The 124,559-nt window shown below is 42.5% G+C and overlaps 1 protein-coding gene and 1 pseudogene across 1 annotated transcript; one reads left to right on the forward strand and one right to left on the reverse strand.

Moving 5' to 3' along the window:
* The first annotated feature begins 1,074 nt into the window (after positions 1–1,074).
* LOC139556871 (olfactomedin-like protein 3B) lies at positions 1,075–2,966 on the forward strand (annotated as a pseudogene).
* A 1,127-nt stretch (positions 2,967–4,093) lies between these two features.
* LOC139557653 (synaptotagmin-6-like) lies at positions 4,094–101,752 on the reverse strand. Its single transcript, XM_071372726.1, has 8 exons — positions 100,726–101,752; positions 99,563–99,803; positions 17,805–18,258; positions 15,902–16,460; positions 12,843–12,963; positions 10,034–10,205; positions 9,033–9,183; positions 4,094–8,694 (listed from the first exon to the last, which is right to left on the reverse strand). Exons 2-8 carry the CDS (start codon positions 99,717–99,719, stop codon positions 8,623–8,625), a joined length of 1,686 nt encoding a protein of 561 aa, XP_071228827.1. The 5' UTR covers positions 99,720–99,803; positions 100,726–101,752; the 3' UTR covers positions 4,094–8,622.
* Positions 101,753–124,559: the final 22,807 nt, after the last annotated feature.

Below are 124,559 nucleotides of genomic sequence, written 5' to 3' on the forward strand. Positions count from 1 at the left end.
AACTCAATCATCAAGTTGCAGATGTCACAACAGTAGTAGGCCTGATTACCAATGATGACGAGACAGTCTACAGGGAGGAGGTTAGTGGTGCCATGAAAATAACCTCTCACTCAATGTCAACAAAATAAAGGAGCTGATCGTGGACTGCAGGAAACAGCAGAGGGAACATGCCCCTATCCACATCGACGGGGCCGCAGTGGAGCAGGTGGAAAGCTTCAAGTTCCTCGGCGTACACATCACTAACGATCTGAAACGGTCCACCCACACAGACAGTGTGGTGAAGAAGGCGCAATAGCGCCTCTTCAACCTCAGGAGGCTGAAGAAATTTGGCTTGGCCACTAAAACCCTTACAAACTTTTACAGATGCACAATTGAGAGCATCCTGTCGGGCTGTATCACCACCTGATATGGCAACTGCACCGCCCGTAACCGTAGGGCTCTCCAGAGGGTGGTGCGGTCTGCCCAACGCTTCACCAGGGGCAAACTACCTGCCTTCCAGGACACCTACAGCACCTGATGTCACAGGGAGGCCAAAAAGATAATCAAGTACATCAGCCACCCGAGCCACGGCCTGTTCACCCCATTATCCCCAAAACCCCATCAGTACAGGTGCATTAAAGCTGTGGCCGAGAGACTGAAAACCAGCTTCTATCTTAAGGCCATCAGACTGTTAAATAGCCATCACTAGCCGGCTTCCACCCGGTTAGGCAACCCTGCACCTTAGAGGCTGCTGCCCTATGTACATAGACTTGGAATCACTGGCTACTTTAATAATGGAACACTAGTCACTTTAATAATATTTAAAATAATGTTTACGTACTGCTTTACTCATCTCATATGTATATACTGCATTCTATTCTACTGTATTTTAGTCAATGCCACTCCGACATTGCTTGATCTAATATTTAAATATTTCTTAATTCCATTATTTTACTTTTAGATTTGTGTGTTGTTGTGAATCATTTCTAGATATTACTGCACTGTTAGATAATACTGCACTGTTGGAGCTAGGACCACAAGCATTTCGCTACACCCGCAATAACATCTGCTAAATATGTGTATGTGACCAATAAAATGTTATTTGATTGGGTGACAGACAGTGCTGTGTTTCTAGTGGAGGTGGCGGACCATAGACCCGTTTAGAGCCTCAACCCAGAGACTGTTTTGGACATGGCTGCCAATGAGGAAGGCCTCTGGGTTTTGTATGCCACCATCCAAGAGTGAGACGCTTAACCTGGCTAAGATGGTCTGAGACAGCCTGGATATAGAGCAGATGTGGGACACATAGTGTCCTCGGGAGAATGTGGAGGCAGCCTTCGTAGTCTGTGGGATGGTCTATGTCAGGGCTGCCCAATCCTCTTCCTGGAGATCTTCTGTCCTGTAGGTTTTCAGTCCAACCCTAATTTAGCATATCTGATTCAGCTAGTTAAGGTGTTGTTGAGCAGCTAATTAGTAGAATCAGGTGTGTTAAATTAGGGTTGGACTGAAAACCCACAGGACGGTAGATCTCCAGGAAGAGGGTTGGGCAGCCGTGGTCTACAACACCAGGAAGCCAAGTCGTTCCCAGATGCAGTGTGTACTTGATGTGAAAGATATGGTAACCAGTGAGGAGGCTCCTCTCTTGTACCAGGAGGTATGTAGCCCACACCAGTCTGAAGTACAACCCTCAGGAGAAACAGATCTATGCCTGGGACGATGGCAACCAGATCCTATACCAACTGTCCATTAAAAAAAAAAAAAGTAACCTTTATTTAAATAGGCAAGTCAGTTAAGAATAAATTCTTATTTTCAGTGACAGCCTAGGAACAGTGGGTTAACTGCCTTGTTCAGGAGCAAAACAACAGATTTGTACCTTGTCAGCTCAGGGATTTGATCGTGCAACCTTTCAGTTACTAGTCCAACACTCTAACCAGAAGGCTACCCTGCCACCCCATGAAGAGGAAGCTAATGGTTTAAGTGGCTACAGTGGGTACTTTAGTACAAATACTATTGCAAGGGAATGAATGGAACATATTTTAATGTAAAGACAATCACTGGAATGGAGAGTTTTTTGTTGGTACCAACCAACCCATTGTCCATACTGTAATACTTGTCTCTCAGAAAATTCTTACTTAACATTACTGTAGGTGCCCATTATCAAACATATTCCTACAGTTTGATATAAAGTATTTTCGAATTGTAATATTATGTCTGCAACAACTGGATTGATTAGGGGCACAGATCAGAAACTGTGTATAAGTTAAAGCCTTGATCGAGTGTATGCCCCAGCTACCCTCAGTTAACTTGGCTATTTATAGTCCATGTTTTGTTTTATACTAAACAAAATATAAACTTAACATGCAACAATTTCAACGATTTTGCTGAGTTACAGTTTATATGAGGAAATCAGTAAATTGAAATAAATACATTTGGCCCTAATATATGGATTTCACATGACTGGGCATTGGAGCAGCCATGGGTGGGCCTGGAAAGGTCTGGTCTCAGACGATCCCATAGGTGAAGAAGCCGGATGTGGAGGTCCTGGGTTAGCGTAGTTACACAGGGTCTGGGGTTGTGAGGCCAGTTGTGAGGCCAGCCAAATTCTCTAAAACAACGTTGGAGACGGCTTATGGCAGAGAAATTAACATTTGATTTTTTTAGCAACTGCTCTGGTGGACATTCCTGCAGTCAGCATGCCAATTGCACGCTCCCTTAAAACTTGAGACATCTGTGGCATTGTGTTTTGTGACAAAACTGCAAATTTTAGAGTGGCCTTTTATTGTCCCCAGCACAAGGAGCATCTGTGTAATGATCATGCTGTTTAATCAGCTTCTTGATATGCCACACCTCTCAGTTGGATGGATTATCTTGGCAAAGGAGAAATGCTCACTAACAGAGATGCAAACAAAATTGTGCACAATATTTTTGAGAGATAATATTTTTGTACGTATGAAACATTTCTGCGATCTTTTACTTCAGCCTCATGAAACATGGGACCAATACTTTACATGTTGTGTTTACATTTTATAGTTCAAACCATTTTCTCTTTCCTGCTGCTTGGTCCCTTTGTTGTACACTTTGAGATACGTAGTTGTGAAATTGACATTCTCCAGCTAAATTATAAGTTCACCTGCACAAAGAATACAATTATTTCACTAAAAAGTTCAATCTTAGGTGAAATCTTAAAATTAGAATAAGTACTCCATGTTTTGAACACAACTTTACACCACCATAATTCAAAACATGTCTTCTGTTGCTGCAATACTGCTCATGAATTAAATGTTATATATATATATAACAACAGATACAATTATAGTTTTTTTGATCAGTTTATTACACATTGGACCTCATATTATGAGTCATAACGAGTCAGGATTTAAAAGCAACCAAAAATAAAACCCTTATCTGAACTAACAACATTTGGCTTCAATTACAAGAACAGTAGTCAAACAGTTATATTACAAGTACAAATCTTCAATACAAAATTGGAAAGTCAGAGCTATCCAGGAGGAATGGAAGGGATACAACATCATATTGAGGAACATAACGATAATAATAATAGCCAAAGCAATAAGGTCTTTAAAACAGTCCATAAACTGAGGCTAAATCGATTTAGTATGATACCTACTATGGAAACAAACACACTAGGCTATATTATCAGAACATAAGATCATCATCATTATTAAACGCACGTTACTGAAACAGAGGAAGAACCAAATCTACAGTCAGTTATTTCAACAATTTTTGTCAAATAGAAACAAACTTGGGAGTCAGGTATCGGTACAGAAATGTTATGAATCTAATCAAGAATGTAACCAGCAAGTGTATACCTATATACTGTATGTGAGAACAACTGAAGAATCACACTGAGCAGATAAAAAGACCACCTTTAGACAGGTGCCTCCTGTCTAAAGCCTCACTACTGTTATTTTACTGCTGCTCTATAATTATTTATTTCTTTATTTCGTATTTTTTTTAGGTATTTTTCTTAAAACTGCATTGTTGGTTAAGGGCATGTAAGTAAGCATTTCACTGTTGTATTGTGCGCGTGTGAAAAATAAAATTTGAGTTGATTTTAGTGGTGTGAGGGAATCCAACAATCCAACAAACTGTAGTGAATCAGCTATCAGGAGTCTGCCAGTAATGGCAGGAGGAATCTTAGCAGGATTGTAACCAGTACTGTAACTACACATACTATGTGAGGAAACCCAATTAATCATATTGTGCAGAAAGAAACAATAATGGTGTGAGGGAATCCAACAAGTGACTCATTGAATTGCGTCTCACCAACTGCCAATTAGAGAAATGACTGACTCACTGCAAGACATCGGCCTTTGACTATCTATTGGCTAGTTTCCCCCGCACTATCCGTCTGTCTGTCTGTCTCTTAGACAGTGTAGACAAAGTAAACAAGGTTAACTCCTGATCTCTCTAGGAGGAATAGCTAAAACAGTGATCTATTGTGTGTCTATTTAGTTCATTCACTTTAACCATTTTCCTTGTTCACTTTTCCCATGGTTCTTCCATATCCTCTCTGTTTGATTTATACCATCTTAAAACATGCTTCTGCTCTGCAGCTGTGGTCAGGCAGAAGCCACCTTGTCATGACCATTTTAGATTTTATTATCATTGAGTTACAATTACCTCTTTGATTCACAAACAACTACTACCATACGATCAGTGCCAAAGTTCTGTAGACAGAATGCATGGAGAAAGAAGCTTCAGTTTAGAGCACTCAAGGGATAAACGTAGAGAAGAATGCTACTCAGAAATGCTCCTCATGTACTACAAACAACACCCATTTCCTGATACCCACATTATAGGCAGACCTGCTTTCAAACATGTGCTCGCCAATGTCAAATCAAAACACTGTCACGGTCAACATAAAACAACATTGATAAAGATTCCTGATTTGTATTACATCTTACATAACCCAACTGGGATAAACAAGAATCCTTCTACTCAAATTGAAGATATTACTAAAATTCCTCTCTCAAATGGTAGCCTACTTTCAGTTGCACATTGTATTATTAAAAAACATTTGTAATCCATGATGTATTTGTTCTAATAATTGAAACAATTACAGAAAATAAGAAAATAATAAGTCTCACTGGAAAGAAAATATTAATTTTGATGATTGACATTACTTTCCTTATTTTTGTCACAGAGCAAATTATAGTCTACCTTTGCTACAAGCACATTTGGCACCAAAAACCTATACACCAATCAGTTTGTTTTCTTTTGTCTGTTTAATACATATTTGGCTATTGAGAGGACATCAAATATTAGGTTGTACTGCACTCATCATAGTACCACAATGTAGAAATAAATAGAAATATTACAAAGCCATCATAATCAAACATTAGACCCAATAGTACACATGTATGGCATACAATAGAAGTAGCTACATACATGACTGCCTACATGTAAAGGCCGACTAATTGGATTTTGTCGAAGCATTGGGAAAAGGGTTCAATAATGCAAATCATTTGTTTGGATTCAGATCAAGCTCCTCAACAATATCAAATAAACTGGTCCTTGTATGAAGGGCAGATTCAGAGTCAGCTCATTACAAACCACTAGTTTCCATGGTGCCTCATGATAGAAAATAAATATAAAATGAATAGTTGATTATTGGTCCCCCGAGGGTGATGTTCTCCTCTTTTCGAGGAGAGTTCTGAACACTTAAGGATAAGGAAAACTCCCACAACACAACAATACTAGATATACAGTGCCTTGCAGAAGTATTCATCCCCTTGGCATTTTTCCTATTTTGTTGCATTACAACCTGTAATTTAAATGGATTTTTATTTGGATTTCATGTAATGGACATACACAAAATAGTCCAAATTGGTGAATTGAAATGGAAAAGATTACTTGTTTCTAAAAATTCAAAAAAATAAAAAACGGAAAAGTGGTGCGTGAATATGTATCCACCCCTTTGCTATGAAGCCCCTAAATAAGATCTGGTGCAACCAATTACCTTCAGAAGTCACATAATTACTTCAATAAAGTCCACCTTTGTGCAATCTAAGTGTCAAATGATCTGTCACATGATCTCAGTATATATACTGTAAAGGGTGCGTGTTGGTGGCAGGGAAGTCAGGTGCAGGAGAACAAACTTGGTATAAATGGAGTCGTTTAATAAGTGCTCACAAAACTCCAAAATACCAAAATATACAAAATAATAAAAGTGGGTACAAAACCCGTCGCACACCAACACATAACTTGCACATAACATACAATCAAACAATCTCCGACAAGGACATGAGGGGAAACAGAGGGTTAAATACACAACATGTAATTGATGGGATTGGAACCAGGTGTGAAGGAATACAAGACAAAACCAATGGAAAATGAAAAATGGATCAGCGATGGCTAGAAGGTCGGTGACGTCGACCGCCGAACGCCGCCCGAACAAGGAGAGGGACCGACTTTGGCGTAAGTCGTGACATATACACCTGCTCTGAAAGGCCCCAGAGTCTGCAACACCACTAAGCAAGGTGCACCACCAAGCAAGCGGCACCACGAAGATCAAGGAGCTCTCCAAACAGGTCAGGGACAAAGTTGTGGATAAGTACAGATCAGGGTTGGGTAATAAAAAAATATCTGAAACTTTGAACATCCCACGGAGCACCATTAAATCCATTAAATTATAAAAAAAAATTAAGAATATGGCACCACAACAAACCTGCCAAGAGATGGCCGCCCACCAAAATTCACGGACCAGGCAAGGAGGGCATTAATCAGAGAGGCAACAAAGAGACCAAAGATAATGACTTAAAGATTGCTGTACACCAGCGGAACCCATCCAACTGGAAGGAGCTGGAGCAGTTTTGCCTTGAAGAATGGGAAAAAATCCCAGTGGCTAGATGTGCCAAGCTTATAGAGACATACCCCAAGAGACTTGCAGCTGTAAGTGCTGCAAAAGGTGGCTCTACAAAGTATTGACTTTGGGAGGGTGAATAGTTATGCACGCTCAAGTTTTATGTTTTTTTGGTCTTATTTCTTGTTTGTTTCACAATAAAAAATATTTTGCATCTTCAAAGTGGTAGGCATGTTGTGTAAATCAAACGATACAAACCACCCAAAAATCTATTTTAATTCCAGGTTGTAAAGCAACAAAATAGGAAAAATGCCAAGGGGGGTGAATACTTTCGCAAGCCAATGTATATCTACTTTGTATTCTGGTGGGAAATACAAACTTTACATTAGCAGATAGAGGACTGTGCTGTACAGTTCAAACCAACCCCAGAGAACAGAATACAATAAGAAGGTGCTGAAGATGTGTAATACGTTCAGCTGACAGAGAAAAACTATGGGAGCAGGAGTAATGAGAATACACTCTCCGATGGAATAGGCAAGGGCACCAAGACTAACAAGGAAAAAAACAGGAGGGAGAGGTAAGGGTGGTTCAGAGTCTGTATGCTATTTAACAATTTTTCATTCCATAGAAAGACTCTCTCAGGAGGCGCTACGCACCAATGGTGTTGCAATGTGCTTATATGATGTGTTGCACATATTTTTTTCTTTATGACCCTCTATAAACTTGATGAACACTATTTGACTGGTCTAAACCATCCCTTTAAGTTCTGCTCATTACTCCTGAACATGTAATGGTTTACATTGAGAAAATATTCAACATAGGTACTATTGTGAAATATGTTTTTTTGTTGTTGCCTTCTTTGGCTTGGTTAATATGACAATTAATGTTTGTTAAAAGAACTACACATTTGTTTGTGCCTCAGTGTTTTTGTTACTGCCACACAATATTAGTAGATAGATAGTAAGGGCAGACGGCTTTAGATATTCCTTAGGTCAATCCAGTCTTTCATTTCCTATCTTTAGGAAAGCAACAGATTTTGACCAACTGATCCAATATAAAGTGACAGCTTGTAATGACCACTGACTGGCTTTCTCACTATGTTTCCCCTATTCTCTCCTATTGTTTCCTATGTTTCCCCTATTCTCTCCTATTGTTTCCTATGTTTCCCCTATTCTCTCCTATTGTTTCCTATGTTTCCCCTATGTTTCCCCTATTCTCTCTCTCTCTCTCTCTCTCTCTCTCTCTCTCTCTCTCTCTCTCTCTCTCTCTCTCTCTCTCTCTCTCTCTCTCTCTCTCTCTCTCTCTCTCTCTCTCTCTCTCTCTCTCTCTCTCTCTCTCTCTCACTGTGTTGAGCAGAAACTTCAGTATGTTGGACCAAGTCCCTGTAAGAGAACTGTGATCACATTCATTTGGACTCAACCCATAGATAGATACACTCGGAACCGGCAGTCTGTTGTTCCACTCAGACAACAAGCTCCCCCTTTGGGGACTCACTTGATGAGAGAAGCTCAGGATAAAACCAAACCAAAGCACCCTAAGTACTGGGATTGACTCCAGATCAGTAAACCTAAGTTCAACACTTCATGTTGATTCAAAAAAAGCATTGTTACGTCACAAACAACTGACAGCGATGCTGATCCAGGATCAGTTCTTGGAAACAGGATCACTTTGCTGCTACACTTGAGGGAGAGTGAAGACTGAGAAAGAGACTGAGTGGGGTTATGTTTCTCCTCAGGCGCAGGCAGACAAACCAGACAGGATGTAGGATTAGTAGGAGAGAGAGGAGACCATTTCACTAGGCTCACAGGTGGTTCTGCTCAGGGGCTAGAAGGAGGCCTGGGGGAGGGGCAAGAGCCCTGGCTGTCTAAACTGGCCGTCCGCGTTTTCCACTGCAGTACACAGACACACACGTACACGTACACGTACACACACACACACACACACACACACACACACACACACACACACACACACACACACACACACACACACACACACACACACACACACACACACACACACACACACACACACACACACACACACACACACACACACACACACACACACACTTCAGTTAGAAGATAGATATCACACTGTTACAATATCTGACATTGACTATTTATCCTACATGTGATCCTTGAAAAAAAGTCTCTATATTTTTTACTATATGCAATATTCATGCATACGAATTCTTCACACACCGCAGTGTGCTGTATGAACTAACCTCTTTCTCTGATTTCTTGGCCTCCAGTAGGGGGTGCCAGTGTGCAATGGGTTTGCGTGGGTACGCCAGCATCTCGTTCCAGTGGCCCTTGCCAAGCCCCTCAGCACTGCACCCCACACGGTTCACACCAATGATCTCATTGTGACCTACCCTGCAAGGGCCAGACAACACACACAACATCAACACAACAGTACAGCTAATCCTGCTCTTCAGAGACACTACATTACAAAATGCAGGATTGATTTCATAGCTGAATTTGTTTTACAAAATAGAATAAAAAAATACCCTGGGAACACACCAATGTAAGATCTTTGCATCCACATTATAAAAGCTAATTTGGCAAAATGATTTCACCCCATCTCCAACCCTTATAACAAGTATACATTTAGTTATCAGAGGATACGGCTGCAAGATGTAAAGTTAAAAGGGAGAGGTGATAATTAGCAGTTGCAGTTCAGGTGAAGATAAAGCTGAGTTATGGTTAAAAGGAGACATTTCCATATCTCTTGGAGAGATAATGTCTGAAATATAAATGGGATGAAGAAACAACTACAAATGGTAATGGCACCAACAAAGTACAGACCAGAAGGGATCTCTGTTCTTCCACATCATAATCCTGGATCAAAGGGACACACTGGTACAAAACAAGGATCACCTGGCTGATACCCTCAAAGTAGAGTCGGTTCGCCAGTCGGCAGCTGCCACGTTAGTTGATAAAGACTACCCTCAGAGCTTCCATTCAACCAGTGAAGTGAATGTTCTGACTCCTGATCTATTCTTTCTATTTGTTGTGTTTATTTTTATTTTTTAAATAGACATCCTAAGCAGTGTTCTATTCTAGGGGGCGTATTGTGCAAACTACACAGATGCTGAATATTCTGAGAGAACCATCTGAGTTGAATTTTTTGACAGTGCTTGACAGACTGTTACCAAGTAGCTGGCCAAGTGCATGCCACATTTGTCTTATGGATGCCAAGATTAAATCAAAGTGTTATACGCACAAGTCATAGTCCATGACTGAGATGTGCAGGCTGACGTGGTCCATGCTGTCTGGGGGGATGTCGAAGATGATGGCCTCGTTGTACGTGGGGTTCAGAGTGTTCTTCTTGATGGTCGTCTTCTTCTTTTTCAAACGCCTCCCGTCACAGACGAGAGACACTTTGACGTAGGGATCTGAAGTGGAAAAGAGAAAAAGCTATAAGATATAAATCAGGATGTAAATTCTATAGGCGCATTATCTTGAGATTAATCGTGGCGCCCAGAAATCTCCTTGTGTTTTCATCCTTGATTTGAGAAAGAGATTCTGTACATTTACCACCAGAACACTTGACATGCAGCATTATCAAGGACCCCACATGAGGTTTGATACCAACAGGCTCAGAGATAGTTTCTATCTACAAGCCATCAGGCTGCTGAAAACTTGAACTGGACTGACCACCTGCACTGACTCTTTGCACCTTAGCACACATGCACTCGCTCGCTCACTTACGCATACACCCACACAGATATACACTCATCCACTAATCCACATACACAGACACACGCACACACACACGCACGAACACACACAGAGACATACACCCATCAACACACACACACAGACATACACCCATCAACACACACACACACACACACACACACACACACACACACACACACACACACACACACACACACACACACACACACACACACACACACACACACACACACACACACACACACACACACACACATGTTTGTTTTACTATTCTTGTGGGGACCAAACAATTGATTCCCATTCAAAACCCAATTTTCTCTAACCCCTAACCCTAAACCTAACCGTAACCCTAACCCTAACCCTAACCTCAAAACCCGAACTCCTAAACCCTAAACCTAAACTCTAACCCTAATTGTAACCCTAAACCTAACCCATAAATCTAGACTTTTTCCTTGTGGGGACTGGCAAAATGTCTGGTCCCCATGTAACCGATGTGAAATGGCTAGCTAGTTAGCGGTGGTGCGCGCTAATAGCGTTTCAATCGGTGACGTCACTCGCTTTGAGACCTTGAAGTAATGGTTCCCCTTGCTCTGCAAGGGCCGCGGCTTTTGTGGAGCGATGGGTAACGATGCTTCGTGGGTGACTGTTGTTGATGTGTGCAGAAGGTCCCTGGTTCGCGCCCGGGTCAGGGCGAGGGGACGGACGTAAAGTTATACTGTTACACCCACAAGGGTACTAAAACCAAAAACACACAGTGACACACATTCATGCTAGACACACATCCCATCTGCTGATGCCAGACTCGTATTATTATTGCTAAATAATGCACAATTTAAACACTTGCCTCCCAATCCCCCCTTTCCCAAAACACGTGTAAATATTGGACTATAAATTGTGCCTTCCTGCTAAAATGTTTATTCTATTCTACTGAGCCATTTACTTTATGTTCGTATTCTTATCTTGTATTATTTCTTATTGTTGTTGCATTGTCAAGAAGGAACCTGCAAATAAGCATTTTGTTGGATGATGTATATCATGTGTATACTGTACATACGACTAATAACACTTGAAACTTGAAGCATGCAGGTATTGTTTCAGTATGTGAGAACATAACGCTCTTCTTATTAAGCCTGCAGTGACCTCAACATAACTCAACACATACATTTTGATGCTGCAGCGATCAATTTCATTTCCCATAAAGTAAATTTCCCATGTGTATTATACTCCTACGCTACCTTAAACCTAAATATAACAATAACATCCTTGGAAAGGTCTGGAATAAATCTCTGTACATTTGATATTGATGAGTAAACACCTCATGCATTGAAAGCGGAGGAAGCGAAAGCTGCTGAAATATGTTTTAATGGAATAAAGTGAAACATATTGGCGTGGTGAATACTGATTTCAATCTTCATCCATCAGCTCCTATAATCCATTATGCCAGTAAACTAGTCAAATGTAAGCTGCCTTAGATCCATACACAACAATATAAAGAGTGCTTGCTTTGCAACCAAATATGCTTCAGGATACAATTTACTAGCCATGGTTTACTGCACACAGATCCAATTCAATCCAGCAACAATTGGTAGACATTTAAATCCTCAACTGAGAAGGGATGTTAAACTTGCAAAAATGTCATTAACAATGAGCGGAAAAATAATAACAAATAATAAAATAATTGTTTGAAATACATACTACAAGATTTACAACATTTAACGCACAGGGAATGTCACTTGAATTCGCAAGCAAACATATTTCCTCAAATTATATTTGGTTATTGATAATATAAACTGAATATGGAACAGCAGATTGTTATCCTACATCCCAAATGGCACCCTGTTTACTACATAGTGCACTACTTTCAGCTCTTTGTAGTGCACTATATGGGAATGGGTACCACCTGGGACACACCTAGATTAGAATAAAAACACTGACTAAAACCTCAGAGAAATTAGTAGTTGTAGGTGACATCTTCCTATTGCCAGTGGTGAATATGAAAAGATTCTCACAGAAACAAAGCTCAGCACTAGAGAGGACTTCCCTTCGTTTGCTCTTTTTATTCAATATTTGATAACATCTATAATTTGATATGTTACAGCCGGGGTTTATTTTCACTTTGACTTATGAAAAACAATGAGTGCACCATCACAAATGTGCACGAGCGCACACACACACACACACACACACACACACACACACACACACACACACACACACACACACACACACACACACACACACACCCACGCCCACGCCCACGCCCACGCCCACGCCCACGCACACGCACACACACACACACACACACACACACACACATACAGCTTGCCTACCTGAGTATCCAGTGATATCCATGGCCTTGAGGTTCCTGCACTTGATGACGGTAAGAGTGAGTCGTCCTGCGGTTGGCAGGTAGCATAGTGAGAACATGATCTCTCCCAAGTCTACACTCTCCTGTGGGAACAAACAGAGAAACAAACGGATGTGACACACATCACTGGAAGGATGCCTTCAAGCCCTACTTGCGCAAGGGCAATAACATTACGATGGAAATGGATTGTGAAGCCAATGCTATTCCAAAATCCCTCAAGAGATATTGGTGTGAAGCCTGTCATCACAAACAGAACTGAGTATCTAGCTCACACTGAGGAAGTTGTAGAGACAAATCTGCAGGACAGTGAAAAATGTCTACTTTATGGCCACCTGTGGAGTGTTAAGCATTTCAAATGTAATGTTAGTATTTAATGTGGAGTGTTAAGCATTTAAACTGTAATGTTAGTATTTAATGTGTAGTGTCAAGCGTTTAAAATTTAATGTTAATATTTAATGTGGAGTGTTAAGAGTTTAAAATGTAATGTTAGTATTTCATGTGGAGTGAAAGTTTCGTTCTCAGTCTGTCCCGGGGTGTTCTGACTAAGCTTCGTTCTCAGTCTGTCCCGGGGTGTTCTGACTAAGCTTCGTTCTCAGTCTGTCCCGGGGTGTTCTGACTAAGCTTCGTTCTCAGTCTGTCCCGGGGTGTTCTGACTAAGCTTCGTTCTCAGTCTGTCCCGGGGTGTTCTGACTAAGCTTCGTTCTCAGTCTGTCCCGGGGTGTTCTGACTAAGCTTCGTTCTCAGTCTGTCCCGGGGTGTTCTGACTAAGCTTCGTTCTCAGTCTGTCCCGGGGTGTTCTGACTAAGCTTCGTTCTCAGTCTGTCCCGGGGTGTTCTGACTAAGTTTCGTTCTCAGTCTGTCCCGGGGTGTTCTGACTAAGCTTCGTTCTCAGTCTGTCCCGGGGTGTTCTGACTAAGCTTCGTTCTCAGTCTGTCCCGGGGTGTTCTGACTAAGCTTCGTTCTCAGTCTGTCCCGGGGTGTTCTGACTAAGCTTCGTTCTCAGTCTGTCCCGGGGTGTTCTGACTAAGCTTCGTTCTCAGTCTGTCCCGGGGTGTTCTGACTAAGCTTCGTTCTCAGTCTGTCCCGGGGTGTTCTGACTAAGCTTCGTTCTCAGTCTGTCCCGGGGTGTTCTGACTAAGCTTCGTTCTCAGTCTGTCCCGGGGTGTTCTGACTAAGCTTCGTTCTCAGTCTGTCCCGGGGTGTTCTGACTAAGCTTCGTTCTCAGTCTGTCCCGGGGTGTTCTGACTAAGCTTCATCCCATGAACATGCATTAAGGTTGGTGAGGTTCTAATCACTTTAAATGGGCTATGGTGAGCCCCCCCCCCCCCCCCCCCCCATCTGACTGAGAATTCCCATGACTCGGGATGGGATATGGACTTAATGTCTCAAGCACTTAAGGCTGATTTAGCCTAAGCACTCCAATGGTAGAGGGAATTTGGTTGATGAAGACAAAGTTGGATTCCGTGCAGTAATATGAGCTCACAGCAAATGTGTCATAAAATACTTTCTAGTCCAGAGCATCTTAGAAGTCTAATGTGGTACATGACCTGTATGCAATATTGACATTTACAGTTATGAAATGGAGCTAATGAATCATTGTGAAGACTTCAGTAATGTCAGAACAGTTATCTTACGCACTGCTCCCTTGCCCTCTCTGTCTGGAGACAGTATTACCTGTTATTAATGCCTCCTCTTTGTAAAACAGTATTGCTTTTCACGGCACCAGTGCAGGTTTGCAGTAGTCAAAGGGCCAGGATTAAAACTGGGGTGTGGTGCGAAGGCAAGGGATGCAAGTGTCAGTGTTATGAGGGAAAATGCTACATTTAGGGTTTGAGCCAGGATTAGAGTTTAGATTTAAGCTGATTCTCAAGCAATACGGCCCCAACCATTCACTTCCTCTGAGTTTGTGATCAGACACTATCATTTATCACTTTATCACCACAGGATGAAACAGTCGATACAGTAGGCCTACCTATAGATGTATTAATCAGGCTTACCTAAACATTTATGCATCATGCGGCCTATGATTAGTGAGAAACCCCTCTCAAAATAGTTCATATGGATCATGCTCTAAGACACTGCCTACAGTCAATAAGTCTTCCACCCTGCCCTCCTCCCAGCCCTCGGCCCCCTCTACACTCTTGATGTTCCTGATGCCAGTGGGTTGGTGTTATTGATGCATCCCCCATTTGTAAACAGTACTTTCATTCAGTCCAAGGCTCATATAAAAGGTAGGCCTAGTACATGCACCTCCACCCCTTTATGCCTACTACTACATCCGCAACGCAACAATTACATTTAGAACCGTCCTTGTCTGTCTACTATATACATTACTTTATATAAGACGGTGGTTGAGGGAGTTTTGGCTGGGCGTCCTTGTTCAATAATATGTGTTTGTTAAGCAACGAGCCAACTGCTTTCTGCCACTTTAGCAATAACTACTGGATTATTGAACTGCCCTCCAAAAGCAGCTGAAGTCCAACAATACGGGCCAAATAAAGTAATCTGACAGAGGTACCCCTCAGACCAGAGAGCTGCCAGAGTGATGCCAGAACGATGCCAGAGTGATGTAGACTCCAATAGAATCCAAACTGATGCCAACAGCATAGTGCACTATTCATCAAGACATCCTCAGGACACCATCCAAATAGAATTACTGTCAAATATAATGACCACTTCAATATCTCGTTGGAGGGCTCAATTCTTTTGCCGAGACAGTTTTATGACCTTTGCGATGATTACAAGTACTTTTTATGCCTTTAGCTTATAATTACTGTCATTTCATATGACTTGAATAAATTCTTACTTCAACAAAAGATTTATGACATGCTGAACTCACATTTGTTCATAATTTTTTGTTCTGGTGGGGGGGGGGGGGGGGGCATATGATTTGAATGAGATTATTATAACTGGTTTCAAATATAAGTAATGTTAACTCTAGGCTGGTCAGCACGAACAGATCTGGGATCAGGCTATGTCGACTCTGCTTTGAGTCAAAGACAAACAGACAGACGTTCTTACAGTTGTGGCGTACTGAATGTCCCTCCAAATGTCTGTCTCCCTGGAGAGGTCTGACGTCTCAACAAGGTTATCCACCACCACCTCCCCGATCATATCATGTCTGGAGAACCTGTCAAAGTCAAACACACTCATGTGGAGCTTCCTAACAGCCAGCTCATCATAAGGCACGGGGAACTGGAAGGACTCGTCAAACGTGGGGTTGAGCGTCTTCCGGTGGACGCGCGTCTGGAACTTCTTGCGATCTGGGAGAAGATAGATTTTAACGTAGGGGTCGGAACTGCCGCACAGGTCCTTGGCGGGCAGGTCGAAGGCCTTGAGGATGTTGACCAGGAGGGCCTCATTGTCATAGTCGTACTTCAGGGAGAAGTTGATCTTCCCACAGTTCTTGGCGTTGCTGTTCTTGGCGGACTCGTCTGTATCCAAGGTCTTCTGTCTGTAGAGTTCTGGTTTGATGCGTCCGATGCTGGTGGGCTGCTCGTCCTCATCCGCATAGTCGTTGCCCAGGTCCAGGCTGATGGACTGCATCTGCCTGGGCAGGTGCCTTTTGAATGAGCTGTGTCTGCAGAGACAGAAGAGAGGAGGGAGAAATATGAGAACCCCACTAAACCATTCAGCCTGTAGTAGCGACAGGCGGTGTGTAAAATGGCAGAGAGAGAGGAGAAGAGGGAGAATATGAACAGCTTCATTGTGGCATCTGGAAAGGTCAGTGTTTTGAAAAATTGCTTGAGTGCCCAGCAGGTGAATTCAATTCCAAGTGGTTTCTCGAATCTTAATAGTGTTTCTGCAACCTAGAACTACATGGTCCCCAATTCAATTTATCTTAGTCAGTAGTATAACTTGTCCTACTCTTAGGGGGCTGTTATTCAGGATGGGTATGGGTATTTCAAGACAACAGAGCACAGAGATTATGTTATTGAAAAATAATTAGAGGTATATCCAATAATTAGACCCCCGTTATAGTTGTGGCCATGTGGAATAATGTCTGTGGGGTTGTTTTACTGGTGAATTTATGCTTTTAATTGTATTGCATTACTCATCATGAAGTGGTCTGGAGATATTAACCTTATATTAAATGAACAGCACCAAATGGCTCACAGGCAAAAAGTAACACAAGGGCTTTGGAGGACTGAAACAAATTGAAACATAATTGTCTTTTTCACTATGATAATCATGTACATTTTTTATTTTTAAACAGCTGTGGAATAACAAATTGAATTCAGATAAAAGTTAATTCCTAACTTTGTTAGTGCCGTTATTTGTGCCGTTATTTGTGAGGTCCTTATGAAGTTTCTTTATAACTGACTATAGATATTTCTGCTGACTACCTGACCCATTCAGTTTTCTGACCACGCCTCTGTGTATGTGTGTACTGTACTGTATGTGTGTGTGTGTGTGTGTGTGTGTGTGTGTGTGTGTGTGTGTGTGTGTGTGTGTGTGTGTGTGTGTGTGTGTGTGTGTGCACGCGCGTGCGTGCGTGTGTGTGTGCGCATGCATGTGTGTGTATGTGTATGCATATGTGCATGTGTGCATACGTGCTTGTGTGTGTGCATGTGTATGTGTATGTGTATGTGTGTGTGGCAGTGAAATACGGAAGTGGATTCAGGTAGATTAAACGTTGGATTTTCTATCTTTGTTGCCATTATGTGGAGATTTGGCCTGTACTGTCCCTGTGTACACGTCAGGTTCTTTAAATTTTAATATTTTTATTATTACCAGAGCCATTCAATTTTTCTGACCATGCCTCTCGGTGTGTGTGTGTGTGTGTGTGTGTGTGTGTGTGTGTGTGTGTGTGTGTGTGTGTGTGTGTGTGTGTGTGTGTGTGTGTGTGTGTGTGTGTGTGTGTGTGTGTGTGTGTGTGTAAGTGTGTGTGTCTATGGCTGTGGGTGTGGGTGTGGGTGCTGACCTGGTGGAGGAAGCGGGCTCAGTGGCTTGCCGCTGCATGCGTTGCGTGCGCCTCAAAAAGTGCTCCCTCATTGAGAGCTGCACCTCGGCGGGGATGTCAGGCGATGTGTGGCTTATCTTCACAGCAGCCTCTAGGAATCCCATGGAACCCATCGGGTCTTTCACCTTATCCGTAGCCATGGTGACCGGTGACTTTTGCTGGTTGGGGCTGGGGAGGAACTTGTGCTGGTTGTGGTGGAGGGGGTGAGGAGGGTGGAGGTGGAGGTGGAAGGGAGGGCAGTCGTCTGGGGGACCACAGGCTGGAGTGAGGGCTGCAGAGTTGGAAGAGAGGGCCGCTGCCTCTTTATTCCGCAGATAAGGCACCCAGCACAGCTTCCAGGAGGCAAAGGCACAAAGAGTCAGCAGGACCAAGCCACACACCACAAACACACCGAGGAGGAGGCCAAAAGTGACGTCTGGAGCAGAGCCGCAAGGACCAAATGCAGGATCACACAATATGGACAAGCAGATGGTGGTAACAGTGAGAGAGAAACAGAGAGAATCAGAGTCAATTAGATTGAAATACAAAATATGGCACAGTAGATTGTTATGGTGCAGTGCTGCAACACAGTAACACAGTAGATTGATATCGCAGTATCAGTGACAATGAAACACTGGCGGTCTGAAAGATGGACAGCCATATGTTTACTGTCAAACCTGTTTTCGTAAGATTGATGATCATATTATACATTTGTCTGCAGTCATTGGTGTATACATGTGGATGCTGAATACATAAAGCTCATCCTTAAAGCAGTAAAAAGATACGTAACACACACTTTGTTAGCCTTGCAACTGAGTTAAAAAGTAATTACAGTTAACTCTGATAAATGATAAATAATCTATTTCAATAGCAACGAAGCCTATTGGGAGATGTGCTACAGTGTCAAATGCTCTCTCTGGAGATAGTTTGTGTGTGGTGTATATCTGTATGTGTGTGGATATGAAAATGGGTATGGGGTGCGGTGGGCTTGGAACAGCCTCTCAAACTAATTAATTTGTCAATATTATGAATATGTTTTCTGGAAGAACAAATGGGATCTAAAGACCTGGAGAACCACTAAGAATGCTAGCAGGCAGCACCAAGGACAAACATTCATTTTAAAAAATTGAGAAGATGAAGAAAAAACACCACATTGTTGGCTTGGTTCGCCCCGGGGGATACTTGCCAAAGCATTATAAATTTATTCTTGATGAAATGTAATTATCTTTCTCCACCTGATACTTGCCAATGTTTCCATACTGTGGAAAATGTACTTTTATCTATTTGGGTTTCACTGCAGCGTTCATCCAATGCTGCTGCACTCTTGATTACCCTGATTTATCTGCAATAATTCACACTGAAGAGTTTCAGAGCATCTTGCTGCTTTCTGTTTTATTCTGACTCCAATCTCAACATACTGTCATTCCCTGCTAACCATTAGACCTGCTTCAAGGCAGATTCAATTTGTTCCTTTTAGAAATTCAGCTGGCTCAACTGTTACTCAGTTTAATGTACAAACATGAGCATATGTTAAAAAAGAACACTGGAGGTTAGATTCTGTTTGTTCAACAGTTACATTATAGCCTTCAATATGTATATGATATTCATATTTATACAGGGAGATTTGTAAATGGTTCAAATGAAACATGGGTTGAATGTCCAGTTTTTGACAATCATCAATATGGATCATTGCTTTATTTGTTTTATAGATTTGATCCTTTCCAAATTCTTTCACACTCTACATCAAACTCTAAGACAGTGGTATTGCAGTATTATTAGGTATAATGAAGATCTCTTTACGCATGCCTTATGGTTTTTATAATACAGTTGTAACTTTCAAATGTCCTCAGATAACTCCAAGTTTCAAGATGTGCATTTTTACTCAAATGAAAAACTCTCATGTTCAGAACTCTCCATCAAAGCATTTTGTAAATTGGGTCCAGTTCGGAGAGCTTTGGGCTTATCCAAGATGGAGCCTGGATTTCCTAGACATGGGGATTTGTGCCTCTACTCTGAGAGGATTTCAACATCATCCCCAGCCATGACTCCTCCTTGTCATATCCCATTTCTCCCAGTTCTTCACAAAGGACAGTGTTAACTGACCTGTCACTGGCACATTTCTCGTTAACTGTGACAAAAAATGCGAAGATTGTAGATTGATGGTTTATGTAGGCTATCTGACCAGAGCATAGAATGGAAGTTTTATGTAGCTGAAATGGTATATGATGGCTTTGGAATGTATAATGTAGCTGTTTCATGATATGTAACCACTCATGATATTTAACTCATTATCAATTTGTTGTTATTATACAAAGTACTTAATTTCCCAATAATGACAACATAATCGCACATTTGATCATTGGAACCTGGAAGCAAATCTGAGTGTGCTGATGGTCTGTCATGAGAGACCATTGCACAGTAGATCATTGGCATACAGTAAGCAGAGCTCTATTTGATGGGTAATGTAATGTTCACAATAGAGACAATGGAGTAGGCCAACAGATATAGACAGTGAGCAGTGAATTTCCATTTGCTCTGTGTGTGTTGTAATGTCCACATTAGAGACACTCAGCATTGGGGAGTAACGGTTTATCAAAAAACTCTAACTGTAATTCGTTATGTTACCAACAAAAATATTGTAATCAGATTAAAAAGTAGATGATTATGTCTCTGAATAATTTTTAATTCAATTTGACACCTTTCTGTTTTCTCAATGACATTCAAATAAGCATTGAAAAAAGTGTAAATTGAACATGACACAATAAATGCGTTTGATGGATCATGGGAAAAGAGCAGGAATAGCAGTGACGTGTACTAATGGATGACAAGGGAAGCCAGGCTTCCCCAAAAAATTTACAGAGAAAAAAAGATAGCAACTAATGTATCTTTAGTTTCTCTGTTTTTCATAATTTTTTGGTCCAAAAGAGTATGACATTGTAGTTTCGGCTATTTCAGCCACAGACAGGTGTATAAAATCGAGCACACCGCCATGCAATCTCCATAGACAAACATTGGCAGTAGAATCACCTTACTGAAGAGCTCAGTGACTCTCAACATGACACCGTCATAGGATGCCACCTTTCCAACAAGTCAGTTTGTCAAATTTCTGCCCTGCTAGAGCTACCCCAGTCAACTGTAAGTGCTGTTATTGTGAAGTGGAAACGTCTAGGAGCAACAACGGCTCTGCGGCTAAGTGGTAGGCCACACAAACATGAACAGGACCATTGAGTGCTGAAGCGCGTAGCGCGTAAAAATCATCTGTCCTCGGTTACAACACTCAACACTCAGTTCCAAATTGCCTCTGGAAGCAAAGTCAGCACAAGAACTGTTAATTGGGAGCTTCATGAAATGGGTTTCCATGGCCGAGCAGCCACACACAAACCTAAGATCACCATGTGCAATGCCAAGCGTTGGCTGGAGTGATGTAAAGCTGGCCACCATTGGACTCTGGAGCAGTGGAAATGCATTCTCTGGAGAGATGAATCACACGTTTCACCATCTGGCAGTCCAACGGACATATCTGGGTTTGGCAGATGCCAGGAGAACGCTACCTGCTCCAATGCATAGTGCCAACTGTAAAGTTTGGTAGAGGAGGAATAATGGACTGGGGCTGTTTTTCATGGTGCGGGCTAGGCCCCTTAGTTGCAGTGAAGGGAAATCTTAATGCTACAGCATACAATGACATTCTAGATGATTCTGTGCTACCAACTTTGTGGCAAAAGTTTGGGGAAGGCCCTTTCCTGTTTCAGCATGACAATGGCCCATGCACAAAGTGAGATCCATACAGAAATGTTTTCTCGAGATCGGTGTGAAAGAACTTGACTGGCCTGCACTGACCTAACCTGGCCGTGACCTCAACCCCGTTGAACACCTTTGGAAAGAATTGGAACGCCGACAGCGACCCAGGCCTAATCACCCAATATCTGTGCCCGACCTCATTAATGCTCTTGTGGCTGAATGGAAGTAAGTCCCCTCAGCAATGTTCCAACATCTAGTGGAAAGCCTTCCCAGAAGAGTGGAGGCTGTTATAGCAACAAAGGGGGATCAACTCCATATTAATGCCCATGATTTTGGGAAGAGATGTTCGACAAGCTGGTGTCCACATACTTTTGGTTATGTAGTGTATAATGGATTTATACACCAGTTCAGTTGGTTGCGGTGATGCAACATATTGGAGGCCAATGGCCATAAAACCTAATTGAAGAAGAAAAAGAAGGAAGGTAGGGTTGATGTAGCACAGGTGAGAGCAGAGGGTATACAGTTCTTACCATCCCACAGGGCCATGCTTATAGATTACACCTCTACACATTTTGTATGGTAAATAATGTTTTGATTACAATATTATGCAAATGAGAAAGGTCAAACCACAGTAAAGACTAAGGACAGCTTGTGCAGTAGTGGTACATGTAGCTGTGATTCCACCCTTATATTTACACAAAATCAAGTCATGTGTTCAAAGTCTTTATATCAAAATACCATATGAAAGAACATGTTACGTTGTTGGATGTATATATTTTTTAAGGATTCATAATACAAATGTATTAATATTGTTATATCTGGAAAGCTCAGAAGCTCCAACAAACAATTATATCAACATCAAGCTCAACACCGGCACCAGTAGGCCCAGTAAAAGCCTATATTGTTAAGTCTTTCAATGGAAGAATGATGAAAGATGAAAAGGGCTGGCTGAGAACTGCTTCCATCCCAATAGAGAGTTCTACCAAGCTGGGCCTTGGCTGAAGCATATGTAGCCTTTCAGAACGGCCCACAAATTGAATTAAACTTTGTTTTGAAGAAGAGTCAGAGCAAACTCAAGCCTGGGGGTTTTTCACTTCAAGTGCCTTCAAAATCTAACCTGGTTTCCATAGAAACCTTGTCATTAGACAGATGTATGCACTACTGGCTGTTATGAATCGACTGATCTCCAGAAAGAAAACCAGAAGGTGGTCCACTTTTGCATAGAGCTAATGGCACGATACGAGATATACACTGCCTGCTGTGCACAGCATGAGTTGTACTGTATTGGTAATGTTGTATTACATATTGTATTACACGTGTTGCTGTCCACAATGCACAAGGAGAGTGTTCAATGATAAGCCAAGGTTGACCTTTTGGATTTAAATCTTTCAAGAGCCTTAACGATCCACTGTCATCAATTGAATAAAAATGATTGGCGTGTACTGCTCAGCTCATTTTCTGCAAAGGGCAATCTCTGAGGAAGGCAGGGAGTGGTGGTGCTATCCCTGCCCTGTATCCCTCAATTACTCACAGGCTCTCCCTCCAACACATCGCCATGACAGCTGATATTTCCCTGGGAACGAGAGGGGAGCCACAGCAATGGAGAATGGCTCAGAGTCACACTGCTATCGAAGATGAGGGAGTTCAGAGTAAAATAAAGTAAAATAGGCTTTGGATAGCAATTTCACTTCCAAACTTCCAAAGTAAAATTGTATTTGAAAGGCTGTCCATTGGAAACCCTCAGTCATTTCCAGTGGTGAATCTCATGTTCAGACATTTTCACTGTTCAAAATGCAAAATGCAAATGTTCACAGTAGAACATGATTAATTGAAGAGCAATACAACAGGTCAACTACATGGAGATAAAGGCAGGTTTCCCATCTCTCTTATTTTTTGATAGCTTCATTTTATGGCTCACTTTCTTTCTTTCTCTCTTCCTCACTGCAATCTGAAATCCTCTAATCCCCCACATCCCCAAATCCTTAAAACTCCACAGCATGCCAGGAAGAGAAGGGTTAGACTCTAGCATTATCTGCCTGCCTGCCTGCCAGCCAGAGGGCTGTGTGTGTGTGTGTGTGTGTGTGTGTGTGTGTGTGTGTGTGTGTGTGTGTGTGTGTGTGTGTGTGTGTGTGTGTGTGTGTGTGTGTGTGTGTGTGTGTGTGTGTGTGTGTGTGTGTGTGTGTGTGTGTGTGTGTGTGTGTGTGTGTGTGTGTGTGTGTGTGTGTGTGTCCAGTATATCGGCCTGCCTGCCAGAGGTGTGGGAAGAAAATGGGAATGGATTATGGGAAAGACTGTTAGACACCCTCACAGTACAATTCACACACTGATCTGGGGTGAGGTGTACTATTAGAGCATGGTGTTATTTAGGGTTGGGGTTGGATGGAGTCCATAGTAGTAGTAGCCCTGATTTTCATGAGAATTATGGCAAGGGAATGTAAGACATCCTCCCTCACAGTAACATTCACATACTGGGTTGGGGTGAGGTGAGGTGTTGTACTGATGTACTATGTTTCGGATATGAATTGGAGTGGGTTGGATGGAGTTCATTACAGCAGTGTCCCTGATTTTGTGTCTTTGCTAGTCATTTTAGCCACCCTTTTTTAATTAGTGGAAATAATGTTATAATTATTTGGTTCTTGTAAACAGCTTTCAAGGATGGGTCAAGCTATTGAAATGCTACAGTATTGGGTAGGGGTTGGATGGAGTGCATTCTAGCAGTATGCCTGCTTTTGCTTGCTTTCCTACTAATCATTTTATCCACCCTTTTTTAATAAGAGTGGAGAGATGATTTTGTCATTATTAGGTATCTTGTAAACAGATTTTTCAAGGGGTGGTGAAGCTATTTAATTGCTGTGAGAATGGATGGATGGTGTATCAGGGGTTAGGGATAGTGACTCATATAGATGCTGTGGTGAAAGTATATTAAAAACTTCCAGCTTGCTACAAGGTTTAATTTTTTACTGTGATTTATTGACTTTAGCAGGCCTTCATTTACAGCAGTATCAATTTCCCAAACTGCACTCGTATATGAAATATAGGCCTACTCTCTAAGAGGAATAAACAGACAAAGTCCCTTAACATTCATCGACATTGTTGAGGGTAGTAGAACAGGTATTGAATATTGCATTTGAATACCAAGATCTGTCCTGTCAAAGGTATGTTTATATGTTATGTAAACAGATTACTTGTACAGTATAAATTGAGATCAAAGCAGTAGACTATTTAACCTTTATTTAACCAGGAAGTCCTACAAAGGATATTGATAAAGACTGTATGTCTCCTTAATTATGTATATACTGTGACACTGACTGCGCTTTTCTATAGGAAAGGTCATTCAATTTAAGCCCTACTGTATTTTCGGTGTATTCTTAGCAATGTAATACAGATATTTGGTGACATGAAAATATTGAGTATAGCTGTATTTCAAAGGAGATATATATATTTAAAAAATGTTTTCATGTTTTTAAATGTTTCTATGGAGGTCCATTCTCCTTTACTTTCCTGTAGGAACCTCCACTGGCTGGTTCTTGGCCTTTATCTTATATCATGTGAACATTGACTTCCCTAATCCATTTCCTTCTGCGAAGTATATCTATTGATATGCTGACCAATTGATGAACTTTTTGGAACTCAAGGAAGTGAAGGAATTAACTTATTTTGAAAAATCGATTTTCTCACAGGATATGCATGTCCATTTATATATCAATGCTCCCTCTCTCTCGCTGGCTAATTACTTTCTCATGTAATGGACTCCTTGGGGTTCAACAACAGAACTTTCTAGCACACTCAATAGCTGACAGACAGAAGACTCTCAGCTGGCTGTTATCTCACCACACTTGTGATGGTGTGAAGTAAATCATTGTAATCTTTTTCTATATTTTTCTCCACTTAAAATGATCAGATGATATTTCCCATTTCAGATTATGCTCTTATTCTATTGATTAATGATGGTCTTACATGAGTTTTGAGGTTAATATGAGTGTTAATTATATTTTCCTTGGTCTGAGAAAACACATTTTGACTGCTGCCAAAAGTTATCTGATTTATTTGATTTCATGGTTCCCGTGTCCAATCAGAGAGCAGGAAGTAGGGCCCCTGGGGGATGTAATTGAGTGGCTTAGTGGTGCATCAACATCTTGTCCTAGCAGCCAATTAGCCTGCCTGGTGACCAGTAGTTTCTATCTCTGACACACAGGCTTTAGTGTGCCAGCCAGGCCCACACCGCTGCTACCTTACCTGGCTTCCAAGCCCCTCTAACTCTCAGGTTCACACAGAAAGGAAAACACTGAAGTCATTCAAAGGATGGATGTTTTGGTATTTAAAGATGCAAGCTTGTTTACAGTGCACTGTGTTCTTTACACCTTACTCAGTCTACTCCAGGTGTCCTAACCCTCTCCTTGTCTGCCCCAGACACATCACTTTGTGTTTTACCCTAAACTGGTACACCTGATTTCAATTAGTCAAAGGCTTGATGATTAGTTGACCAATTTAATCAGGTGTGCCAGTTTAGGGTTAAAACGAAATTGTGAAACGTCTGGGGGGGCTGAGGAGAGGGTTGGGAAACCATGGTCTGCCCAGTCTCCAGCCATCAGAGAACACTCCCTACATGCCCAGATCAGGCCCAGCTCTGACATTAGACAATTCTTCTGGCCAGCACTAGACACAGCACTGTTGAATAGCTAGAAATTCTGTATGCAAGAAATTCCTATGTGCTGTCTTAGGAATTCAGCATTCTGTGTGTCGATCTTGCCAACCCCCATTGTCTCAACCCTGAGAAGCAGAGGTTACACACTGTAGGTCTGATATCTGATTGGAGGTTAACTATACAGTAATACTATTTGTCATCAACTCAGTTTTTGAATCCAAACAACTCAGACGCTTATAAAAGGTCTTAGATTAATTGTATCGCTCTCTTTTTTGTTCCTGGACTGCTGTGTTGAGATACTCTCTATCTCTTTCTTTCTCTCTCCCATGAGCCATGGTTTCAGTGATTCTCTCTCTCTCTCTGACCATGCTTAGAATCAGTGGTGGAAAAAGGTATTGAGTAAAAGTAAAGATACCTTAGTGGAAAATGACTGAAGTAAAAGTGAAAGTCACCCCGTAAAATACTACTTGAGTGAAAGTCTAAAGTATTTGGTATCAAAAGTATCAAAAGTAAATGGGTTTGGCCGGGGTAGACCGTCATTGTAAATAAGAATATATTCTTAACTGACTTGCCTAGTTAAATAAAGGTTAAAAAAATTATAATATTGTAAGAGTAAAAGTATTAATCATTTCACATTCCTTATATTAAGCAAACCAGATAGCCAGGGGTACACTCCAACCCTCAGACACCATTTACAAACAAAGCACTTGTGTTTAGTGAGTCTGCCATATCAGAGGAAGTAAGGTTGACCAGGGATGTTCTCTTGATTAGTGTGTTAATTGGAAAATGTTCCTGTCCTGGTAAGCATTCAAAATGTAATGAGTACTGGCTGTTAGGGAAATGTTTGGAGTAAAATGTATGGAGTAAAATGTATGGATTAAAATGTATGGAGTAAAATTATTATTTTCTTTAGGAATGTAGTGAAGTTAAATTAAAAGTTGTCCAAATATGAATAGTAAAGTACAGATTCCCCCCAAAAACTACCTATGTAAGCTGAGTCATGTAAGCTGAGTCATCAGCTTACATAGACACACAGAGCCAGTTGCAGGTCATTAGAAAATATTTTAAAAAGCAAAGGGCCTGGACACCTGCCATGGGGAATGCCTGAATCTACCTGGATTATGTTGGAGAGGCAGGTAACTCTTGATCCACAAGCCATAACACATACATTTTTCCAGCAGCAGATAATGTCAAAAGCTGCACTGAAGTCAAATAAAACAGCTCCCACAATCTTTTTGTTTTCAAAATCTCTCAGCCAACTCATCAGTCATTTGTGTAAGTGCCATACATGTTGAATGCCCTTCCCTACAAGCGTGTAGAAACTCTGTTGTTAATTTGCTTATAGTGGAATAGCATTGTATCTGGTCAAACACAATTTTTTCCAAAAGTTTACTAATGGTTGGTAACAGGATGATTGGTCAGCTGTTTGAGCCAGTAAAGGGTGCTTTTCTATTCTTGGGTAGTGGAATGACTTTGCTTCCCTCCAGGCCTGAGGGCACACACTTTCAAGTAGGCTTAGATTGAAGAGATTGCAAATGGGAGTGGCAATTTCATCCTCTATCATCCTCATTCATTTTCCATTGAAGTTGTTAGACTCAGGTGGCTTGTCATTGTTGATAGACAACAATAATTGCGTCACCTTTTCCACACTCATTTTATAGAATTCAAAATTACAATGCTTGTCTTTCATAATTGGGTCAGTTATGAATGGATGTGTAGGGTCCGAATTTGTTGTTGGCATGTCATGCCTATCTTTGCTAATCTTGTCAAATATAAAATCATTAAAGTAGTTGGCATTATCAGTGGGTTTTGTGATGAATGAGCCATCTGATTCAATGAATGATGGAGCCGAGTTTGCCTTTTTGTCCAGAATTTCATTTAAGGTGCTCCAAAGGTTTTTGCTATTATTCTTTATATCAATTATCTTTGTTTAATAGTACAGTTTCTACTTCTTTTTATTCAGATTTGTCACATGATTTCTCAATTTACAGTACGTTTTCCAATCGGCTGTGCAGCCAGACTAATTTGCCATTCCTTTTACCTTATCTTATAAAATTTTTGTCTTCCTCATCAATTCATGGGGATTTAACAGTTTTTACAGTCATTTTCTTAATGGGTGTATGCTGATTAGTAACTGGAATAAGCAATTTCATAAATGTGTCAAGTGCGCGTCTGGTTGCTTGTCACGATCGTCGTAAGAAGCGGACCAAAGCGCAGTGTGGTTTGAATACATTCTTCTATATTTAATGAAGAACACTTAAACAAAAAACAACAAAACGAATAAGACGAACGTGACCGCTATATAAACACTGTGCTAACATGCAACATAACATAGACAATCACCCACAACCCACAATGACAAAACAGGCTACCTAAATATGGTTCCCAATCAGAGACAACAACTAACACCTGCCTCTGATTGAGAACCATATCAGGCCAAACACAGAAACAGACAAACTAGACATACAACATAGAATGCCCACTCAGATCACACCCTGACCAAACAAAACATATAAACATACAAAGCAAACTATGGTCAGGGCGTGACATTGCTCCCCATTACACACTACAGACCAGTAAATATTATATTATATATATATTATCTTCAACATAGGAATCACTACAAAACATATTGTATGACCTCTTATACACTATATTAGGCCCAGCCTTTGGAACTTAAAATTTCCCAGATATCAAATAAAATAAAAATCAAATCATATCATATCAAATCAAATTGTATTTGTCACATGCGGCGAATATAACAAGTGTAGACCATACAGCGAAATGCTTCCTTACAAGCCCCCTACTAATAATGCCGTTTTAAGAAAATACCTAAAAAAAGTAAGAGATAAGAATAACAAATAATTAAAGAGCAGCAGTAAATAACAATAGCGGGGTTATATACAAGGGGTACTTGTGCAGAGTCAATGTGCGGGTGTCAAGGTAATTGAGGTAATATGTACATGTGGATAGAGTTAGTGAAGTGAATATGCATAGATAATAACATAGAGTAGCAGCAGAGTGGAAGGGGGGCAAAGCAAATAGTCTGGGTAGACATTTGATTAGCTGTTCAGGAGTCTTATGGCTTGGGGTAGAAGCTGTTTAGAAGCCTCTTGGACCTAGACGTGGTACTCTGATACCATTGAATGCTGAGCTGTAGTCAATGAATAGCATTCTCACATAAGTGTTCCTTTTGTCCAGATGTGAAAGGGCAGTGTCGAGTGCAATAGAGATTGCATCATCTGTGGATCTGTTGGTGCGGTAAGCAAATTGGAGTGGGTCTAGGGTTTCTGGGATAATGGTGTTGATGTGAGCCATGACCAACCTTTCAAAGCATTTCATGGCTACAGACGTGAGTGCTACAAGTCAGTAGTCATTTAGGCAGGTTACCTTAGTGTTCTTGGGCACAGGGACTATGGTGGTCTGCTTGAAACATGTTGGTATTACAGACTCAGACAAGGAGAGGTTAAAAATGTCAGTGAAGACACTTGCCAGTTGGTTAGCGCATAATCGGAGTACACGTCCTGGTAGTCCGTCTGGCCCAGCGACCTTGTGAATGTTGACCTGTTTAAAGGTCTTACTCACATCGGCTGCGGAGAGCGTGATCGCACAGTCATCCGGAACAGCTGATGCTCTCTTGTGTGTTTCAGTGTTACATGCCTCGAAGCGAGCATAGAAGTTATTTAGCTCATCTGGAAGGCTAATGTTACTGGGCAGCTCTCGGCTGTGCTTCCCTTTGTAGTCTATAATAGTTTGCAAGCCCTGCCACATCCAACGTGCATCGGAGCCAGTGTAGTAGGATTCAATGTGCCTGTAATCCATGGCTTCTGGTTAGGGTACGTACGTACAGTCACTGTGGAGACGACATCCTCGAGGCACTTATTGGTAAAGCCAGTGACTGATGTGGTGTACTCCTCAATGCCATTTGAAAAATCCCGGAACATATTCCAGTCTGTGCTAGCAAAACAGTCCTGTAGTTTAGCATCTGCTTCATCTGACCACTTTTTTATAGACAGAGTCACTGATGCTTCCTGCTTTCATTTTTGCTTGTAAGCAGGATTAAGGAGGATATAATTATGGTCAGATTTGCCAAATGGAGGGCAAGGGAGAGCTTTGTACGCGTCTCTGTTTGTGGAGTAAGGGTGTCTAGAATGTTTTTCCCTCTGGTTGCACATTTAACATGCTGATAGAAATTCAGTAAAACTGATTTAAGTTTCCCTGCATTAAAGTCCCCAGCCACTAGGAGCGTTTTCTTGTTACCCTACATGTGGTCTACAGCTCATTGAGTGAGGTTTTAGTGCCAGCATCGGTCTGTGGTGGTATGTAGACAGGTACAAAAAATACAGATGAAAACTCTCTAGGTAGATAGTGTGGTCTACAACTTATCATGAGATACTCTACCTCAGGCGAGCAAAACCTTGAGACTTCCTTAGATATCGTGCACCAGCTGTTGTTTACATATATGCATAGGCCCCCGCCCCGTGTCTTACCAGAGGCCGCTGTTCTATCCTGCCGATGGAGTGTATAACCCGCCAGCTGTATGTTCTTAATGTCGGCGTTCAGCCACGACTCGGTGAAACATAAGATATTAGAGTTTTTAATGTTTTTTTTTGTCCCATTTATTTTCCAGTGATTGAACGTTAGCTAGCAGGACAGAATGCAAAGGCAGGTTAGCCACTCGTCGCCTGATCCTCACAAGGCACCCTGATCTTTTTCCGCGAAATCTCAGTTTCCTTCTCCAACAAATACCAGGGATCTGGGCCTGGTTGGGTGTCTGTAGTATCTCCCTCCTGTCCGACTCATTGAAGAACAATTATTTTTCTAATCTGAGATGAGTAATCACAGTTCTGATGTCCAGGAGCTCTTTTCGGTCATAAGAGACGGTAGCAGCAACATTAAGTTACGAACAACGCGAAAAAACAAACAAAATAGCATGGTTGGTTAAGAGCCGATAAGACGGCAGCCATCCCCTCCGGCGCCATCTTCTTCTATGGCTGCTATACTATTATTTGGTATTTTGGTATTTTATTAGGATCCCCATTAACTGTTGCAAAGCAGCAGCTACTCTTCCTGGGGTCCACACAAAACATGAAACAAAAAAACATTAGCACTACATCCAGTGGATTTGGAAGCTGTGATTAATACATGTGAATGATTTGATTCCTGTGTTGTTTGTAAATACTCTGGTAGGTTGTCTGATAATCTGAACCAGGTTGCAGGCACTGGTTACAGTTTGAAGCTTTTTCTTGAGTGGGCAAACTGATGAAAGCAAGTGAATATTTAGGTCACCCAGAAAAAATACATCCCTGTTGATATCATATACACTATCAACAGGGTAGGGTAGGTTACTTTTTAAATGTAATCCGTTACAGTTACTAGATGTCTGTCTAAAATTGTAATCAGTAACGTAACTTTTGGAGTACCTAAACTCAGTAATGTAATCGGATGAACTTCAGTTACTTTAGGATTACTTCACCCGAAAAACACATAAGAAGAAAAAAATTATTATTACCAACAACATTTCTTGTAGGATGTTTGAGCCACTAAGCATAGCCACATTAGAACACATCACAAAACATTGTGACAAAAATGTATTTATTCACCGTATACCTGCCTCTAACATGCGTTCTTCATTCTGATCTTGTCCATTTACACCTATAAGATCTGATCACAGTTAGACCACATTGCGTCTTTTAATCATGTACACCGGTCTAAAAATGTGGGCACAAACACAATGTGCAGGACAAAGGATACACGTTAAAACCAGGTATAAGTAAGGGCTTAAGTAACACAGAAACATGGATGGTGCTAAACACTTATCACACGGGACATCAGTAAAAAAAAGTATGAAAATGTATGCACTAAGTCGCTCTGGATAAGAACGTCTGCTAAATTACTGGTTCTCCAATTCTTACTGGTTGGTAGGTGATCAAATACTTATGTCATGCAATAAAATGCAAATGAATTACTTAAAAATCATACAATGTGATTTTCTGGATTTTTGTTTTAGATTCCGTCTCTCACAGTTGAAGTGTACCTATGATAAAAATGACAGACCTCTACATGCTTTGTAAGTAGGAAAACCTGCAAAATCGGCAGTGTATCAAATACTTGTTCTCCCCACTGTATATCACTTAACTTGGCAGCAATCACATCGTAGGTATGACGTCTTCACAGTCTCACACAATCCAAAGTAGCTGACTTCCTCTCCAAGGTGTCCTCCTCGATCCAGTGGCATGTCATGCCGAAAAAGCGTATTTTATGGGCAGACCAGATGTCTGTTGTGGTGCTGACTGACTTAACGCTCTGGAACTTGGTGGAGAGAGCTTATTTCATGGACTCAATTCCCTTTCAATTCGTTGCATCATGACCTTTCTCCCACCACTGATTCCTTCTACTAGCTTGCGGGATGAAGGCACCTCTACTAGTGAAAAGGGTTGCACATCCTCCATGATTAAGTCAAATACCTGGTGATTAACGCCACTTTGTGAGGTGTGTGGTCCTCCTCAATGGTGTACAAGATGTCCCTTTTTGGCCATCTGTAGATGGCTGTGAATCTCTGCACCCATTCATGTCATCTGGCTGCCTTTTCCTGCTCAGGGTCTGCCATTAATTGTTATGCATCCTCTGAAAAACAAAATGTAATTACTTAACTATGACACTACAGTATAAGTAAAATAACAGCGGAGTGAGAACCTTGTTATTGTTTCAATTAAGGATCGTAGCTTTAACCAACTTTTGTCCACCCTTTTGAAACATATGTTTCACTTTCTATAGCCTGCCCCTGTCTCATAAACACAGAGCTGGGGTTGGAACATGTAACCACTCACACATGGACAAAGCTGTGGATGCAAGGATATCTATGGTGGTTTATATTGTTTGTCCAGAAATACTCAAATTTGAAACTATTGAGCAGCAGGAAAACTGCAGTGTGGCTTTATTGATCTGGGTAGCATGTTACTCTGAAACCAAGTTAGCAACAATCCTGACAGTTATATCTTGTTATGTTGGGTTACAGAGTGCAACTAGCTTTCAATTTTTGTTTTTAAACTTTTGATTTAGCTAGCTAGCTAGGCTACGTAGCCCAGTAAATCTCACCCAACTATCTACAACTGATTTATCTTAGTTAAAATAGATTTAGTTTGTGAAATTGTTGACACATTTGCACAAAAGCATACTTGCAATGATATCTTGCTAACTACAGTAGCTAGCAACTGACAGAACACCCTTAAGTGAGCAGTATACCACATACAGTTGAAGTCGGAAGTTTACATACACTTAGGTTGGAGTCATTAAAACTCGTTTTTCAACCACTCCACAAATTTCTCGTTAACAAACTATAGTTTTGACAAGTCAGTTAGGACATCTACTTTGTGCATGACACAAGTAATTTTTCCAACAATTGTTTACAGACAGATTATTTCACTTATAATTCACTGTATCACAATTCCAGTGGGTCAGAAGTTTACATACTGTCACGTTCCTGACCTGTTTTCTCTTGTTTTGTATGTGTTTAGTTGGTCAGGACGTGAGCTGGGTGGGAATTCTATGTTGTGTGTCTAGTTTGTCTGTTTCTATGTCAGCCTAGTGTGGGTTCTCAATCAGAGGCAGATGGTAGTCGTTGTCTCTGATTGAGACTCATATATAGGAGGCTTGTTTTTGTGTTGCGAGTTTGTGGGTGTTTGTTACCTGTCTCTGTGTTTGTGTTCTGCACCAGATAGGTCTGTATCGGTTTTCACGTTTGTTATTTTGTAAGTTGTTTGTAGTGTTCACTTGTTCTTTAATTAAACATGTTGAGCACTGGCTACGCTGCATTTTGGTCCTCTCCTTCACCCCTGGAAGAAAACCTTTACAGAAACACCCACCAAACCAGGACCAAGCAGCGTAGCAATGGGGAGCAGCAGCGGCCCAGTACACAGGACTACTGGACACAGGAGGAATGGTCTTGGGAGATCATGGACGGAAAAGGACCCTGGGGAAGGGTTGGAGAGAATCGCCGCTCTCGGGAGGTGAAGGAGGCAGCCACAGCCCAGGAGCGGTGGATTGAGGAGGCAGCACGTAAGAGAGGCTGGAAGCCCGAGAGGCTCACCCAAAAATTTCTTGGGGGGGGCTAAAGGGGAGTGTGGCGAAGCCGGGTTGGATACCTGAGCCAACTCCCCGGGCTTACCGTGGAGTGAGAGGGCGTCGTACTGGTCAGACACCGTGTTATGCGGTGGAGCGCACGGTGTCCCCAGTACGCGTGCTTAGCCCAGTGCGGGCTATTCCACCTTGCCGCACTGGTAGGGCTAGGTTGGGCATCGAGCCGGGTGTCATGAAGCCGGCCCAACATATCTGGCCTCCAGTACGTCTCCTCGGGCCGGCGTACATGGCACCAGCCTTACAGGTGGTGTCCCCGGTTCGCCTGCATAGCCCAGTGCGGGCTATTCCACCTCGCCGCACTGGCAGGGCTACGGGGACCATTCAACCTGGTAAGGTTGGGGAGGCTCGGTGCTCAAGAGCACGTGTCCTCCTTCACGGTCCGGTATATCCGGCGCCACCTTCCCGCCCCAGCCCAGTGCCTCCAGTTCCGGCACCACGCACCAAGCCTCCTGTGCGTCTCCAGAGCCCTGTACACACTGTTCCTTCTCCCCGCACTCGCCCTGAGGTGCGTGCCCTCAGCCCGGTACCTCCTGTTCCGGCACCACGCATCAGGCCTATAGTGCGTCTCAGCCGGCCAGAGTCTGCCGTCTGCCCAGCGGCGCCTGAACTGCCCGTCTGCCCAGCGGCGTCTGAACTGCCCGTCTGCCCAGCGGCGTCTGAACTGTCCGTCTGCCCAACGCCTTCTGCACTGCCTGTCTGCCCAGCTCCGTCTGAGCCATCTGTCTGCCCAGCGCCGTCTGAGCCATCTGTCTGCCCAGCGCCGTCTGAGCCATCTGTCTGCCCAGCGCCGTCTGAGCCATCTGTCTGCCCAGCGCCGTCTGAGCCATCTGTCTGCCCAGCGCCGTCTGAGCCATCCGTCTGCCCAGCGCCGTCTGAGCCATCCGTCTGCCCAGCGCCTTCTGAGCCATCCGTCTGCCCAGCGCCTTCTGAGCCATCCGTCTGCCCAGCGCCTTCTGAGCCATCCGTCTGCCCAGCGCCTTCTGAGCCATCCGTCTGCCCAGCGCCTTCTGAGCCATCCGTCTGCCCAGCGCCTTCTGAGCCATCCGTCTGCCACGAGCCATTAGAGCCGCCCGTCTGTCCCGAGCCATTAGAGCCGTCCGTCAGTCAGGAGCCGCTAGAGCCGTCCGTCAGTCAGGAGCCGCCAGAGCCGCCAGCCAGTCAGGAGCCGCCAGAGCCGCCAGCCAGTCAGGAGCCGCCAGAGCCGCCAGCCAGTCAGGAGCCGCCAGAACCGCCAGCCAGTCAGGAGCCGCCAGAGCCGCCAGCCAGTCAGGAGCCGCCAGAGCCGCCAGCCAGTCAGGAGCTGCCAGAGCCGCCAGCCAGTCAGGAGCTGCCCTACAGTCATGAGCTGCCCTACAGTCATGAGCTGCCCTACAGTCATGAGCTGCCCTACAGTCATGAGCTGCCCTACAGTCATGAGCTGCCCTACAGTCATGAGCTGCCCTACAGTCATGAGCTGCCCTACAGTCCGGAGCTGCCACCCAGTCCGGAGCTGCCACCCAGTCCGGAGCTGCCATTAGTACAGAGTTGTCCCTCTGTCCTAAGCTATCCCTCTGTCCGGAGCTACCTCTCTGTCCGGAGCTACCTCTCTGTCCTGAGCTACCTCTCTGTCCTGAGCTACCTCTCTGTCCTGAGCTACCTCTCTGTCCTGAGCTACCTCTCTGTCCTGAGCTGTCTCCTCTATGTAGGAGGGGCCTTAGTGAAGGTTCCTGGACCATGGTCGGGGGCGAGGGTCGCCACCCAAAGGACGCTAAGGAGGGGGACAAAGACAATGGTGGAGTGGTGTCCTCGTCCACCGCCGGAGCCGCCACCACGGACAGATGCCCACCCAGACCCTCCCCTTGAGTTTTTAGGGGTGCGCCCGGAGTTCGCACCTTGAGGGGGGGGTTCTGTCACGTTCCTGACCTGTTTTCTCTTGTTTTGTATGTGTTTAGTTGGTCAGGACGTGAGCTGGGTGGGAATTCTATGTTGTGTGTCTAGTTTGTCTGTTTCTATGTCAGCCTAGTGTGGGTTCTCAATCAGAGGCAGATGGTAGTCGTTGTCTCTGATTGAGACTCATATATAGGAGGCTTGTTTTGTGTTGGGAGTTTGTGGGTGTTTGTTACCTGTCTCTGTGTTTGTGTTCTGCACCAGATAGGTCTGTATCGGTTTTCACGTTTGTTATTTTGTAAGTTGTTTGTAGTGTTCACTTGTTCTTTAATTAAACATGTTGAGCACTGGCTACGCTGCATTTTGGTCCTCTCCTTCACCCCTGGAAGAAAACCTTTACACATACACTAAGTTGACTGTGCCTTTAAACAGCTTGGAAATTTCCAGAAAATGATGGTATGGCTTTAGAAGCTTCTGATAGGCTAATTGACATAATTTGAGTCAATTGGAGGTGTACCTGTGGATGTATTTCAAGGCATACCTTTAAACTCAGTGCCTCTTTGCTTGACATCATGGGAAAATCAAAAGAAATCAGCCAAGACCTCAGAAATTATTTTAGACCTCCACAAGTCTGGTTCATACTTGGGAGAAATTTCGAAATGCCTGAAGGTACCACGTTCATCTGTACAAACAATAGTACGCAAGTATAAACACCATGGGACCACACAGCCGTCATACAGCTCGGGAAGGAGACGCGTTCTGTTTCCTAGAGATGAAGGTACTTTGGTGCGAAAAGTGCAAATCAATCCCAGTACAACAGCAAAGGACCTTGTGAAGATGCTGGAGGAAACAGGTACAAAAGATCTATATCCACAGTAAAATGAGTCCTATATCGACAAAACCTGAAAGGCCGCTCAGCAAGGAAGAAGCCACTGCTCCAAAACCGCCATAAAAAGCCAGACTACGGTTTGCAACTGCACATGGGGACAAAGATTGTACTTTTTGGAGAAATGTCCTCTGGTCTGATGAAACAAAAATAGAACTGTTTGGTCATAATGACCATCGTTATGTTTGGAGGAAAAAAGGGGAGGCTTGCAAGCAGAAGAACACCATCCCAACCGTTAGGCACAGTGGTGGCAGCATCATGTTGTGGGGGTGCTGTCAATGGTGTGCGTACTGGGAGCGGAGTCAGGTGCAGGAGCAGGGAGTTGTGAACAGGCGCACACTTTATTTAGGCAGGAGAAACCAACAGACGGACATCACTGCGTCGAAACCTCCAGCCAATAGGTTAAAGTGCAAAACGCGCAAACAGTCACAATAATTATGTTCAAACAAATAAACATACTTCGTGACAAAACACGGAAAATAAACGAACACGCGTCAAAATTGACACGTAACACAAAACAATTTCACACAAAGACATGAGGGGGAACACAGGAATAAATACATGTAGTGTGATTGGGGAATGAAAACCAGGTGTGCAGGGAACAAGACAAAACAAATGGATAAATGAAAAATGGAGCGGTGATGGCTAGAAAGCCGGTGACGTCGACGGCCGAACGCCGCCCGAACAAGGAGAGGAGCCGACTTCGGCGGAAGTCATGACAGGTGCTTTGCTGCAGGAGGGACTGGTGCACCTCACAAAATAGATGGCATCATGAGGGAGGGAAAATTATGTTGACATATTGTAGCAACATCTCAAGACATCAGTCAGGAAGTTAAAGCTTGGTCGCAAATGGGTCTTCCAAATGGACAATGACCTCAAGCATACTTCCAAAATTGTGGTGGCAAAATGGCTTAAGGACAACAAAGTCAAGGTATTGGAGTGGCCATCACAAAGCCCTGAACTCAATCCTATAGAAAATTTGTGGGCAGAACTGAAAAAGCATATGCGAGCAAGGAGGCCTACAAACCTGACTCAGTTACACCAGCTGTGTCAGGAGGAATGGGACAAAATTCACCCAACTTAATGTGGGAAGCTTGTGGAAGGCTACCCGAAATATGTGACCCAAGTTAAACAATTTAAAGGCAATGCTACCAAATACTAATTGAGTGTATGTAAACTTCTGACCCACTGGGAATATGATGAAAGAAATAAAAGCTGAAATAAATCGTTCTCTCTACTATTATTCTTACATTTCACATTCTTAAAATAAAGTGGTGATCCTAACTGACCTAAGCCAGGGAATTTTTAACAAGGATTAAATGTCAGGAATTGTGAAACTGAGTTTAAATATATTTGGCTAAGGTGTATGTAAACTTCCGACTTCAACTGTAGTGTATGAGAGTTGCCAAGTAAATTAGTAAACTAAACAGGCTAGCTAGCTAGAAATTGGACTACCTACCCAGCTAGTCTCTGAAATCTCTGCCCTCTGCTCGAACATTGTAGATGCAAGACAACCTGTCTGTCTATGGAGCCTAGCTAGCTAAGCAAGCTAACACGTCACACCTGCCAATCGTCATCCTTACCTCCAGGTGTTTCTTCAGGTTCGAAGTCGAGTCTCCTGATGTCGACAGCAGCTTTATCGTGGGCAAGCATAGTTTGCATTGAACTGTTACATTCCTGCCCTTTTCTTCTTTGAGACAAATTAATTTTTTGAAACGGCATCCAAAAAATGCATTGCGTTGGCGCACCATACCTTTTTATTTTGTGACCGTGTATGTTGTTCAGGCGGGAAGATCAAAGTAGCACTTTTTCGGTTAATTACTGACCTTAATACGAAAGTTACGAAATTAAGAAAACAAGCAATTGCTTCATGGGGAAAAAAATCCTGCAAACATCCCTTCTAAAATTTGAAAGTAATCCTAGAAGTAATTATCGACTTTTTCAAAAATATCGGTAATCTGAATACAATATTTTTGCTGGTAATGTAACGGATTACAGTTACAGTTTTTTGTAATCCATTACATGTAACGGATGACATGTAATCTGTTATTCCCCAACCCTGACTATCAAGCATTTCACTCCTCCTATCCAGATCCTTTTAGCACTTAGTGGTCTATAGCAGGGGTTCCCAAACTTTTTCACCCAGACCCCATATCCAGCATTGGGGAACATCCCCTGCCGACTCCTCACGCCCCACAGTTTGGGAACTACTGGTCTATGGCAGCTTCCCACTTTTCATGATATAATTTTTGACTTAAACATAATCATTGTCTCTATTATGAGAGGGAATACTTGGGAACAAATTTCCAAAATTAAAATTACTTGGAGCTGATTTCCTGTTGTTTTTACAGTCTATTATGTCCAACATTGAAAATGTGACAATAATAAATAAATACAAATATTTTTTGCTAAAAAATGTTGGGGGTCGAATAAAACCAACTGCCAAATTCAGCCTGCGGGCCGCAAGTAGGGGAACCCTGCTGTAGAGCATCTTCTGTTTCCAAAAGATGTTAAAGTTATCTATAGAAGTTATGCCAACAGATTTGTAGTATTTTGTACTGGGCCTGAAATAATTGGCCTTTATTAGAGCTAGAATTTATTAGAGCTAGAATTGGCCTTTATTAGAGCTTTATTAGAGCTAGAATCAGTTATTTAAGATACATTTTCAGCAGTTCCGAGCTAGCCCTCCTAATGTCGTTTGACCCCACATGCACTACAATAGTGTCAGCCCCCGGCAGCTGTCTTAGAATGGTAGGAAGCAGCCTTCTAATGTCCTGTACTCATGCTCCAGGATAGCACAAGGTTTTTGCCCTGTGAACCGAGATGTTTGTCACCATAGAACTGCCGATGATGACAGCTGGTAAAATGGCTGAGGAGGTTTGGCCATTCTGTGTTTTGGAAGACCCCTCGAGGACCGATGGGAGGTGGTGCCCGATGGATCCGAGCCAGCCATAGAATTCATTGTGGCTGATGAAGTGGCCGGAGTCTTAGACATCCTCATGGTCCGATGAGGGGGGGCTCTGAAGATCTGAATCCGAGGTAGAAGCCACCGGAGAGGGAGACAGAACAGAGGACAAAGGCGCAGGTACCTCCGGATCTGATATCGAAGCGGAAGCCCCCAGTGATGAAGGCGCCGGCACCTCTGGATCCAGGGCGGCGAAGCTGTTTGAAGTCTGTATCTGGTCCGGGCTTCCCACCGCCAAGGAGGCCCCTATTGCCAAAGGCCGTAGTTTTCGACTTCCACGGCGAGTGCCTCCGTGGCTGGTTGGTATGGTCAAGAATAGGATCATCCACTAAGTCATCCAGAAGCATCCTACTAACTCCATTCCTGCAGAGCTCCGGCCAGTCGGCTCTGGAGAGACGACACGACGGCGACACTCACACCAGGCCAGAGCGGCGTCCAGCTACTGGATTAGAAGAGAAAGAGAAAGTAGGTGTGTAGGCTTGTGTAATATCGCTACTTGTTTGCCAAGAGTAGCCATATTTGCCCCTGTAGTCTTCTGCAATCAAACAGTTGCTACATTGAAAGTCCAGACGGTCCACATTGTCCTGGAATAGAGCAAAATAAACACAGCTCCTGCAGCATTGAAAACATTCATTAGCAACCTCTATTTGAAACTATAGGCTAGCTAGGCTATCTGTGCTTCCGTATCTCTCTTCTTGACATTCATTTACTGAAGGTTTGCAATGAGCTACAGTGGGTTTGCAAATACAGGCCGCACCCCGCCTCCCAAAACAAGCACAGCAGGTGATATGGCAAAAACACAGAAGCAACACACACCCGAGTCACACACCAGTACGGAAAACAGAGAAAAGTGGAGGACTTGCTCGCTGTATGGATCCTGACTATACATACACTATACAAGTGGGAGATGACCAACTCGCAAGTTGGTGCTGTAGAAACAAGCAGTAAATTGCGGGGCAGTTAGCCAAAACACCAGTCAACAAGTTAGGGAGAGACAGGTAGCAGGAGCATTCGCTTACCAATGAGCAGCGTGAACGAGCAGCGTGAACGCGCATTGATGGGAAAGAGCTTGCAAGTAAGCATTTCACTGTACTGTTTTACACCTGCTGTATTCTGTGCACGTGACAAATAAATGTTGAAACTTGAAACAACGCCAGTTTTTTTTATCTCGTTGTGTGTTTGGAAAAATGCTGCTTATTCCATATTCCTATTTTTCTTCTCACCACTGCTGAAATCAACCCACCTATTCATCCCAGTCTCCAGCTCGCAGAGAACACTCCCTACCTGCCGAGCTCAGACCCAACTCTGACCTTGGACCACCCACTCATCCTCTCTGGCAGCACTAGTACAAGCCCCTACAGCGCTTAACGCCTGCCCAGCCCTTACACCCTTACAGTCATTACAGTCTGTTGGCTTTCCCCCTGCCTGCCTCCTGCCTCTCTGCTTCCTGTTCTGCCTCCAGCCTCCATCCCTACCCTGTCTCCAGCCCTGTCAACAAGTGGGCTGCTTTAAATAGATGTCAGTTCAACCTTGTTGATAGCACTCTGCCATGTTAGTAGCACTCTGCCATGTTAGTAGCACTCTGCCATGTTGGTAGCACTCTGCCATGTTGGTAGCACTCTGCCATGTTAGTAGCACTCTGCCATGTTGGTAGCACTCTGCCATGTTGGTAGCACTCTGCCATGTTGGGTAGCACTCTGCCATGTTGGTAGCACTCTGCCATGTTGGAAGCACTCTGCCATGTTGATAGCACTCTGCCATGTTGGTAGCACTCTGCCATGTTGATAGCACTCTGCCATGTTGGTAGCACTCTGCCATGTTGGTAGCACTCTGCCATGTTGGTAGCACTCTGCCATGTTGGTAGCACTCTGCCATGTTGATAGCACTCTGCCATGTTGGTAGCACTCTGCCATGTTGGTAGCACTCTGCCATGTTGGTAGCACTCTGCCATGTTGGTAGCACTCTGCCATGTTGGTAGCACTCTGCCATGTTGGTAGCACTCTGCCATGTTGGGAGCACTCTGCCATGTTAGTAGCACTCTGCCATGTTGATAGCACTCTGCCATGTTAGTAACACGAGCTGAACTCACTCCCCCATGCTGTGGTCTACACCCCAATGCCATTCCACGCCCTGCTTTCACTAGAGAACAATAGACTGGACATGACAGCCCTCTGGTCTTGTCTACTTCATATTGAATTAATAATGAATATTATTCAGAGGCGTCATGGAAGGAGTATTTTTGAAGTGGCATTAATGGCCAAAATTTGTATATATAAAAAAAATATTACATGAAAAGGCAACAGTATCTTCTGCATTTTCAGTATTCAAATGGAAAGTAAATGAGAGGCCTGTGCCAATCATCATGCCAACCCTGCTATTATTCCTCCCTTTTATCTCCAGTTCTCTGTGAGGAAACATGAAATCCTGACACATTCTGCATAACTTCAACATATGAGAGGACCCCCTCTCTTATCCACACATTTTCTATAACTCAGGGATATATGGACTCTAATTGTATGTTCCTCATAAAAATGCCTGACATGAAAAAATATATTTTATAAGCTGAAGTGTATAGGTAAGACCAGACCAGGAGAATACAGCTCCTGGATGATTTATGACATGGTGAGGGTGGTGAAGTCTTATCTATTTGGCCCACGCATTCAGTCATGACACTTTCTAGGCTGTTTTAGTTTCCAAAGGTATCACAATAAAACTGCCAAGTCTCATTCCTGTTGCTGTAAAAATAGATTAAGCCCATTTTCCGTCTCAGTTCCTGTCTCAGTTGTTTTCATTGCCCGGGAGTTTAAATGGATATGCTTTACCCATCACAGATAAAAAGCTAGCTGTTGCACACAGCAATCCTTCACTCCCACAAAATGCTTTATTGACCAAAAAACACTCAGTTCATCTGCAATGAATAATCGCTAGCTACCAGTTACTGTCATATACATTTATAAAGATACAAAGATATAAGTGCTTGTATATAGAGGTGGCAGGCAGATGGGTTCTTATTGGCTTTGATTGGGTATGAAAAAATGTGGATGAATATAATTGAAATGGAGATACCTTTTTGTTCCCTATTAGCAGGTTATTAACACATCTTGATTGTTTATTAGAGCTCTCAGCTAAATGGACATTTAATGGAGTTTAAGAACAAACCCCTAAGACCTGCAGGGACATCATCATAGGGTGATGCTGCAAATGACAGCTTGAGGATGCATTAAAGACACGCTTCAGAAATGTGGAGACTACTTAGTATTTTTTTAATCTCCCGCTTAGGCTGGATGTGTCAGTGTGTAGTTCATACATGCATAATCTATGAGAAGAATTACTGTTGATATTCTGTATTGATATTCTAGTTTAGGGCACCTGTAACACCCCCCTGCTTATGTACATTGGAATGCTTGGAATGTTTTGGTCCTGTGAAACGTATTAAACAATGCCCACGTAAGTTTCTACTCCCGTCTCATGTCCTGTCCTTATATTAGTTGTACAAGTAATACAGTGTGTTATACAATAATTACTGTTTTACCTCAATTAGCCACGAAATCCCTAGTTTGAAAGTTACTATTTTTCTGGAAGCTGTGCTACACCATTTCCCCTTCATTTACGCCACGTGGGCCAGCCCCCTAGGAATTCAATTTAAACCAATGAGCTGCAGCCCCGCACCTTTTCAGTGACAGCTAGCAAGATACACACACAGCAGACGAGAGAGAGAGCAATGACGTGGTGCACATATCTGCCCATATGTGGTATAGTACGCAATTTTTGGCAACCACTTTTGGCTTGTGAGCACTACTTTCAGAACTACCGGCTAAAAAGTATATAAATGTACTGGAGAATCTCTTGAAGAGAGCATGTGGTGCACTAGACTAGTTGAAAGGTTCTCAGTTTAGTCTTGCAATGACAAAACATTTCATTCAATGGTTGTGGATGAGGCTATTCAGAGTTAAGTTCATGTCATGGGCTTTCTGCCTTCTCTCTCTTTCTCTTTGGGTTTAACCTCCAACACTGCATACCAGTCCAATCTGGAGTTTAAAATAGGATGAGTAGCCTACCTACTTATTTTGATCAAGAGGGTTTCATGTTGAGTTTAAATGTATTCAACAGCACCAGTCATGGTCAGTTCTTGTTTCTGACATTTTACAGCTTTCATGTGCTTCGGCCTTGACAGCTCACATACTACTTGCTCACTTTTATTCAAGGTCACAAGAGAAGTTCACAGAACTCCTTAAGGGTTTAAAAACTCATAACGGATGTTGAATAAGCCATGCCCAAGCCACTAGTCACTACTCCAATCTGCTGATAAATAATTTTTTATCAGCAGAGTGGCTCAGGCATTGATGTAATCTGACCTTTGGCCTTGGCCATGAAACAGAGCGTCCAGTCAGCATACGGAGATAATGATGATGTATCATCACTATGAGTCTCTGAACCGATGCTTGAAAATGAGAGGCCACAGGGCTCCGAGTCAGAGGGCAACTCTCGCTGTATTATGGGTAGTAACGAGCTGGAGGTTTGACAGCTTCAGCGCTGCATCCACACACCCAGTCACAATTCTCCTCTATGTTTCCGTTTTGTCTTAATACATAACACATTGATGAGTTGTTATTGATCCAGTACAATGTAGATGCAGGTCGCCTTAAAGCCCATTCATGTATGATGAGGAGGTAAATCAGAGGATTATGAAATGACTTGACACTATTTCTCTTGGTTGGTCACTTTTTATATGCACAGTGGCTATGTAGAAAATGTATGGTGAAGCAACATTAATTAGATCATACAATAGCGTCACAGCTTTGTTGAAATCACGCAACTGTTCACTGTGTTTTAATCTATGTCAGTCCAATAGGAGGAATTGTCATAATGCGTTTCAGTGCCACTGCAAGAATGCCCCAAAGGTGTTTTCCCTTCAAATAAAATATCCATTCCAGGATGCAACCTGCATAATTGCTGTCCACATACCAACAGCTTTCTCTCATGTAGGCTCAGCCCTAATTTATATCTCTGACAACTGGAGTTGCATGGCAAATGGTCCAAGAACAAAGGACAATACCAAAGGACCAGTCAGCCCTTCCCTCTAAGGGGCTAAAATGTACTGCATCTCTGCTATAGTATTCAGAGAACTGACTATAGAATGAGTGACAGAATAATACTATATTATATTATCTATCTGAAACTTGTTCAGCAAGGATAACTCTGATGCTATTTATATGTATCAGTGAATTCGGAAAGTATTCAGACCCCTTGACCTTTCCACAGTTTGTTATGTTACAGACTTATTTTAAAATTGATACAATTATTTTACACACAATCTACACACAATACCCCATAATGACAAAGCAGACATTTTTGCAAATTTATAAAAAATATAAATAATAATAATACCTTATTTACATAAGTATTCAGACCCTTTGCTATGAGACTCGAAATGCATGTGCAAGTCATGTGCATCCTGTTTCCATTGATCATCCTTGAGATGTTTCTACAACTTGTTTAGAGTCCACTTGTGGTAAATTGCTGTCTATATAAGGTCCCACAATTGACAGTGCATGTCAGAGCAAAAACCAAGCCATGAGGTCAAAGGAATTGTCCACAGAGCTCCGAGACAGGATTGTGTCGAGGCACAGATCTGGGGAAGGGTACCAAAAAGTGTCTGCCGCATTGAAGGTCCCCAAGAACACAGTGGCCTCCATCATTCTTAAGTGGAAGAAGTTTGGAACCAGCAAGACTCTTCCTAGAGCTTGTCCCCCTGGCCAAAACTGAGCAATCAGGTCAGGGCCTAGGTCAGGGAGGTGACCAAGAACCTGATGGTCACTCTGACAGAGCTCTAGAGTTCCCATGTGGAGATGGGAGAACCTCCCAGAAGGTCAAATCAGGCCTTTGTGGTAGAGTGGCCAGACGGAAGCCACTCCTCAGTAAAAGGCAGATGACAACCCGCTTGGAGTTTGCCAGATTCTCTGGTCTGATGAAACGAAACCAAGATTGAACTCTTTGGCCTGAATGCCAAGCGTCACGTCTGGAGGAAACCTGGCACCATCCCTACCGTGAAGCATGGTGGTGGCAGTATCAGCTGTGGGGATGTTTTTCAGCGGCAGGGACTGGGAGACTAGTTAGGATCGAGGGAAAGATGAAAGGAGCTAAGTACAGAGAGATCCTTGATGAACGCCTGCTCCAGAGCGCGTAGTACCTCTGACTGGGGTGAAGGTTCACCTTCCAACAGGACAACGACTCTGACACAGCCAAGACAACGCAGGAGTGGCTTCAGGACAAGTCTCGGAATGTCCTTAAGTGGCGCAGCCAGAGCCCGGACTTGAATCCGATCAAACGCTCCCCATCCGACGCTCCCCATCCAACCTGACAGAGTTTGAGAGGATTTGCAGAGAAGAATGGGAGAAACTCCCCAAATACAGGTGTGCCAAGCTTGTAGCGTCATACCCAAGAAGACTCGAGGCTGTAATCGCTGCCAAAGATGCTTCAACAAAGTACTGAATACTTATAAAAATGTAATATTATACATTTGCAAAAATGTTTAAAAACCTGTTTTTGTCGTTATGGGGTATTGTGTGTAGATTGATGAGGGGAAAAAACAATTTAACCAATTTTAGAATAAGGCTGTAACATAAAAAATGTGGAAAAAGTCAAGGAGTCTGAATACTTTCCAAATGCACCGTATGCATTATCGCTGTGGTGACTTGTATCTGTATAGGGTGAACTCTGAATTACTATATGCAAAAAGGTTTTATGGTCCTCTCAGGATTTATGTCTTATTTACATTGGTCTCATCCCACACACAAGCCTTTAAATGCTGTGACACCCTGTGGAGATTAGGCCTGGCAGTGTTTAGGTTACTGTAAACTTGATATTGTTTGATTGGGCAATGGTGGTTGGTTTGGGCTGAAAGGTTACACCTTCAGATGTTATAAATGGAATTAAATGCCTTTGTTCTCTCTCTTATCCTACATCCAGTGAATGGAGGATGGTTGTATGATCAATTCTCATTTTCTAGGCTTCTAGTTCTGGCATAGTATGCATCCCTTTGTTCATGCTTTGTTCTGTAAGTTAACCTTAGGATCTATATTCTTTGAATAATGCCTTGTAATGCTTGTTAAGGATTTGTAACTTAAGCTTTATGCCTTGTACAGTATGTTAATCCATTCATTGTACAATGTTAATTAAATATCTTCCTTTGATAAAGACAACTCAGAACAATTCTTGCTAGTCATGGTCAACTCATTGCCTAATGCTTGCTTGTATATTTAGTAATGGCGCCGGAGGGTAGGGCTGCCATCTTATCGGCTCTCAACCAATCATGCTATGTTGTTTGTTTTTTCGCGTTGTTCGTAACTTGTTTTGTGTATTATGTTGCTGCTACCGTCTCTTATGACCGAAAAGAGCTTATAGACATCAGAACTGGGATTATTCAACTCAAATTGAAAGAGGAGTTATTCTTCAATTAGTCGGATGCAAGTGATATATTGCAAACACCCAACCAGGCCCAGATCCCCGTGATATCACTGGAGAAGGAAACAGATATTTTGAGGCAAAAGATCAGGGTGCCGTGCGAGGATCAGGCGACGAGTGGCTAATCTGCTCTTGCCTTCCGTTCTGCTAACTAATGTTCAATCGCTGGAAAATAAATGGGAGGAACTGACATCACGTATATCCTATTAATAACGGGACATTAAAAACTGTAATATCTTATGTTTCACCAAGTCGTGGCTGAACGACGACATGAAGAACATTCAGCTGGCGGGTTATACACTCTATCGGCAGAATAGAACAGCAGCCTTGGGTAAGACACGGGGAGGGGGCCCAGCGGGGCAGGGACCCACAAGGGGCGGGAACCCAGCTGGTGCACGATATCTAAGGAAGTCTCAAGGTTTTCCTCGCCTGAGGTAGTGTATCTCATGATAAGATGTAGACCACACTATCTACCTAGAGAGTTTCCATCTGTATTTTTCGTAGCTGTCTACATTCCACCGCAGAGCGAGTTTGGCACTAAAACCACACTAAATGAGCTGTATTCCGCCATAAGCAAACAAGAAAACACTCATCCAGAGGCGGTGCTCCTAGTGGCTGGTGACTTTAATGCAGGGAAACTTAAATTAGTTTTACTGAATTTCTATCAGCATGTTAAATGTGCAACCAGAGGGAAATACATTCTAGACCACCTTTACTCCACACACAGAGACGCGTACAAAGTTCTCCCTCGCCCTCCATTTGGCAGATCTGACCATAACTCTATCCTCCTGATTCCTGCTTACAAGCAAAAATGAAAGCAGGAAGCACCAGTGACTCAGGCTATAAAAAAGTGGTCAGATGAAGCAGATGCTAAAATACAGGACTGTTTTGCTAGCACAGACTGGAATATGTTCTGGGATTCCTCCGATGGCATTGAGGAGCACACCACATCAGTCACTGGCTTTATCAATAAGTGCATCGAGGACTTTGTCCCCACAGTGACTGTACGTACATACCCCAACCAGAAGCCATGGATTACAGTCAACATTCGCACTGAGCTAAAGGGTAGAGCTGCCGCTTTCAAGGAGCGGGACTCTAACCCGGAAGCTTATAAGAAATCCCGCTACGCCCTCCAACGAACCATCAAACAGGCAAAGTGTCAATACAGGAATAAGACTGAATCCTACTACACTGGCTCTGACGCTCGTCGGATGTGGCAGGGCTTGAAAACTATTACAGACTACAAAGGGAAGCACAGCCGAGAGCTGCCCAGTGACACGAGCCTACCAGACAAGCTAAATAACTTCTATGCTCGCTTCGAGTTAAGTAACACTGAACCATGTATGAGAGCATCAGCTGTTCCAGATGACTGTGTGATCACGCTCTCCGCAGCCGATGTGAGTAAGACCTTTAAACAGGTCAACATTCACAAGGCCGCTGGGCCAGACGGATTACCAGGAATGTGTGTACTCTGAGAATGCGCTGACCAACTGGCAAGTGTCTTCACTGACATTTTCAACCTCTCCTTGTTTGAGTCTGTAATACCAACATGTTTCAAGCAGACCACCATAGTCCCTGTGCCCAAGAACACTAATGTATCCTGCCTAAACTACTACCGACCCGTAGCACTCACGTCTGTAGCCATGAAATGCATTGAAAGGCTGGTCATGGCTCACATCAACACCATTATCCCAGAAACCCTAGACCCACTCCAATTTGCTTACCGCACCAACAGATCCACAGATGATGCAATCTCTATTGCACTCCACACTGCCCTTTCCCACCTGGACAAAAGAAACACCTATGTGAGAATGCTATTCATTGACTACAGCTCAGCGTTCAACACCATAGTGCCCTCAAAGCTCATCATTAAGCTAAGGTCCCTGGGACTAAACCCCTCCCTCTGCAACTGGATCCTAGACTTCCTGACGGGCCGCCCCCAGGTGGTAAGGGTAGGTAACAACACATCTGCCACGCTGATACTCAACACGGGTCCCCCTCAAGAGTGCATGTTCAGTCGCCTCCTGTACTCCCTGTTCACTTATGACTGCACAGCCAGGCACAACTCCAACACCATCATTAAGTTAGCTGATGACACAACAGTTGTAGGCCTGATCACCGAAAACAATGAGACAGCCTATAGGAAGGAGGTCAGAGACCTGACGGTGTGGTGCAAGGACAACAACCTCTCCCTCAACGTGATCAAGACTAAGGAAATGACTGTGGACTACAGGAAAAGGAGGACCGAGCACGCCCCCATTCTCATCGACGGGGCTGTCGTGGAGCAGGTTGAGAGCTTCAAGTTCCTTGGTGTCCACATCACCAACAAACTAACATGGTCCAAGCACACCAAGACAGTCTTGAAGAGGGAACGACAAAACCTATTCCCCCCCAAGAGACTGAAAAGATTTGTTATGGGTCCTCAGATCCTCAAAAGGTTCTACAGCTGCACCATCGAAAGCATCCTGATGGGTTGCATAACTGCCTGGTATGGCAACTGCTCGGCCTCTGACCACAAGGCACTACAGAGGGTAGTGTGGAAGGAGAGTTTACAGTCTAACCAGACACGTAAGTATTTGTAGTTGTCCACATATTCTAAGTCAGAACCGTCCAGAGTAGTGATGCTGGACGGGCGGGCAGGTGCGGGCAGCAATCAGTTGAAGAGCATGCATTTAGTTTTACTTGCATTTAAGAGCAGTTGGAAGCCACGGAAGGAGAGTTGTATGGCATTGAAGCTCATCTGGAGGTTAGTTAACACAGTGTCCAAAGAAGAGCCAGAGATATACAGAATGGTGTCGTCTGTGTAGAGGTGGATCAAAGAATCACCAGCAGCAAGAGCGACATCATTGATGTATACAGAGAAAAGATTGTGGATACATTGTGGATACACCATGCCTTATAAAGGACGAGAACACTATTCCTCTTTCACAGACGGTCAGGTTATTGATCCTATGAGCCAAACACCTGTCAAATACTAAAACATTCTGTATTGTATGTTTGCATCCAAGAGGCCAATGGAAACTGTGGAAAACCTTACCACAAGCATCTCACACATCCCTCCCTCTCTTCCTCGCTACCCTGGCTGTGTGTTTTATGCCCTTTATCTCTCCATTGTGCATCCCTTTTCACACATTGAGCTGCCTCACTGTTTTTTTTTACAGGCAACACTTAGAGTGACATTTTGACAAGAAGTCTTAAATCGATTTCTGGTATGGCTACGGTGAGGTAGTCAGTCAGGTGAAGGTGATCCGTTTGGTATTCCGTTTCTTTACCAAAAATATGCCTCTTAAAATGAAAATAACTTGACTCTAAAGTCAATAAATGACTGAAAAGTAATGTCGGCAACTGCATGTTATGGCAAATACTAAATCTAGAAATAGAGACAAACAAACACAGCAAAACAAAGTGACCATGGACCAAGTAGCTGATGACTCGGCTAAAGTGAGTTTAGAGACACTACTAACAGAATGGCTATGTATAGACTGAACAGACAATGCAGGACAGATGGGGCAATAAATAAGGTAGGTATCTTCACTCACATGCCTATTAACAAGACAATCACAGCACCACTCAGGCCAACTGTCTAAATGAATAACACTGTAATGGCTATTGGATATGTAGCCTAAATGACAACCCATCCATTGGTAGGCCATAGTCATGATCTATTTGTTTACCCAACAAACTGACAAGTGAACAAGACAACATGATTGCTATGATCTGGACAATTATTTTGAATGCCCCCCAGCCGTTAGGCTATAAAGGCCTGAGTGGGTGGGAAGAATTTAAGTGACCCATACATAAAAAAGAGATCAAATGTCATACAGCGTAAGATGCTGAATTTGTAAGCACACTGTCATTACGCTACCGCCACCAAGGGGCACTCTGTTCACAACGTTGACATCAGCAAACCGCTCGCCTACACGACGCCATACACATGGTCTGCGGTTATGAGGCTGGTTAGACGTACTGCCAAATTATCTAAAACAACATTGGAGGCGACTTATGAGAGAGAATTGAACATTAAATTATGTGGGCAACAGCTCTGGTGGACATTCCTGCAATCAGCATGCCAATTGCACGCTCCCTCAAAAGTTGAGACATCTGTGGCGTTGTGTTGTGTGACAAAACTGCACATTTTAGAGTGGCCTTGTATTGTCCCCAGCACAAGGTGCCCCTGTGTAATGACCATCTCAGTGCAAGAGGTGTCACTGCAGACCCTGGTTCAAATCCAGGCTGCGTCACATCCGGCCGTGATTGGGAGTCCCATAGGGCGGCGCACAATTGGCCCAGCGTTGTCCGGGTTTGGCCGGAGTAGACGTCATTGTAAATAAGAATTTGTTCTTTACTGACTTGCCTAGTTAAATAAAGGTTTGATTTATTGTGCAGCCAGCTAAAATAATTAAGGCAATTTCTTATTTTAAAAAGAATAACGACAACATCTGTTTTTTTTTTTACAAGAAACTCATGTCAGCAATAGAATTTGAAAGGTTAGGGTGAGCTTGGGATGGGTACTCCACTTAGATCAAACAGGGTACATACAGAATAAGATTACTTCAGAAAATCTCAGTAGATTTTTCTATAATCCATCATACCAGGAACTTGAACGTTCACAAAGTGGTAATATCATTGGATGCCGAAAAAGCGTTGTATAGGGTGGAATTGGCATATTTGGTGTCCGTCTTAAACAAAAATTGGTTTTGGTCTGGTATTTATTTCCTGAATGGAGCTATTGTATAAATCCCTCAAAGCAGATGTAAGAGCAAATGGACAAATCTCTGATCCAAACATCCCTTTCCTGCAGTCAATGACCAAAAGCACCCTCTTTGTCCTCATGGGTGGAATGTTATTCATATTTGTCAAAATGTCCAAATAAAAAATAAACAACAAAAATCCGGTGTTTCTTTGTTAAACTGTTTTGTTATATTTCAGTCTTCGTTGATGTACATAAAGTTTAATATTGGGATTCAAACTCAAAATTGAATACAATTCAACTCTATATCTGACATGGTACAGGTGTCTTCTTTTTTTAAAGCCCATAACCATGTGTGTTAGGTGTATACTATTGTTTCAAAGTAGATTTGTTTAAGACTACCAAGAATCATTCTATGTGACCCTGATTTAGGTTAAGTTATCAAGAGGAACAAGCCCTCTTTCCAGTTATTTATTTGCTTTAGCCACGTAACCCCAAGCATCAATAATCAGAACCCACGGCTGGATCCAGGGAAAGCAGCTACTCTTCCTGGGGTTCAGCAAAATTAGGGCAGTTTATACCATTTTAAAATTATTACAATACATTCACACATTTCACAACACACTGTGTGCCCTCAGTGCCTTATTCCACCACTACCACATACCTACAGTACTAAATCCATGTGTATGTATAGTGTGTATGTTATCGTGTGTATGTTATCGTGTGTGTGTGTGTGTGTGTGTGTGTGTGTGTGTGTGTGTGTGTGTGTGTGTGTGTGTGTGTGTGTGTGTGTGTGTGTGTGTGTGTGTGTGTGTGTGTGTGTGTGTGTGTGTGTGTTTGTGTGTGTATGCATGTGTCTGTGTTGCTTCACAGTCCCTGCTGTTCCAGAAGGTGTTTTTTTATCTGTTTTTTCTATCTAATTTTACTGCTTGCGTCAGTTACTTGATGTGGAATAGAGTTCCATGTAGTCATGGCTCTATGTAGTACTGTGTGCCTCCCATAGTCTGTTTAGGACTTGGAGACTGTGAAGAGACCTCTTGTGGCATGTCTTGTGGGGCATGCATGGGTGTCCGAGCTGTGTGCCAGTAGTTTAGACAGACAGCTCGGTACTCTCAACATGTCAATACCTCTCATAAATAAAAGTAGTGATGAAGTCAATCTCTCCTCCACTTTCAGCCAGGAGAGATTGACATGCATATTATTAGTATTAGCTCTCTGTGTACAAGTCCTTTTTTGTGGCACCTGACCACACGACTGAACAGTAGTCAAGGTGCGACAAAACTAGGGACTATAGGACCTGCCTTGTTGATAGTGTTGTTAAGAAGGCAGTGCATCGCTTTATTACAGACAGACTTCTCTCCATCTTAGCTACTACTGCATCAATATGTTTTGACCATGACTGTTTTCAATCTAGCGTTACTCCAAGCAGTTTAGTCATCTCAACTTGCTCATTTTCAACATTATTTATTACACGATTTAGTTGAGGTTTAGGGTTTAGTGAGTGTTTTGTTCCAAATACACTGCTTTTAGCTTTAGAAATATTTAGGGCTAACTTCTCCTTGCCATCCACTCTGAAACTAACTGCAGCTCTTTGTTGAGTGCTGCAGTCATTTCAGTCGCTGTAGTAGCTGACGTGTATAGTGTTGAGTCATCCGCATACGTAGACACTCTGGCTTTACTCAAAGTCAGTGGCATGTCGTTAGTAAAAATTGAAAAAAGCAAGGGGCCTTAACAGCTACCCTGGGGAATTCCTGATTCTAACTGGATTATATTTGAGAGGCTTCCATTACACACAAGTAACTCTTTATCCATATTATAGCAGGGTGTGTAAAGCCATAACACATAAATTTTTCCAGCAGCAGACTATGATTGATAATGTCTAAAGCTGCACTGAAGTCTAACAAGACAGCCCCCACAATCATTTTATCATGAATTTCTCTCAGCCAATCATCAGTCATTTGTGTAAGTGTTGTGCTTGTTGAGTGTCCTTCCCCATAAGCATGCTGAAATTCTGTTGTCAATTTGTTTACTGTGAAATAGCATTGTATCTGGTCAAACACCTTTTTTTCCAGAAGTTTACTGAGGGTTGGTAACAGGCTGACTGGTCGGCTATTTGAGCCAGTAAAGGGGTCTTTACTATTCTTGGGTAGCGGAATGACTTTGCCTCCCTCCAGGCCTGAGGGCAACAACTTTCATGTAGGCTTAGATTGAAGAGATTGCAAATGGGAGTGGCAATTTCATTCTCTATCATCCTCATTAATTTTCCATTGAAGTTGTTAGACCCAGGTGGCTTGTCATTGTTGATAGACTACAATAATTTTTTCACCTCTTCCACACTGACTTTACGGAATTCAAAAGAACAATTATTGTCTTTCATAATTTGGTCCGATATACTTGGATGTGTAGTCAGCGTTTGTTGCTGGCATGTCATCCCTAAGTTTGCTTATCTTGCCAATGAAAAAGTCATATCAGTGGGCGTTGTGATGAATGAGCCATCTGATTCAATGAATGAAGGAGCCGAGTTGGCTTTTTTTTCTCCAAAATGTTATGTAAGGTGCTCCAAAGCTTTTTACTATCATTCTTTATATCATTTATATTTGATTCATATTGTAGTTCACTTTTATTTTTATTTAGTTTAGTCACATGATTTCTTAATTTGCAGTATGTTTGCCAATCTGTTGGTCTGCCAGACCTAAGTGAAATACCTTTTGCCTCATCCCTGTCAACCATACAATTTTCAATTCTTCATCAATCCAAGGGGATTTAACAGTTTTTACAGTCATCTTCTTAATTAGTAACTGGAATAAGTAGTTTCATAAATGCATCAAGTGCAGCGTCTGGTTGCTCCTCATTACACAAACTCATTACACAAACATATGAATCACTACAAAACTTATTGTATGACCTCTTATACACTATATTAGGCCCAGCCTTTGGAACTTTGGTTTTCCTAGATATGGCTATTATATTGTGATCACTACATCCTATGGATTTGAATACTGCTTTAAAGCAAATATCTGCAGCGTTAGTAAAGATGTGATCAATATATTGACCCCATACACAGTGAGGAGGATAGTTAGTGGCCAAAAAATCTCCAATAATCACAGCTGGAGAATTGCAGACAGCAGTTGGGTCTTGTGGTCAGAAAGTCTCCAAATCTACGATCAGACATAACAGTACATAACCACAAGTTGTATTGGAGTGTTGCCGTAAAAAAAGCATTTGCTGTCATCAAACAACAAACTCAAGCACCTACAGTTTGCCAAACGTTACTGGAACTTTCAATGGGACCGGGTTCTATGGTCAGATGAGACCAAAATAGAGCTTTTTGGAAACAAACACCAGAGGTGGGTTTGGCGTAGACAGAAAGATAGCCATGCAGAAAAGTACCTCATCCCCACTGTGAAGTATCGTGGTGGATCTTTGATGTTGTGGGGCTGTTTATCTTCCAAAGGCCCTGGACAACTTGTTAGAATACATGAATATCATGGACTCCATCAAATATCAGCAGATATTACATCGAAACCTGACTGTATTTGACTACATCATATGAAAATGTATTACCGCACAACAGCGTTCACTTAAACAATGGACAGCAGACTATCATTGTGCTTGGAGGAGTATTGAAGCCATAAATATAAATACCCTATGTTTTAAAATATATTCACTACTTTGGGTCCAAGGCTTTAAATAAATAAACAGCCAATCCAATGATTTTCAATTAAATTCGTATTTGGGAAAATGTACATAAATTCATGAAATGGAATAAACCCATATTGTTAGGTACCCCTATATGGAACAACCCGACATTACCTCCAGCATTTAATGATAATACCTTTAAGTCCTGGTTCCAAAGTTGGCATCATTCATTTTTAGCATATGTATTATAAGGGCTCCCTACTGTCATTCAATCAATCACAAGAAAAATGTATCTTATTCAAGACCAATTTCTTTAAATTATTACAACTAAGAAATGGTATTCAATCACTTCAACAGAATCTGGATGAACCAAAAGCATCTAGCATTGAAAAAATGCTGAAAAAAGCTGCAACGCCAAAGAAGTTGATTGCCAAGTTATATCTAGGATGGATTATATCTCTACCTGATAGCTCAGAACCTATAAGGAAAAAATGGGAAATGGATCTCAAAGAAGAAATTGATGAGACCTATTGGTCACAGATATGTGAAAATGTTCATATTTGCTCCTACAACCTTAGACATAAATTACTGTAATTCAAGATAATCCATAGGATTTACTAAACTCCTGCCAGAATGCATTTAAAGCACCCAGAAAAAAGTCACATCTCTGTTGGAGATGCAGAAAACAAAAAGGAACCCTATTACATGTGCTGTGGTCCTGTGACAAACTGACACCATTTTGGGATAATGTCTGTACTAACATGTCATTGTGTCTAACATTTTATATCCATCCATATCCACGATTATGTCTGTTGGGAAATATAAATATTGGTGACCAATATCAAACAAAGTTATGGTGTAGGTGTAATTGCTGCAAAAAAATGTATAGCTTTCAATTGGAATGCATCATACTCACTGTCAGTAATGAACTGGAGGGCTGGACTATGTAGTTACATTCCATTCCATTCAGTGTTTAATACAATTAAGCAAAATAAAATACATATTTGATCAAATCTGGAAACCTTACATTGACCATCTTGAGATGTGTGACATTTCCCTACAGACAGAATCGTGTTTGAATTTGATATGTATATTTGATACGTTCAAGGACAGGTGTGGGCATGTTGTGGTGTGTATCGGGTGTAGTGGTTGTGTTGTTTTTGTGTGATGTTGTTTCTGTTTGTTCATGTTTATATATTTTTTTAAAGAAGTGAACAAACTAGTCATTAAACATGCTGCATGAAGAAAATCGTACATCCATCCCCTGTTTTCTCCTTCAGGAGTGAGAGAGAGAGTGAGAAACAGAGAGACAGAGAGACAGAGAGACAGAGAGAGAGAAGAGACCCCTGAGGTCATCCTAATCAACCTCAATCATGTCACGGCTGCTGCCTGCCTGCACACACGCCGCCCGCCTCCTGCTTGCCTCGTAGGGTCTAGTCTTTGGCAGAAAACTGATAAGGCTGGAAAGGATTTGTTCAGTTTAGGCTCCCTCCTACTGCTGTATACTGCTGGGGACAGAGTGACAGACAGCCTGGAACAGCACCATAGGAACAGGTGAAGGGATGCAGGGGATCCAGAGATAGAACAGTATCATCTCTATGGGGGGACCAACATCTACCACAGAGATGCATTCAATCACCATCACTCATCACTGAATGCTCAGCCAGCCACAAACAATGTAAAGTGATTTGATGTTGGCTGAAAAATTATTTATGAACCCAATCCACTGCAACATCAGATCCTCTGCCAATACCAATACAGTTTATGTAAGTTTTCAGTTATGAATACCTTACTCCTATAACTACTACTGTATATCCTAATGCACATTGAACTATTGATTGATTTTCTGTCTGATTTGTGTTGTACAGTACAGATGAAAGGAAACAAATGGTTCCCTGGTGTGTCTCACATTAGCTTGGCAGCAGACAGGGAGCGTTAATCAAAGTGACAGACAGAGCCGTGATCCATCCACTAAGGATTGATGATGAAACTCATGTGAGCTGTCCACAGAGAACATGAGGTAACTACCTACCTGATGGGACTGGGAGATAACGCTCTGGAGACACCTGGGACTCACCTGACTCTGCGCTGCACATTTCATGCTACGCAGCTAAATGTGTACCCCTGATACCGTATTATTGTACAGGACCACTGACTACATTGTCATATAGATAGACGTGATATAAAACACCAGAGATATTGACTACGCAGTTATAAAGATACAAGATACTGTAAATATAAGAGATATACACAAGTTACAAACAGAACCAGTCAAAAGTTTGGACGCATCTACTGAGTCAAGGGTTTTTCTGTATTTTTACTATTTTCTACATTGTAGAATAATAGTGAAGACATCAAAACTATGAAATAGCACAAATGGAATCATGTAGTAACCAAAACATTTATTTTAGATGTTAGATTCTTCAAAGTAGCCACCCTTTGCCTTGGTGACAGCTTTGCACACTCTTGGCATTCTCTCAACCAGCTTCACCTGGATTGCTTTTCCAACAGTCTGCCTTTCCTTCACTCTGCGGTCCAATTCATCCCAAATCATCTCAATTGGGTTGAGGTCAGGTGATTGGGGAGGCCAGATCATCTGATGCAGCACTCCATTACTCTCATTCTGTGTAAGGTATGTTTGACCAAGAATGAGAGTAATGGAGTGCTGCATCAGATGATCTGGCCTCCACAATCACCCGACCTCAACCCAATTGAGATGGTTTGGGATGAGTTGGACCGTATAGTGAAGGAAAAGCAAGGAACAAGTGCTCAACATATGTGGGAACTCCGTCAAGACTGTTGGAAAAACATTCCAGGTGAAGCTGGTTGAGAGAATGCCAAGAGTGTGCAAAGCTGTCACCAAGGCAAAGGGTGGCTACTTTGAAGAATCTAAAAATATATTTTGATTTGTTTAACACTTTTTTGGTTACTACATGATTCCATATGTGTTATTTCATAGTTTTGATGTCTTCACTATTATTCTACAATGTAGAAAATAGTAAAAATAAAGAAAAACCCTTGAATGAGTAGGCGTGTCCAAACTTTTGACTGGTACTGTACAGTATATACAAGAGGCATAAAACAAAGTCAAGATTTTGACAAATTGACTAGAGCTGCAAAGATTCACACTGCAATTGACTGAGGCAGAAGTAGGAAAAAAGATGCGGACAAAAAGTGTGGCAACAGAAAATCATTCTTATCAAATATTTACACAGTGATTCATAAATGATACAGAAGAGTATGTGTAATCCAGCAACAGACACTATTAGAAAGAGAAACTCAGACACTGATTTGACACTGGTGAGATAGAAATAGTGGCAAAACATAATCAACACTTGAGCATAGAGGAGTCTGTCACTGCTTAAAAAGATCAGAGGATCATCCCCACTTTGATGACGCACACACACACACACGCACACACAAGCACACGCACACATGCACGTAGTTACGCACACACACACGCTCACACACCACCACAACACACACATGCACACACGCGTGCACACACACACGCACACAGCCAAACGCATACACAATTTAATTATGCAACAATAATGAACTTGAACCATTCAGCAAACAAAAGCAAGATTTGTGCCATCCGTCTGCCTGCCTCTGAGACCAAAGCATCACACAAACAAGACAGGGCTCTCTCTCTTCTCATCCCCCACAAACTAACAACCTGTTTCCCACACAGCCACATCATGAGAGAAAATAACCTGGAGAAATCAATGATCAAAGGAAAGAAAGAGCTCAAAGCAACAGATTTTCACCAACTGATCCAATATAAAGTGACAGCTTGTACTCACCGGTGACTGGCTCTCTCACTATGTTTCCCTGTTCCCTCTCTCTCTCTCGCTCTCTCTCTTTCTTTCTTTCTCTCTCTTTCTCTCTCTCTTTCTTTATCTTTCTCTCTCTCTTTCTTTCTTTCACTCTCTCTCTCTTCTTCACTTACTCCCTCTCTCTAACTCTTACTCTCGATCCTCTCCCTCGCTAGCTCTTAGACAGAATGAGCTTCCACTGCACTCAGGAACTCTGTTTCTATGGCACTGCGAGGCGAGAGCAAGCCAGCCAGCAGGATACTGTACTGTAGCAAATGTTTAGGGGCAGATACGTCCTCACTCAGTTCCAGAGCAGTTACAACCGCTTCACAAATAGCCTCTCCGCTAATCCCTGTTGTGGTGAAACACCCCCAAACCACTTCACTTTGCTATCACATACAGATGTAGGATCTTAATTTGATCACCCTGTGATGCAGGAAATGTAATACTTGTAGTGTGTTTGACGTTTAAAAATGCTTCTGAAGTTTGTAATTTCCACTTTGAAATTGCAGGCTTGATGTAACAACCCCTACAAAAATATCCATTAATTATAATCCACATAATAATTCACATTTCCTGTTGCTGCAGGATTATTTTCCTGCTGTAGCAAACTGGCTCAAATTAAGATCTACACATGTAGTGGTGTGTATGTAAGTGGAGACTAGATGTGGATGTGCATGCAGCGGGGGACAGAGAGGGAGAAAACATAACGTAATATACACTCTGTAAATACTGTAATACTGTAAATACTGTAAATACTATAATACTGTAATAATGTAATACTGTAATACTTTAATACTGTACTACGTAATACTGTAAATACCGTAATACTGTATATACTGTAAATACTGTAAGTACTCTATATGTTCTGCACAGAAAATATGCACAACAAAAGAGAGAGGAAGACATGCATAAGTTTAGAAGGCATGAATATTAATAAAGCAGACGTTCCTCCTCATTAATATATATTTTTTAAAGGTGAATAGATGCCCAGTTAACAGATCCACCAAAGGTTTGTTTTATTTTCAGATTGAGATTAAGCAAATGTGTTAGACGGAAGATAACATGTATTATTTATGATGCTGCGAATACAAAACTATGGCTTTGTTTCCCTAGAGTGTTCTAAAATCTAGATGATCTACTGCAAGGAACACAATCAAAATGCATACAACATTGATGTAATATGCTTGGGAGAAATTGTGCCTCAGTCTGCAGCTATAGCTATGTCTGAGGTCAGGCGATATTGCAGCACAATCTAGCATAGACAGAGAGAGTGAGAGAGAGAGAGAGAGAGGGAGAGAGAGAGAGAGAAAGAAAGAGAGATAGCAATACCTCCTAGCCTCCCCCTCTCTGTCTAGATTAGCATCAGTTTATATCCTCATCTGCCTTCAGCAGCCTAGATGCAGTCATCTCTGTACACAGAGAAGCACCCTGACCAGCCATCAGCCTAGATGCAGTCACCTCTGCATAAAGAGAAGCACCCTGACTAGTCTAGATGCAGTCCTCTCTGCATGCAGAGAAACACCCTGACCAGCCAACAGTCTAGATGCAGTCCTCTCTGCACACAGAGTAGCACCCTGACCAGCCAACAGCCTAGATTCAGTCCTCTCTGCACCCAGAGAAGCAACCTGACCAGCCAACAGCCTAGATGCAGTCCTCTCTGCACCCAGAGAAGCAACCTGACCAGCCAACAGTCTAGATGCAGTCCTCTCTGCACCCAGAGTAGCACCCTGACCAGCCAACAGCCTAGATGCAGTCCTCTCTGCACCCAGAGAAGCAACCTGACCAGCCAACAGCCTAGATGCAGTCCTCTCTGCACCCAGAGAAGCAACCTGACCAGCCAACAGCCTAGATGCAGTCCTCTCTGCACCCAGAGAAGCAACCTGACCAGCCAACAGCCTAGATGCAGTCCTCTCTGCACCCAGAGAAGCACCCTGACCAGCCAACAGCCTAGATGCAGACCTCTCTGCACACAGAGAAGCACCCTGACCAGCCAACAGCCTAGATGCAGACCTCTCTGCACCCAGAGAAGCACCCTGACCAGCCAACAGCCTAGATGCAGTCCTCTCTGCACCCAGAGAAGCACCCTGACCAGCCAACAGCCTAGATGCAGTCCTCTCTGCACCCAGAGAAGCACCCTGACCAGCCAACAGCCTAGATGCAGTCCTCTCTGCACACAGAGAAGCACCCTGACCAGCCAACAGCCTAGATGCAGTCCTCTCTGCATACAGAGAAGTACCCTGACTAGTCCAGATGCAGTCCTCTCTGCACACAGAGAAGCACCCTGACCAGCCAACAGCCTAGATGCAGACCTCTCTGCACCCAGAGAAGCACCCTGACCAGCCAACAGCCTAGATGCAGTCCTCTCTGCACCCAGAGAAGCACCCTGAACAGCCAACAGCCTAGATGCAGTCCTCTCTGCACCCAGAGAAGCAAGCTGACCAGCCAACAGTCACAGTGAAGACGGTTTGAAATCAATGAAATACCCAACTACATACCGAAGACGTGTAAAGGTTAATCTGATTTAAAGATTTATCATGTTGATATGCAAAATGATACAGTTGGCAGGTGCTCAATGGGAGTCTGAAATATACATGTACAGTGCCTTCAGAAAATATTCCTACCTCTTGACTTTTTCCACATTTTGTTGTGTTACAGCCTGAATTCAAAATGGATGAAATATATATTTTTCTGACGTATCTACACAGAATACCCCAGAACGACAAAGCGAAAACATGTTTTCAGACATTTTTGCATATGTACTGAAAATGAAATACAGAAATATCACATTTACGTAAGTGTTCACACCCCTGAGTCAATACTTTTTAGAAGCACCATTGACAGCAATTACAGCTTTGAGTATTTCCTGGTAAGTATCGAAGAACTTTCCACACCGGGAACGTGCAACATTTGCCCATTATTCAATTCAAAATGATTCAAGGTCTGTCAAATTGATTGTTGATCATTGCTAGACAAACATTTTCAGGTCTTGCCATATATTTTCAAGTAGATTTAAGTCAAAACTGTAACTCGGCCACTATTATCTTGGTAAGCTACTCCCCAGTCCTTAACTATTACAAGCAGACCCATAACATGATTCAGCCACCACTATGCTTGAAAATATGGATAGTAGTACTCAGTAATGTGTTGTATTGGATTTGCCCCAAACATAACACTTTGTATTCAGGACAAAGAGTGAAGAGGTTTGCCACATTTTATTACTTTAGTGCCTTGTTGCAAACAGGATGCATGTTTTGGAATATTTTTATTCTGTACAGGCTTCCTTCTTTTCACTCTGATATTGTGGAGTAGCTACAATGTAGTTGATCCATCCTCAGTATTCTCCTATCACAGCCATTAAACTCTGTAATTGTTTTAAAGTCACCATTGGCCTCATGGTGAAATCTGAGCGGATTCCTTCCTCTCCGGCAATTGAGTTAGGAAGAACACCTGTATCTTTAGTGACTGGGTGTATTGATACACCATCCAAAGTGTAATTAATAACTTCACCATGCTCAAAAAGTTATTCAATGTCAGCTTTTTTTTTTACCCACCTACCAATAGGTTCCCTTCTTTGTGAGGTATGGACAGTGTATTAATAGAAAAAGGTGTGTACAGCAGTAGTTATAGGATGAGCCTTGACTAGAATACATTATATACATATGAAGTAGGTAAAACAGTATATAAACATTATTAAAGTGACCAGTGTTCAATGACTATGTGCATAGGGCAGCAATCTCAGGGTAGAGTACTGGGTGGTAGCCGGCTAATAACAGTGACTAAAGTTCAGGGCAGAGTACTGGGCGGAGGCCGGCTAGTGGTGACTATTTAACAGTCTGATGGCCTGGAGATAGAAGCTGTTTTTCAGTCTCTCAGTCCCAGCTTTGATGCATCTGTTCTGTCTCCACCTTCTAGATGGTAGCGGGGTGAACAGGCCGTGGCTGGAGTGGCTGATGATCCTTGATGATCTTATTGGCCTTGCTGTGTCACCAGGTGCTGTAGATGTCCTGGAGGTCAGGCAGTGTGCCCCCGGTGATGCGTTGGGTTGACAACATCACTCTTTGTAGAGCCCTGCCGTTGTGATGCTGTGATGCTCTCAATAGTGCATCTGTAGAAGTTTGTGAGGGTTTCTTAGGTGCCAAGACAGATAAATACTACCTCAGGGCTACAATAAGTACAACCTCAGGATATGCTGTCGCAGTGTCGGCTTGAGGGGAAATATACATGGTCGTGACGATGACCGAAGAGAATTCTATCCGGTGGTAATGCAGTCGGCATTTGATAGTGAGGTATTCCAGATCGGGAGAACAAAAGGACTTGAGTTCCTGTACGTTACCACAGTCACACCATGAGTAGTTAATCATGAAACATAATGCACAATGCACCTCTAACTGAGACAGCTCAATGCACCTCTAACTGAGACAGCTCAATGCAAATCGAAGAAACATGTTATACTGTGTTACAAAGTAATATGTGTGTCAAATGTGCTATTGTATTTCAAATGTATTGTATTACAAAAACTATTCATGACAGAGAAGTTCAAAAGAGTAGGAACCTTATGACAGTGAGCTGATAGCAGCTGGACAGACATTTGACAGGGCAGCGAGGGCACGACAGTGTGTTTGAAGTGATAGGTCAACATCAAAGCTGAGTCAGTCCAAAGGTAGAATATTCAAGAATTTTGTAGGTTTGGTACACTCTTGTTGAGTGTACCAAATCTATGTATATCCAAAAATGGTTATATTGCTTGCTTCCTATATGGCACCTAAATGGTTCTATATAGAGCCCTTGAAGGCTACAGGATATCGGACTTTTTCTGAAAAAGGTTCTTACATTTAAACTGAAGAACCACATGGGTCTAAATAGCCTACAAAAGGGTTTTATATAACCTTTCAGGGTACCATATATGAAGCATTGAAAGAACGTTCCTAGAACACATTTAATCTGTGTTCAACAGATTCTGGTGAGAACATTGTGGGGACAGATATGTTCCCAAACCACAAAAACTGTCAAGATGTGTGGATGATTCTACAATGTTTGTTTAAGGGTGCAAAAAACATTCAACCGGTTGTTACAAGAATGTTCCTAGTCTGTTCTTTAGAGGTTCCTATAAAACATTTAAAAAATAGTGGGAATATTGTGGGGATATGACAAGAGATTAAAAGTATCCAGTTGTGCTGATATTCAGATCATTTTTGAATCATGGTGCACAAAACATTCCTTTGATTTTGCAAGAATGTTCACAGAACAGCCTTTCTGAGTTTTATAAAGGTTCCCAGAACATTGCATTAGGTTGTGGGAACAGTGTGGGAACATTGCAAGAGAAGTTGTGATGACATTCATACAATGTTCAAGTTAGGTTGCACAGGACATTCCTATAATGCTTTAAGAATGTTGACAGAACACCTGGTCTAAGTTCTTTAAAGGTTCCCAGAACATGTCATTAAGTTATGGGACTTGTCTGGGATGTTGCAAGAATATCCTTGTGATATTCACGAAGGTTGCAAAGAACGTTCCCACAAAATTGCATAATGGTCCACAATTTCCAAATATGTCTGTTTTTATGACATTCATAGTATATTTGTTTTATGTTTAACATAATATTCTATTGATGTTCACACAACATGCATTTTACCTTGTCTGGAGGTCCTCAGAACATTTCAAGAACATTTACAAAATGCTATATTTAAGTTTTATCTAATTTATACAACATTCTCACCATGCACATTTGTAGCTCCTTAAAGCTTAAGAAAAAAGATTGGAATACATCCCCATTATGTTTATCTCTAGATACATATTGCATTTATATTTTATTCATTTGAACAGCATTTAATCATACAAACACAACTAAATGTTTTTACTCTTATGTTGTCAATCTGCAAATTATTTCAATCATAGGACATTCGAGCAGCATTTATTGATACAGACACAACAATATTTTTCAAATTTAATTTGTTAACAGTCTGTACATTATTTCATTCATAAGACATTTGAACAGCATTTAATCATACAAACACATTCATATGTTTTACACTTCATATATTGACAATGTGCACATGGTGGGGTTAAACCTACAATGTTTGGTTCCCGAACAAGGTCATTAATCCTCTGCACCACCAGGGAAACTCTCTTACATCTTATTTTTTCAGTATATGCCCAGATATTCCACACTTCCTTTTCAGCATTACACATAACTAACCCAGGGAAATACTGTTAACTGGGTTATCCAACATCACTCCACCCATCCTCTTTATATGCTGCATACTTCATGGGCCACATTTACAAGGTATCCAACACTATGAGTGGTGATCTAGAATCATTTTTGATTTTTAGATCATGAAAAATAAGCCAACACAAATGTCTCAAAGCAGGAATTACAGTTGAAGTCGGAAGTTTACATACACTTAGTTTGGAGTCATTAAAACTCGTTTTCAACCACTCCACAAATTTCTTGTTAACAAACTATAGTTTTGGCAAGTCGGTTAGGACATCTACTTTGTGCATGACACAAGTAATTTTTCCAATAATTGTTTACAGACAGATTATTTCACTTATAATTCATTGTATCACAATTCCAGTGGGTCAGAAGTTTACATACACTAAGTTGAATGTGCCTTTAAACAGCTTGGAAAATTCCAGAAAATGTCATGGCTTTAGAAGCTTCTGCTAATTGACATCATTTGAGTCAATTAGAGGTGTACCTGTGGATATATTTCAAGGCCTACCTTCAAACTCAGTGCCTCTTTGCTTGACATCATGGAAAACTCAAAAGAAATCAGCCAAGACCTCAGAAAAAAAATTGTGAACCTCCGCAAGTCTGGTTCATCCTTGGGAGCAATTTCCAAACACCTGAAGGTACTACGTTCATCTGTACAAACAATAGTACGCAAGTATAAACACCATGGGACCACGCAGCCGTCATACCACTCAGGAAGGAGACGCGTTCTGTCTCCTAGAGATGAACGTACCTTGGTGCAAAAAGTGCAAATCAATCCCAGAACAACAGCAAAGGACCTTGTGAAGATGCTGGAGGAAACAGGTACAAAAGTATCTGTATCCACAGTAAAACAAGTCCTATATCGACATAACCTGAAAGGCCGCTCAACAAGGAAGAAGCCACTGCTCCCAAAACGCCATAAAAAAGCCAGACTATGGTTTGCAACTGCAAATGAGGACAAAGATCATACTTCTTGGAGAAATGTCCTCTGGTCTGATGAAACAAAAATAGAACTGTTTGGCCATAATGACCATTGTTATGTTTGGAGGAAAAAGGGGGAGGCTTGCAAGTTGAAGAACACCATCCCAAACATGAAGCACCGGGGTGGCAGCATCATGTTGTGGGGGTGCTTTGCTGCAGGAGGGACTGGTGAGTAATCATGAGGAAGGGATAATTACGTGCATATATTGAAGCAACATCTCAAGACATCAGTCAGGAAGTTAAAGCTTGGTCGCAATGGGTCTTCCAAATGGACAATGACCCCAATCATACTTCCAAAGTTGTGGTGGCAAAATGGCTTAAGGACAACAAAGTCAAGGTATTGGATTGGCCATCACAAAGCCCTGAACTCAATTCTATAGAAAATTTGTGGGCAGGACTGAAAAAGTGTGTGCAAGCAAGGAGGCCTACGAACCTGACTCAGCTACACCAGCTCTGTCAGGAGGAATGGGACAAAATTCACCCAACTTATTGTGGGAAGCTTGTGGAAGGCTACCCGAAACGTTTCACCCAAGTTAAACAATTTAAAGGCAATGCTACCAAATACTAATTGAGTGTATGTAAACTTCTGACTCACTGGGAATGTGATGAAATAAATAAAAGCTGAAATAATCATTCTCTCTACTATTATTCTGACATTTCACATTCTTAAAATAAGGTGGTGATCCTAACTGAACTAAGACAGGGAATTTTTACTAGGATTACATGTCAGGAATTGTGAAAAACTGAGTTTAAATGTATTCGACTTCAACTGTATATTGGATGCCTTTTTTAAAGTTGAACAGTCAATTGTAACACAATATAAATGTATATATATTTTTTTACAGTTAGTCTAAATTCTAAATTCATGACTGGATTTATACATCTGGACGAAATAAAGACATCCTTTTAGGAATATGTGTCATTGAATCTGCAATTTTTGGATATGCAAACAGCTAATTAACCCTATGCGCCACTAGAGGATAGCTGTGGCCTTTTTTTCTTTCTCTAATATGTCCAATCAGGACACAGAACCATTTTTTTAAAGTTAAAGAGTTCTTGAAATGTTCCCATCCTCTTCTTGCAATGCACTTGTGACACTGTAATTTATGATTTAGATCTTTGGTATTGCGTTTTGAAGAGGATGAGAACATTTTAATAACTCTGAAATGGTGTTCTGCTTCCTGATTGACGATAATTAGACTGAAAAAAAAAACACAATACCACAGATATTCCCAGGTGGCACAAAGGTTTAATGATCTTCAGCTCTGCAATCAAATCATTAACCCTTTGCGCCACCAGTCTAATATGGCCAATCAGGACACAGAACACAATTTCTGAGTTGCTAAGATGTTCCCATCCATGCCTCTACCAGCTAGGCATCAGTCCGTGCCCTCGACACCTGTGCCTGGCTGGGCCTCTGTCCTTGCCATCAACATTTATGCCTGGCTGGGCCTCTGTCCGTGCCCTCAACACCCATGCCCAGCTGGGCATCTGTCTGTGATCCTCACACCTGTGCCCGGCTGAGCTTCTGTTAATGACCAAACCTGTGCCCGGCTGGGCTTCTGTTAATGACCACCCCTTTACCAAGCTGGGCCTCTGTCCATCCTCTACGTCCATGCTCTGTTGTTCCTTAGTCAGTCTCCTGTCCTCTGCATTCTGCAGCCAGCGATCAGTCTCTCCCCATTTTCACTTAATTATATATTGTAATTATTAGTGTGGTGTTTATTTAACTGTACAGTATTACTATTTTTCAAGCTTATACAGCATCATTTTTCATTGACGTATTAATCAACAGTATTCTCCCCTTCCCCTTAACCTTTTACTGTAGTGGGCTAAATCAGGGTCACACAGAGAGTTTCTTGGTTGTCTTAAAAAAATCTACTTTGAAACAAAAGTGTACACCACACACACATGGTTTTGGGCTTGTACCATGTCCTGACCTGTACCATGTCAGATATAGAGTTCAAATGTATTACATTTTCAGTTTGCATCCCAATACTACACTTTAAATACATCACAGAAGACTGAAATTTAACAAAACCGCATGACATAGAAACACCGGCTTTTCGGCAGGTTTTTTAAATGTTTATTAATTATTATTATTATGAAAATATTATGAAATTGTGAAAAATATTAATGACATTCCACCCATGAGACCACTAGGTCATTTGACCGCAGGAAAGGGCTACAGGGCAACTCCACTTTTCATCCTAATTGTCACGATCTTCAGCACAATACCAGTATCTATATACAGTTGAAGTCGGAAGTTTACATACACCATAGCCAAATATATTTAAACTCAGTTTTTCACAATTCCGGACATTTAATCCTAGTAAAAATTCCCTGCCTTAAGTCAGTTAGGATCACCACTTCATTTTAAGAATGTGAAATGTCAGAATAATAGTAGAGAGAATGATTTATTTCAGCTTTTATTTATTTCATCACATTCCCAGTGGGTCAGAAGTTTACATATTCTCAATTAGTATTTGGTAACATTGCCTTTAAATTGTTTAACTTGGGTGAAACGTTTTGGCTAGCCTTCCACAAGCTTCCCACAATAAGTTGGGTGAATTTTGGCCCATTCCTCCTGACAGAGCTGGTGTAACTGAGTCAGGTTCGTAGGCCTCCTTGCTCGCACACGCTTTTTCAGTTCTGCCCACAAATTGTCTATAGGCTTGAGTTCAGGGCTTTGTGATGGCCAATCCAATACCTTGGCTTCATTGTCCTTAAGCCATGTTGCCACCACAACTTTGGAAGTATGCTTGAGGTCATTGTCCATTTGGAAGACCCATTTGCAGCCAAGCTTTAACTTCCTGACTGATGTCTTGAGATGTTGCTTCAATATATCCACATAATTTCCCCTCCCTCATGATGCCATCTATTTTGTGAGATGCATCAGTCCCTCCTGCAGTAAAGCACCCCCACAACATGTTACTGCCACACCCGTGCTTCACGGTTGGTGTTCTTTGGCTTGCAAGCCTCCCCCTTTTTCCTCCAAACATAACAATGGTTATTATGGCCAAACAGTTCTATTTTTGTTTCATCAGACCAGAGGACATTTCTCCAAAAAGTACGATCTTTGTCCCCATGTGCAGTTGCAAACCATAGTCTGGCTTTTTTATGGTGATTTTGGAGCAGTGGCTTCTTCCTTGCTGAGCGGCCTTTCAGGTTATGTTGATATAGGACTCGTTTTACTGTGGATATAGATACTTTTGTACCTGTTTCCTCCAGCATCTTCACAAGGTCCTTTGCTGTTGTTCTGGGATTGATTTGCACTTTTCGCACCAAAGTACGTTAATCTCTAGGAGACAGAACGCGTCTCCTTCCTGAGTGGTATGACGGCTGAGTGGTCCCATGGTGTTTATAGTTACGTACTATTGTTTGTACAGATGAACGTGGTACCTTCAGGCGTTTGGAAATTGATCCCAAGGATGAACCAGACTTGCGGAGGTCTAACAAAAAAAATCTGAGGTCTTGGCTGATTTAATTTGATTTTCCCATGATGTCAAGCAAAGAAGCACTGAGTTTGAAGGTAGGCCTTGAAATACATCCACAGGTACACCTTCCATTGTCTCAAATGATGTTAATTAGCCTATCAGAAGCTTCTAAAGCCATGACATCATTTTAAAGGCACAGTCAACTTGGTGTATGTAAACTTCTGACCCACTGGAATTGTGATACAGTGAATTATAAGTGAAATAATCTGTCTGTAAACAATTGTTGGAAAAATTACTCGTGTCATGCACAAAGTAGACATCCTAACCGACTTTCCAAAACTATAGAAATGTGTGGAGTGGTTGAAAAATGAGTTTTAATGACTCCAACCTAAGTGTATGTAAACTTCCGACTTCAACTGTTTGTGAAAACGGCAGATTTCTAAGTTTTGTAGAAACATTTATAAAGTAAAAAAATTCTACCCGATGACATCCTCAAAAGTTAAACATTTTATAAACAGTGATTTTCAAAGACTATGAGATTCACGGTGATGTGGGGAGCAAGAAAATACCTTCCCTTTGGCTAGAAACTCGTTGCATGTTTTGAAAATCACTTTTGTTTTTTTACTTTTAATACTACTCTGTGATGTCACAGAGAAGCATTTTTTCGGGTCCTTTCTTCTCATCCTTTTAACCACAGATCATAGAAACGCGTTGTTTTCACATATGTAGACACTGGTTTGGTGCTGGAGATGATGAATATGAGGTTTAAAAGTGGTGGAATTGCCCATGAATTCTTTGTGAGCACAAACCCCCTGAGCTGAATGCTCTAATTATGTTTTGATCAATTCATGTTAGTCGTTGAATGCTCCATTGTATAAATTATCAAATGTTCCTACATGTGTGCTATGTGCACTGATTTCATACAATGATAGTATATTTATTTGTAGTAGTATATTTAGTAGTATAGTAGTATAGTATACAATGATAGTATATTTATTTATTTGTTTATTTGTCTTCTTCCAAGTCTGTGTCTTCAATTACTTCTTTGATTTACAATCAAAATAATTTAGCTAACGTTACCTTTTCGATGTGAACATGATCTTACATTTATAGATGAAGCCCTTTCTCTTAAATGGGATAAAGAATATTTAACTCCTGTGGTGTTTAGGCTTAACCCCTTTACCCTTTTACAAGTGCGAATCCTTATGAGGGTCAGTGGTTTGACAAAAAGAGACAGGATTTCATATAAAAAAATTGCGTTGTCTTGACTGTGTATTTAGGGACATTGTCCTGTTGGAAGGTAAACCTTCGCCCCAGTCTGAGGTCCTGAGCGCTCTGGAGCAGGTTTTCATCATGGATCTCTTTGTACTTTGTTCCATTCATCTTTCTCTCAATCCTTACTAGTCTCACAGTCCCTGCCACTGAAAAAACATCACCACAGCATGATGCTGCCACCACCATGCATTACCGTAGGGATGGTGCCAGGTTTCCTCCAGACGTGACGCTTGATATTCAGTCCAAAGAGTTAAATCTTGGTTTCATCAGACCAGAGAATCATGTTTCACATGGTCTGAGAGTCTGTAGATGTTTTTTGGCCAACTCCAGGTGGGCTGTCATGTGCCTTTACTGAGGAGAGGCTTCTGTCTGGCCACTCGAACATAAAGGTATGATTGGTGGAGTGCTGCAGAGATGGTTGTCCTTCTGGATTGTTCTCCCATCTCCACAGAGGAACTCGGGTTCTTGGTCAACTCCCTGACCAAAGCCCTTCTCCCCCGATTGCTTAGTTTGGCCGGGTGGCCAGCTCTAGGAAGAGTCTTGGTGGTTCCAAACTTCTTCCATTTAAGAATGATGGAGGCCAATGTGTTTTTGGGGACCTTCAATGCTGAAGACATTTATTGGTACCCCTTCCCCATATCTGTGCCTCGACACAATCCTGTCTCCACGGACAATTTCTTCAACCTCATGGCTTTGTTTCTGCGCTGTCAACTGTGGGACATTAAATAGACAGGTGTGTGCCTTCTCTAAATCATGTCCAATCAATTGAGTTGACCACAGGTGGACTCCAATCAAGTTGTAGAAACATCTCAAGGATGGTCAATGAAAAGAGGATGCACCTGAGTTCAATTTCTCATAGCAAAGAGTCTGAATACTTATGTAAATAAAGTATATATATATATTTTGTATTCATTTTCAAAAACATCTGACAAGATGTTTTCACTTCGTCATTATTGGGTACTGTATGTAGACTGCTGAGCATTTTTTATTGAATCCATTTTAGACAAGGGGTCAAGGGGTGTGAATACTTTTCGAAGGCACTCTAATTATGCACCATAGCGGTATTTTGGTGAATTTCCGTGCCGAGAAAGTTCAACCAATAAGGACATTGGTTGAATGAGCCTGCTGTCTGATCTAAACATGAATGGAGTCATGTTTGTAGCAATTATTGTCTTTGTGTTTCGCCGATTACAAGATCACACTAGCAGCGAGTAGATATTGTTATCCTTGTTCAATAGAGCCATTGGTCTCAAAAATGTTCCTGTCTGCCATGACATTGCAGGATATATAGGTTGACTAATTTTCTCTGGCTTTGTAACGACTACAGCCTGACGGAAGCCCTATTTACCGACCCTCGAAAGCAGGCTTTTCAAAATGGGCGCGTTACTAGTTTCTACAGTTTCACTGGGAGCTAAGTTACCATGCACTGTCTATCTGAGATGGATAGCAAAATAATTACAATGGCTGCTTGTGATGATTCCTCTTTCCATGAAGAGCTGGACAACGAAACAGGTTTTGATGTTCTTTTACATGCAAACATATGACAAACAAGTAAGTTGTTTTGCTGTTGGTAGCTAGCTAGCAATATAGCTTTCTTTTCACACGAGGCAGTGTTGTTCAGTACAGTATAATTTTGTGTACGATTCGGCCATAACTGTGCTTGCTAATGCCACTACAAATTGAGCTAGCTAGCTTTGTTGCTATACCCAAAATGTACTCTAGCTGAATGTTATAGCTAACTAGCTAGCTAACGTTACTAGCTAGCCTCACAGCACATCTCATTAGGACTAGGGGAAAAACTGGAGAAATGTTTTGATGATGATGACGAAGACGAAGAGTCAATGAATGATTTTGTCTTTATGATTCGTTTTTGAGTACCTACTGTATACCTGTGCGTTGTAGTTAGCGAATGTGTGTCTTTGAGATGTGTAATATTATGCATTGTGCTGCTACAGTAGGAATACAGACAGTACACAATGATTACCCATGAAAGTCTAATAGCGTTTTTGCATTCTCTTACAGACAATACTGCTTGGTGGCCTACAGATTGTTTGGGGAGTTTATTCTATCTGGGGAGAATTTAGGCATATGACACTGAATCCCCTTGCCTGCATGTGTGGTTGGGACAATGTGTGACCTGTTTCAGGAAACTAGGCGTATGTCGCTGGTCACTACTTCACATGAGTTATTTGAACTTAATCTTTAAAAAAAAATATATATATATGTTTTTAAAATTAATGTGTGAACTTTCATGTGCCTAAATAACACACTTGAATGCCATCTGTAAATACAAATAAAATTGTTTAATTATGAGCCTAGTTGGTTTAGCCACAGAAAAAGGGGGGCAAACTTCCCGCTAGCCATGATTTGCTGAGATAATGACTGGGCTGGACATGCCAAGAGATGAGTTCGGATTGGTCTGCCATATAACATGCTTTTGTCTATTTGAGCTGGTTAGTATGGTTAGGTAATACTGTCTAACACAGCTTTTTAAAAATATATATTGCTTAGTAGAACTGGATAAGTGTTGCTCTCCACTTTCTGGAGGTTTGAGTTTTGAAATCAGTGGAATTATAGCATGATAGCTAAGGTGATGGAGAAAACACCTGTCTCCAGATTACATCTTCAAACTAAGGGCAACCATGGCATCCGTGACTGGGAGAAGCCTCCAACCATGATGTATTTGGGTAAGATGGTCTAGCTAGCTACATTTTCAGATATTACACGTTTCTAATTTTTACAAAGTCGTTTTCATTTCAAGTTAAAGTGTAGTGTTAGCTAGCTAGCTAACCTTAGCTGGCTGGTTCACTAACTAACGTTACATGTATGATCTTATTATTTGTATCTCAGAGCCATTTACTTGGCTAGTTATGGAATTATGAACCTGGTTCGCTAGCTACCTGCAGATTCATGCAGGGTAGTAATGTCATGAGTGTTAGCTAGCTAACATTGAACCTGGTTCTCTAGCTCCCTGCAGATTCATGCAAGGTAGTAACGTCATGAGATTATGGTTCATTGTTTAGCTAGCTAGCTAGCTACATGTCTTAACATAAGACTTGACTATGCAAGTATACCTTTCAATAGAATGTCACTGTGACAAATATTGATAGACGAGGCTGGTAAATTCACTCTGGCTATGTACTCTGATTTCAGACCACGGGTAAGATAGTCTAGCTCGCTACATTTTCAGATATTACATGTTTTTAATTTTGACCTGAAGTCTTTTCATTTCAAGTTAAAGTGTACTGTTAGCTAGCTCGCTAACATTAGCTTTCTGGCTCGCTAGCTAACTTTACGTGTATGATCTTAGAATGTCAATGTGACAACTGTTAGCCAGTTATCTTGGGATCAACCCTTAAAGAGATTGGTGGTGCTTAAGCTTAAGAGGGTGTGAACGATGCTGAATGGGTGAAGACAAAGAAGAGCTCTCCAGTAGGTACCAAAACATTTAAAGACCATTTTCTCAAAAGTGAGGTTACAAGTTTATCAACCTTTATTTATTTAACTAGGCAAGTCAGTTAAGAACAAATTCTTACTTACAATGATAGCCTACCCCAGCCAAACCCTAACGACACTGGGCCAATTGTGCACCACCCTATGGGACTCCCAATCACAGCCGGTTGTGATACAGCCTGGAATCAAACCAGGGTCTGTAGTGACACCTCTAACACTGAGATGCAGTGCCTTAGACCACTCCGCCACTCGGGGGCAGAATTACTTTCCCATTGTTCCTCAAATGCATTGTATGATATACATGTTTTTAACTCTGTGTCTCTGCTTTTATCCAATGTAAAAAACACAATTTGAAATGTTGCTACAATCAAGGTGGTCGGTCACATTTGAGCAATTCAAGAGGAGATGTAAAAGGTCCATAATAACAATACCCTGTTGTATCAAAGTGACTCTGAACACCTCACTGCACCCCCAAAACATACCATATGCATGTATTCCTTTTGTAGAACTGTAGTATTTATTATTGACGTAAGTAGTATATTTTTGTTCTACTGTATATATATGTCATACATTGCCATAACTTTTCCTGCATACTGCTGTGTAAACTCACCTCTGTCTCCAGAGCAAATAAATGCTGCCTTGAATAAAAGCCATGTCTACTTATTTGCTACATTGACAGACCAATCAACTGTTATTTTCAAGCATGTTTACTTGCCAACAAATTAAAGTCGAAATGACGCACCAACTCCCTGCATCAATTGTTTTAGCAGTAAGATTGTAGCTAGTTACTTCCAAATACATTTAATGAATATCACAATTGATCCAGAAGTTGAAGTCAATACTTTATTGTTTTCTGATGCAGTTGCAATCATTTAGTCACTTGTCAGTACACTTGTAAAACATATTATATAAATCATTTGATATGAAACTTCATTAAAAACATATGTACAAGAGTTAGCAATATCTATACTAGAGTGCAGCTTTGAGCATAGTAGCCATTCTATATTATACTACAACAACTGAATATGGATGTTGTGATGGCTGAATGTTCCAGGCAGGGTCCTGAATAAGTCTACAGTATCTGAACTACTAAAGCTGAAGTCAACCTCGTCTTGTGTTGGGCAATGGCAACTGGTCTGGCAGAACTTCATGAGCTCCATGACCTTGGACATAGACTATACACTTTGGCTCTTGCCAGCGCTGTACAGTCTTTTCCTCTTCCCAGTCAGATGATGTTGAGCTTGTTCTCACCTGAAAACTTTCATCCAATGGGTCTACAGGATCTGTACTACTAAGTTGGTGTCCAGGTCATCAGCAGCAGGATGAGTCTGTAGGACATACACTAGTCAGTGATTAGCCAACATTGTACTACTTTGTCCCCATCAATAGACACTCAGAAAGGTAATATACACACCCATCCCCCTCATGTCAATAGATCAAGTTGACTAACTTTCACAAACACAATACCTACTCCAATAGACACCAGTCAGTCACCCACACCATCCCCTCCTTACTAATAACTCTACAGATACTGTAACTACGATAGAAGTTGTAGGCTACTTATAAACACAACAACTATGGCAACAAAACACAAACCATGTTTATGTCTAGCTCCAGTATATTTATTTGCTCATTATAGAGTCATGGAAAGATTTTGCAAATGTAACTTAACCTAGTTCCTGGTGCTGAGCTTGATGTTGATGCCACTGCATATGTTGATGGGATCAGACTCTGTAAATACAACACATAGGCCAGTCACATTAATCTCTGCGGTAGTTAGTTAGCTAGTTAACGGTTAGATATGGTCCAGGAGGTTGTAGCTAATGTAACCTAACGTAGCTAAAGTTAGCTTGCAAAATTGCAAATCACACCGCCAGATAGCAGCTGGCTATCGCTATGAATTCTGGATATTGTGGTTTGCTGAGCAAATTCTCGATTTTTATTACACATATTATATGATAATAACATTAATGGACATATACAGTGAAAGAGCAGCAGTGAAGTTTCCCTTTAATGGGAATCTTAGCTAATGTCCTGGGAATGTTCCCGGTTGGCTCTAAACATAGACAAAATTCACTCTGTGGCTGAATACAATCACTGACAAAGCTTTACGACAAGCCAGAATATAATCCTATTAACAATGTCTCACTTAGCAGCAGCTATTATAATTTCTTCTTCTATCGTACTTCCTATTAACTCGAAATGACTCATAGGGACAGTTATAGATGTAACGTATCCCTGACTTACATAGGGGGGGGTGTCATGTGCTAGTGCTGTGCTGCTTGACTCATGATCTGCACCTGTACATGCATTTAATTGCCTCTTTTATTGAGCCTTTGTGTAGATTTGACATTGTACCTGTCATTGAACATGGAGGAAGCATGATGCCTGCCAGTGGAGGGAGGGAGCTCGACCTAGTAGAACTAAAGGCACATCTCAGCGTCAGGCCTTGCTACGGATATAGCTCCACACCATTCAACTTTCGAATGAACCAAACATCAACAGCCCTCTGTCAACTTAAGCATAAATGGCTCGTGGATCACTCTATACCTGAAACCCCAGCGTGGCAATCTTAAGAACAGAGGATCAAAGAGAAAGCTCTGCTCAGTTGAGATGTGTCCTTCAGGGAACTGATGGGGGGTCTCTGAGAATACGAATCTAAATTGAAATCCACTCAGTTTTTCAGACGGCTTTCGGGAGATTTAATATAGCCCCCTCAAAATCCTTGTGTTAACTTCAAAAAAAGAGAAGAAGTTAGAGGACAGACCCAAGTAGGAACCGGACTGGAGAGGGCTGATGTGCCGCAGAGATTAAAGAAAGAAGGGCATGATAAGAGGAAGTTCATATAAAATGGAGGATAGTGGGGGCTTTAATGTCTAGAGTTCTTTCCTTTCAGGGGATTTAGAGCTACCCTACATAACAAAAAGTATGTGGACGCCTGCTCGTTAAACATCTCATTCCAAAATCATGCGCATTAATATGGAGTTGGTCACCCCTTTGCTGCTATAACAGCTTCCACTCTTCTGGGAAGGCTTTCCACTAGATGTTGGAACATTGCTGCGGGGACTTGCTTCCATTCAGCCACAAGAGCATTAATGAGGTCAGGTACTGATGTTGGACGATTAGGCCTGACTCGCAGCCGGCGTTCCAATTCACCCCAAAGGTGATTAATGGGGTTGAAGTCAGGGTCCTGCACAGGAAGGTCAAGTTAATCCACACCAATCTCAATAAACCATTTCTGTATGGACCTCGCTTTGTGCACGGGGGCATGCTGAAACAGGAAAGGGTCTTCCCCAAACTGTTGCCACAAAGTTGGAAGCGCAGAATTGTCTAGAATGTCATTGTAGGCTGTAGCATTAAGATTTCCCTTCACTGATTACTACATGTGATTCCATGTGTTATTTCATAGTGTTGATGTCTTCACTATTATTTTACAATGTAGAAAATAGTTAAAAAAAAGAAAACCCTGGAATGAGTAGGTGTGTCCAAACTTTTGACTGGTACTGTATATTGTGTATAATATCTCTCCAGTGTTTTTTTCTAAACAGCGTTTGGAACAAACTGTGAATTTCAGAATCAAACCGATCGACAATAGACAAACAAAATGGTTTCCAGGGGGGGGGGGTCTATTCCTTCTAAATGTATCGGGTAAACCCTCATGAAAAAAAACTACAGTTTACTAGATAATACTACAGTACTTACTTTAGAATTCTGTCGTAAACTGTAGTATACTGTAGAATAATATACTACCACTGTAGTACCCCTCAATCATGTGTAGCACTTACTATAGAATGGTGTATTATGCTGTAGAATACTATAGTAAATATTATAATAGTGTCCACAAAAACACTACAGTACACAAAAACACTACAGTCTGTAAAAACACTACAGTCCGCAAATACACTACCCATTGTGCCACCCATAAGTGAGAAACCTACATGCCAAGTATAAACCATATATTGTGTTACCTACAGGTTATAGAAATGATTAGAAGCTCTGAACTCTCCGTTCAGACCCCAGCCCTACCTAGCTACAAGTAATGGAAAATGTACTCTTTTAGTATTTCTCAAGTAGGTTTCCTCAAGGAGAACGCCTGCACTTCTATGTTAATGAGAATAAAACAAAAACACTGTAGTAAATATTACAGTAATGTCCCCAAAAACATTACAGTAAATACTACAATAAACTACAGTGAATACTACATTATTCTACAATCCACAAAACACTAATTTAATTACTATAGTATATACGACAGTTTTCTTTTACTACAATATTTATAGTATAATTAATGTAAATTCTAAAGTATACTACAGTAAATACTACAGTATTCACTACAGTGTTTTTGCTGACTTTATTCTGCAAAATCACTACAGTTGTAATGCCCGGGGTGTAGTGGATGAAGGAGTCAGACGCAGGAGACAGAGAGTTCAGAGTAGCGTTCCAATTTAATTCCCAACACGGGTGAACACGACGCTACTCTAAATATAATGCTCCACCACATAAAGTGAGAACACGAAATCACAAGACACAACGTACACGAACCGTGACACACAAGAATGTACTACCTGTACACACAACAATCCTGCACACCCAGCAGGCCGGGCTGCTGGGTAATAAAGCCCCACTAATCACCCTAACCACAAACAGGTGTAACCACTAAACAAAAAGGGAGGGGGAGGAAAAGTCAGTAGCAGCTAGTAGGCCGGTGACGACGACCGCCGAGCGCCACCCGAACAGGAAGGGGAGCCACCTTCGGTGGGAGTCGTTACAACAGTGAATACTATAGTATTTATACCATAGTTTTTTTTTCATGTGGGACAGCTGTAATGGCCCTGTGATGTGTCACACCAGCCTGTATTATAGTACAAATCTGCAATAAACTCAATTTTGCTCACAGGTGAAGGTAATCTGTGATATGAATCACTAGGGAGTCCTACAAAACTACTGAAGTGGACACTAGATCAGGGATCATCAACTCTTGAGCGGATGGTCGGGGGACCAGAACATAATTACAAATAATTTGTAGACTGCAAATTGACAGCAAGAAGCCCAAACAGATATAATATTTGACAAAAAAATATAATAATTTGAAACCTTGCTTACATTTGTATATGATCACGTCTCTCTATTATGCGTGGGAATATTTGGGAACATATTTCCAAAATTAAAATCACTTAGAGCTGATTTCCTGGTGTTTTTACAGTCTTTTATTTCCAACAATAAAAATACAAAAATAAAAGTTGGACGGTCTAATATAACCAATCGTAGTCCAAATTGGTCCCGCGGGCCACCAGTTGGGGAACCCTACTGTAGATTGTAACTACAGCAATGCTGTGGTCCCAAACATTAACCCTACTCGTCTTCTCTACCAAGAGGGCTATTTTCAGAGGATACGAAAAGACACTTAAATCTATGTTACAGGAACATCCTAGTACTAGAAACATCCTAAGAACCAAATGTTGAACTTAAATTATTTGGTTGAGCAAAGATACTTACTATCCTCATCCTCTTCTAATGTCTCTGTCATAATCTGAAGGGTTTGAGAGAATCATTCGTTTTCCATAAGTTTAGATAGTTACAGCCTGAGCTAAAATGCACAAATTATGGAGTGTATCACCTCTGGCATGTCATAGATGCACCATTCTTATCATGTTCTTAATTACACAGATTACCCTGTGTGGCTCAGTTGGTAACAATGCAGATAGCCTGGTTAGCCAATGTGCGGGAGCAGTGGTTGGTTGGCCCAATTGAGGTAGTATGTCCATGAGTGTATAGTTATAGTGACTAAGCATATATGATAAACAGAGAGTAGCAGCAGTGTAAAAAGAGGGGTTGTGGGGGGGGGGACTCACAATGCAAATAGTCTGGGTAGCCATTTGATTACCTGTTCAGGAGTCTTATGGCTGCAAATAGTCTGGGTAGCCATTTGATTACCTGTTCAGGAGTCTTATGGCTTGGGGATAAAAAACTGTTGAGAAGCCTTTTTGTCCTAGACTTGGCACTCCGGTACCATTTGCCATGCGGTAGTAGAGAGAACAGTCTATGACTGGGGTGGCTGGGGTCTTTGACAATTTTTAGGGCCTTCCTCTGACACTGTCTTTACCTGTTATGACACATATATTTAGACCTGTTGTGACATATGTTGTGTTATTTTATGGCTGGTTATGACACCAACATAAGAGTGTAAAAACCCACAAAACCTACCACACAAGGCTAAACATTCCATTACACCATAGCCTACGTGTCAACAGTATGTTTACATGTACTCATTCAAGGGTTTTTCTTAATTTTTTACAATTTTCTACGTTGTAAAATAATAGTGAAGACATCAAAACTATGAAATAACACATATGGAATCATGTAGTAACCAAAAAAGTGTTTGAGCCAATCAGTTGTGTTGTGACAAGGTAGGGGAGGTATACCGAAAATAGCCTTATTTGGTAAAAGACCAAGTCCATATTATGGCAAGAACAACTCAAATAAGCAAAGAGAAACGACAGTCCATCATTACTTTAAGACATGAATGTCAGTCAATGCGGGAACATTTCAAGAAGGCTACCAAAATAGTTGATCAACTTCCAAATATTGTTTTACAAAGTAAAACAAGAGAGATAGGCTTTTGGCACGAGCACATTGGCCATCACCAGCGAGTGAGCTGCGCATCATTGGGTGAGTCAGTGAAACAGGAAAGCATTTTTAGGACTATAATTTCCTCCTCTACAGCAGTCTTCTCTTTTCAGCAGGAGCCATTTGCTTTCCAACCTGTATTTTCCCTTCATTGTATTTGAAATATTGCACAGGGCCTGTTTTGTCTGCATGCTGAAAGTGAATCTCCTTCTAGTTATGTGAGAGATACTGGTGCAATTTTCACAAAGCCACGCTTTGGTTTCAAACATGGGTTACAATGTTGCGCAAATCATAAACCCAAATCAACTCTTAGAATATTAGGTCCGGGCTGAAAATCTACTTCTTCACACTACGTTTTTTGTGGGGCCAGGAGAATTAACAAAGAGGCATCTCGAATGAACATTGATCACTTTTGTTCGAATTTTTACTTTGCAAAAAGTGAAAATAATTTTTCATGCAATGAGAGGTTCCCAATCCGTCCAAATAGGTTCCGGAACAAAACAGTCCAAAACTAAGAGGTGCAGGATCCTGTTCCGGCAAGATCTGGCTCAAATTAAACACTGGTGGTGATACTTCACAGACCTTCAACCACACATCTGTTACACAAACCTGTGTTCTGTGGGTTAGAGAGAACATTTCCCAAAGTACCCTTCCTTCAGTATGCTTGTGAACCTTGGTGTTGTTTTGTAGGTAGAACATAAGTGAAAAATGCATCATAGAGGCACGACTGTCTCTTTCCCTGTGTTTCTCAGTGTCCCATGGAGAGGTTTTCAGCAGTTGGACAAGCTGGAAGGTCATTCCATCAATTCCTGTCAGTTTGGGTAACATCACTTCAGGCTGTAGCCGGTTGGCACAGAGCTCTAATACAATCAAGGAATGAAATGTCACAACAAACCTCAAGTTGCCCCTACCCTTTGTCTTAGTGCAAGTGAGACAGAAATTTAATTTTGTCATTTTGTCATTAATGTAACACCATCCCCTTCAAATCCTCTCGCTGAATCACAGACATAAACACGCTTCTTTGCACGCACAGGCACACACGCATATATGCACACGCTCGGATGCACACCCACACACAACAGCACACACACTGACTTCGGAGGCCTTCCCGTTGTATTTCATGAGGTTGTTATTCAATTTCCACTCATTCTCGTCTCCTCTGTTGTCCCTCTTTTTGGGTAACATTTCCTCAGGGGACAGTTAATTGGACTATAAGTAAAAACAAAGAATAGGAACCAAGAAATATTCCAGGAAATTGGAATAATAAAGTATGTACCAATAAAGGGCCAACAGCGTCAGATATACAAGGTGGACTGAGAAACTCAGTTTCTGTTAATACAACAGAAAATACTGGGCATGAATATGATATAATTTGAGTAAGAGTAATATACGTATATATAAATTGCATTGAACTATTTATTATACATGAATGAATAAAATTATTAAAGTAAGCTTCATCTGCTGTTCAGTTCCACATAGCAATGTTAGATAACAGTCCTATATACTGTAGAAGCCCTATGTGATGATAACACATAACGGGATCTGCAGCATAGCTTAAACAATAGACAACACTCAGACCATCCAGAAAAATGTAATACAGTATACCCTTGGCTTGCCCCTGAAAAAGCTGTGGTATTTTGTAAGTAATTATGGTCTTTCATGCATGCAACACAATCATCCAATTAGTGAATAAGGTGTTGACAGGTCTCTAACGTAGTGCATGTAAATATCAACATCTCTCTCACTTCCCTGTGCCCACAGCCATAACACCCTACCACTTTACTGTTAACAAACCAAGGTAAGAAGAAGGGGCTAGATTTGGCTATAGCATCTTACTGAAGTCTCACTAAAAAACTAATAAGAATAGCTTAGATTTGGCTATAGCAACTTACTGAAGTCTCACTAAAAAACTAATAAGAATAGCTTAGATTTGGCTATAGCATCTTACTGAAGTCTCACTAAAAAACTGATAAGAATAGCTTAGATTTGGCTATAGCAACTTACTGAAGTCTCACTAAAAAACTAATACGACGGGGCTAGACTTGGCTATAGCATCTTACTCACGTCTCACTAAAATACTAATAAGACAGGGTTAGATTTGGCTATAGCATCTTACTCACGTCTCACTAAAATACTAATAAGAAAGGGCTAGATTTGGCTATAGCATCTTACTCAAGTCTCACTAAAATACTAATAAGACAGGGTTAGATTTGGCTATAGCATCTTACTCAAGTCTCACTAAAATACTAATAAGACAGGGCTAGATTTGGCTATAGCATCTTACTCAAGTCTCACTAAAATACTAATAAGACAGGGCTAGATTTGGCTATAGCATCTTACTGTCAGGCTGTGGGTAACTGGTGCATGGAATCAGGCGCAGGAGAGCAGAGATGAGTGTACAAGGTAGTTTTTTCCACAAACTGCACCAGTACAAAACAAATACTAAAGGTGCGTGAAAATACCGGTCACTCGTAAATAACGGGCATAAAAACGAACCCGGCAAACAATAGCAGCCATAAAGATACAACCTGAACATAATAAACAAACACGCACACCAACATGGGGGAAACAGAGGGTTAAATAATGAACATGTAATTGGGGAATAGAAACCAGGTGTGTAGAAAACAAAGACAAAACTAATGGAAAATGAAAAGTGGATGGGCGATGGCTAGAAAGCCGGTGACGTCGACCGCCGAACGCCGCCCGAACAAGGAAAGGGACCGACCTCGGCGGAAGTCGTGATACTTACTCACGTCTTAACAAAATGTTGCCTACTCCAGGATCAAATCCAGGTCGATTGGATACATGAGCATTTTAAGACAAAATCAAGCGTTTCTAATGTCGCACATCAGTGTGGTTGATGAAGTGTGTGGGGGCACATATCTGGTTGTAAGTGTTTCTACATCACCAACTCAGTGAGAATGGCAGTAGTTTTACCCCCAGAGGGCTAGCTGGAACTACAGTACAGCTTTCAGCATGACAGGCTGCATAGAGCAGTCCTGATGATGGGGGAACTGAACAGAATGACTGTGTATGTCCCAAATTGCACCCTATACCCTATATTGTGCACTATGTTTGACCAGAGCCCCATGGGCCCTGGTCAAAAGTACTGCACTGTAATGGGAATAGGGTGCCTTTTGAGACGCAAACTCTGTCTGCATGCAGCTAAATCAACAATGCCAACCTCTCTCGTGGCATAGTCCATGTAGGAGTTGTCTAATCTACATCTCTGGGTAAATTAGTTGGGTTCAAAGCACTGATGTGAGTGGTAAATGAGAGAAATGAGGGCATGATGCCATTCTTGTAGTAGAGATACAGGCTGTGGCGATTTTAGCACGAAAATCTTGGTGCGGCAAACTCCCCCTAAAATGTTTAGATGCATGCCAGCAAAGCCACTACACAGCACAAAACAACACTAAACAATACATTATTTGCAATATAACAGTGACAAATGGTGCCCACAAACTGTTAGCGCCTACATAAAGCTGTCCCAACAGCAGCGTCCCAACAGCAGTCCCAACACCTTTCCACTGCTACACCTGGCTACACAGAGCCTTGTCTGGCAGCGAAACAGTTCCTTCAGCCTCATTAACTGCCTTTAAAAAAAGATGATATGGCTGACATGCTTGAACATATGTGGTTTCTACTGACAATTGAGATGTACAAACTATGGCATAAGGGGACGACGAGCGGATGAGAGGCAATCCGTAATTTTGATTAATACATTAATGAGCTAGCTAGGATGGACGTAGTCAATATAACTATTTGTTCAGCACTTTTGAAATGTACAGCGACATAATTCAGAACATGGGCTGTTCTTACAGTATTCTCCCTGTACACTAAGTCAGAACCATAGGATAAATGAAGGGGGTAAATAAGCAGATAATGAAAGCTCTTACAATATTCAATGATGACATTTCTCTAAAACAGGCTATAGGCTACATGTGCACCACCAAGTCAGAACAGTAGGCCAAGTTATGAGGGGAAAAGGGACCAAATGATTAGGGTGAGGCACATGGGCTACTAACAGCTTACTACACAACATACAATTAGTATAACTTTCTTAGCTACAGTATACATATCTCCCTGGCATATTACATTATTTATGCAGCAGCATACAATACATTTTTTGACTCACCTTGTTGTGCTGTGCTCACTTGAACAGGAAGGTGGCGCGGTGGTCCTTCGTGGGCAAATTTTGTCATCAAACTTTGTCATCAAAATCTGACATTCTCTGAATTTATGGTGTTTTCGAGACAACTGGGAACTCGGGAAAAAAAAAGTTTGAATCATGATGTCTGTGATCTTCAGGTCAGAACTCTAGAAAGAGTCCCGAGTTTACGACTTGGAATTCTGAGTTGGATGACTGTTCAAAATGTATTTTCCCAGCAGGAGCTAATTTTTTCTGAGTTCCCAGTTCTTGAACTCACTGAAGTCTGAAATTTCCCAGTTCCGAGTTTCCAGTTGTTTTGAACGCGGCAGAAGTCATGCTGGATTGACAGCATTGCCAATGTTGAATGTTTATCCTTCTAAGTGTCAGGACCCGGTGCGAGAAACAGTCACTTAATAATTGGCAGAACCCAGAAGATGAGGCAGACACAGCAGTACTAGAGATGGTGGTTTAATGAAAAATGGATATCCTCCAAAATACAACGAAAAATCCACAAAGTGGTAAAAAACAGCAGGGAAAAAACAAACCTCAAAAGACTACTCAAATAATAAACAAGAACAAAACCAGAGAACCTCTGGAAAATCCAACAAGAGAAAAGTCTATATAAAACAAGGCTTGGGCTGGGGCTGGGTGCTAACTTACAAACACTGAGCAAGGAACTAAGGAACACACAGGGTTTAAATACTAACAAGGGAATGACTTACAGGTGCAAACAATAATTGGAGCAAGAAAAGCAAAAGGTACAAAAAAGGTGCAAGGGGGACATCTAGTGAACAAAACCTAAACAGTCCTGGCCAAAACCTGACAGAATCCCCCCCCTAGGAACGGCTCCTGACGTTCCTACCAGCCTTCTCAGGGTGGAGGACCCTGAACTGACGAATGAGGTCAGGGTCCAGTATGTCCTTGGCAGGAACCCAGGAGCGCTCCTCGGGACCGTAGCCTTCCCAGTCCACCAGATACTGCCAGGACCGCTGCACCCGGCGGGAATCCAGTATCCGGTGGACGGTATAAGCCGACTGGCCTCCGATGACACGGGGCGGAGGGGGAGGTCTGCCTGCCGGGATAAGGGGAGAAAAAACAACAGGTTTTAATAAGGAAATGTGAAATGTGGGATTGATCTTAAGGGATCTGGGTAAGTGCAGGCGAAAAGTAACGGGATTGACTCTCCTGGCAATCTTAAAGGGACCGATGAATCTCTGGGACAGCTTGCGAGACTCCACCCTTAGCGGTAAGTCTTTTGTTGAGAGCCATACTCTCTGGCCGGGGTACAGGGTAGGACCGGGACGGCGACGTCTGTTGGCTTGTCGCTGGTACTGCTGTGAGGAACGCAGAAGATTAAGACGGGCCTTCTTCCACGTAAGCCGACAGCGTCTGATGAACCTCGAGGCTGAAGGCACTCTGACTTCTGCCTCCTGGTCCGGGAACAATAGCGGAGCATAGCCAAACTGACACTCATGCGGAGACATACCAGTGGAGGAGGAGCACAAGGTGTTGTGCGCGTACTCGGCCCAAACAATGAAGGATGACCATGTGGACGGGTTGTTGGAAACCATACATCTGAGGGTGGTTTCCAGCTCCTGATTCATCCTCTCAGTTTGGCCGTTGGACTCCGGATGGTACCCTGAAGATAAACTGGCCGTGGCCCCTATGAGTTGGCAGAAGGCCTTCCAAAACCTTGAGGCGAACTGGGGACCTCTGTCGGAAACCATATCTTGCGGGATACCAAAGACTCGGAACACATGGTTAATCACCAACTCAGCTGTTTCCTTGGCAGAAGGTAATTTGGTCAAGGGAACAAACCTGGCCGCCTTAGAAAACCTGTCGATGATGACTAGGATAGTAGTATTACCATGGGACGGAGGAAGGCCAGTAATAAAGTCCAACGAGATATGGGACCAGGGTCGGTGGGGAATAGATAAAGGGTGAAGCCCAGGAAACGCTGAACTTCCTTAACGGACTTGGGGGTGGGCCAATCCGCTACCGCCCCTACCTTCTTGGGGTCCATCTGGACTCGACCGGGTTCCACTATAAATCCCAGGAATTGTACTCGAGAGGAATGGAATTCACACTTTTCCGGCTTAACGTACAAATGGCTGTCTAGGAGGCGTTTCAGCACTTGTCTGACATGCTTGGTGTGTTCTTGAAGGGAGCTCGAAAAGATGAGGATGTCATCCAAGTAAACAAACACGAAAATGTTAAGCATATCCCTAAGCACATCATTTATGAGCGCTTGGAACACAGCCGGGGCGTTGGTCAGGCCGAAGGGCATCACCAAGTATTCGTAGTGACCAGTAGGCGTGTTGAAAGCGGTCTTCCACTCGTCACCGGGTTTGATCCGCACAAGATGGTATGCGTTCCGCAGGTCAAGCTTAGTGAAGACCACTGCTTCCTGGAGCAGCTCAAAGGCTGTGGCCATAAGGGGTAGCGGGTAGCGGTTACGGACGGTTATGGCATTAAGTCCCCGGTAGTCGATGCAAGGACGTAATCCCCCGTCTTTTTTGGCCACAAAGAAAAACCCTGCTCCCGCTGGCGAGGTGGATGGACGCATGAGGCCTGCTGCCAGAGAGTCCTTGATGTAGGTATCCATAGCAGCTCGTTCGGGAGGAGATAGGGAAAAGATCCGACCCCTGGGGGGGCAGGTGCCCGGAAACAGGTCGATGGGGCAATCGTAAGGTCTATGGGGTGGTAGTTTGGTGGCCCTCTGTTTGCTAAATACCGGTTTGAGGTCATGGTAACACTCGGGAACTCGGGACAGGTCGATGGATTCTAGAGACTCGGGAGGGGAACTCGGGGAACTTGGGAAGATACAAGTGGCTTGGCACGTAGGACCCCACTGCTTGATAGTGCCCACAGACCAGTCGATGTGAGGGTTATGGCTGTGAAGCCAGGGGTATCCAAGGACGAGAGGGAACTCGGAACACGAGGTCAGATGAAAGTTCATCACTTCCTGGTGTTGGGAAACTGAAAGTCGCAAGGGGGTAGTGACACGAGTGACAAGTCCAGATCCCAAAGGGCTTCCATCCAACGTAGTAACCCTTATGGGGTCACTTAGAGGTTCAGAGGGAACGCCATTCTCCTTCGCCCAGACACCATCCATGAAGTTACCTGCGGCTCCAGAGTCTACCAAGGCTTGAAGGGGAAGCTCGTGGTTGTCCCAGGAAAGGGTAACTGGAATGAGCAGGCGGGAGTTGGATGGATGGGAGGAGGTTATGTTTCCCGTTACAGTCCTCCCAGGCCTGCACGGGAGAGTGCATTTTCCCTGGAGCCCGGAACACGTGGAGAGGAAATGGCCCGGTTTGCCGCAATATAGACAGCATCGCTCCCTCATCCGGCGGTCTCTCTCAGCCTGGGAGATGCGTCCAACCTGCATGGGTTCCGGTGGAGTCAGCGAGGATAAAGGTGGAGACTCGGAGCTGGGACCGATAGGAGCTAGGGTGAGAGATCTACGGTTGAGCTCTCTCTCTCTCAGACGCTGGTCTATGCGTGAAGCCAACTTGATCAGGGACTCGAGGTTGTCTGGTGGTTCCCGAGTGGCCAGTTCATCTTGGATGGTGTCGGAAAGACCCTTCAAAAAGCACACTGTGAGCGCCTCGTCGTTCCAGCCACTCGCTGCTGCCACCGTGTGGAACTGGATGGCATAGTCCGTCACGCTGCGCCGACCTTGGCGGAGAGTCAGGAGCTGTTTGGCTGAGTCAGGACCGCTGGTAGGACCTTGAAACACTCGCTTGAATTCTTCAGCAAAGGTAGAGTAGCTGGCACAGCAGGGACTTTGGGCATCCCATACAGCAGTAGCCCAGGCTAGGGCTTTTTCCGACAGCAGGGTGATGATATATGCTATCTTGGACCGGTCGGTGGGAAACGACGAGGGTTGCAGCTCGAAGGAGAGAGAACATTGGGTGAAAAACCCCTTACAAACACTCGGATCACCTGAGAACCGTTGGGGAGGCGGCAGACGAGGTTCAGCCAGGGGGTTAACTGCCACGGGCACTTGAATCTGATGAACTGGAGCAGAAGCGGTTGCAGGAGAAAGTTGATCAGAAATCTGCTTTATGGAAGTCATCATCTCCGACAGAAGTTGAGAATGTCCAGCCAGTAAGGCCTCTTGCTGAACCAGAGCAGCTTCGTGACGTTGGACAGTCCCCTCGTGGTGGGACAGCATGGGAAAAAAGTCCTGGGTACTGGCTGCCTCTGGGTTCATATTAATGGGCTCAGTGTTTCTGTCAGGACCCGGTGCGAGAAACAGTCACTTAATAATTGGCAGAACCCAGAAGATGAGGCAGACACAGCAGTACTAGAGATGGTGGTTTAATGAAAAATGGATATCCTCCAAAATACAACGAAAAATCCACAAAGTGGTAAAAAACAGCAGGGAAAAAACAAACCTCAAAAGACTAGTCAAATAATAAACAAGAACAAAACCAGAGAACCTCTGGAAAATCCAACAAGAGAAAAGTCTATATAAAACAAGGCTTGGGCTGGGGCTGGGTGCTAACTTACAAACACTGAGCAAGGAACTAAGGAACACACAGGGTTTAAATACTAACAAGGGAATGACTTACAGGTGCAAACAATAATTGGAGCAAGAAAAACAAAAGGTACAAAAAAGGTGCAAGGGGGACATCTAGTGAACAAAACCTAAACAGTCCTGGCCAAAACCTGACACTAAGCTTGGAAAAGAGACCCTTAAACCCACACTTGGACAACACACTCACTCCACTGAATAGCAGGCTTGTGATTGCTTTGCAATGGTTGCAGTTAGCCACTGATTCTTCCAAACCACAAATTGTTGAATTTGTGATTTCCAACATGTTGTGTAATGTTTGTGTCCAATGGCCGATGAGCACCAATACATTTTATCTTTAATTTCTCTTCATAATTTCTCTTCATATGACAACGACTGAAAAGGATTTGCTAGTAGATTGTCGACTTGATTCATGATGACGACTGCTAGCTTGCTAGCTAAGATTTTGAAAGTATGATGTTGACATGATCAGTCCAATCAAAGTTACAGTAGATATAACGTGATTTGACATCATTTTATCTGTGGCCAATGACCTTGAGCCTTCTTGGATGTGCACTTCTAATGTAACTCTATGGCAGCACCCAAGGGGCTTGAATTTTTGAGCTCTCCTCGTAGATTTTGGGGTGACGTAGTGTTCCCACGAGTGACAGAAGACTGAGCCAATCACGGCTCAACTAGAGAACATTACCAACCCCTACGCTCCGTATTTTCCGCTGGCTGCCCCACCACCACAGAAAGCACTGAGTTAGGCTGAAACACTTGCATTTTGGAGCTGCCTTACTCATGAAAGCAAAAAAGAGACCATGTTTGTACAGTATGTGGCTTTATTAAGTCAATGAAAACATTTTTTAAATTGTTTGCAAAATTATATGTGACACGTATTACTGCCAAAATAACATGCAAAAGAGGGCAGCTATGCCCCACCTGCCCTGAATGACGGGCCGCCACTGGATACAGGCATGCATGTAATTCTATACAGGCCAGTTAATTCTTCTATGTTGTGGCTGAGATATAGGCATGCATGTAATTCTATACAGGCCAGTTAATTCTTCTATGTTGTGGCTGAGATATAGGCATGCATGTAATTCTATACAGGCCAGTTAATTCTTCTATGTTGTGGCTGAGATATAGGCATGCATGTAATTCTATACAGGCCAGTTAATTCTTCTATGTTGTGGCTGAGATATAGGCATGCATGTAATTCCTCTATATGCTGTGATCCAGTTCTAGGGCTTCACAAAATGCCCATGTGTTTCAACAGCCATTCTGTTGCAACAGGCCAGGGTGAATAATATGGTCTGCTTATGGTTTGCTAGATCTCTTTCTGAGTTGTCATGTTGGCTGGATGTCCTTTGGGTGGTGGACCATTTTTGATACACACGGGAAACTGTTGAGTGTTGATAACCCAGCAGCTTTCAGTTCTTGACACAAACCGTTGCGCCTGGCACCTACTGTACTATCAAACCCTGTTCAAAGGAATTAAATCTTTTGTCTTGCACATTCACCCTCTGAATGGCACACATACACAATCCATGTCTCATCTGTCTCAAGGCTTTAAACCCATTCTTCTCCCCTTCATCTACACTGATTGCAGTGGATTTAACAAGTGACATCAATAAGGGATCATAGCTTTCATCTGGATTAACCTGGTCAGTATATTGAGGGAGAAAACCAACTGTGCCTCTGGTTCATGCAGGGTGGTGGATTATTCATGCAGGGTGGTGGGTTATTCATGCAGGGTGGTGGATTTACATTGATGATACAGCACAGAGCATCACAGTGCATGGTGGGAAATAGCCCTGTACGGTTCTACTGAGAGATAGATAACACCACAACAAGCAACACCATCAGGGATGTCCCAAAAGCTAGTGATCTTCAAAAAGTGAATGGTTAAAAAAAGAACAGAAGAAAATAACAGAGTAGAAAAAGCTAAATAATTCCAATTGGAGTGCTGCTCATATTCTCAGAACAGAGGCGTGATTGGTATTCTGGACTGCTCCTTTTGTCTTTAGTGCATTGTAATGAAAAATGTGTTCCACTTGGTTGGCCATTATTTCAGCCAGCTCTTCACCCAACTGGGCAAACTGAGAGACGGGATCCATTTGAATTTAACCTATGGCTTTAATCAGCCACTCTCAGGGAGGATAACCTTAGTCCTCTGCGCGTCGGTGGGTCTAAAGCAGGGAATAGAGGTAGAACTAGATGGGTTATAATGCTTGCGGTGATGTGCATACACTGTTAGAAAAAAGGTGCTATCTAGAACCTTAAAAGGTTCTTCGGCTGTAGCCATAGGATAACCCTTCAATTAACCATTTTTGGCTGCAAGTAGAACCCTTTTGGGTTCCATGTAGAACCCTTTCTACTAAGGTTTCTACATGGAACCCAATAGGGTTCTACATGGAACCAGAAATGGTTCGACCTTGAACCAAAAAGTGTTTTCCTATGGGGACAGCCAAATAATCCTTTTGGAAGCCTTTTTTCTGTACAGTACTCTCAAAGAACTAGAATGTCTATTATTTCCTCTTTATTCCTGTACAAAATCCTGGAATCTGAAAATGTCCCAGTTCTTCCATGGCCTGCATATTCACCAGACATGCCACCCATTGAGCATGCTTGGGACTCTCTAGATCGACGTGTACGACAGCATGTTCCAGTTCCCGCCAATATCCAGCAACTTCACACAGCCATTGAAGAGGATTGGGACAACATTCCACATGCGGCAATCAACAGCCTGATCAACTCTATGTGATGGAGATGTGTCGAGCTAAATTAGGCAAATGGTGGTCATACCAGATACTGACTGGTTTTCTGATCCACGGCCCTACCTTTTTTTAAATGTATCTGTGACCAAGAGATGCATATCTGTATTCCCAGTCGTGATATATATAGATTAGGTATTGACTGATTTCCTTATATGAACTGTATTTCAGTAAAATCTTCGAAATTGTTTCATGTTGCGTTTATATTTTTGTTCAGTATACATAAAAAAGTCAGTCAGATTTCAAACCAGTTATGTGCTGTCACATATCAGACTGTATTTGTTCATCCAAATGTGCACAGCCGGAAGCGCTACCACAACAGCCTTCATGTCGTAATAATGAGACATAGGCATCTCACAGTGAAATGGACAGCTTTCCAATGTTCTTTTGGAAATGTTTGTACTCACTGGGAAGTGCTGTGTCTGTAGAACACAGAGTCAGTGTGACTGTGTGAATATTAATTATTAAAGGGAGGTTTGTCTGGGTTCTAAAGTAATCTCTACAGCCTAGTTAATTTGATATTTTTGTCCTGTTGTTTTGGATTTCACCTGCACTGCGTCATCCTTCCTGGCCTGCAAATAGAGGACTAAGGAGCGACCAGTTCCCTGTTCTGGATGGAACTTACCTATATTTCTAATCATTTCTCATTTTCTCCTTACAGAATTTGAATAAATGAGGAAAGACAAACATTACATTATAGCCTGATCTAGCAGCATAGTGCTCTCTGAGAAATTCCCCTGGAGATACTGCAGTATTGTTTCTTCCCAGAACCGTATTGCTCTAGCTTAATCACAAAGGAGAACATGACTTCATTCACCAACATGAAATGCAGCAGAAAAAATGCCTAAACATTCCCCCCTCTTATCTCTCCAAAGGCATCAGCAAAAAGGTAAACACAACACAATAAGGTTATTGTAAAATACATTTCCTGAGATGGATGAATAACAATAATGAGTTGAATTAAGACTTCCCATTGGCATTTTCCTTTCACTGAATACCTTCAATCCTTGTGTCACTGTCAAACATTTTCAAGACATTGCAACAGTGAAGAGTTCCTACACTGCAATGATGGACCCAGAGGGTACATGTCACATGTCAGGTGCCAGGCCGTGGCCGTGTTCTAAGTTCTGTCCATATCTCCCCTCCACATCTCTACCAAGTCCCAACAGTAAGAAAGTAAAGCGCCTTGCGTTTATCCTTCATGTGGCAGAAGAGATTCACAGTGATGGGTGGATAACATGCAATGGCATTTAATGCCCCCACAGCTTAGTGACGGATGCCCATGGCATGGTGAAGTACATTTGATTCCATCGCTGAGGATAATGCGGAGTGACATAGGATTTTGTCAGAAATGGTGTGACGCGTACCCTCTGACATGGGGATCCATCCTAGCAGAAACATCGCTGAATGACATTTGTTATGTACCTGCCTTCAGTCCAAATTCTCTGGCTGGCTCTTCAATCATGTCACACACTGTAGCTATATGTTTCACTGATGTATTGGTCTATGTATAAGCAGTTACAAAATCATCCAAATGTAAAAATTATATTCAGTTTATATGTACACTAACGTTCAAAAGTTTAGGGTCACTTAGAAATGTCCTTGTTTTTGAAAGAAAGGCACATTTTTTGTCCATTAAAATAACATCAAATTGATCAGAAATACAGTGTAGACATTGTTAATGTTGTAAATGACTATTGTAGCTGGAAACAGCTGATTTTTTATGGAATATCTACATAGGCGTACAGAGGCCCATTATCAGCAACCATCACTCCTGTTTTCCAATGTTAGCTAATCCAAGTTTATAATTTTAAAAGGCTAATTGATCATTGGCAGGAACTGGAACACGCTGTTGTACATGTCAATCCAGAACATCCCGAACATGCTCAATGGGTGACAAGTCTGGTGAATATGCAGGCCATGGAAGAACTGGGACATGTTCAGCTTCCAGGAATTGTGTACAGATCCTTGCGACATGGGGCCGTGCATTATCGTGCTGAAAGACGAGGTGATGGTGGCGGATGAATGGCACGACAATGGTTCTCAGGAACTCATCACAGTATCTATGCGCATTCAAATGGCTATCGATAAATTGCAATTGTGTTCGCTGTCCGTAGCTTATGCCTGCCCATACCATAACCCCACCGCCACCATGGGACACTCTGTTCACAACGTTGACATCAGCAAACCGCTCGCCCACACGACGCCATACACGCTGTCTGCCATCTGCCCAGTACAGTTGAAACCAGGATTCATCCGTGAAGAGCAGCACACTTCTCCAGCATACCAGTTGCAATTGAAGGTGAGCATTTGCCCACTGAAGTTGGTTACTGCAGTCAGGTCAAGACCCTGGTGAAGAAGACGAGCATGCAGATGAGCTTCCCTCAGATGGTTTCTGACAATTCTTCGGTTGGGCAAACCCACAGTTTCTTCAGCTGTCTGGGTGGTTGGTATCTGACGATCCCGCAGGTGAAGAGGTCGGATGTGGAGGTCCTGTGTTGGCGTGGTTACACATCTTCTGGGGTTGTGAGGCCGGTTGGACGTACTGCCAAGTTCTATAAAACGACGTTGGAGGCGACTTATGTTAGAGAAATTAACATTAAATTCTATGGCAACAGCTCCTGCAGTCAGCATGCCAATTTCCCACTCCCTCAACACTTAAGACATCTGTGCCATTGTGCTGTGTGACAAAACTGAACATTTTAGAGTGTCCTTTTATTGTCCCCAGCACAAGGTGCATCTTGATATGCCATACCTGTCCAGTGGATGGATTATCTTGGCAAAGGAGAAATGCTCACTAACAGGGACGTAAACAAATTTGTGTACAAAATTTGAGAGAAATACGCTTTTTGCGCTTATAGAACATTTATGGGATCTTTTATTTCAGCTCAGACATTGGACTAACACTTTACATGTTAAATTTATATTTTTGTTCAGTATATGAGCAGAACTCTTCCCAGCCATTTCAATATCCATTACTATAGAGACAGCTATACTGTAGGATGAGTTGTCTTTTTCATTATGATAGGCCCTCAATTCAGACACTTTACACCACTCCAGCCAACAATTGGCATTGCGCATGGTGATCTTATGCTTGTGTGTGGCCGCTCGGCCATGGAAATCCACTTCATGAAGTTCCTGATGAAGCATTGTTGTGCTGACATTGCTTCCAGAGGCAGTTTGGAACTACGTAGTGAGTGTTGCAACCTAGGACAGACAATTTTTCTGTGGGCTTGTGTGAGCCGCTGTTGCTCCTTGAAGTTTCCACTTCACAATAACAGCACTTACAGTTGACCGGGGAAGCTCTTGCAGGGCAGAATTGTGACGAACTGACTTGTTGGAAAGGTGGCAGCCTATGACGGTGCCACGTTGAAAGTCACTGAGCTCTTCAGTACGGGTCATTCTACTGCCAATGTTTGTCTCAATGGCGATTTCATGTCTGTGTGCTTGATCTTATACACAGGTGTGGCTGACATAGCCAAATCCACTAATTTGAAGGGGTGTCCACATACTTTTGGCAAATGAATGTCCCTCTAATCATGCATTAACTTTGGTGCAGTAAATATACCAGGCTAATAGCACTGACTGAGATTCTTCACGAAAGTAAAGTGCGCCTTCTCTCATGAGTCCTCTCATTAATCCACGCAACAATATTATCAGTTTCAGTTGCAGGGAGCTGTGTGCTCCAATCTGCTATAATGCTAATGGTAAGGTTGAGCGATCAGGACAGCATCAGCAGAAATTAAGCTAAAGGCTGATTTATTCGTTTTATAGGAGCTCTGCTCACCCAGACGAACTAAAAAGTCACTCTGAGTTTGGTTTATAGGCTATACCTATGGTTGCTCTGCCCTGAGGTCACAAAAACTAATTAGAGATGTGTCCAAGGCCCAGTCTGACCCCTAACATGGACAGTGAGGAAAACAAAAGGAGAAGAAAATAAGTAATCCAGAGTGATAGTGCATGTGCGAGCGTGCGTGTGAATTCTTTCTTACAAAAAATACATTTGTTCTGGAAAAATGCACCTACTTATACAATTGTTGTTAATACCATGTGGCATCCATTCATCAATAGTCCCGTCACATGCACAGATAGGGCTCTACCTGATATACAGTACCAGTCAAAAGTTTGGACACCTACTAATTCAATGGTTTTTCTTTATTTTTACTATTTTCTACATTGTAGAATAATAGTGAAGACATCACAACTTATGAAATAACACATATGGAATCATGTAGTAACCAAAAAAGTGTTAAACAAATCAAATGTGTATTTTATATTTGAGATTCTTCAAAGTAGCCACCCTTTGCCTTGATGAAAGCTTTGCACACTCTTGACATTCTCTCAGCCAGCTTCATGAGGTAGTCACCTGGAATGCATTTCAGATGTGAAATGATGTGCCTTGTACAAAGGTCATTTGTGAATTTCTTTCCTTCTTAATCAGTTGTGTTGTGACAAGGTAGGGGTGGTATACAGAAGATAGCCCTATTTGGTAAAAGACCAAGTCCATATTATGGCAAGAACAGCTCAAATAAGCAAAGAGAAACGACAGTCCATCATTACTATAAGACATGAAGGTCAGTCAATACAGAACATTTCAAGAACTTACGTTTCTTCAAGTGCAGTCACAAAAACCATCAATCGCTATGATGAAACTTCCTCTCATGAGGACCGCCATAGGAAAGGAAGACCCAGAGTTACCTCTTCTGTAGATGATAAATTCACTAGAGTTACCAGCCTCAGATTGCAGCCCAAATAAATGCTTCACAGAGCACAAGTAACAGACACATCTCAACATCAACTGTTCAGAGGAGACTCTGAATCAGGCCTTCATGGGCAAATTGCTGCAAAGAAACCACTACTAAAGGACACCAATAATAAGAAGAGACTTGCTTGGGCCAAGAAACACGAACAATGGACATTAGACCGGTGGAAATCTATCCTTTGGTCTGATGAGTCCAAATTTGAGATTTTTGGTTCCAAGCACCTTGTCTTTGTGAGACGCAAAGTAGGTGAACGGATGATCTCCGGGCTATTTGCAAAAATCTATTTGACCAAGAAGAAGAGTGATGGTGCTGCATCAGATGACCTGGCCTCCACAATCACCTGACCTCAACCCACTTGAGATGGTTTTGGATGAGTTGGACCGCAGATTGAAGGAAAAGCAGCAAACAAGTGCTCAATATATGTGGGAACACCTTCAAGACTGTTGGAAAAACATTCCTCATGAAGCTGGTTGAGAGAATGCCAAGAGTGTGCAAAGCTGTCATCAAAGCAAAGGGTGTCTACTTTGAAGAATCTAAAATCTTAAATCTATTTTGTTTGTTTAACACTTTTTTGGTTACTACATGATTCCATATGTGTTATTTCATAGTTTTGATGTCTTCACTACTATTCTACAATGTAGAAAATAGTAAAAATAAAGAGTAGGTGTGTCCAAACTTTTGAATATATTTTTTTTCTTCACAAAAGTAGTGCACTGGGCCTTTAGTAGTCCTGTATTAGCTGATGATATAGCAGTTGACAAAACACTGTCAGCCCTCCCGCCCCCCATTGTTCGGAACCCACTGCCTGCAAGTCGTGGTCAAGTTCCCCACCCCCCAACCTGTCGTTGGTTGCACCTGTAATTTGATGCAAGCTGTATTCTATCAAGACATAACCATGTTGATCTGTATGGAGCTTGCGCTTGCCCAGTTGTCCCTTTTTTCCAGTCTGCCCTGCAAGGAGATTGCGCAAGCGCCCGCCGGTATCCAAACATGCATGGCTTGAGAGATGCAGTGTAAATACATCAACAGTATTGCCACAGCAGCATAACATTGATTAACACTTGATAGCACTTGATTTAGCCCACATTATCATCAATATTCGGTATGGTTGGCAGATGCATTCCAGAAAGATAGAGAGACAAATCACAATCAGTAAAATAAATTGATCTAGCTAACTAGCAGATTTACATAAATCATCAACATCAATGATCAGCTGATAGCCCATCCTCTTTTCTCGATGTCAATCATGTCTTTAGGAGGCAGTGTAGCCTAACTAACTTGCTTACAATTTCTGATGACGAGTGATTGTGTTGTGCAGAAATAAATAGGCCTTTGCTAAAAAAATATATAATTTTCCGCTACACAGGGATTTAGTATGTTATTACTTTCGAGATATGAATTATTATTATTATTATTATTCTTTCAAGCGGGGTTGCCCTTTTTTCATTTTGAGCACCTTAGCCCTGAAAGGTCTGTGCATGGCCCTGGTTAAGTGCTAATATACTGTACTGTGTATAAAAATTAGCACAAATGTCACAAACGCTAGCTCACTGTTTGAGAAACAAAAAGCAGTGACAGCAGGGAAAACCCATTCCACAGTGCAAAAACACAGTGCCTATTCTGGAATATAGACACTGTTATAAAACATGCTCAAGATTCTATGTACATGTTCTAAATGTTCTTACCTGGTTCCTTGTGGTCCGAGTTTTGGTTGGACAGCAGAAACAGGAAGTCCTGGCAGGTGTCCTGGTCCAATAGCTGCTTGTTCTGGAGGCAGAGGTCAACAATCAGGGTCACGGCTTTCTGACAGAACATGTCATACTCCTCTCCGTCAGGACTCATGCTCCCAGCTGCATCCTCTGTCTCTCAGCGCTGTGTCTCAGCAACGTGCTCATCCAAGGAGACTCATGCCACGTAACGCATGCACTGTACAGCACCCACACAAACAGACACACAGCCGCCCGGCATAGACAGAAGATAAATGAGACTGGTCTCTGTCCGTACGGCTGATTCTTGTTGTTCTGTCTTGTACTGTCTCTCAAGTGTGTGTGTGTATTTGAGTGTGTGGAGGTTAGCATGTATGTGCATTTCTAAATGTGAGTTTGTGTCTGATCTGGGCCAAGTTTGTGTGTATGTGTGTATATGTATTAAGTTTGTGTGTATGTGTGCATGTCCACGTGTAGCTTACGGTTGGGGACTATGTGTGTACAAGTGTGTAGGCTTGATGAATCACTTATGCCCCCAGGTATTCTAGGAACAATAATTATTGCATCACATTTATTCTGAAGCTCTGGCAAATTAAAATGAAGAACACTCAACAACAACTGAATATGGATACTACAGCCCCTCCCTCTCCCCTCCCCTTACTCTCCTGTTCTCCCCCCACTCTCCCATCCCTCCCCTTACTCTCCTGTTCTCCCCCCACTCTCCCATCCCTCCCCTTACTCTCCTGTTCTCCCCCCACTCTCCCATCCCTCCCTTTACTCTCCTGTTTTTCCCCCACTCTCCCACCCCTCCCCTTACTCTCCTGTTCTCCCCCCACTCCTTCATCCCTCCCCCTTATTCACCTGTTCTTCCCCCACTCTCCCATCCCTCCCCCATTCTAACCCCTCCACCAAGCAGCAGATGAGTTCACCCTGCAACATCAGAATATAAATACTAGAGCCCGTGTCCTCAGCGCTTCCCCTATTCTCCACCATTCTAACCCCCACCCAAACAAAACGCAACAGATTAATTCACTGGGCAATAACTGAATATGGATATTAAAGCCTATCTCCTGTCTTCCCCCACCTCCCTCCCTCCCTCTTTCTCCCCCCATCCTCCCAACCCCCTCCTCCCACGCCAGTACCTCTGTCTGTGTGTGTAGTAATGAAAAGCTTCTCGTTTGGACCAGTGGGCTGCTTGTTTTTCTCAGGTCAGCTGATCCCTCAGCTCCAGGTCTCCCCTCTGGTATCACTCTCCTCTGGTATCACTCCCCATTGGTATCACTCCCCTCTGGTATCCCTCTGGTATCACTCTCCTCTGGTATCACTCCCCTCTGGTATCACTCTCCTCTGGTATCACTCCACTCCGATATCACTCTCCTCTGGTATCACTCCCCTCCGATATCACACTCCACTCTGGTATCACTCTCCTCTGGTATCACTCCACTCTGGTATCACACTCCTCTGGTATCACTCCCCTATGGTATCACTCCCCATTGGTATCACTCCCCTCCGATATCACTCTCCTCTGGTATCACACTCCACTCTGGTATCACTCTCCTCTGGTATCACTCTCCTCTGGTATCACTCCCCTCCGGTATCACTCCCCTCCGATATCACTCTCCTCCGATATCACTCTCCTCTGGTATCACTCCACTCTGGTATCACACTCCTCTGGTATCACTCCCCTCTGGTATCACTCCCCATTTGTATCACTGCCCTCCGATATCACTCTCCTCTGGAATCACTCCACTCTGGTATCACACTCCTCTGGTATCACTCCACTCTGGTATCACTCTCCTCTGGTATCACTCCACTCTGGTATCACTCCACTCTGGTATCACACTCCTCTGGTATCACACTCCTCTGGTATCACTCCACTCTGGTATCACTCTCCTCTGGTATCACTCCCCTCCGGTATCACTCTCCTCTGGTATCACTCTCCTCTGGTATCACTCTCCTCTGGTATCACTCCCCTCCGGTATCACTCTCCTCTGGTATCACTCCCCTCCGGTATCACTGCCTCCCTGGGCTAAGATAAACCCCCAGTGTCTGGTACCCAGTCTGTACCTGTGTCTGGTCACTTCTCCTCTATCTCCTCCTCCTTTCCTCTCCCTCTTCCTCCTCTCCCTCCTCCTCCTCCTCCTCCTCTCCTCTCCTTCCTCCACAACGTGATTGCCTGTGCTTTGCGTGCTGAATGTTTACAACAGTCTGATTAGGAGGAGGAGGGAGGAGGAGGAGGGCGAGGAGGGAGGGACTGACTGTGTATGGGAGACATATCCTCCGACCGGACCTAATCACGGTCTGTATCGACTTTGAAGTGATTTTTGCACGTGGCTGCATTCTAACAGCCTTTTGAGTGTTCTTGGCTGCACATGTGTGTATCTGCATCTAGATGATCTTGCGAGTGTGTTTGTGTGTGCAGGTGTATATTAAAATGCTTGATAATATTTTGCTCAACTGTTGAGTGAACACAATACTGAATTTAGTTTCTGATCATCATTATTACAAGAGTTGGACCCTGAGATACATTTGATATTAATTCATTAATTGACTTTAATCTGCAGTCTCTTCAGGACTGTTGCATGCACTGGGAAAACTGCCAGGAGAAACTTGCTTAATTGACTTGAGTTAGTTTCCACACAAAACTCTGCATTAACTTCCCTGACCCTGAGCCTTAATTACATTCTTACTGACTTTAACATTATTCAACTTAATTTAATCAACCTAATAAAGATAAAGATGTAGGAATAATGACTTCATGCCTCTCTATTCTACATACAAAATCATATTCCCGATTGATTCCCTTACTTAATTGAGCCGAGACAGAGATGACCGCGTTGAAAGAGGAGCCGTGTCCATTTTGGTGGGGGAGGAGTTTCTTCAGACGGTTGCTGAGATAATTGGGTGCTAATCTTGGTCTGTGTTCGCCCCCTCGTTTCCTCCGGTCCTGGTTGGATCCCCTCTCAGGTCCTCTGGTCCTCTGTTGATCCCAGGTAATGAGGATTGGATCTGCTCAGGCGGACAACAAATTATTTCTGGCTGCACCTCTTCAAAGGAGTCAATTACTTTCTCCATCTGCTCTAGCTGATCCGGTCCTCTTTATTTACCTGTGGAGTATCTGGCTAAAACTGGAGGGTCAATCAACAGCCACCTGTTGCCCCAAGCCATAAGGTTGTATGTACTGCGGGGAAAGCACTGGAAATTGCTTCATGGTGCAATACATCTAACTGTTGTTAGAAAAATGTGATGGTGCAATGCATCCAACTGTTGTTTACTCAGTGCATCAATGGGGAGACAGTTGTGTCTGTCCCTACTTAATTAAAGGATTAACATTTAGTAAATAAATATTATTACACTATGACTATGGGGACAGAGCAGCATGATTTCCGCCACTTCTGCCAACACTCAGTAGGCATGGTGATAGACCGGTGTGACGGCACTGTATTTTGCTGATGCACTTGAGAGAAAAATAGATTTGTGGACGTGACAGTTCAGCATGCCCTATAGCCTTGCACTTCATCATAAGAGCATTTGCGTGGCAGACTGGCAGTAGGGGCAATCAGCAGTTGAAACAATAACAAAGTGTTTTCCCGCCACTGTTTCGGGAAACAGCTGAGGGATGGGACTGGAGTAATGTAACCAATCTCAAATGCAAGGACTGACCATCCATGGTATCAACATTTGTTTTAACCATTATTTGAGGCTATACGGTGTTTTTTTACATTTATGTTGTTTACAAATATCAGAGTAAAGCAAGGTTATATTTGGGTTCTGATGGGGTATGACAGTTGAATTAAACTCACGAGGCATTTCTAAGTCAAATTTTTCAAGAATATAGTCTAAAAGAAGATAATGGCTGTGAGAGTTATTTAAGATACTCTTCTAAGAGGTAGGGTTTCAGACGTTTTCTGAAGATGAGGCAGGGACTCCGCTGTACTGACTTTAGGGGGAAGCTGGTTCCACCTTTGGGGTGCAAGAACAGAGAAGAGCTTTAACTGGCCTAAGCAGGAACTGTAGTGGGGGGAGGGCCAAGAGACTAGAGGTGGTGGAACAGAGTGCTCGGGTTGGGATGTAGGGTTTGAGCATACTATGAAGGTAAGGGGGGTAGTTCCTTTAAGTATAGTATAGTTAAGCAATAAGGCCTGAGGGAATGTGGTATATAGCCAATATACCACGGCTAAGGGCTGTTCTTAAGCACGATGCAACGTAGAGTGCTTTTCAACCACCCAGTTTCTAATTTAGCATAATACAATTGAAGTATAACTTACCTGTATGCATTTCATACCATTTTCTCCCCATTTCCTCTCCATCTCCTGTGAACCACCAGCCCTGGGATGGCCATCCACCCACCACCTGTTAAGCAGAATCCAACATTTATTAAACATCACAGGTTTAATTGTATAACAGCAGCTTCTTCATTATTCATCCATCTTTAAGATCAAACATAGCACCAAAGTCGTATAGCAGCTGACTGGACTGTAGATACTGTACTCTAGTCTCTGAATAACTTAGAAATACTTAGCGTCAGAAGTGCATTACGGGAAATAGACGTAAATATGAAGTATGGTTATGTAGAATTAAGGTTTTAATCAAGTTTGCACTGCTAAGAGCACTCACAGCTAATTCAGTTAGCCTTGGTATCAAACCATCCAATCTTAAGCGTGTCTTGGTCCTTGAAAAGTGCTATATAAAACCCATGTATTAGGCCTATTATTGTCATTATACCTGCTAATCTCACATACACCATATTTTACGTTAACGGCCAAGTTGCTATCTATACAGTGTAGATGCTATCTATAAATAATGAGAATGGGTGGGGGTGTTACTAATATTGACAGTAGCAGGTGTGCATGGGCATTATTTATTCCTAGTAAATGAGGAAAGCTGTTGCACATGAGGTGGCCAGGAGAGGGGAGGGTTTGTGTCAACATCATCTTTGGTGAATCTGTGTGCTCTGACAGGCCTGTGGCTGCAGGTGTTGAACTTGATTCAGAGTGGCAAATGCATGACAAAGGGATCGCTCAGTCAAAGCTATGCTAATCAACATCAGCACTCCTATGAACTTGACCTGAGGGACAGCGAAGTGACAATTTCTGTATATAGAGTGAAATGTGTGTGTGTTTGTTTGTGTATGTGCACGTGCTTGTCACTCTATGTCACAGTATGTTAATCATAGGTTTTGAACTTTATCTTTAGGGGAAGCTGAAAATACTTCAATTTTGACTCACAGTTAAGCTCATTAGTGACACCCTCAGACTGTGTGTGTTAAAGTTGTCTGGTTATTACCTACTCTCAAAGAGGACAAATGGGAGGGAGAAAGGATCTATGAACACATGAAGTTGAATACGGACATACTGTTTCAGCGAACTGCTCAGGGCAACTAAAATACTCATAAAGTAAAATTACATGTAGGCCTGAGACTGTATACAGTGATGTACAGTATGGGGAATGCATTACCTCCTGGTGTCCAGAGAGACATGACATTAGTCACAGTCCATGAGGCGTTCCAACCTGGACTCAGGGGTAGACATAACATAGTAAATGTAAATCCAGGACACTCCAATTAGTATGATATGTTACGTTTCGTATGGTATGTATTAATTTGTGGATGGCCATCATCCATTTCATCCATTAGCCAGTCTAGGGGTTAGGGATAGGGGTTAAGGTTAGGGTTAAGAGTTAAATTAAAGGGTTAAAGTTATCGTTAGGGGAAAGGTTAGCTAACATGCTAAGTAGTTGCAAAGTAGCTAAAAAGTAGTAAGTAGTTGAAAAGTTGGTAATTACCTAAAATTGTCCGTGATGAGATTCAAACATGCAACTTTTGGGTTGCTAGATGTTCGCGTTACACCCATTCACCCCGACCAATCACTCTACTTTCATTGTTGTCTTATGTAACCATACCAAACATATCATACTCATTTGAGTGTCCCGGATTTACACTACGGTTCAAAAGTTTGGGGTCCTTTCAATGTCCTTGTTTTTGAAAGAAAAGCAATTTTTTGGGCCAATTAAAATAACATCAAATTGATCAGAAATACAGTTTTATTGCTTCTTTAATCAGAACAACAGTTTTCAGCTGTGCTAACATAATTGCAAAAGGGTTTTCTAATGATCAATTAGCCTTTTAAAATGATAAACTTGGATTAGCTAACACAACGTGACATTGGAACACAGGAGTGATGGTTGCTGATAATGGGCCTCCGTACACCTATGCAGATATTCCATTAAAAAAAGCAGTTTCCAGCTACAGTACAATAGTCATTTACAACATTAACAATGTCTACACTGTATTTCTGATTAATTTGATATTATTGTAATGGCCAAAAAATTTGCTTTTCTTTCAAAAACCAGGACATTTCTAAGTGACCACAAATTTTTGAACTGTAGTGCATGTTTATTATGTTACGTCTAATCTATGAAACCAGGATGGGCATTCACAGCATTACTTCATATACAGAAATCAGTCAATTTCAAATAAATTCAATAGGCCCTAATCTATGGATTTCACATGACTCGGCGGCGGCAAAGCCATGAGTGGGCCTCGGAGGGCATAGGACCACCCACTTGGGAGCTAGGTCTACCCACTGGGGAGCCAGGCCCACAAAAGGGCTTTATTACAAACAGAAATACTTCTCAGATTCATAAATTGTCTGGGTGCCTGGTCTCACATGATCCCGCAGTTGAAGAAGCCGGATGTAGAGGTCCTGGGCTGGCGTCGTTACACGTGGTCTGCAGTTGTGAGGCCAGTTGGACATACTGCCAAATTCTCTAAAACGACGTTGGGGACAGCTTATTGTAGAGAAATTAACATTGGCCTTTTATTGTCCCCAGCACAAGGAGCACCTGTGTAATGATCATGCTGTTTAATCAGCTTCTTGATATGCCACACCTGTCAGGTGGATGAATTTTCTTGGCAAATGAGAAATGTTCACTGACAGGGATGTAAATTTGTGCAAAATATTTTTGAGAAAAAAGCTTTTTGTGCCTATGGAACATTTCTGGGATCTTTAATTTCAGCTCATGAAACATGGGACCAATCATTTTACATATAGTGTTTATATTATTGTTCAGTATACACTAGTGCATTCATCTTAAGATAGCTAGGTGAGAAAACAACATATCACCATCGTAGCAAAAGTACATGGTATTTTTACAAGATACTGTCACGTTCTGATCTTAGTTCCTTTTTTATGTCTTTATTTTAGTTTGGTCAGGGCGTGAGTTGGGGTGGGCATTCTATGTTGTTTTTCTATGTTTTGTTCTGTTCGTTATATTTCTATGTGTTTGGCCTAGTATGGTTCTCAATCAGAGGCAGGTGTCGATCGTTGTCTCTGATTGAGAATCATATTTAGGTAGCCTGTTTTTCATTGTGTTTTGTGGGTGATTGTTTCCTGTGTTTTCCGTTTCAGTGTTTGCACCATTCGGGACTGTTTCGGTTTACTTTTTTTGATTCTCTTGTTCTGTTTTGTATTTTGTGTCATTTTCGATTAAATATATAATGGATACGTACCACGCTGCATTTTGGTCCTCCTCTCCTTCCACCAACGAAAGCCGTTACAGATACTCATTAAAGAGGTAGGGTTTCAGATGTTTTTTGAAGATTGACAGGGACTCAGCTGTTCTGACATTAGGGGGAAGCTTGTTCCACAATATGGGGGTGCCAGGACAGAGAACAACATCATGGTGTAAGAACAACGGCAGTATTGTTTATGTTTTTAAATTAATCTTTCTCAACACTGATAATATCTTGCTGCAGGCAGTAAGTATATGTCATCAGATTGCAGTAACAGCAGATTTGCAGTGATTAGAATTATTATGAACCTTGTTTCCGTATTGGTCGAGTATAAAGACTCATGATCTGTCTGGTAAGTAGCTATTGCCTATTCCTGCTAAATGTCAACTCATTAGGAACATTAGGAGCCATATTACAATACAAAGTCCCTATTACAGGATTTAACAATCTATTTCTCATTCTAACCCTTATCGCGGATGTATTGAAAGCAGGAAGCTGAAGGAACCTGAAGGTAATAACAAAAACACAAGGCTGTATACAGGCAGAATACCCTATATAATATTCATAAAACACTAAATACATGAATCAATTCAGTGGTTTGATGACTATCGTCCTTGAACAACTGTAAAGTGCAGACAGGCAAATACACAAAAGGTAGGCCTACAAAACATTGTACAGTATATGCCTATGCATTGTCAACAGCCAAATGCACGTAAACATTATGTAATAACTATAATTAACAATGAAAGTACTCCAGTGAGCAACCCCAGTCAGCCAGCATCCTGACTCTAGCAGAGCATGGACAGGATCAACGCAGGGGCTGAGGCTTAGCTCTCATATAAATTAATCTTTAGGAGAGAGCTTCCTTACCTAGTCTCCTCCCCTCTCTTGGCCACCTCGGGCGACCTACAAATGGCCTGATAGTCCTGTGTTTGCTCAAGTGATTTGAGATGTATGGGGCCTAATACCAATGACTACTTCCAGCAGCCCTTCCTGGAAATGAGAGGCTAAATGAGCTTCTTTTCCATTCATCAGGATGAAATGTGTTCAAGTTGTCACCACGGCAACAGATCCAACAGGGAAGGGAGAGAGGGGGATGAGAGGTCCAAGAATTTAAAAAATATGTATAATTCACTACGATAACAGCAAAAACTAGATAATAAAGATGATCACATGGAAAAATAAGATTCATACCCTCTTCATAAAAAAAGGATAAATATTTTTGTTCTCAATGTGCTGTTTTGTTTTAATTACTCATGATATACACTACTGTTCAAAAGTTTGGGGTCACTTAGAAATGTCCTGATTTTTGAAAGGAAAGCTAATTTTTTTGTCCATTAAAATAACATAAAATTGATCAGAAATACAGTGTAGACATTGTTAATGTTGTAAATGACTATTGTAGCTGATTTATTTAGAATTCAAGGCACACTTAACCAGCATGGCTACCACAGCATTCTGCAGTCATAGGCCATCCGATCTGGTTTAAGCTTAGTGGGACTATCATTTGTTTTTCAACAGGACAATGACCCAACACATCTCCAGGTTGTGTAAGGGCTATTTGACCAAGAAGAAGAGTGATGGAGTGCTGCATCAGATGACCTGGTTCCACAATCACCCGACCTCAACCCAATTGAGATGGTTTTGGATGAGTTGGACTGCAGAGTGAAGGAAAAGCAGCCAACAAGTGCTCAGCATATTAACTCCTTCAAGACTGTTGGAAAAGCATTCCAGGTAAAGCTGGTTGAGAGAATGCCATGAGTGTGCAAAGCCGTCATCAAGGCAAAGGGTGGCTATTTTGAAGAATCTCAATTATAAACTATATTTTGTTTTCACTTTTTTTGGTTACTACATGATTCCAAATGTGTTATTTCATAGTTTTGATGTCTTCACTACTTCACTACAATGTAGAAAATATTACCAATAAAGAAAAACCCTTGAATGAGAAGGTGTGTCCAAACTTTGGACTGGTACTGTATATTTCCACACTATGAGGTTGGAATATACCGTGAAATTGTGAAAATTATGATAATTTCAGCCTGAAACAAACCTCCAACCCTGGGTTACGGCCCTGGTTCCTCACCTCTCTGCCAATAACAGATAGTTTTCAGTTTTCCTCTCTCCACTTCATGACAGTCCTAGCAAAAAAATACTTTAAAAATTGCTTCTCTTAGAATCTATTTTTGTTTATTTTTGACAATTTTAATTTAAAACAATCACAGTAAGGTACTTAATTGTTACCCAGTAATAATTAGATATTGAGATAAATAATGGCTGCATTGGACCTTGAAGTAAGTGAGTCAAATAGATATTGGATTCATTCAAATTTCCAATAGGAAGTGTTATGACAACATTGTAGAAAACTAAGCAGCACTGAAATCCAGAATGTGCAAATAGTTAGGCGGTAGGCTATTTTATGAGTGTTTTACAGACACTGCAAGTCCTTCTATACATGGGAGGGAGGTGAGTACACTCTTGGGGGGAAAAAGGGTTCTTCCACAGGGACAAGGATCAAACAAAAAGGTTCTAAATTCATGTATTTGCTGGGAGAAAAGATTATACTGTACCTAGAACCATAGAGGGTTCTTCAGAGATATGCTGAGTAAACCTTTATGGTTGGTTCTTCCTTTGTGTAGACCCTGCTTGCCCTAGCTCTACCTGATGCACCATTTGCAATCTCTGATTTTCGGTGTGTGAAATCACTCTGGCAGAATGATTTGATGGTTGGCTCTGAAGCAGAAGTGTGAGATTTGTTTCTGTGTTGATAAACACAACCCTCACTGTTGTCTGACACTGTTGCAAACACTTTCATTTCAATTTTGGCAGGAAATAATCACATCTTCCACAGGCAGGAAAACAACTTACCTAGTCATTGTGATGTTGTTTTGCAACTTTTTAATTTGAATATTAAATTATGTGTATTTTGTGCCTAGCCAGTTGGCCTCTTAGTCATCCCTTAATATTGTTTTATTATGAATCTGCTCCACATGTACTAACAAAATATGCAATGTTTTGCCATGAGCAACATTTTACAATACTGCAGTACTAAGAATTTGTAAGCACCTACCCAAAGGGTACAAAAAGGGAGAAACTATTCAATATCCTAATGTTGGCCTACTAATTATTGACTTGCTTATAAAACAAACAGTCATACATTTTTCATGACATAATAGCCTATTGTCAGTTGTAATTTTGTCATCTAGTCACATGTTTGACACCAGTTGTAAAATATCTACATTGTAATCTCCAACGGTACACTCTTAGAAAAAAAGCTTCTTTGAAGAACCCTTTTGGTTCCAGGTAGAACACTTTTGGTTTTCACGTAGAACCCTTTCCCAAGAGCGTTCTACATGAAACCCAAAAGAGTTCTACCTGGAACCAAAAATGGTTATCTTATCGGGACAGCCAAAGAACCATTTTGGAACCCTTTTTCCTAAGAGTGTATAAGAGTTCTTCTGAGAGCCCTTGAAAGCTAATTGTACCCATGCAGCACCTCATCACAAAACACACCAGTACTTAGATAAGCAGTGTTCTTTTGTTCCTCGTTAATGACCAGTTTAGTCTGTCTCCAACCCACCAAGACTCAACCAGCTCCATCCACCATCCTAATAACACAGCTGCCTCTGCAATGTGGCAGGAGCCACAATGGTAAGTGTCTTTAGGGTGCGTGTGTGTACGTCTCTGGTGATAAGAGGCAAAGCTGCAGTCTATAGACAGGCTGTGAAGCAGAAACATATGGCTCTTGATGCCTCCCGGGGTTTAATGTCTTGGTTTTTTCCACAGACTGAACCGAAAATGAACACTTTGGCAGCAGGGCCACTGTCAGGTTGCCGTCACTTCCTTTCACATGCAGGGAGTTAATCTGTTAGGAGGAACGCAGGGAACATATTTGCCTCGTGATTATGAGCTGCTCATATGGTTGACGTAGCATAACGAGGTCCAGCAGAGTTGTGGTTTTGCATAAAAATCTGGGATATTTGTTGTGAACTAATAGTTAGCCACTGAGAACACACACTACATTCCACCAACCTAGTAGCTTTCATCCAATGACTCTAAAGTTGAATACAGTGTACCATGGTAGTGTCTAATTCCCCTTTTCCACTGTGGAGATTTACACCAGTACTTGGCCAGTGTCAGAATGACATACAGTATAATGACACCCCTCTGTCTGTTGACCTTTACTGATGCCCTGTGTTTGGCCAGGTCATTGGCCGGGTCAGAGTACGTCAGTCAGTCAGCGTCCTTTGTAGTGGACGTTCGTTATTCTGCATCAGGTGAGTCATGGCAGAGGCTGGAGCTCAGCCCCATGCATCACTGCACCTTACTAAGTGGGTTTAACATGGTGAGTATTAGAAGCTCACACATCTCCCAGCGATTCCTTTCATTTTCCTTTTGTTTCAGTCAACTTCCTTCTCATTATACAGTCGATTGACTTCTTCATGGAGTTTGATGTAAAAAATTGACTTTCTTTCACCTTGACTGTTGAGTGTTCCGTGTTCTGAATTCTGTAAATTCCACATTCTGAGGCGGGTCAGAGACGGAGTCTCCATTTATTAATCTCCTCAGTCATTATCTCTCATTAAAGCGTCAATCAGCCCCTGTTTCGGTAAAAAGCTGAGGGATAGGGCTGGAGAAATGTAACAACTCTCAAATTCATAGACAGAGCTATGGATGCAAGTACTGACCATCCGTGATATCAAAATTATAGTTTTAACCATGTTTTGAAGGCTATATAGTGTTTGTTTACATTTACTTTGTTTACAAACATTGGAGTGTAACAAGCTTATATTTTGGGTTCTGATGGGATACAGCAGTTGAATTAAGCTCATGAGGCATTTAAGTTATATTCTTCAAGAATACATGGGTACATTTCATTAATTCAGAAATCCTAAAATGTATCAATCAACTGCGAATTGCCCCTTTAAGGCAAAATGTATAAATATGAATACATTGGATGTAATTATGAAAATTATGATGACTGACTTCATAAACTGCATACAACTATACAAGACTGTATTAGATTGTAACTCTTAAAAGGGCAATCTGCAGTTAGAACAATAACAAACAACACCCCACCATTGATTTGGTAAACAGCTGAGGGATGGGGCTGGAGAAATGTAACCCCTCTCAAACTCATGGACAGAGCTATGGATACAAGGCCTGACCATTCATGATATCAATATTATAGATTTAACCATGTTTTGAGGTTATACAAGTCTTTGATTACATTTACATTGTTTACTAACAAAGGAGTCAAACAACCTCACATTTGGAGTTCTGATGGGGTATGACAGTTGAACTAAGCTTATTGGGCTTATAAGTTATATTCTTCACGAATCAATGGGTAAATATGACTAATTTAAATGTGTAAAAATGGATGTAGCAACTTCAGATTGCCCCTTTAAAGTCACAGTCACTACACTAAATTCCACTTAAGGGTATAGTCACTATAGTGGTTGACCTCCCTTCACTATGTGGTATAATGTGTCACTCTGAGCTAGGTTACCCTGGGCCATCCACTACAGTTGCATTAATTATGTGACATGGATGATTAATTGTGCAGTGTTGTGGGAGAGGAGATAGGGATAATGTAAGCGATGGATGTCTGTTGAGTCTCTGTAGTGGGTGGGAGGCAGACGGGAGCAGCAGTTACTCTATAATCCCCATGTATAGATGATTGCTATTATGATAAATGTGTCTTTAAAACAAGAGAAAAGATTTTGGTGAGGTTTCAGAATAAAGCGATTGGGACTGGAGATAATGTAAAAAATATATAGGATACCAGTCAAAAGTGTGGACACACCAACACATTCAAGTTTATTATTATTATTATTTTACTATTCTCTACATTGTAGAATAATAGTGAAGACATCAAAACTATGAAATAGAACATATGGAATCATGTAGTAACCAAATGTTAAACAAATCAAAATATATTTTATATTTGAGAGCTTTGCCTGGAATGCATTTCAATTAACAGGGGTGCCTTGTTAAAAGTTTATTTGTGAAATTTCTTTCCTTCTTAATGCGTTTGAGCCAATCAGTTGTGTTGTGAAAAGGTAGGGTTGGTATACAGAAGATAGTTCTATTTGGACATGAAGCACAGTCAATACGGAAAATGCCAAGAACTTTGAAAGTTTCTTCAAATGCAGTCGCAAAAAACATCAATCGCTATGATGAAACTGGCTCTCATGAGGACCACCACAGGAAAGTAAGACCCAGAGTTACCTCTGCTGCAGAGGATAAGTTCATTAGAGTTACCAGCCTCAGAAATTGCAGCCCAAATAAATGCTTCACAGAGTTCAAATAACAGACACATCTCAACATCAATTGTTCGGAGACTGTGTGAATCAGGCATTCATGGTCGTATAGCTGCAAAGAAACCACTACTAAAGGACACCAATAAGAAGAAAATATTTGCTTGGGCCAAGAAACATGAGCAATGGACATCAGACCGGTCCTTTGGTCTGATGAGTCCAAATTTGAGATTTTTGGTTCCAACCGCCATGTCTTTGTGATATGCAGAGTAGGTGATTCCGCATGTGTGGTTCCCACCATGAAGCATAGAGAAGGAGGTGTGATGGTGCTCTGCTGGTGACACTGTCAGTGATTTATTTAGAATTCAAGACACACTTAACATGGCTACCACAGCATTCTGCAGCGATACGCCATCCCATCTGGTTTGTGCTTAGTGGGACTATCATTTGTTTTTCAACAGGACAATGACCCAAGACCCAAACTGTTACAGACCTATATCCGTCCTGCCCTTTCTTTCTAAAGTCTTTTAAAGCCAAGTGAACAAACAGATCACCGACCATTTTGAATCCCACCGTACCTTCTCTGCTATGCAATCTGGTTTCCGAGCTGGTCACCGGTGCACCTCAGCCACACTCAAGGTACTAAACGATATCATAACCGCCATCGATAAAAGACAGTACTGTGCGGCCGTCTTCATCGACCTGGCCAAGGCATTCGACTCTGTCAATCACCGTATTCTTATTGGCAGACTCAACAGCCTTGGTTTCTCTAATGACTGCCTCGCCTGCTTCACTAACTACTTCTCAGATAGAGTTCAATGTGTCAAATCGGAGGGCCTGGTGTCCAGACCTCTGGCAGTCTCTATGGGGGTGCCACAGGGTTCAATTCTCGAGCCGACTCTTTTCTCTGTATATATCAATGATGTTGCTCTTGCTGCGGGGTGATTCTTTGATCCACCTCTACGCAGACGAAACCATTCTGTATACATCTGCCCCTTCTTTGGAAACTGTGTTAGCAAACCTCCAAACGAGCTTCAACGCCATACAACACTCCTTCCTCCAACTGCTCTTAAATGCTAGTAAAACGAAATGCATGCTCTTCAACTGATTGCTGCCCGCACCTGCCCGCCCGACTAGCATCACTACTCTGGACAGTTTTGACTTAGAATATGTGGACAACTATAAATACCTAGGTGTCTGGCTAGTCTGTAAACTCTCCTTCCAGACTCACATTAAGCATCTCCAATCCAAAGTTAAATCTAGAATCGGCTTCCTATTTCGCAACAAAGCCTCCTTCGCTCATGCTACCAAACTTACCCTCGTTAAACTGACTGTCCTACCGATTCTTGACTTCGGCGATGTCATTTACAATTTAAGCTCCGCCTTATCTCTGCTCACTGGTCACCATAGCAACACCCACCGGTAGCACGCGCTCCAGCAGGTATATTTCACTGGTCATCCCCAAAACCAACACCTGCTTTGGCTGCCTTTCCTTCCAGTTCTCTGCTGCCAATGACTGGAACGAAATGCAAAAATCACTGAAGTTGGAGACTTATATCTCCCTCACTAACTTTAAGCGTCAGCTGTCAGAGCAGCTTACCGATTGATGCAGCTGTACACAGCCCATCTGTAAGTAGCCCATCCAACCAACTACCTACCTCATCCCCATATTTGTTTTTGTTTTTCTGCTCTTTTGCACACCAGTATGTCTACTTGCACATCCTCATCTGCACATATATCATTCCAGTGTACATTTCTAAATTGTAATTATTTCACCACTATTGGCCTATTTATTGCCTTACCTCCTTACTTCATTTGCACACACTGTATACAGATTTTTCTATTGTGTTATTAACTGTACATTTGTTTATCCCATGTGTAACTCTGTGTTGTTGTTTTTGTCGCACCGCTTTGCTTTTTCTTGGCCAGGTCGCAGTTGTAAATGAGAACTTGTTCTCAACTGACCTACCTGGTTAAATAAAGGGGAATTTTTTGTTGTTGAAATAAAATAAAATAATTAAAAAACACTGTGTAAGGGCTATTTGACCAAGAAGGAGAGTGACGGAGTGCTGCATCAGATGACCTGGCCTCCACAATCCCACGACCTAGACCCAATTGAGATGGTTTGGGATGAGTTGGACCACAGAGTGAAGGAGAAGCAGCCAAAAAGTACTCATCATATGTGGGAACTCCTTCAAGACTGTTGGAAAAGCATTCCAGGTGAAGGTAGTTGAGAGAATGCAAGTGTGCAAATCTGTCAAAGCAAAGGGTGGCTACTCTAAAGAATCTAAAATCTAAAATATATTTTGATTTTATGTGAGCACTATCAGAGTCCAAAAAATGCGACTTAAGATATGATTCCTCATGATAATAAAGCAGTATCAGGAATCAAGGTAAGACCCAGATGCAGACACATCGAATTGACAATGGTTTAATATTCCAACAGGGGCAGGCAATAGACAGGTCCAGGCAGGCAAGGTCAGTAAACCAGAGGTGGGGCAACGGTACAGGTCAGCAGGCAGGCTCAGGGTCAGGGTAGGCAGAGGTCAACAATCCAGAGGTGGGGCAAAGGTACAGGTTGGCAGGCAGGCTCAGGGTCAGGCAGAGTGGTCAGGCAGGCGTGCTCAGAGTCAGGACAGGCAAGGGTCAAAACCAGGGGGGTGAGAAAAAGAGAGACTGGGAAAAGCAGGAGCTGATAACAAAAACGCTGGTTGACTTGACTATCAAGACGAACTGGCAACGGACAAACAGAGAACACAGGTATAAATACGCAGGGGATACTGGGGAGGATGGGCGACACCTGGAGGGGGGTGGAGACAATCACAAGGACAGGTGAAACAGATCAGGGTGTGACAAAGCTGTCATCAAGGCAAAGGGTGGCTATTTTGAAGAATCTCAAATATAAAAAATATTTTGAGATTTGTAAAACACTTATTTGGTTACTACATGATTCCAGATGTGTTATTCCATAGATTTGATGTCTTCACTATTATTCTACAATGTAGAAAATAGTAAAAAATAAAGAAAAACCCTTGAATAAGTAGGTGTGTCCAAACTTTTGACTGGTACTCTATATTTTCACTAATTCCATATATTCTTTACTTCCATGCAGTAGGACTCAGTGGCTGCAGATGTACCAGCAGAGAATATCCAAAGTGTTGTTTGGTATGATATCACAGAGATCATATTAGTGGTGTAATATGATATCACAGAGGATATATACCCAAGGTGTAATATGATATCACAGAGGTAATATCCAAGGTGCAATATGATATCACAGAGGTAATATTAGAGGTGTAATATGATATCACAGAGGTAATATTAGAGGTGTAATATGATATCACAGAGGATATATTAGTGGTGTAATATGATATCACAGAGGTAATATCCAAGGTGCAATATGATATCACAGAGGTAATATTTGTCACGTCCTGACCATAGTTCTTATGTGTTTTGCTTGTTTTAGTGTTGGTCAGGATGTGAGCTGGGTGGGCATTCTATGTTGTGTGTCTAGTTTGTCTGTTTCTGTGTTCGGCCTAATATGGTTCTCAATCAGAGGCAGCTGTCAATCGTTGTCCCTGATTGAGAATCATATATAGGTGGCTTGTTTTGTGTTGGGATTTTGTGGGTGGTTGTTTCCTGTGTCAGTGTTTGTGCTACACGGGACAGTGACGGTTAGTTCGTTTGTTATTTTGTATAGTGTCTTGTTTTCGTGTATATTAAATCATGGAAACTTACCACGCTGCACATTGGTCCTCCGATCCTTCTCGCCTCTCCTCGTCCGAGGAGGAGGAAGAGCTAGACTGCCGTTACAGAACCACCCACCAAACTCGGACCAAGCAGCGTGGCTACGGGCAGCAGCAGCAGCAGCGGCCCACTACACAGGACTCCTGGACATGGGAGGAAATTCTGGAGGGAAAAGGACACTGGGCTCACATTGGAGAATATCGCCGCTCTCGTGAAGAGATGGAGGCAGCTAAAGCCCAGGAGAGGCGCTATAAGGAGAAAAAATTATTGGGGGGGGGGGGGGGCTAAAGGGTAGTGTGGTGAAGTCAGGTAGGAAACCTGCGCCTACTTCCCATGCTTACCGTGGAGAGCGGGAGTACGGCCAGACACTGTGTTATGCGGAAGAGCGCACGGTGTCTCCTGTACGTGTGCTTAGCCCGGTGCGGTACATTCCAGCTCCACATATCGGCCGGGCTAGAGTGAGCATTGAGCCAGGTGCCATGAAGCCGGCTCAACGCGTCTGGTCTCCAGTGCGTCTCCTCGGGCCGGCATACATGGCACCAGCCTTACGCATGGTGTCCCCGGTTCGCCAACACAGCCCAGTGTGGGTTATTCCACCTCCCCGCACTGGTCGGGCTACGGGGAGCATTCAACCAGGTAAGGTTGGGCAGGCTCGGTGCTCAAGGGAGCCAGTACGCCTGCACGGTCCGGTATATCCGGCGCCACCTCCCGCCCCAGCCCAGTACCACCAGTGCCTACACCACGCACCAGGCTTCCTGTGCGTCTCCAGAACTCTGTTCCTCCTCCACGCACTCTCCCTGTGGTGCGTGTCTCCAGCCCAGTACCACCAGTGCCTACACCACGCACCAGGCTTCCAGTGCGTCTCCAGAGCCCTGTTCCTCCTCCACGCACTCTCCCTGTGGTGCGTGTCTCCAGCCCAGTACCTCCAGTTCCGGTACCACGCACCAGGCCTATAGTGCGCCTCGAGAGTCCAGTGTGCCCTGTTCCTGCTCCCCGCACTAGCCTTGAGGTGCATGTCTCCAGTCCGGTACCACCAGTTCCGGCACCACGCACCAAGCCTACTGTGCGCCTCAGCAGGTCAGAGTCGGCCGTCTGCCCAACGCCGCCTGCACTGCTCGTCTGCCCAGCGCCGCCTGAGCTGCCCGCCTGCCCAGCGCCGCCTGAGCTGCCAGCCTGCCCAGCGCCGTCTGAGCTGCCCGCCTGCCCAGCGCCGTCTGAGCTGCCCGCCTGCCCAGCGCCGTCTGAGCTGCCTGCCTGCCCAGCGCCATCTGAGCCGTCCGTCTGCCCAGCGCCATCTGAGCCATCCGTCTGCCCAACTCCATCTGAGCCATCCGTCTGCCCAGCGCCATCTGAGCCATCCGTCTGCCCAGCGCCGTCTGAGCCGCCCGTCTATCCCGAGCCGTTAGAGCCGCCCGTCTGTCCCGAGCCGTTAGAGCCGTCCGTCAGTCAGGGGCCGCCAGAGCCGTCCGTCAGTCAGGAGCCGCCAGAGCCGCCCGCCAGTCAGGAGCCGCCAGAGCCGCCCGCCAGTCAGGAGCCGCCAGAGCCGCCCGCCAGTCAGAAGCCGCCAGAGCCGCCCGCCAGTCAGGAGCCGCCAGAGCCGCCCGCCAGTCAGGAGCCGCCAGAGCCGCCTGCCAGTCATGAGCTGCCCTCCAGTCATGAGCTGCCCTCCAGTCATGAGCTGCCCTGCAGTCATGAGCTGCCCTCCAGTCATGAGCTGCCCTCCAGTCATGAGCTGCCTTCCAGTCATGAGCTGCCCTCCAGTCATGAGCTGCCATTAGTCCGGAGCTGCCCTTCAGTCCAGAGCTGCCTCTCTGTCCAGAGCTGCCCTTCAGTCCGGAGCTGCCCCTCTGTCCTGAGCTACCTCTCTGTCTTGAGCTACCTCTCTGTCTTGAGCTACCTCTCTGTCTTGAGCTACCTCTCTGTCTTGAGCTACCTCTCTGTCCTGAGCTGTCTCCTCAATGTAGTGGGGACCTTGGTGAGTATTCCTAGGCCAAGGTCGGGGGCGAGGGTCGCCACTCAAAGGACGCTAAGGAGGGGGACAAAGACAATGGTGGAGTGGTGGCCTCGTCCTGCGCCGGAGCCGCCACCGCGGACAGATGCCCACCCAGAACCTCCTCTTGAGTTTTAGGGGTGCGTTCGGAGTCCGCACCTCAGGAGGGGGGTACTGTCACGTCCTGACCATAGTTCTTATGTGTTTTGCTTGTTTTAGTGTTGGTCAGGATGTGAGCTGGGTGGGCATTCTATGTTGTGTGTCTAGTTTGTCTGTTTCTGTGTTCGGCCTAATATGGTTCTCAATCAGAGGCAGCTGTCAATCGTTGTCCCTGATTGAGAATCATATATAGGTGGCTTGTTTTGTGTTGGGATTTTGTGGGTGGTTGTTTCCTGTGTCTGTCACACCCTGGCCTTAGTTATCTTTGTTTTCTTTATTATTTTAGTTAGGTCAGGGTGTGACATGGGGAATGTTTGTGTTTTGTCTCGTTTCGGGTGGTTATATGGAAAAGGGGGGTGTTGGGTTTAGTGTATGGGTTTGTGTTGTGTGAATGTTTCTAGGTATGTCTATGGTTGTGTGAATGTTTCTAGGTATGTCTATGGTTGAGTGAATGTTTCTAGGTATGTCTATGGTTGCCTGAGTGGTTCTCAATCAGAGACAGATGTCGTTCATTTGTCTCTGATTGGGAGCCATATTTTAGGCAGCCATAGGCATCATGTTTTTGTTGGGTCATTGTCTAGGTCTGTGTCTGTGTCTAGGTTGCATGTTTGCATTTTGTTCGGTTATAGCTTCACGGTCGTCTATTTGTTGTTTTGCTTCGTTCGTTCATCTCCTAAATAAAGAGAAGATGTATTTTTTACACACTGCGCCTTGGTCCTCTCTCTCTCCCTTGGACAATCGTGACAGTGTCAGTGTTTGTGCCACACGGGACTGTGACGGTTAGTTTGTTTGTTATTTTGTATAGTGTCTTGTTTTCGTGTATATTAAATCATGGAAACTTACCACGCTGCACATTGGTCCTCCGATCCTTCTCGCCTCTCCTCGTCCGAGGAGGAGGAAGAGCTAGACTGCCGTTACAATATTAGAGGTGTAATATGATATCACAGAGGTAATATTAGTGGTGTAATATGATATCACAGAGGATATATCCGAGGTGTAATATGATATCACAGAGGTCATATTAGTGGTGTAATATGATATCACAGAGGTCATATTAGTGGTGTAATATGATATCACAGAGGTAATATTAGTGGTGTAATATGATATCACAGAGGTGTAAGTTGATATTACAGAGGTAATATTAGTGGTATAATATGATATCACAGAGGTGTAACATGGTTTTTACGAGGTAATATTAGTAGTGTCATGAAATGCACATCAACTTGTGTGCACCTTTAGAGTCCAGAGTTCAGAAAATCTGACATAAGATTTGATTTATCATGATAATTAAGCAGACTTGTGTCCTTTTTCATGAAAGACAACATTAGACTAGATTGTTGACCCGGCCAACAAAGAAATAGACAAACTAGAATGCCCACCCAAATCACACCCTGACCTAACCAAATAGAGAAATAAAAAGGCTCTCTAAGGTCAGTACCCCCCCCCCCCCCCCCCCCAAAGGTGTGGACTCCGGCCGCAAAACCGGACTCTATAGGGGAGGGTCCGGGTGGGCATCTATCCTCGGTGGCGGCTCCGGTTCGGGACGTAACTCCCGCTCCGCACGCTTATCCCTCCACTTCCGTGGAACCGGACCGTGGATCTTCGCCGGAGACTCCGGACCGTGGATCATCGCTGGAGACTCTGGAATGCAGACCGTCTCAGGAGGTTCCGGACTGTGGACCGTCTCAGGAGGTTCCGGACTGTGGACCATCTCAGGAAGTTCCGGACTGTGGACCGTCTCAGGAGGTTCCGGACTGTGGACCGTCTCAGGAGGTTCCGGACTGTGGACCATCTCAGGAAGTTCCGGACTGTAGACCGTCTCAGGAGGTTCCGGACTGTGGACCGTCTCAAGAGGTTCCGGACTGTGGACCATCTCAGGAAGTTCCGGACTGTGGACCGTCTCAGGAGGTTCCATACTGTGGACCGTCTCAGGAGGTTCCATACTGTGGACCGTCTCAGGAGGTTCCGGACTGTGGACCGTCTCAGGAAGTTCCGGACTGTGGACCATCTCAGGAGGTTCCGGACTGTGGACCGTCTCAGGAGGTTCCGGACTGTGGACCATCTCAGGAAGTTCCGGACTGTGGACCCTCTCAGGAGGTTCCGGACTGTGGACCGTCTCAGGAGGTTCCGGACTGTGGACCATCTCAGGAAGTTCCGGACTGTGGACCGTCTCAGGAGGTTCCGGACTGTGGACCGTCTCAGGAGGTTCCGGACTGTGGACCCTCTCAGGAGGTTCCGGGCCATGGATCATCACTGCAGGCTTCGTGTCATGGATCATCACTGGAGGCTTCGGGCCATGGATCAACACTGGAGGCTTCGGGCCATGGATCATCACTGGAGGCTTCGGGCCATGGATCATCACTGGAGGCTTCGTGCCATGGATCATCACTGGAGGCTCCGGGCCATGGATCATCACTGCAGGCTTCGGGCCATGGATCATCACTGGAGGCTTCGGGCCATGGATCATCACTGGAGGCTTGGGGTCATGGATCATCACTGGAGGCTTCGGGCCATGGATCATCACTGCAGGCTTCGTGCCATGGATCATCACTGGAGGCTTGGGGTCATGGATCATCACTGGAGGCTTCGGGCCATGGATCATCACTGGGGATCATCACTGGAGGCTTCGGGCCACAGAAACAGATATTATTATTTTTTTTACCTTGTAGTCTCCGGTATTCGATTACTGGCCCAATGTTGCAGCCAACACCAACGCCTTCTCTTGAAGAGAATTATGTATTTATTAAAATAGGAATGTTATCCTAATAACAGGTTTGCTTAGATGACACTGTATGGACAAAAGAAGGAACCACTGGTAGGCCTAGCATTTGATGTTAAGTGTTTCAATGTCAAAGACAACACAATCATCTGTTCAATCTTCCCCCCTGTGTACATTCAATCTAACCTTTTACACAGATTGTCAATGTGTTTACAGAGGCTGCCATAGCGTTGTGGTGGAAATCCACACACTGCTTATTCGTCTTCTATATTGAACTAAGACACTATGTGCATCTATGATGGCAGGTGTAGCACTTTCCTGCAGGCAATGACCAAAAGTGCCCTCTTTAACCTCATGGGTGAAATGTTGTTCATATTTTTCCTAATTTCCTAATTCATGAAGATAAAAAAAATATATACAAATAAGTGTTTCTATGTCAAACAGTTTTGTTATATTTCAGTCTTCTGTGATGTATATAAAGTGTATTATTGGGATGCAAACTCAAAATTGAATAAATGTAAACTCTATATCTGACATGGTACAGTTGTCTTCTTTTTTTAAGCCCATAACCATGTGTGTTAAATGTATACTTTTGCTTCAAAGTAAAATCTGTTTAAGACGTTGATTAATGTGCACTGTCCCTGTAAAGATTGTCAAAATAAACTTCAACTACCAAGAATCACTCTGTGACCCTGATTTAGCCCACTACAGTAAAAGTTGAACATGACCAATTGAACAAGGCATTGTTTGGGTTTGATGAATAGTGAAAATGGTCCATTGATTCTCTACTTGGAATGGGAGCTCATAGAAATACGTTCTTCCTGGATGAGGCTTATGCACGCTAAAATTAACCACTTAAAATCCAGTAGGAGGCCATTAAAATGCACCACACTTGGGATCATACATAATAAGCATTTCTGTGGAAATTCACAGGAATTCACCCCTTTTTGTCTGCCTGGTAAAGGAAAGTCAAGGTGTGTTATTATTAAACTCCCTAAAGCTTCCACCCCATGGAAGAGCAATATTATAAAACAATTAGCAGGGAATATAATTAAGAAGATGATTATTATTGTCTGAAATTAAAGTGTGCTCAGATGAAACATGCATGGCCACATTCTGTGTATACTACTAGCTAAGCAGGCTATGATTGTCTGTCCCCTGTCCCTACCCCATACTGTGTCTTCTTTAGTTCCTCTCCTCTCCTCTCCCCTCCCCACCTCTCCTCTCCGCTCCCCTCCTGAGGTGTTTATTGATATTCAAAGCCACACTTGAACCGTCATATCAATAATTTACACATTGAGTGTGCTGAATTCTAAAACGTCTGGACTCAGTGTAAAGTTGTCATGAGGACGGACGTCTAACAAGCCTTACTTACATTAATCAGTCCTGCTGGACCATCCCACTACTTGCAGAGTAATGTGTGGTTTACAGATGTTTATAAAGTAGGTGGTTCGAGCCCTGAATGCTGATTGGCTAACAGCCGTGGTATATCAGATGGTATATTACAGGTATGACAAAACCTTTATTTTTACTGCTCTAATTACGTTATTAACCAGTTTATTATAGCATAAAGGCACCTCGGTGTTTGTGATATATGGCCAATATACCACTGCTAAGGGCTGTATCCAGGCACTCCACATTGCGTCGTGGAAAAGAACAGCCCTTAGCCGTGGTACTCCATCTTTTTCTTTACTGAATTTTAACTAAATAGGGACTAATATTTTTTCATTAAATGCTCTTTGATCCTTGTCAGGTATTCTGGTACATTTCCATCAAACAGAGACATATTGCAGAGTGTCTGGTGATTAGTGAGGAGGACATCAGTCAAAGTTCTTAATGATGGGCTTTTTACCTCTGGTAATATCCTGCTGTCGGAATAAATTATTATCATCTACTCTATGTAGAATGTGACTAATGCAAACTAAGAGAAATACATCACTTTCCAGATAAATCTATATAATTGGCAATACACTTATGAGCCATACGTTTGAAAGAAAAATTTAAAGATGTAATTTTAGGGCATGTGAGTTTTGGACACGAATCAACTGCTACAATAAATTATGAGCCATTGGAAAAGAAAATAATATAATCTACTTGGGAATTATTTTTGTTCACTGAACACAGCCTTATATATTTTCTGCTGGAAATAAATACTGCTCTTACAGCTCCTGATTCAAACCTGACCAGTCAAGAGAGACAAAGGTGTTAAAAACCACAAAGTGAAGAATATCTCCATCTAGTGTCCGAAAGGTAACATTTAGAAAATTCATCACATCTACTATTATTACATTTTGTTTATTAATTTACTAAATTCCCTGGACAGTGTTTGTCAGTCCAAATCTCTAAAATTCAGTATTTTGGATGATGCAAAGGGTTAACATAATAGGCAGACAATGAGGTAAGTCTCACAGATACAAATTACACACATGCTTTGAACAAATAGGATTTGGAAAATATTTTCCCAAAGGCAAATCTAAACCAGGATTTTAATTAGGAATCTTACAAATTGAAGAACAGCAATAAACAAAAACTACAATCTGTTGTCAGTATCTTGATGTGTCATAAGTAATTGATTGGGAACTGCAGTGATA

The sequence above is a fragment of the Salvelinus alpinus genome, chromosome 28, assembly GCF_045679555.1.
Source record: "Salvelinus alpinus chromosome 28, SLU_Salpinus.1, whole genome shotgun sequence".
NCBI classification, from domain to species: Eukaryota; Metazoa; Chordata; class Actinopteri; order Salmoniformes; family Salmonidae; genus Salvelinus; species Salvelinus alpinus.

Excerpts from the sequence above, each read along its gene's own strand:
- LOC139557653 (XM_071372726.1), bottom strand. The coding sequence starts at position 99,719 with ATGAGTCCTGACGGAGAGGAGTATGACATGTTCTGTCAGAAAGCCGTG. Across the intron at positions 18,259-99,562 it reads CTCGGACCACAAGGAACCAG|ACGTCACTTTTGGCCTCCTC; the intron begins GTAAGAACATTT and ends GCTCTGCTCCAG. Across the intron at positions 16,461-17,804 it reads GAGCCCGCTTCCTCCACCAG|ACACAGCTCATTCAAAAGGC; the intron begins GTCAGCACCCAC and ends CTGTCTCTGCAG.